This window comes from Geotrypetes seraphini, chromosome 16, assembly GCF_902459505.1.
Source record: "Geotrypetes seraphini chromosome 16, aGeoSer1.1, whole genome shotgun sequence".
NCBI classification, from domain to species: domain Eukaryota; kingdom Metazoa; phylum Chordata; class Amphibia; order Gymnophiona; family Dermophiidae; genus Geotrypetes; species Geotrypetes seraphini.
In genome coordinates, this window is record NC_047099.1 from 15,882,996 (window position 1) to 16,027,174 (window position 144,179).

General features: G+C 42.1%; 5 protein-coding genes across 7 annotated transcripts; 1 reads left to right on the top strand and 4 right to left on the bottom strand.

The window, feature by feature from the left end:
* Positions 1 to 12,567: 12,567 nt before the first annotated feature.
* On the bottom strand, positions 12,568 to 73,360 carry LOC117349853 (olfactory receptor 5V1-like). Of its 2 annotated transcripts, XM_033923479.1 has the most exons (5): positions 73,197 to 73,360; positions 32,426 to 32,658; positions 31,972 to 32,032; positions 21,118 to 21,376; positions 12,568 to 14,554 (listed from the first exon to the last, which is right to left on the bottom strand). In XM_033923479.1, exon 5 carries the CDS (start codon positions 14,537 to 14,539, stop codon positions 13,616 to 13,618), a length of 924 nt encoding a protein of 307 aa, XP_033779370.1. In that variant the 5' UTR covers positions 14,540 to 14,554; positions 21,118 to 21,376; positions 31,972 to 32,032; positions 32,426 to 32,658; positions 73,197 to 73,360; the 3' UTR covers positions 12,568 to 13,615. The 2 variants fall into 2 exon arrangements, with proteins under 2 accessions (XP_033779370.1, XP_033779371.1); XM_033923480.1 differs by lacking the exons at positions 32,426 to 32,658; positions 73,197 to 73,360 and having other exon boundaries at positions 31,972 to 32,108.
* LOC117349735 (olfactory receptor 5V1-like) lies at positions 29,500 to 30,423 on the bottom strand. Its single transcript, XM_033923326.1, has one exon. It carries the CDS (start codon positions 30,421 to 30,423, stop codon positions 29,500 to 29,502), a length of 924 nt encoding a protein of 307 aa, XP_033779217.1.
* LOC117349852 (solute carrier family 52, riboflavin transporter, member 3-A-like) lies at positions 57,948 to 90,116 on the top strand. Of its 2 annotated transcripts, none has more exons than XM_033923477.1 (4): positions 57,948 to 58,070; positions 66,116 to 67,272; positions 88,325 to 88,448; positions 89,275 to 90,116. In XM_033923477.1, exons 2-4 carry the CDS (start codon positions 66,212 to 66,214, stop codon positions 89,482 to 89,484), a joined length of 1,395 nt encoding a protein of 464 aa, XP_033779368.1. In that variant the 5' UTR covers positions 57,948 to 58,070; positions 66,116 to 66,211; the 3' UTR covers positions 89,485 to 90,116. The 2 variants fall into 2 exon arrangements, with proteins under 2 accessions (XP_033779368.1, XP_033779369.1); XM_033923478.1 differs by lacking the exon at positions 57,948 to 58,070 and adding an exon at positions 65,034 to 65,107.
* A 22,957-nt stretch (positions 90,117 to 113,073) lies between these two features.
* On the bottom strand, positions 113,074 to 114,356 carry LOC117349736 (olfactory receptor 5V1-like). Its single transcript, XM_033923327.1, has one exon. The coding sequence runs from the start codon at positions 113,995 to 113,997 to the stop codon at positions 113,074 to 113,076; it is 924 nt and encodes a 307-aa protein (XP_033779218.1). The 5' UTR covers positions 113,998 to 114,356.
* Positions 114,357 to 134,280: 19,924 nt separating this feature from the next.
* Positions 134,281 to 135,204, bottom strand: LOC117349737 (olfactory receptor 5V1-like). Its single transcript, XM_033923328.1, has one exon. The coding sequence runs from the start codon at positions 135,202 to 135,204 to the stop codon at positions 134,281 to 134,283; it is 924 nt and encodes a 307-aa protein (XP_033779219.1).
* Positions 135,205 to 144,179: the final 8,975 nt, after the last annotated feature.

Here is a 144,179-nt window from a genome sequence, read left to right on the forward strand (position 1 = left end):
CGCCTGGGCAGGAGGGGTTGGGATCCCTTCTGCGCCAATTGGATTGGTGGGGTGGGGAGGTCGCCTAGGCAGGAGGGGTTGGGCTCCCTCCTGCCCGAATCAGATTGGCCGGGTGGGGTGGTCACTGTGGCAGGAGGGTTTGGGCTCCCTCCTGCCCGGATCGTTGTTGGGAAGGGGAGGAGGGGTGGATCGCTGCTCATCTCTCCTGCCGCGATAGCGATCGCCCACCCCCCATACTGCAGCACTTCGGGGTGAGGATCCCCGGCAGGAGAGATGCCCTGCTGTGATGCTTACCCCCAAGTGCCGCGTTTCAGGGGGTAGGCAATCACCATCGTAGCAGGAGAGATAGCTCATTTTTCCTGCCACAATAGCGATCCCAAGTGCCACGTTTGGCGGCACTTGGTGGTATCACTATCACAGCAGGGGAGATGAGCCATCTTTCCTGCCCCGATGGTTGCGGTGGGGGGTGGGTGGGTAGGTTGCTGGGCTACTGAGCTGATTGCTCAGCGGCCCCTTTTTCGGCACTTATACCTGTTTTTGACCTGGTCTACGTCAAAACGTATAAGTGTCGATTAGGCAACTTGCCTAAAGTTTTGGTTATACCTGCTGTACGCCTATGTCTAGGTCGTCTCCTTCCCCTCCTCTAAAAATGCCTCTTTTTGCTCTATGCGTTTATAAGCAGGGGAAAGGCCAAGCAGGCTTTTTGATCGTCCAAGTACCCATTTAAGCCACTTTTTAGACGTTTTGTTCTTTTTGATTATGAGCCCCTTAAGGTTTAGTTTAGTTTATCCTATGGACGCATTAGCACTTAGTGCATGTGTTGATTTAGCATGCGCTACATCCACGCTAAAAAGCTTAGCACACCTTTGTAAAAGAGGGCCTAAATGTCTTTTAAAATTTACTAATGACTCTTCTTTCCTCAACTCCATTGGTAAATTATTCCGTAAAACTGGAACCAAATAGAAAAATGCACAGTTCCTAGTTGAAGCAAGATGGGCTTCAAATAGCAGATATAGCTAATAGCAAATAGCAGATATAGCAAATAGCAAATAGTCAAATAGCAGATATAGCTATTCTGTTATCATTCAGTGATCTTAATAATCATCCAGGGGCATAAAATAAGACTAAATTTGAGAGATATGTTGGTTGTAATTCAAATAATGCTTTATAAACTAACATCAAAATCTTGAACTTAATCCTTTATTTTATCAGTAGCCAATGAAATTTAAAATATGAGTCACATGATCTCAAATATGCAATTTACCTAATAATCAAATAACAGCATTTTGAAAAGGCTGTAAATGGGTAATGCTTTAAAATAGTGTAGACTAGCAAACTGCACTCTTCCAACTTGACCTCCCCTCGAATCTTTCAATATTTTAGGTAATTAAGGGAGAAAATCTATTAGTAAGTGACTCCATTTAGGTGACATGGTGCCTTTCAGGGAATGTGTATTCTACCATGGAATTTGGACCATCAGATTTCATCATATAGTACTAACATAACCTGGTGTTGGTGTGCCTTACAATTATATTCCTATGGATTAATGAAACTGGTATAATCATTTGAAATAAGTAGGTGTAATTAAACTACATGTGTCAGAAGGGAACTCACAAATACATATAAATAGAGCCTTCTTGGGTTAGATTCACAAAGCAAACCGATCATGTATTAATTGGTTTGCAACCCTTTTGCAACCAGATTTCCCTCCGGCCCGATTCACTAACCTATCCTTCAATCCACTTCGAATCCGTGCATGCAAATGAGGGGAAACGCATGGGACTCGATTCACCAATTAAATTTTTAAAACTGACTGGGCTGGCTGATCAGCCCAAGAAATGACTGCTAGGGACAAGTCGAAAACATCTTTCCGACTCTCCTGCTCCATAGAAGCCCTGCTCTCTGCTGCCCCGAATCTCTCCTTCCTTCACTGTGATGCTCTTCCCCGGATCTCTCCTGCCTGCTCTGCCCCGAATAGCTGCCCTGCTCTGCCCCGATCTCTCCTACCTGTTCTGCCCTGAATCGCTGCCCTGCTCATCCCCGGTTTTCTCCTGCTTGCCGCCCCGAATCTCTCCTACCCTTCCCCGCACTGAAAGCCCGTGGTTTTAACCTGCAGGTTTAAGTGGGTTAAAACCACGGGCTCACTGGGCTACAAAGTAAAAAAAGTAAAAATTAACAAATAAAAAAAAAGTCATGGCTTGAACGGGTCTAGATCCATGTTCAGACCATCTATAGTGGTCTATGCATGCGTGGGGATCACAGCAATTCGTGCTGGCAGATGGGGCATTCCTCCGAATGCCCCATCTGCATATTAGAGGTTGAAGAATCCATCGGACCTGCCTGGATCGGGCATGAGTCAGTCCCGATCAGGAAGGTTTGTGAATCTAGCCCTATGTTGCTTCTCACTTAGGGGTCCTTTTACTAAGGCACACTAACCAATTTAGCGCATGCGTACTTAATTAGCACATGCTAATCGATTTAGCGCATGCACCAAATGTTAAGGTACCCATAGAATATAATGGGTACCTTATACCGCATTTAGAAGCGTGCTAATCTTTAGCGCGCGCTAAATTGGTTAGCGCGCCCTACTCAAAGGACCCCTTAAACTTGTAACTTAAGGCAATACACATCAAATATGACAGTCAAATTTATGATCAGAGACCCAGAGACTCTGAGATATGATGCTCAAAACAAGTTCCACCCACCTATCATTGCATATAGTTTTTATGGAATTACATAAGAACATAAGAATTGCCGCTGCTGGGTCAGACCAGTGGTCCATCGTGCCCAGCAGTCCGCTTCCGCGGTGGCCCTTAGGTCAAAGACCAGCACCCTAATTGAGACTAGCCTTACCTGCGTACATTCTGGTTCAGCAGGAACTTGTCTAACTTTGTCTTGAATCCCTGGAGGGTGTTTTCCCCTATAGCAGCGTTCCACATTTCTACCACCCTCTGGGTGAAGAAGAACGTCCTTACATTTGTACGGAATCTAATACTAAAAAAAAAAAAAATAACCAACCCTTTCAAAAGCAAACTTTCAAAAACAAATGTGTTTTTGAACTGAAAAGTTTTCTATCTAAGCACACATGGACCTGGTACTTTTGCACTAGAAGCAGAAAATGAAACATGGAACATGTCAGGACTCTACGAGTTTGAGATAAGTTTTTGTTTTTGAAAGTTTTTTTTTAAAGTACTGGAGTTTAAGCAGCACACTAAAGAATTCCATAAAAACTATAGTTTCAAATTTATTCAGATTTGATATACCGCTAATAAAATGAGCAGTATATAATAAAAGCAAATCAATAAGCATTAAAATACACATACAGGGAATTCCTTAACAATGGGAAACAAAAACAAACAATATAAGGGATGAGAGGAAGAAATACAATAAATTAATATATGGGAAAACACAAGTGGGTAAAGGAATGAGATGTTAAAATTATCTGCTCTTAATTTTGAGTTAAGATAATTCCTTTCATATCGTAGGGTTACAAAAGTGTAATTTGGCTAAAGAAACCATTTATGCAATGCAACTATATGCATTGATTGGTCGGTGGGACTTTTTTGAGAGTCATATCTCATAGAGTCTCCGGGTCTCTGAGCATATATTTGACTGACCTAATCATGACAGAATTCTATAAGGTACAGAGGTAATTCTGTAAGTGCCAAGTGTTAGGCATTGTGATGGCACACATTGAACTCCAATTCCGTTGCGGAACCTTGATGTCAAAATGCTGGTAAGAAATAATAGCATAACCTACCATCAGGATGCCAGACATGAATTTACCTGTAGTAACCTATGCATGCAGAAATGATACCTATAACTTAAAGTATTCTGTATTTTTTGCCTATATTTTAACTTGACACTCCACCATTGGATCACCCATATTCTGCCCCAATCTATGTTCACTTTGCATGTATGCATGATATCACATGTATATGTGAGCTTATTGAATGTTTATGTTTATTAAAATCTTTATATACTGCATATGCAGTCAAAAAGGATCAAAGCAGTTTATAATATAACTCAATCGAAATTATGAAAAGAGCTCCATTTAAATAGAAAAGAAAAGAAGAATAACATTTCTAATACATAATATCCTATAACATCCAAATTAATAAATGAAATTAAACATTCATTCATTAATTAATACAAATTTAACAATTATGGTGCTTAGTACACTTACACTTGGGAGTATTGTGTTGAATTTTGGAGGCCAAATTTCACTAAGGATATAAAAAGGTTAGAAGTGTTTCAGAGAATGATATGGGGTGTTTGTGCTGCAAGACCTATGAGAAGAGACTTGATTACCTGAAGATGTATGTCCTAGAGAAAAGGAGAGATAGAGGAGATATGAAACAGACATTCACATATTTAAAAGGTATCAATGGACAAATAAACCTTTTTCCCAGTCAGGAAGGCAGTTTGGACGTTTTGAGAAAGAAATCCAGTAGAAAAAATGTTCATTTTCAAAATTGCAAGATGTCTTTTTTTTTTTTTTTCAACACTACTAAGAATAATAATCATTTCTATAGCACTAAAAGACATACACTTGGCAGTATGTACAACACTGTACATCAAAACATAGAACAGCTTGACATATCTAGTCATTTTGGCCCTTAGTACGTCTATCTTTTTTGGCCATTCACGAATATAAAGATGTACACATGAAAAACACAAAAAACAAGTTTTTCAGACATCCAAGCAGCCAGCATTCAAGTTTATTTAAATCTTGATATACTGCTTTTATAGTTAAAGTGGTTTCCAAAGTTTTAAAAAGATTAAAAACTAAAATAAAGTGAAAAAAATTCACAATTACCTGAGATAGAGGAGATATGATACAGACATTCACATATTTAAAAGGTATCAATGTACAAATAAACCTTTTTCCCGGTCAGGAAGGCAGTAGGATGCAAAGTAGCCAACTCACTAAGCAAACTGATCCTGCGACCCCTTTGCGACCCGATTTCCCTCCGACCCGATTCACTAACCTCTGTCCCGATCATCCTCTGATCAGCGCATGCAAATGAGGGGAAACAGCATTCATATGTAGGCACTAAACAAAATGAGGGACACCGACTGGGCTGACCAATCCAAAAATAAGCGACCGCTGAGGACCAATCGCTCAGGTCCTTTCTGACGGCCCTGCCTTCTGCCGCTCTGCTCTATGACCTGCTTCTCTGCTCTCTATCCCGATCTCCTGCTCTCAGCCCCCGACTTTCCAGGTCTGACTGCCCCGACTCGCCTGTTCTCTCCCTCTGACTCCCCCTGATTGCCTTCCCCGCAGTGCGAGCCCATGGTTTTAACCCGTGGGTTAAGTTGGGCTCGCAAAAGTTAGAAAAGTTAAAAGTAAAAAAAAAAGGTTGCTGCTGCTATTTACCATTTACAGATGATCTGCGCATGCTGTTGGGATAACTATAGAGCGATCTGGGCGCTCGGTTGGGGGTGTGATTCCGATCACCCTCATTTGCATGAGGGTGATTCGTGAATCAGCCCCCGGACACTGATCGGATCGGATCCCTCACGACCGAATCCGATCCGTGCCCTTAGTGAATTTAGCCCTAACATCTGGAAGTACTTTTTCATGACAGGGTGGTAAATACCTGGAGTGCCCTGCCACGGAAGATGGTGGGGATGAAAAACATAATGGAATTCAACAACGTATGGGATAAACAAAAAGGAATCCTGTATGGAAAAAGAATTGAACATAAACTTAATCAAGCAAACTTAGGCCTCCTTTAACCTTCAAAGACTCCAGCGGATTCAAAATGCCGCTGCTAAGCTTATCTTCGCGAAAAGCAAATTCGACCACGTCTCACCACTTTTGTCCAAGCTCCACTGGCTTCCGATAATCTCCAGAATCCACTTCAAATGTGCCTGCCTTACGTTCAAGATCCTACACGGCATCTTCTCCCCTTTTATTCCTCTTTCCTGGAATTCCTCTAACCCCAATTCCACCAGATCTACCCAAAAACTGAAACTTTCCTTTCCCTCTCTAAAAGGCGTTTCCCTTGTAGGAAAACTAGGTTCCTCCCTCCTTTTCAGAATCACTGAGCTCTGGAACAACCTTTCTTCCCCTCTTAGGAACCTGAGCTCCCTCCAACTCTTCTGTAACCATCTGAAAACCTGGTTATTTTCAAAAATGAAACTCTTCCTCTCTTTGGTTACTCTGTCCTAAATTTTCTCTTCATTTTGTCTTTTCCCTTCACTGGAGTTCCTTTCTACCCTAACCCTAACCGTGTCGAGCTTTGCGAATGTAGAGATGATGCGGTATACAAACTTAAGGTTTAGTTTAGTTTTACAAAACTGCAATAGCAGTTTCTAGCGTGGGGAGCCGTGCTGAATGACCCGTGCTGCTCCTGAAGCTCATTGAGTTCCTATGAGCATTGGGAGCAGTGCAGGCCATTCAGCATGGCTCCCTGCACTAGAAACTGCTATCACAGTTTCGTAAAAGAGGGGGGTTAGTGGTGTTTAGATGGCAAGTCCAGTAATTGGAAAATAAAGCCAATTCCAGGCAGTTTGATAAGGTCTGTTTCCTTGATAGATCTGGATATCACACACACTCACTCACACACACACACAAACCCATAGTCATTTGGTTCATCTTATAGCATCAGCATTTTTCTAGGATACTTTTTCTTTCCTTCTGCCTTTTAAACATAGAGGACGATATTCAGCAAAAAAAAAATAAGAGGAGAGACTCCTATCAGTCACACTAGCAAGATAATACTGACAAAAATCCAGGGAAATCATTACAACATTATCCAGTGAGTGCAATGGTGGTCCAGACAGTCAGCAATAACAGGCTGCCATAAATTAACCAGGTAGCTATCCAAGTACTGTCTTCGAATATTAGAGGTACCTTGGTAGTTCCAGATGTTCAGGATCAGTATGCAGATTGATGCTGGCACTGAATAGCAAGGCATTTGATGACCAACAGGAATTACCCAGGTACTGCTGATGTTCAAACCCACATTTTAACCACTGATGGCCTCCAAATGAATATTATCCCCAATTTTACCTGTGGCATTCCAATCCATTTTCTTACTTAATATGATAAGTATGCAAGTCTCTTTGGCAGCTCCTCTGATCTCACTTCCAATTATGCACAGTAATCTCAGTGCAACAACCCTAAAAACATCCAGAAACACCCCCCCATATCTCCCACTGCAGGCTTACCTCTTTCAAGACTCTCAAAAAGAGTTGCATGCAGAATGGTCTACATCCAGGAGTTATTTATCATTCAGGCTTATGCCATGCCAAAGAATAACAGAATATGTACATTCATCATTACATCATCTGTAATTTGTGTCTGAGAATATATTACACTGAGGAATATTAGCCCATGTTCCAATTATTCACTTTGCTGAACCAGGGTTTCTAAATCAAGAGTCGTTGCATTCCTAGACAGGTCTGTTGGGATCTGTTCCCTTGGCAGGCAGACCATAAAGTTTTTTTCAGAATCTTACAAATTGTAATATTTTTATTATTCTGTTGAAATACAAAAATGTTAATAAAAATAAAGGTAAAGAATAAGAATTTCTGTCTAATCCTTGTACAAGTTTGATATATTTATGAAATTTAAAGAAAATCATCCAAACATTGTGCTTTACTTTCTATCTGCTTCATAGTTGATACTGTGTGAAATTTACAGAGACAGTATTAATACTTGAGATTTATTTGAAAGAGAAAGCAACAAAGATAAGTGACTTATTTTAACTGGTAATCTTTAAATGAAATTTTAGCTGAAGAAAGCTGGTGAAGTTTTCCAACTGAAATCTCGCCCACCAAAATGCAAACAGGTCTCTAAACTTATAGACTGATCAATTGTACAGTAAGTATGAAACCACTGTGCAAAAAGTGAGAGTTGTAAAAAAGTATAAAGAAAGAAAGATGAAATAACCCTGACATGTAAAAACATGCTGAGCTAGAGTCAGTAAATGGGGGCCAAACCTATGCACTGCCCAAAAAATGAATGCTAAACACTATCCTAATACAGATTAAGAAGGGGATCACAAACAGATCGGAGAAGGTTATCATGCCGCTGAACTGGGCTATGGTGCGCTCCCACCTGGAATACTACATCTAACACTGGTCGCTGTACATGAAAAAGGATATAGTACTACTCGAAAGGGTCCAGAGAAGAGCAGCAAAAATGGTTAAGTGATTGGAGGAGTTGCCGAACAATGAAAGGTTAGAGAAACTGGGCCTCTTCCCCCTTGAAAAGAGGAGACTGAGAGGGGACATGATTGAAACATTCAAGATATTGAAGGGAATTGACTTAGTAGAGAAAGATTGATTGTTCACCATCTCCAAGGTGATGAGAACAAGAGTGCACTCTCTAAAGTTAAAAGGGGATAGATTCCATACAAATGTAAGGAAGTTCTTCTTCACCCAGAGAGTGGTAGAAATCTGAAACGCTCTTCCAGAGGCTGTTATAGGGGAAACACCCTCCAGGGATTCAAGACAAGGTTGGATAAGTTCCTAGCCATATGCAGGTAAGGCTAGACTCAATTAGGGACAGCTGAGCACGATGGTCTAATCCAGCAGCGGCAATTCTTATGTTATGTTCTTATGGATATCTATAGAATATAATTCTATAAATGGCACCAAAAACATAGGTACCAAGTAGCGATGTGTTTATGTGTGATTCTATAAAAGATACACTTTATAGAATTCTACCTAGCAGCACCTAAAGTCTTAGGTCTTAGGTATCAATAAGTGCCCTAACCTAAGGCGCACAGTATTTATGCCAGGGTTTTTTTGGCCTAAGTACTACCACCTAAGTTAGGCATCTTTGGGTGTCTAAGTCCAAAATAGGCATCTACATCTACATGATCTGCCCCCTTACCATGCCTACTTTCCAGTAGCTGCCTTGGATTGGGCACCTACCAAGTTAAGTGCCTACCATCTAATTAAGTACAATTAACATCAATTACAAGCTGCAAATTGCCAACTCTCAGAGCAGATTAAGCTTTTAAAATAAGGTGAAGCACCTAGATCAGCTAGACACGCTGATCACTGCACCTGACTGTAGGCATCGGTTATAAAATCTGGGCCTTAGTGCCCATTTTGGGAAACAATGATTTGCACCAACTAAAACTCGGTATAAATTTTGCAACTAATTACTGCACACATCTTAAGTGAATGCCCCTGACTGCCCATGGTCTACCCATAGCCAGGCCCCCTTATCAATTTCATACCCCCCAAAAAAATTATGCACATATTTTTTTTATAGAATATTGCCTACCAAGATGCATGCATAAATTCAAATTGTTGCCGATGAGCACCATAAGCTACCATGGAGAGGGAAGAGTGTTATGTGACCACAAAATCTAAAATGTTTTCAGTAGTGAATTTATGGAATGCTCTGGTTAGACAATTAACTAGAGAGTTGCACGGGGACAGAAATCCCACCCGTCCCCGCCAGGATCCTCTCCGTCCCTACCCGTCCCTGTCAGGATCCTCTCCGTCCACACCTGTCCCCGCCAGCATCCTCTCCATCCTCACCCATCCCTGCAAGGAATTAGCTTCATCCCCGCCTGTCCCCATAAAAAGCAGCAATTACTTCTGACAGGTTCATCAATTCCACAGTTTATTTTGTGTTTGTGCTGCTGTTTTCCTTGTGGAATCTCTTTGGTGGAACTTTTTTTTGTTTTCTGTTCAGGTAATTAACTTATAAACCCCCTCTTTTACTAAGGCTGACATGTCCATTATATTATATGGACAAACCCTGCTTGCAAAGCCTTCCATCCCCGTGGGAGTCCCGTTGGCTAGAAGGGGTCCCCGTGGGAGTCCCGTGGGTTAGGGTGGGGTACCCTCGGGAACCCTGCGGGGCCCGCGGAATTCCCGTGATCCCCATTCCCGTGCAGACCTCTACTATGTACAGACTGCTCTAAGTTCAAGACATTATTAAAAACTCAGTTGTTTATTGATGCCTAAATGCAGAAGTTGAATTAGGTTTCACACGTTTTAATTCTGGAAAACTTTATTATGCAAGTAGGGACATGATCTTCTCTGTTAGGGCACCTCAAACTTGGAACTCGCTTCCAATCTATTAGGGAAGAAAATCACTTAGTAAGTTCAAAGGTCTCTTAAAAAGCTGGCTCTTGAAATACACTTTCTACTGAGCTGCTTGAATTCGATAAAACTCAAACACCCTATAGTGGACTAAAATCCTCTAAATGAAAATTAAGTGGTTAACTATTCCCATCCTACTGTTTTAACCTCTATGCTCATTTTATTTGTTTATGAATTGTAATTAAACCTGTCTTCCTCTTGTGTTCTGTAGTGTCTTAGTTTTAACAATTTTTGTGGGGTTTTTTTTCTCTTACCCTGATTTTACTATTATTTGTAAATCGCATTGGATTATGATATTGTGATCAAATCAAATTTTTAAATAAACTTGAAACTTAAACTTATTGCTTGTATGTAGGTTGCAGAAAATACTGTATGTTGTATGTGGATAAGATGTTTGAAAGCCATTTAATTTTATGAATCGTTACTGCTTGGAAACCGCTTAGAACTTAGGCGATATACAAATTTTTTAATTAAAAAAAAGAAATTTATGGTCAGCAACCAAATTTGTGTGTGCAGTTTTGAGTAGAGAATGACACGGGGACTAATTTGTCCCCCATCTCTGCAGGAAACAATTTCCCCGTCCTGTTCCGGCAAGTTTTGTCACTGTTCCTGGTCCCGCCCCATTCATGTAAGCTCTGCCTTAACCGCACAAACTTCAAACATTTATGATTTCAAAGTGTTTGAGGCTTGTACAGATGAGGTTGGAGCTTGCAAGAATGGGTCAGGGACAGAAAAAGAACTCACTGGGACGGGATGGGAAAATGAGTTCCCATGGGGGCGGAGAAGTGTGGGGAGAGTGTGGCGCAGTGGTTAAAGCTACAACCTCAGCACCCTGAGGTTGTGGGTTTAAACCCACGCTGCTCCATGTGACGCTGGGCAAGTCACTTAATTTCCCCCCCCCCTCCATTGCCCCAGGTAGATTGTGAGCCCGCCGGGACAGACAGGGAAAACTGCTTGAGTACCTGCATGTAAACTGTTCTGAGCTCCCCTGGGAGAACGGTATAGAAAATTGAATAAATAAACAAAACAATGTCCCTGTGCCATTCAGAGCACTATTTTATGGAATTGGGTGGATTGTGTGAACTGCCATATACTGCTCATGATTTTGAGGGTAGGTGTGCATTTATAAATAAAAGGAGAAGGTAAATGCAGGCACCAAGTTATAGAGTTATGGGTACGATTGCCCTGTTAATTTCGAGGAAGCAAAATCTGGTGAGTAGGATGGACGCATCAAAACATCCATCATTTTGCCCGCCTTTCGAGCAGGAGCATTTTCTTGCAAAAAGCCTTTCTCAGCTTCCCTCTCCTTTTTACTTTCAATGTCTCCTTTAATCAGCACAGCAAGTTACATTAGTATTCTGATATTCAAAGTGATTTCAGGGGGCATGAGAGAGGGTCCTTCCCATTTGAGTTGTGCCCAGTTGGCTGGCTGCAGATATATAGTGGAACTTAGGGCTCCTTTTACTAAACTGCGCTAGCAGTTCTAGCACACGCTACACGCTAACACCTCCATAGAGCTGGCGTTAGTATTTTTTATGTAGCACGGGGCTAGTGCGCGATAATCTTAATCTGTGCTCCTAGCTAACCAGTGGACAGATAAGATCACAGAAAAAGCAGCGCTAACAATGCCTGCCAGCAGTCACGTGGAGGGGCATTTTCAATAGGACGTCTAAGTCTGAGTTTGGACGTTTTGAGAAAGGAATCCAGTAGAAAAAATGTTCATTTTCAAAATTGCAGGATATCTTTTTTTTTTAAACACTACTAAGAATAATAATCATTTCTATAGCACTAAAAGACATAGACAACACTGTACATCAAAACATAGAACAGCCTGACGTATCTAGTCATTTTGGCCCTTAGTACGTCTATCTTTTTTGGCCATTCACGAATATAAAGATGTCCACATGAAAAACACAAAAAACAAGTTTTTCAGACATCCAAGCAGCCAACATTCAAGTTTATTTAAATCTTGATATACCGCTTTTATAGTCAAAGTGGTTTCCAAAGTTTTAAAAAGATTAAAAACTAAAATAAAGGGAACAAATTCACAATTACCATAAAGACACAACATGATACAGATGGGCAAATGGGGAGAATACATTGCATAAAATAAATGAAAGGGGAGGTAAAAAAAACAAAAGGCACAAAAGGAATCATTAATGTAAGGCCTGATGTCTGAGATTTTGAATTAAAAATTAAGTATAAATCTCAAACACATCTCTGAAAAGAAATGTTTTAAGATTAGATTTAAAGTTTTTATGCTTAAATCTTTTATTGATTTTCAATTTAAATTTCAAGTATTACACTTGTACAGGAAGCAATAATAGAATAGATATTAAATACAATGTAAATATAACTCATAAGTTAATGAATTTATAATTTATGCTCAAGTCCTCAACTTAGGATCCAAGAATCAAAGAAAAAATGGCGAAACAATAAAAAAAAAATACTAATAATTACATAAGAAACTGAAAGCTATAGCGCTGAAATGAGGTCATCAATAGTCAAATTATAGGGCTCAAAGATTGCTTACATTCAGTACGGCAATCAAACCATTAACCAAATAAAAAAATATGCCGATGCGTTTCACAAACCTTTTCAAGGCGGGGTAGTACTGAAAATATAAAATAATTGAAATTAGCAAGTAACTACTCGATCATCAATCCCACATTATTATCTTCAGAACTATCACTGCCTTGAAGTTCTTATCGTCATTGAGTTCAACTCATTCTTCACTGTGTCTTCCTCTGAGCCAAAATGGCTGCAGTGTTTTTTTGATGCTATTTAAACAGGCCACTCCCCTGATGTCATACTTTACAGGGCCAGATAGAAACATGCCCCCTTTGCAAAAAAGTAAAAAAGAAGAAAAAGTAATAACAATGCCAGTCTAACAAATCAATGGGATTGATGAGGATTGGAACTATTCGGAGTTATATTATCCGGTGGTGGTCTGAAGATCGCAGAGTAGTAAACTCATGATTTGAGACATTGAAATAGTGATTTTAATGCCAAAAGTGGCATTAGGCCTCTGTAAGCGTGATTCACATCAAAAGAGGTGCCAGAAATGTAGACATTGAAAACACTGGCCTACATTGCTGGCGCGATTCTTTAAACGGTGCCATCGCGTGATTGATAGGCGATCGGCATCCGCTTTTAAGGCAGCCACCGATAACGGTGCTATATAGAGAAGCCAGGCCACAGTCAATATTAAGGTTTCTTATCTCATTCAATAAGAATTATATCAATTTATATTGCTTCTTAATTATCAAAATAAGTTATCATATCCAGATACTCCCATGAATTCATGTTTTGAGTCTTAGCCATTTTAGAAAGATCAAATCCTACATTCAACACCTGTTTCAATGGCACTGTTCAAAACCTATAGTCAGCTGTACATTGTGTCAATATATATCAATGTTTTGTAGAACAACATGGTTGTTATATTATATAAGTCCCAGTATACAAGACCAGTGAGGGGATTAGGAATAGGAACCACAGCACTTTAGAGCATGTTCATGGGAAGATACACAGGTCCTTAGTGGTTCTTCACAATGACTCTTTTCAAAGCCACTTTTAACTCTCTGCTTCTCAAGCTATAAATCACAGGGTTTAGAAGTGGGAGAGTGACTATATACATTGCAATAGGTAACTTGTTTTGATCTACAGAATCCACTGACCCAGGGTTCATATACACTCCTATCATAGTTCCATATGCCAGAAGGATGACTGTAAGGTGGGAAGAGCAGGTAGAGAAGGCCTTACTTTTGCCCTTTGAAGAGTGGATTCTCAGGATGGAGGAAATGATAAATATGTAGGATGTAAAGATTAGAAGAAATGGAATGAAGAGTACAAATAACCCTAATATGTAATTCATAGCTTGAATTATTGAGTTATCTGAGCAAGAAAGTTTCACCAGTGCTGTGACTTCACAGAAGAAGTGATTTATTACATTGGAGTCACAGAAAGGCAACTGGGATACAACAATGCTATGTGGCAATGATTCTACTAAACCTACTATCCATGAAGCTCCTGCCAGAACAGAACATGCCCTCATATTCATAATGTTGAAGTAACGCAAAGGGTTGCATATTGCAATGTAGCGGTCATATGCCATGGCAGTGAGAAGAGCATATTCTGTAGCTATACACAACATATAGCAGTACATCTGTAGAATGCATCCCACAAAAGATATATTATAGTTCTTTGCCAGCAGAATTGTCAACATTTTTGGAACAATGGAAGTCAAAGAACAGATATCTAAGGCAGACAAGTTGGCCAGGAAGAAATACATGGGGATGTGCAGTTGTCGATCGGCACAAATTATGCAGATAATGAGGAGGTTCCCCAGCACAGCCATCAGGTATAGGAGTGAGAAGATAGTGGACAGAGGGAACTGCAACTCTGGAAACTCTGGGAACCCAAGAATCAGGAGTTCTGTCACACTGGTATGATTTACCATCTCACTGTTTTAAATCTTCAAGGAAAGCAAACAGAAAGAAGAAAAACAGATATAAATTAGAAAACATTGGGTCCAAACATATTACAAAATACTCCAAAATCACTGATGCAATAAACCAGATCAACTAGGACCACATATAAGTATAATGTGTCTTATAATTTATAGGGGCCACCTTTGATAGTATCACTTAACTGGCCGTATGAAAATGAAATACAGGCTTAAATGTATCTTTGCCATGGGAAAAGACCGAACAACAATCTCTGTAAAAATGAGTGGGTCACCAAACAATAGAGATAGTCCTCCATGTGTGTCATGTTATGTTTTTCACACAAGAATAGTAGAGATGTCCAAAAACAACAGGTGAGCTGATGTTCATTTATTCAATGACTTGACATGTACATATTTCGGCACAACTGGCCTGCATCAGGAGCCTGTTGTTGAGAAGATTCCTCCAATGATGCCAGAATCTCACTAAGATCTTCCAGAATGGCATGTGGACCTCAGTGACAGTTACCATAAAGCAAGCTGATATCATATTACATAGATATCGCTGACACCCAATGGCTGCCGGAAGCATGGTTAATCACATGTTCTTGCCTGTGTGATAGCTTTGGATGTTATGGACAGTCCTAATACAGCAGTATACAGGTTTCTGGCATAGCCTAGTAGCTTCCAGCAGCCAGGGGGTGTCAGGGCCAAAACATGTACATGTTGAGTCATTGAATGAATAAAAGAAAGTCGTTAAGCACATCAGCTCATCTGTTGTTTTTTGATATCTCTACTGTTCTTGTGTTCTATTGTCTAGTGGAGGTGACTCTCCTGTTTTGCTCATTCATGTTATGTTTTACCACTCTTTGTTAACTATGTTTTGCCATCTGTGTCAATGTCATGTCATGCCATGTTTGCCATCACCTTGTATAAATATATTTTAATACGTATGTAAACTTGTAACCCATTCTGAGCTCTCCAGGGAGGATGACATATAAAACCAAATAAATAAATACATCAGGAATCCAATATCAAAAATAAAAGTCTTTATTAGAAATGTTATAATAACTGAACAGGAGCTGTGTATTGACCGTAAGTCCTCCATCAGGAGTCATTATTCTGTAATGGCAAAATGCCACAGCACAGGTTTTTAATACAAATTAGAAAGCATGAAGCACATCAGTCACATAAAACATAACAATGCCGTGGTATTTTACCATTACAGTATAACGACTCATGGCTCTTGTTAAGTCATTACACCCTTTCCAATAAAGACTTTTGTTTTTGATATTAGGTTCCTGATACAACTTTTTTTTGCTATTAGTGGACTGTTGTCTCTGCTGTTTGCTGACATGCTATCTTTTATACTGGAGGGGGAAGTTTTTTATGCCAATGATTGGTGCTGGAGCTAATGCACTTACACTGAAAGTGTTATCTCTTTTTTAATGAGATTAATTGCTCCTATAAACATAATAAAAATTTATTCCTATACTGCAATACCATTAAGTTCTATGTGGTTTATAAAATAGAATAATACAGTTGAATATACAGTTACAGTTGAATGTGATACATTAATTTCCTAAAAATCTTGTAAACAAATACATTTTCAATTGTCTCCCAAAATGCTATGAGCAAGAGGTCGCTATTAGAGAATTCAAATCTTTATCCTATATTGTAGCTTGAAATGGACAGAAGATGTGAATGATATTTCTTATATTGACAACCTTTGACTGAAGAAAAGGTAAATACAGTATGCGTGTTACAAATGTGAACAAATCCACAAGATAATCAGGTGCAACGCCAAACAATGCCTTATAACAAATGCAACCAAATTTAAATTTAACATGAGCCTCAGCTGGCATCCAATGCAATTCATGGAAAAAAAGGGGTGACATGATCAAACTTTTCAGATCACTCTGAATAATGTGCAATCTATTTCTGAGGCTTTTTCCAACCTCTAGAAAACATAGGCCTCCTTTTACGAAACTGCGATAGCAGTTTCTAGCGCGGGGAGCCGCGCTGAGTGGACTGCACGGCTCCCGATGCTCATTGAGTTCCTATGAGTGTCGGGAGCAGCGTGGGACCCGACCAAAGTTTTTTATAGATCTTATATGTTCTACTTCGACTTCCCTCTGTTCTTCCTTTCCTAATGTTGTTTACCATAAATGTTTTCTTTAGCCTTTTCAAAATTGTATTTCTTTCCCTTCTCCTTCCCCTTTGTATTCCATGTCTGTCTTAAGTGTTTTGTTTTCGGGGTTTTTTTTATATGAAATTGTCAGTCTCCCTCTATCAACGTATGTTATTATTATACTATGTACATCGCTTAGAATGTTGAATAAGCGATTAATCAAATATTGAATAAACTTGGAAACTTGGAACTTGGCATCATAGAAAGGCAACTGGGATACAACAATGCTATGTGGCAATGATTCTACTATCCATGAGGCTCCTGCCAGAACATGCCCTCATATTCATGATGTTGAGGTATTGCAAGAGGTTGCATATTGCAATGCAGCGGTCATATGCCATGGCAGTGAGAAGAGCATATTCTGTAGCTATAGATAACATTTAGCAGTATATCCGTAGAATGAATCCCACAAAAGATATTTTATAGTTCATTCATGCACATAATGATCTCCCTTCCCTTCTTTTCCCTTCCCTTCCTCTCAATGGGTACCCATTACTTTCTCTTTCCCCTATGGTCAGGTGTCTCTCTCCTCCCTCCTCTCTGTGGTTGGGTATCACTCTCCTATTTCCTCCTGTGATCAGTATACTCTTTACTGTGCATTTTAAGTGACTAACAGTTAGTTACTGATTCAACTGTTGTTTAAGAGAGAATCTCCTTTTAGGTGCCACTATACCTCTTCTATTACAATATGCATAAACTTGATTGACATACACTGTCTCCATTAAATGCAAATTTCTTTCATGCCTATTGTGGATATCCTGAAAACCTGACTGGTAAGGGGGTACTACAGAACCAAGTTGGGAAACACTGCATTATAGCATCTGGACCACCAGATTCCATGGTAAAATACTAGGACAATCCATCATTGGTGCCTCTTAATTATAAATGCCCACTGTTAAACTAACTCTAGACCTGGCAGAACTGTGTTGGGATGTGTGAAGCTGAGATTTACCAGGGTAATTATAAAACTGCCCTTATAGAATGCTACTATAATACACAATCAATGTGCCAAATATTTATAGACATCATTTACCTTGACTTCCAAAAAGCCTTCGACAAGGTACCACATGAACGGCTACTTAAAAAACTGTGGAACCACGGGGTGCAAGGGGATATCTACCGATGGATCAAACACTGGCTAGCGGGCAGGAAACAGAGGGTTGGAGTCAAGGGCCAATACTCAGATTGGCAATGGGTCACGAGCGGAGTTCCGCAGGGGTCGGTGCTGGGACCTCTACTATTCAATATATTTATTAACGATCTGGAAACGGGGACAAAATGTGAGGTTATCAAATTTGCTGATGACACCAAACTCTGCAGCAGGGTTAGAAACACGGAAGACTGTGAAGACCTACAAAAGGACCTAACGAGACTGGAAGACTGGGCAAAAAAGTGGCAAATGAGTTTTAACGTGGAGAAATGCAAGGTCATGCATGTAGGGAAAAAGAACCCGATGTTCAACTACAAAATGGGGGGAACACTGCTAGGGGTGAGTAACCTGGAAAGGGACTTGGGGGTGATGGTCGACTCATCACTGAAACCATCGGCGCAATGTGCGACAGCCTCAAAGAAAGCAAACAGAATGCTGGGCATCATCAAAAAGGGTATCACAACCCGGACGAAGGAAGTCATCATGCCGCTGTATCGCGCAATGGTGCGCCCGCACCTGGAGTACTGTGTTCAATACTGGTCGCCGTACCTCAAGAAGGACATGGCGGTACTCGAGGGAGTGCAGAGGAGGGCGACTAAGCTGATAAAAGGTATGGAAAATTTTCCATACGCTGACAGGTTAAAAATGCTGGGGCTGTTCTCCCTGGAGAAGAGGAGACTTAGAGGGGACATGATAGAAACCTTCAAAATCCTTAAGGATAGATTCTTCAAACTGAGGGGAGCCACAAGCACTAGGGGTCACTCAGAGAAATTGAAAGGGGACAGGTTTAGAACAAATGCTAGAAAGTTCTTTTTTATGCAGAGAGTGGTGGACACATGGAACGCGCTTCTGGAGGAAGTGATAGGCCAGAACTCTGTACAGGGGTTCAAGAAGGGTTTGGATAGGTTCCTGGAGGATAAAGGGATAGAGGGGTACAGATAGAACTTGAGGTAGGTTATAAAAGTGGTCAGAAACCACTTCACAGGTCGCAGACCTGATGGGCCGCCGCGGGAGCAGACCGCTGGGCGAGATGGACCTCGGTCTGACCCAGTGGAGGCAACTTCTTATGTTCTTATGTTCTTATACATGTGGAGGGGCATAATCGAAAGGGACATCTAAGTCCGTTTATGTCCATTTCGCAAGTCATCCAAAGTCAAAAAGAGCCTAATTCCCATTTTTGAAAGAGACATCCAACGTCTTTTGACTTTCAAAAATCGTCCAATTATACGTCCTGAAGATCTGATCGTCCAAGCCACTAAAACGTTGATCTTTAAAGCACATTTTCGTCCAACTGTCCGTCCAAGTCCAAAATGTCTAGAACAAGCCCTGTTGGACATGGGAGGGGCCTGCAAAGTGATGGACAGAACACCAAGACAGGGCACCTAAATAGTGGGGTACCTTACAGGGCACTGCTCTGAACTTCACAAACAGGGTGCCATGGCTTCTTCTCACTACAGCTCCCTTATAGGTGATGGCGAGCCCCCAAACCACCTCCAGAATTCCCTAGACTCACTTGTCTACCACCCCAATAGCCCTTATGGCTGCAGGAGCCACTTATATGCCAGTAAAAAAGGGTTTTGGGGCTGTATAAGGCAGTGCACATGTTTAAGTATCAATGCAGTGATTACAGGGGCTTATGGGCATGGGTCCTCCTTTCTATGGGTCCCTAACGACTTAAGCTGCCTCTGTGTTGGACGACTAGGCTTTCCTATGCCAGGCGGCCAGGTGATGATGGTCTGGAGGCTGAATTTTAAAGATGTGATTAAAATTTTTATGGGGATGGGGGGGGGTCAGTGACCACTGGGATTGTGTGTGGGGGTCTGTTTTATGTGTTTTCAGTGCATATCTGGTAAATTTAGGTGGGTTTTTGTGACTTAGACCATGTTTCAAATGGTCTAAGTCACAATGTCCAAGTTCCGTCGATCGTGGGCTGTATTACTTTTGGTTATACATGCTGTACAACTAAGTCTAAGCCAGCCCACATCCCGCCCAACTCCCGCCCTCGACACGCCTCCCAAAATGCCCCGTTTAGCTTTGGACGTTGAGCGGCACTATGAGGGCCTAAGTCGTTTAGAAATACGTCCAAAACCCGGTTTGATTATCGGCGCTTGGACGTTTTTGAAAAATGTTCGTCCAAGTGCCGACTTAGGCTGGTTTTTGGACATTTTTCTCTTTCGATTATGAGCCCCTTTGTGTGCAACTTTCCCCCTACCAATGGACTGCCCTTGCTCTCCCTATGTCTATATACCTAGCACTTATGTACATGTGAGTTGCATACAGGCTTAGACAAAAGTGCAAAACAAAAGAAAGGCAAAGCCGATGTCACAACACAAGGGGTAATGCATTTATGCAAACTAGTGATACTTTCCTCAGCATTAATGCAAATAAACAGTGCATTACTATGGACATCTTGTCATAGAATGTTATAGAATCACCCTCCCCCATGTTTCATGGATGGGTACGCCTACTTGCATACATTCCCTTGCATCCATGCACATGTGAATTATACAAATTGATACAGAATATTATGAGGGGCAATTGAAACATTCTCAGCCCAACTAACAAAGTTGGGGCAGTATCCATCGAGAGATATAATATTTTTTCATTCCATATTTTTCTGATAGAACAAAAAAGTGGAAAATCACTAGACTAAATGCTCATCCTCAATGGAGATTGTCCCACTTTTTTTGTTCCATATTTTTCTGACAATTAAAAAAGTGGAAAATTGCTTGACTAAGGTTCCCTTTTACGAAACTGCAATAGCAGTTTGTAGCGCAGGGAGTTGCGCTAAATGGCCTGCGTTGCTCCCGACACACATAGCGGCTCCCTGCGCTACAAACTGCTATCGCATTTTGTAAAAAATGGAGGGGGGGGGGAGTAAGTGTATAGCCCTCGACAGAGACTGCCTCAATATTGTTGGTTGGGCTGAGAAATTCATCAAACCCTCATATACAGTATAGTAGCCCTAATGATGTTTTTCCTGCTAAAATATTGTATATTTCCATACACAAGGGTCTGTAAAGGTGGGTTCCCAGTTACAAAATGACTCTGTATGTGTTAGATATGATTTCCTGGTGTTGGCAATAAAGTATGCACAGTTCAATCTGAAATATTTACATTCATTTTCTCATTTTATCAGTCTAAATCTTCTTTGCAGTTCTATGATCTGGCTTCTAATTATGTATAACAGTCCCATTACCATCTACTTCCCCCAAACAAAAACCTCTTTAATGAAAGAAAATTCAGTCTTACCTCCTTCAGCCTCACATCAGGGGTTGCTTTTGATCTAATGATGAATGAATGCAGGAATGTTCTACATCCAGAAAGTCATTTATCCTTCAGGCTTATGTCATACCAGAACAAATAAATTCATCATCACAGCATTTACAAACTGTATCTGAGGAATTATCTCACTGAGGAATATCAGCACAGGCTCCATTCATTCTCCGTCCTAAACAAGAGTTTCTACATCTGTGCAGGAATATCCTGATGAGTTGTGTCATTATATTCCCTAGACAGACAGACCATGAAGTTCATTCACAATCATAAAAATTATATTATTTTATTCTTCTTTTAAAATACATAAATATTAAAAATAAAGATAAAAAATTATAATCTGACTCTTAGGTCTCCTTTTACGAAACTGCAATAGCAGTTTCTAGCACGGAGAGCCGTGTTGAATGGCCCGCGCTGCCCCCGATGTTCACTGAGTTCCTATGAGCATTGGGAGCAGCACGGGCCATTCAGCGTGGCTCCCCATGCTAGAAACTGCTATCACAGTTTTGTAAAAGAGGGGGTTAGTTTCATGAAATTTTATTAATTCAAAGCTATTCATGCAGAAAATGTGCTATATTATCTATCTGCTTTCTAATTGATAACTGTACTGAGTGTACTGAAGGAACTTAGGGAAGTTCTGGTGGCTCCACTTGCTGACCTTTTCAATGCTTCTCTGAATTGGGAGTGGTACTAGAGGAACTGGAGATGGCCAGTAGGCCAGTAAATCTAACTTCTATGGTAAGTAAATGAATGGAAATTATTTTTAAAACATAGAATAGTGAAGTTGAATCAAGATGGCGTCGAGGATGGACGCTTAAGTGGGTCACAGCAAGCTGCAAGAGTTTTTCTTCTTTTAAAAACTTAACGCTGTAGCGCTACTCTGACCTGATATGGGGAACAGAAAGGGGACCGTCCGCTCTAACCCTCCAGTGCTCAGGACCCTGCAGCTCTTGACTCAACCGATGATATTGAGCACTTTTGCCTGCTCAGCTGAGGAGAATCCATCTATCATGGGGGTGAGCCCAGAGTTTTCAGGGGAATTCAGTGCAGGAGCTGCCTGGGCATTTCTGAACCTGGAGCAAAGATCAATTCTTCCCCAACCTGGAAGTGAAATGGTGAAGAGAGGTGCAAGGAGCTCAGCAACCTGGTGTGGGAAGACTGGACTCCAGCAGAAGAGGGACGCCATCACTGGAGCTCTAGCTTGGTGGTGTTGGAGAAGTTGGTCAGCTAACCCCTATCACCATTGAAGGAGAGGTGAGAGGAGCTTCTGCAGGGAATATCATCAGTTTTAGGGAGTTAAAAAGACCAGAGAAAATAGACATGGAAGCACTTTGGAAGGCCATCAACCTTAAATTGAGTCTTTTACCTATTAAAACTGACTATGGGACTATCTATTACAAGGTGGAGCAGCAAGGAGTGAAAAATTGGAGAAACAAGAAGAAAGTTTAAAGGAAGTAAAGACTGTCCAAATGGAAATGGTCAAGGAAAGATCTTTTATTTCCCACAAGTTGGAGAATTTTGTAATGCTTGAAAATTGGAAAAGGTTATAAATAAATAAATTTAAAAAAGAGAATAGTGAAGTTTCTGAAATCCAGTGAATTACAGGACCTGAGGCAACATGAGGTAGTTCTTGTCAGACAAATCTGACCAAATCTGCCATTCGGCAGCTGAACAAAAATGGTGTCTTGGATGGAATAATGAAGCTTCCCAGATGTTGGGACTCAATTATAGCAAAGCAGAGAGACTATATTGAAGGACTGTAAAGAAATACTTGGAAAAAATAAAATATGTAAATTAAAAATGATAGTGTGCATTATTTATGAAATGACCCTCATACTTTACTGACCTAAGGAAAGAGGGTTTGACCTCTAAAAGCAAATTTAAAAATGTATTGGTCCAATAAAATGGTATTATCGCATTTTCCATTTTTTGTTTTATTTTTATTTGCTAATTTTTAAAGTTATTTGCTATTTCTCTTTTTTCAAATTTATATCTGCTATCTTTATATTTTGCTCAGCATTGGGGGATATGCACCACTGTACCATTGATTCGGTTTGTAGCACAAGCCAGCATGCTGAATGCTCTGCACTGCTCCGATGGTCAAATAATTCCTATGATCATCAGAACAGCGCAGAACATTCAGCCCACCAGCCAGCTCTAAAAATCTCTTCTATGCTTTTGTAAAAAGTGTGTGTGTGTGTGTGTGTGGGGGGGGGGGGGGGGTTAGTTTGTGATAGATTGTGAGCTCACCGGGACAGATAGGGAAAATGCTTGAGTACCTGATTGTAAAACCGCTTAGATAACCTTGATAAGCGGTATATAAACACCTAATAAACTTGAAACTTGATTACTTATTCCATACTGGGTGAGGGTAGTTCTGTGTCCTGTGTGTATGAAAGACATGGTTTTCTATTAGCATATTCATTGTGGATATCCTGAAAACCTGATCTGTCTATGGCTCTCAAGGACTAGAATTGCCTACCCTTGCTCTAGACAATGCAAATACACTTAGGACAGGGGTCTGCAACCTTTAAGACATAAAGAGCCACTTGGACCCGTTTTCGAAAAGAAAAAAAAACTTGGAGCCGCAAAACCATTATAAAACAAATCTAACACTGCATATATTGTTTCTTATCTTAATGCTATATACAGGATCACTAAATTGAAAATAAAATCATTTTTCCTACCTTTGCTATTTGGTGATTTCATGAGTCTCTGGTTGCACTTTCTTCTTCTGACTGTGCATCCAATCTTTCTTCCTTTCTTTCAGCCTCCTGTATGTTTCCTCTCCTCCAGACCTCATTCTCTCCCCCAACTTTTTCTTTCTGTCTCCCTGTTCCCCCTTCTTTCTGTCTCTGTCTGCCCCCTTTCTTTCTTTCTCCGTGCCCTCCCCCAAGCCACTCGGTTTGCTGCCACCGCCATCGGGGAATAGCCCCCAAGCCACCGCCGTCCCAAGCTTTCCCTGCAGAAGCATCGCGCTGACCAGCATTCCGCTCCCTGACGTCAATTCTGACGTAGGAGAGGAAGTTCCGGGCCAACAAGGCATTTCTCCTCATTCCATCCAGCCTGAGCCCCATCTCTCCTTGATCCAGCATTTCCTTTCTGTGTCTGTCAGAATTACCATTCCACCTATTTTCCAGCATCACCCTTCTTTGTGTCCATCTCACCTATATCCCTATCTCACCACTTTTTCAGAATCTTCATTTGTCTCTATCCTTGTCTTTACCCCATGTTCACCATTTGCCCTTTCAATGTCTTTATCCCCCCCCCCACTTTTTCAGCATTACTTCTATGTCTCTATTTCACCTCCTCTTCATGTCCCCTCTGTATCTCTATCCTTATTCAGTAGGTCCTGCTTACCCTTTCTCTTCTTTGTGTCACTATCTCCATTTTCAGCTTTCCCCCCCTTTTCCTTTGTTACTGCACCCTGTAGCTAGAATCTTTCCACCCTCCCTCCACTCCGGCCCAGCCCAGTATGAAATATTTCCTTTTGTTTCCCTCCCCTCTCTCTTTCTCTCTCTCTTCTGCTCCCTCACCCACGAGTCCTGCATCTGGCCCTCTCCCTTCTACCTGCACCTGGCAACACCCCCCTGCTCCGCGGCTCTCTTCAGCAACTCGTCAGCAGCAGTGATCAAGACAAGCTGCCGACATCGAGGCCTTCCCTCTACAAGTCCCGCCTTTGTAGAAAAAGGAAGTTGAAACAAGCGGGACTCGCAGAGGGTAGGCCCCGACGTCAGAAGCTTGTGTCGATCGCTGCTGCTGAGTTGCCGAAGAGAGCCGCGGAGCAGGGGATGTGGCCGGAAGCAGGTAGAAGGGAGAGGGAGATAGGAAGGCTGTAGATCTCCGGAGCATGACACCGACCCCGGCCAGGATGATTTCTTTTTCAGGCGTGCACCTTACAAGTCCAGCGTCGAGGCGGGAAATAGCCATGCTGAGCAGTGAGCTCAGCACTACACAGATGAAAGCCTTGCGTGCTGATTGGTCCGGCGGCACGGCGGGGCGGGGCCGCCGGACCAATAAGCAAGCAAGGCTTTCATCTGTGTATGTGCTGAGCTCACTGCTCAGCATGGCTATTTCCCGCCGCGACGCCGGACTTGTAAGCTGCATGCTTGCGTGACACACTACCGGAGCCGCAGCAAAGTTGGAAAAGAGCCGACCCCCGACTTAGGAGTTAAGAACCATCAAAATAAAGAACTTAGATATCTTCATATATGTTCCACTTCTTCAAAATTATTACACAGAGAGGCATTTTCTATAGGATGTCTAAGTCTGAGTTTGCAAGTTTTGGGAAAGATGTCCAAAAATCCAGTAGAGAAAATGTCCATTCTCAAGACATCTTTTTTTTTTGTTTTCTTTTTCTAAATGATCTATATAGACATTTTGGCCCTTAGTACATCTAAGCAGTACTATAAAAAGGTTCAAATTTAAGGGCTATTCAGTTAAAATATTTCCTGACCTCTGTAGGTCTATTCAACAGAGAAGAAAGGCTTTTTTAGCCTTAAAATTTCAGGTAGTAGACCTTAAAGGGACTTTTTTTTTTGCAATTTCCTTGTAAGTGCATTATTAAATTGGAGGAGAAAACATATGTATTCTTTAACCCTGATCACCTGAAAAGTTTTCTTGAATCAAAGAAACCTCCAGTTCCAATAGCAATCTCTACACCCTCAAAGGTTGATGAAGTAGAAATTAATTGATAATTATCACTCATACCCATCAATTGGAAATCAAGCTTTTCTTTTTAATTATATTTCCTTTATTCCTCTGTATTTTTCTTACTTCTTGCCTTCCTTTCTAGGTTTTATTAGAGAGACAATAATTGTATTTGAGGATTATTTTCTTTATTTTAACTTGTTCTTTATTGTAACTCTATTTTCTGTGACAAGATTGTATGCTTGTAAAAATTTGAAAAATTTCTATTAAAAAAAAAGGTTCAAAGAAGAGCGACCAAGATGAATAAAGGGGATGAAACTCGTTTCATATGAGGAAAGACTGGAGATGTTAAGGCTCTTCAGCTTGGAAAAGAGACAGCTGAGGGGAGATATGATTGAAGTCTACAAAATTCTGAGTTTGTAGAATAGGTGCAAGTGGGTTGATTTTTTTACTCCATCAAGATTAGAGGACACTCGAAGTTACAGAGTAATGCTTTTAAAACCAATAGGAGGAAATATTTGTTTCTTTCAGAGAATAGTTAAACTCTGGCATGCATTACCAGAGAGGATGTGGCAAGAGTGGTTAATGTAGCTGGTTTTAAAAAATGTTTGGACAAGTTCCTGGAGGAAAAGTCCATTGTCTGCTGTAAGACAGACATGGATCAGTAGCATGGAATGCTGCTACCATTTGGGTTTTTACCAGGTACTTGTGACTTGGATTGGCCTCTGAGAGGATGGGATACTGGGCTAGATGGATCATTGGTCTGATCCAGTAAGGCTATTCTTATATTCTTATCTTTTTTGGCCATTCTCAAATATAAAGATGTCCATATGAAAACCCCACAGAAGCAAGTTTTTCAGATGTTCAAGTGGCTAGCATTCTTAGCAAACTGTTCACAGACAGCTGAGCATACCTGAGCACAGCAGGGCACTCTAAGGAATACTGCAGAGAAAGTCATATTAAAAGTCCCTAGTACAGATGTCTGTATAACTTTCTTATATTGTATGGTGAGCCCTCTAAAACCCACCCATAACTTACTGTACTCACCTGTAAACTACAACAATAGTCCTTATGTTTGCAGATATCATCTTTATGTAGGTACAGTAGGTTTTGGAGGGCTCACCATGTAATATAAGCAACTTATACTGACATCTGTACTTGGGACTTCTAATATGACATTCTCTGCAGTATTCCTTCGAGTGCCTTTCTGCTCTGCTGTACCATATGTGAGCCAAGTGAATCTGTCAAATTGGCTGGACAGTACTATTGTTTTTTGGTTTTTTACATTTTTGGGTGGCAGGAGGGGGTCAGTGACCACTGGGGGAATGCCTTATATATGAAATTGGTGGTTTTTTTAAAAAAATGTATTCTTTATTTCCATTTGTTACATAGATAACAAAATATAGGTATATCACAATACTACTTAAAGAAATAAACTAAAACAGAAAAACTTTACTACTGATCTAGTCCACATCATTGGGGCTGTCTTGCACCTTAGCATAAGAAAAACAAAAATTTTCAGGAAATTATACAAAATATTATCGCAACAGGCCCTATCATCAACATCAACATTAGTCTCTGAAATTATCTTAAGTAAAGGTTTATCTTTTTGGAAATTCTCAAATTGAGATGAATCCACAACTATATGCAGTATTTATCATTTCCATAAGATATTAAACATTTACATGGAAATTTAAGGAAGAAAGAAGTTCCTATTGCTAAAACCTTAGGCATAAGCTGTAGGAACTGTTTCCTCCGAAACTGCATCTGTCTGGCAACATCAGGAAAAACTCTCGAACACAAAACACGGCTTGCTTTTTAACAAAATATAGTTTAAGAATAGCTTGCTTTTCTAATTTTGTCTTAAATGTAACCAACAAAGTTGCACGCTTAGTTATAATATCTTAAGATGATTCTAAGAATTGAGAAATATTTAAACAACTAGTAAAGTTTCTTTCCACAAATCTTCAATAGACATATCTCTCTATGCGATGCAAATACACTTAGGAATTACGAACCATCAAAATGAATAACTTGGATATCTCCATATATGTTCCACATCTTCAAAATAGTTACCCAGAGAGGCATTTCCAGTGGTCATCTGGTCAGTTTGGGAACCTTTTTGGAATTTAGATGCTTTTAAAACAGGTCTAGCTCTTAATGTCTAGAAAAAGTCCTGAATGTTTTTTAAAGGCTTGATTATTCCTGCCGAGAGTCCAACTTCTAAGCCCACCTTAATCATACCTCTAACATGCCCTCTTAAGATTTAGACACACTAGACACAAAACAACCAGAAGGATATCTAGAAAATATGTTTTGAGAATGCCAACTTGGACATTTTGACTAGTGCTGGTTTGTGCTGTCTTTTGTATGTTGTTTTTGAAAATGAGCTCCACATTTAGCATTTGCATTCCCATCACCTGCAACTGAAAGCTAGTCACCATCAATCAATAATCACACAACTCAATTTTATTGGAATAAATATTAGGCCGCAGATTTATTATCTTTTTTGAATATTATCTCCACTTATAATACAATCCATGTCCAAAACCAACAAACCCCCCAATGCATATTCCACCCCCCCCCCTCACCCCAGGGAGCTATTCAGTGTCAAAACTAGCTCCCGTTAAGTCTTTAAACATATAACATTCCGCCAAACCTGACCCACAGTGACACAAGGCCATGCTTCCCCTCCCCCAAACATGACCCAATTTGACTCAAGGCCATGCTTCCTCTCGCAGTGGTGTCGCATACAAGTGTTACATTTATTTATATTATTAACTACTCATCTCTCAGATCCAACTGGGCCAAACCCCATTTTCTGCCCCACCCAAAAGCTGCAACCACCTCCCCCCAACCCCATAAGCTCAACCAAACCCACCCAAGTCGACATATAACCTGTAAACCTCCCCCCCCCACGCCCCGTAACACTGACACATAACATAACATCAGCACACATGGGCGGGATAATTTTTTCCTGAAGAAACTACTCTGCTGTTCCCCTTTCCTCACAGAACTCATTCCAGCCTGCCACAACATCCAACCAATCCCATGACTGCTCCACCCCAATCACCTTAGAAACCTCCCTAATCCTTTTTCTTTCTTATAAGCTATTTCTATTAACCCTTTCTTACCTCCTCTTATAATCTTGTCAATCCTTATTTTACAGACCCTTATATATTCCCCTCACCCTCTGCCCCCCCCCCTATTTTACTCACACCACCATTCAATATTACTAGCAGGTGACATCAGCTCAGCTAATGTTATATCACACCAGATGAATCTGATGTTATTCTATATAAAGCTTTCTAATCTCATTCAATAAAAATTATATCAATTTACTATTCTTTTGCTTCATAATTATAAAAAATCATGTCACCTCTATTTGAATTCCCAAATAAATTATCTATATCCAAATGCTGACAAGAATTAATGTTTTGAATAACAGTATTTGTAGAGGGATACCATCCTCCATTCAACTCCTAATTCAGTGGTTTTGTTCCAAAAAACTGCAGCCAGCTGTACATTGTGTCAATATAGATCACTCAATGTTTTGTAGAACATGGTTCTTGTTTTCTATAAGTCCCTGTAAACAGGATACCATTGGGTTGCTGAGTTATCATGAGCAGATTGGAGAGGGAATTAGAAATAAGGATCACTGGATTCTAGAATACCTGCTATCATAGTCAGGCAAGGATGCATAATTCTTCAGTGGGTTTTCATGATGGCTCTTTTCAGGGCCACTTTTAATTCTCTGCTTCTCAAGCTATAAATTACAGGGTTTAGCAGTGGGAGAGTGACTATATAAACTGCAATAGGTAACTTGTTTGGATCTGCAGTATCCATTGCCCCAGGGTGAACATAAACTCCTATCATAGTTCCATATGCCAGAAGAATGACTGTAAAGTGGGAGGAGCAGGTGGAGAAGGCCTTGCTTTTGCCCTTTGAAGAGCGGATTTTCAAGATGGAGGAAATGATAAACATGTAGGATGCTAGGGTTAGGAGAAATGGAATGAAGATGATAAATACCCCTAGAATATAGTTCATAGTTTGAATTACTGAAGTATCTGAGCAGGAAATTTTCACCAGAGCTGCAACTTCACAGAAAAAGTGATTTATTATATTGGAGTTACAGAAAAAGAACTGGGATATAGCAAAATTATGTGGTAATGGTTCTAACAAACCTGCTGTCCATGAAGCAGCTGCCAGAACAGCACATGCCTTCTTATTCATGATGTTGAGGTAACGCAAGGGGTTGCATATTGCAATATAACGGTCATATGCCATGGCAGTGAGAAGAGTAAATTCTGTAGATATACACACAGTATAGCAGTACATTTGAAGGATGCACCCCACAAAAGATATATTAAAGTTCTTTGCCAGCAGAATTACCAACAGTTTTGGCACAATGGAAGTCAAAGAGCAGATATCTAAGGCAGACAAGTTGGCCAGGAAGAAATACATAGGGGTGTGGAGGTGTCGATCAGCACAAATGATGCAGATAACAAAGAGGTTCCCCAGCAAAGCCATCAGGTAGAGGAGTGAGAACAGAGTGAAGAGAGGGAGCTGCAGTTCTGGAAACTCTGGGAATCCAAGAATCAGGAATTCTGTCACACTGGTATGATTTACCATTTCCTTGCTTTAAAGTTTCAAAGAAAAAGAAGAGGCAGAATGAAGGAAAAAGGAAATTAGGAAACAATATGAGCAAACAATACAAAATACTCCAAAAACACTGATGTAATAAACCAGATCAATGAAGAACAATTGCAAGTAAAAGTATGTATTATCCATTTTAAGGGACACCTTTGGTAGTGTTTTAAGCTGCATGAAAATGAATACAGCTTTCAATTTTGACATTTTTGACATTCCACCAAGGTTTTAAAACCCCCAAACCAATTACCTCAGCAAAGAGTTCACTGCCATCCTGATCTCCCTTCATATGTATGTAGCAATATTTTAAGCGAATAACAATGAATTATAGATTCTGTAAGTGGGCATCTCCTTTTAGATGTCCCAAAGCTATTTAACAAATACCTATTTTACAATAGTATGTGGGCTACCAGATTCCATTGTATAATACTAGAACAACCCTGTATTGGTTTGCCTTTCATGTATTTGCCCATAGTTACATTAACAATGGTCCTGCAAAACTGCAATGGTGTGAAAACGGTAGGGATATGCATATCCAATGGTTACAGGGGTCATTATATAACTGGGCACCATGGGGTATGCTGTAAGCCCCAAATTTGTAATGGGATCTCAGTGCCAAAATCCTCTTATATAATGCTAGCCTAATACACAATCATTTTGCAAAACATTTATACATTTTGGCCCAGATTCTCTAAAAGGTGGCTTAGGCTAGGTGTTGGTAGGAGTCCTACTGCCGTCTAACCTAAATGGCAAATGTCATTTTAAAAATAAAAAAACTTTAATTCTTTAATTCAAAATGAAAACCACACCTGAATTGCTCCTCCAGCAGTGTATTGCTACACCTAATGCCATTGTAGGCGTGGTTAATGCCAGAAGTGGCGTTAGGTGTCGTAAAGCACCTCCGGCACCTATCTTTGCCAGAGGCATGATTCTCTAACCAACACCATCATTTGATTGACATGCGATAAGCAGCCACTTTTAAAGTGGCTGCCAACAATGGCACCAGTTAGAGAATCCAAGTTTTTGTGTGCAACTTGCCCCCCAAGAATGGAATGCCTTTGCTCCAACCACATCTGTGTCCCTAACTATTATCCAGGTGTCACTTACGCACAAGCTTAAACAATAGTGGTTAATGCATTTATATACTAGCATTAATAATGCTTATGAACAGTGCGTTAATATAATATAAGTGGGAGACCTGCCTATTTCCTCTCAGTGCTCCACCAATGGGAATGCCCCCTCACATACCTCTCCATGTATTTACAAACTATGCAACTTATACACATTCTTACAGAATAGCATTTAGTAGCCTTACTGATGTTCTCCCCTGCTAGAATTCTGTAAACATCCATGCACAAGGGTCTGTAAAGTTGGGCTCCCGTTTACAGAAAAGCCCTGAATGTGTTACATGTGATTGCTCCGTTATTAGTCTTTGAGTGCCTGGATATTTAGTGCCAGTATGGAGAGAGATCCTGGCAACAACCCCACCAAAATCCACTAAACTCTCAAAGCAAAATAATTCAGGCTCACCTCTTGCAGCTTCACATCAGGTGTTGCTCTTGATCTAATGATGAATTAGTGAAAAAATTATCTATAGGGTGAATAAAAAAATGAAAGGAAATTGTTAACGTATGTGGCAACTGGAACAGAGCTAGCGAAATGCAACATATGTGCTTGTACGTTGCCTATTGGATAGTTTGTCCAAGCACAGTGCAGTGCTTGGTCTTTAGTTGTTTGGCAAGAATGATGTCAGAAACATGGATGCTCTATTGAAAGATTGCACCATCAAAGAACAACATGCAGTAGTGCACTTTCTTTGGGCAGAGGAAGTGAAGCCTGTGGAAATTCACCATTGGATATTGACTCAGTATGGACATAGCATCATGAATCAATGAAAGGTTTATGAGTGGGCAAAAAGGTTTAAAGTGGGAAGAATAGGTGTAACTAATGAAGGCTGTTCTGGTCGCCCATCGACATTACACACACAAAAGCACATTGACAGGGCAGATGCCTTGATTAGAGAATGGTTTCTCAATTGTCTTCATATTTGGATATCAGCTATAGATCTGCATTTGCCATAATGCACGATGACTTGGGATACAGGAAAGTCTGCGAACGATGGGTTCCCAAACAGTGTGTGGAGGTTGTGACCAAGTTCCTGAGATGGTATGAAGAAGATCCAAGTATTCTGGAGAGACATGATTGCATGACTACAACCTGGAAAGCAAAAGACAAAACATGATGAAGTACAGGAAGCAGTGCTTACCTGGCTTTGAAAGCAGACGAAAGTCTGTAAGAATGCAGAAGTTAGTTGAACAAAACAACATGGGAACTATGTAGAAAAGTGATATGTTCAATTGCTCATAGTTACTTCCATTAAAGCCATCAAATGTATTTTGCCTTTATGTTTTGATTTACCCTCGTACAACCAGGAGTTATTTATCCTTCAGTCTTATATCATACTAAAAAAATAATAGAGCAGGTACATTCACTATCACAGCATTTGCGAATTGTATCTGAGGAATTATCACACTGAGGAATATCTGCCCAGGTTCCAATTATTTGCTTTGCTGAACAAGAGTTTCTACATGTATATCCTGATAAGCTTGGAATCATTACATTCCTAGGACAAATCTTTTGAGATCGGGTCCCTGGGTAGGTAGACCATAAGGTTCATTCAGAACCTTAAAAATTATAATATTCTTATTCTGTTAAAATTCATAAAAATTAATAAAAATGAAGATAAAAATATATATAATATACCTCTCATTCTCACAGAGTTCAATAAGAACATAAGAAATGGCTTTGCCGGATCAGACTCTAGGTCCATCCAGTCCGGTGACCCGAACCCACGGAGGCCAAGCCAGGTGTTCCCTGCTGAGAAACATTTTATTAACCCACTAGCTGATGCCCCGGCGTTGCACGGGTATTTAATTATAGCAATAACACTTTAAATGGATTCAAATAAAGATACTTTATAGTGGTGAATGAAATTATTTTTTTACAGCTTAATAAAAAGTACAATATTCAAATTATAATGTGAAATATTTGACAAAATGAATACAATACAACTAACGCAAAACGTGATTATAAACAACATTTTTAGTTTCACCTCCTGGAGCAAGAACATATAAATTCTTGGGTGAACCCAGCTTTGAGCAAGCAACATAGAGTTGTGGGCCGCGAGACCTCCAGAACATATCACCCCAGGTAGTGAGGGATCTGCATACTAAGTTTCGTTCAAATCGGTCAAGCCGTTTTTGAATTACAGTGAGAATGGCAGCTTTTTACATTTTTTCCATTGACATGAATGGGTGAAATCTGATTTTCTGTTTGTAGCTCCGCCCACGTGTGCAGGTGGGCCGCGAGACCCCCAGAACATATCACCCCAGGTAGTGAGGGATCTGCATACCAAGTTTCGTTCAAATCGGTCAAGCCGTTTTTGAATTACTGTGAGAATGGCAGCTTTTTACATTTTTTCCATTGACATGAATGGGTGAAATCTGATTTTATGTTTGTAGCTCCGCCCACGTGTGCAGGTGGGCCGTGAGACCCCCAGAACATATCATCCCAGGTAGTGAGGGATCTGCATACCAAGTTTCGTTCAAATCGGTCAAGCCGTTTTTGCGTGATCGCGGCACATACACACACACATACATACACACATACATACCTCTGATTTTATATATATAGATTAAATATCAAATTAAAGTGTGGCTAAAACTGATATTTTTTTTTTGTAATGTATCACTGGCACATAACAAAATAACAGTAGAATCGAGTAAAGAACTATCCAATGATTTGAAACTAAAAGTTATAAACTGATCTATAGAGTATATAGATTTTTGGTGCCTAATGAGACTTGAAAATCAATTGCCATTCAACAAGTGTGATGTTGGTTAAAACAGCCAGGGAACAAACTTATACAACACTTTACAGTAATATGTTGGTCTGCCAGAATGTGATGCTGTGGTCCTTGGCAAATCAAGTGGCCTGTGCCATCATAGTCCATGTTGCCAAAGATGGTAAGTGGTATTGTGATGCTCAGACAATTTTGCTTGTTTTAATCAATGTTGACATGGAAATATGCAGTGACTACTTGTATATGATGTCTGAATTCCTTTTGATCCATAAACTCTTTGCTATAATTTAGCCTGTACAGAACCCACAAATTGACATGTCATATGAGCATCTGAGATGTGACCAAAACCATTCCTTTTCTCATATTTATTTTATTTACTTTACAGTTTTTTAACCCACTTACAACTGTCTTACAAGTCAAAACATACATACTAGTTAAAACCACACAATACATACATTACACACAAATATTATTTCCCAAATATAGCCATTTCATATCTCCTCAAAACTTTAAGGAAGCCTGAAGAAACAAATAGGTCTTCCACTGCCTTTTGAATTGATAGAAAGTAATAATAATAATAATAATAACTTTATTCTTGTATACCGCATTACCATGGAAGTTCTATGCGGTTTACAGATGAAGAGACTGTACATTTACAGCGAAGTTACATTTTCGGCGATGCTACGTTTACATTTTTGGCAATGTTACATTTACAGTGAAGTTATTTTACAGCTAGGTTATATTTGCAGAGAAGTTACATTTGCTGTAAGTTACATAGAGCGGTGTTACATACAGCAGAGTTACCTACGGCGTAGATACATACTGCGGTGTTCGATAAGGCAGAGCAGAGGCATTTAGTATGGGGAGTAACGAAGACAGGGTAATTAGTTGGATAGAGTGATCCATTTTGTTAAGCCATTTAGTGGCTGACAAGATTGGAGGAGTCAGAGAGTCTGGAGGTAAGTCGAGGTCAGAGGAGGAGGTCAAGGAAGAGGTGGGGAGAAGTTCGAGGAATTTGTCAAACAGGTAGGTTTTGATTGACTTCCTGAACATTTTACAATAACACAGGTACCTAGGAAGAGTATTCCATAATTTTGGACCCATTATTGAGAAACAGCCGTGTAAGTTATTGCATGTTCAATTGTCCATAAGTCTTATACCACACCACCTCTTTCTCCTCATTTATTCTCAATGCCATCTAGCCGTATAGAATTGGATGGAATCTTAAAAAAAAAAAAAAAGCTGGATCAATACAATACATACTAAATATTTCCCTGTATTACAATAATGTAGAACTCCACTGTCCATGTTGACATTGTAGTTTTTATTAGACTGGACTGAAGGATTTACATGATTTTTGCCTTCTTATCCAAGTTACCAAGTTTATTTAAAATTTGTTATATCACTTATCATAATTCTAAGCAGTGTACAGACCTAATAAAAGAATAGGGTCATGCATACAATTGTAATTAATTGGACATACAAAAGACTGACTAACGTACAGAAGACAAAAGGTTAGGGAGAGAACTTATAAAATCAATAGAACAGCAAGATGGTTAGGGATAGAACAGTAGTGAGTGGGAATCCTGTCTGAAATAGTCTGTTAGAGAAAGAGAATCATATTTCAAAAGCATCTTTGAATAGAAAGGTCTTCGGTTTTGACTTGAAGTGTTCGAGTAGGGATTCTTCTCCTGTGTGGATTGGAATAGAATTCCAGAGCGAGGGGGCATTTACAGGGAATATAAAGGATCGGATAGAATCATAATTTATATGGCATAATGAAGGGATCGCTAATAGATGGGATTGTGACTGAAGTGAACTTAAGGGAGTGTAAGGGATCAAAAGTCTATTAATGAATTCTGGGGTGTTGATTGTTAAAGACTTAAAAATGAGCAGTACTATTTTATAGGTGATTCTATAGGAAATTGGGAGCCAGTGTGCTTTGATCAGCAGTGGTGTCATGTGATCAAATGTTTTTGCTTTCATTATGAGTTTAATTGCTGTGTTTTGTATGATTTGGAGTCTCCTTAATTCTTTCTGTGTAGTTCCTTTGTATAGTAAATTGCAATAGTCTAGTCCCCCCACCCTTGCATATTTGTGTTATGCCACTTAATTGTGACCTTACAGAATGTGTTTAAGTGCTCTGCCCAAATTTTCAAGGGTATGTGTGCAGTTTACTGTACATTTACACTTACAAGGGGCATTTACCCAGTTATACAATTGCCTTTAAGCATTGTAGATATGACCCTCTCATTATTTGTATCCAGAGAGTTGGGTTATTTACAGTGGTCCTGATATTTAAAGTGATTTAACCAGGCATGAAATGCTTCTTAACTACTATTATTAATCACTTATATAGTGCTACTAGATATATACAGTGTTGTACACATTATACGTAGGTGCTTTCTTTGTCCCTAATGAGCTCACAATTTGTGCTGTGGGCAATGCAGTGGTAAGTAACTTGCTGCAGTGTGAACTGCAATGCATTTTGGAATGCATTAACATCACTGATTCATAGTCATCACAGGTAACAAACAGAACTGACTCATGTGTTCACTGTCACAGCTATCCAATCTTCCACTCTACCCCTGTCAGATACATTTTAAGTAGGTAGCATGGGTTGTTTACCACTCTGACTCTGTTTAACTCATGCTAATCAGAGTGGGTTTCTTCTAATGTCTACAACACAGTAAAACTCATTCTAGCTGTTTAACACACTGACTCTGTACTTTAAAGCAGGAGTTCTCAACCCAGTCCTCAGGATACTCCTAGTCAGGTTTTCAGGATACTCACAATGAATATGCATGAGATAGATTTACATACCATGAGATAGTATATGGAAATTTATTTAATGCTTATTCAATGTGGATATCCTGAAAACCTGACTGTCAGGGTATATCCAAAAAACCGAGATGTGAACCCCTGAAGTAAACAGGAACTCCACTGATGATTGAAAAGTCTATGTTTATTTACAGAAAGAATTACTTGACAAAATTAAATGATTCAAATACAAAGTGGACACCGAGAAGACTTTTTAAAAATAACTCTTCAGAAACTGTACATATACTGCATGGACTTAAGGACTATCCCAAAAATTTTATCTTATATAACTGGTTACATATAGAATTTCTTCACAGATCATCAATGCTGAAAGGATAAAACAATCTCAACTTTTGAGGGGTCATTTTATAAGGTAATTTGCACATATAAAGGATATCTATAATTGGAAAATGAATGATAAGGGTAAACACACACACAATATTCCATATAACCTATATGTACTTTTTTTGTGGTTAAACTGGCATTCCAAGAGGACATTTGGACAAAGCAGGGTACAGATGCAAGGTTTTTCCATATTTATGCATATGCTTGCATCCACAGAAATTATCCATAAATTTCTATAACTGCATCAGAACAGGTGGAACTTTGGACTCCAAAATAGATACCTAATTAATAATAAATAAGAACATAAGAATTTGCCACTACCGTGCCCAGCAGTCCACTCTCGTGGTGGCCCCCAGACCAGCCCTACCTGCATATGCTCCGGTTCAACAGGAACTAGTCTAACTTTGTCTTAAATCCCTGGAGGGTATTTTCCCCTATAACAGCCTCCAGAAGAGCATTCCAGTTTTCCACCACTCTCTGGGTGAAGAAGAACTTCCTTAGGTTTGTACGGAATCTATTCTCTTTTAACTTTAGAGAGTGCCCTCTCGTTCTCCCTATCTTGCAGAAGGTGAACAACCTGTCTTTATCTACTAAGTCTATTCCTTTCAGTATCTTGAATGTTTCTATCATATCCCCTCTCAGTCACCTCTTTTCAAGGGAGAAGAGGCCAAGTTTCTCTAATCTCTCACTGTACGGCAACTCCTCCAGCCCCTTAACCATTTTAGTCGCTCTTCTCAGGACCCTTTCGAGTACTACCGTGTCCTTCTTCATGTATGGCGACCAGTGTTGGACGCAATATTCCAGGTGAGGGGGTACCATGGCCTGGTACAGCGGCATGATAACCTTCTCCGATTTGTTCATTATCCCCTTCTTAATCATTCCTAGCATTCTGTTCACCCTTTTCACCGCCGCCGCACATTGCATGGACGGATTCATCGACTTGACGACCAGTACTCCAAAGTCTCTTTCCTGAGGGGTCTCTCCAAGTACCGCCCCGGACATCCTGTATTCGTGTATAAGATTTTTGTTATCGACATGCATCACCCTACACTTATCCACATTGAACCTCATCTGCCATGGTTCGACCCATATCTCGAGTGTGTTTATGTCACATTGCAGATGTTCGCAATCCTCCTGTGTCTTCATTACTCTGAATAACTTCGTATCGTCCGCAAATTTAATCACCTCACTCATCGTACCAATTTCCAGATCGTTTATAAATATGTTGAAGAGCACAGAGTCCAAGCACCGAACCCTGCGGCAATCCACTGGTAACGCTTTTCCAATCTGAGTATTGTCCATTTACTCCCACTCTCTGTTTCCTATCCACCAGCCAATTTTTAATCCATGTGAGTATTTCACCCTCAGTTCCATGGCTTGCAATTTTTTGAATTAGACGTTCATGTGGAAATTTGTCGAAAGCCTTCTGAAAATCCAGATATACAATGTTGACCGGGTCACCCTTGTCTATCCGTCTGTTTACTCCCTCGAAGAAGTGCAGCAAGTTTGTCAAGCAAGATCTTCCTCTGCTGAAGTCATGCGGGCTGGTCCTCATCAGATCGTGTCCATCAAGGTGCTCAATGATGCGGTCCTTTATCAGCGCCTCTACCATCTTTCCTAGATCAAAATTTATAAAGACATTATATATTATTTTCTTTAGCCAATGTAAATATACATTAGGAATTATGAACCATCAAAATGAATGAACTTGGTGATCTCCATATATGCTACATGTCTTCAAAATAGCTACATATTCTATATTAAGCTTTCTAATTGAAGGGGCACATATATTCTTTGTAAGTTTTCCTATTCCAGCTTGTGTAAAAGGAACTGCTGAAACAGTTCTCATTTTGCCAAGAAACCACAAGATCTTTTCTTTTTGTGTTCTGAGCTCTGTGTCCCCATTTTGTTCTGTAGTTGACTTGTTTTGATAAGAAACATTTGTTAAAAAAGAAACATTGCTAGACCTTAGACAAGACAGTATTATATGCTATAATGGAAACTCCCCCCTTATGTTTGCTACCTCTTTCTAGTTGCTTTTATGTATCCTGTTACCAAATATGGTCTTTCCTACAGTCTTATGCTGAAAAAACTGACCCATGTGAAATAAATATGTGTCAGTGCTCTGAATAAAAGGGAACATTTCTTTGGCCATACAACTGCATATGTGATTTCTTTCTAAAGAGGTGTCCCCGGATGCATCTGTAGTGAGGACAGCAGAACGAGGCTAATACAAATTGGGACCTGGTCATTTCAGCTGGTGGCTCGCCCAGGAGTGGAGATTGGTGCCGGGTCTCTAGTGAGTATCTGTTTTCGTGTGCTCACTGGTCTCTGCCCTCTTCCATGCCCTTATTTGATTATTGAGGCTTTTGGCAAGTCTCTCGTGGAGTTGGGCTTTTGGGAAGTCCATAGTTGTGGTTTTGGAAACCCCACAGATTACCTATCCTTTTGGGAAGGACTGATATAACTAATTCAAATCTGTACAGACTCGCCTGTTCTGCTGTTCTGGGAAAACTTTCTTGCATGTGCTTTATCTTTCTATCGCATTGTATATTCCGGTGTCTTGTTTATAAGGTAAGGTAAGTAAGATTTGTGTATTGCCACGCTGTGTTTTGTAATAGGGAAAGAATGTAGACATTGTACATTTGTATATTGTGACAGGGAAGCTTCCATCACCGGTTTAAACCCGGATTTAAATCCTGCCATGCAAAGAGCTGTCCCTATTCCTAAGCCCAGGAAGCTGCCCATTAACGCTGTTCCTAAGGTAAAAGGCCAGTAGGCAGGGCAAGGCACAGAGAGAAGGACAGAAACCACAATACCTGAGTTAGGGCACTATAATCCCTTTTATGATTGCTTGGGCAGTTCTCCAGTAAAACCTCTGGTAAAGCAAACTGTCACAGGAAGGGTTAAAGAAAGGGGTGGAGCTGACAGGCAAGATGAACCCAGAGGGGGAGTGAGAACGAGCCTGCAGCATAAAGTCAACACAGCTTGGAACACTCGGGGGAACTCTGGAACAGAGGGAGAGAGACAGACCGTGAAGAGCAGGAAGGAAATAGCTAGGAGCTTTTCTTGCGGCCCTGGGCTAGAGAACGCTCTGCCCCACAGCTCTCCCAAATTAACAAACTCATGGTTTCCAGGCAGAGGCTCAGAGGAAGAGCAAAGCTTCCAGATCAGGGCTGGCCAGTAGCTGCTTCTGAGGGGAATTGCTATCCAGCCTTAGAGAGCGGGGAGTCCCTAATGGAAATAGAGGGAGAGGGCTGGAAGCGAAATGGATTAAAGTTGGGCAGCCTGGGACCTCCTATCTAACCCCAGTCAATGAGGTGAGGAATGGGGGAGGGGAATGAAAGTTAACGTTTTTCAATGCATGTTCTTCCTCTCTTAGGCAGGACTGTAAGGAAGTGTGAATGTGAAAGGGGGGAGGGAATTAAGGTCCCGATAGATGGGCATAGCAGGGAAAGGGAGGAAGGAGGGGGAACCCTAATTAACCTTTGAGGAAAAGCCTGAACAGGAATTCAGTAACCTGACTTTACATAGCCCTGAATAGGGGAACTTTTGGGTGGGGACTTAAACCGTGCCCAGCAGTAAAGGGTGGATGGTTCCCCAGCCCCTACCGCATGAGAATAAGGGTAGTGGGGGCATTATACTTTGGGAGGTTCAGGTGGGAAAAGCTTCCTGAAGTATCCACAGGCACAATTGGTGAAGCTTGAAAGAAAGCGTTGTTGTATATTTTTAGTTTATCTGCCTGGAGGGCAGTTTGGACTCTCTCACCAAGGAGAAGCATTGCTTATGCATCATTTGTTTCAAGTCCACTCAGCCAAGGGGGACTCTTTAAGACTCAGTGCCTTGAACTGGGGGTTATAAAAAGAAAACTCTGGATGCTAGAGCAAGGCTGGGATCCAAGATGGCCGCAACTCACTAACTGCTGCTCAGACGCTCGTAATTTTGCTCTTATCTTGCACAGAAAATGCCGAAAAGGAGGGGGAAAATCACTGGTGCTGCCTCCCGACGCTTAGTACCCCCGTCGGCTACAATTGATGAATTTCTACGGCGACTGCAACGGGAACAAGGATCGCCAGGGACATCACCGCTGGGAACGCCGCTGGAGAGTATCGCAGCGGCGAGTTCCCTAGGACCCGACATCTCTCTGAGCCTTGACGAACGGACGCCACCCACCAGCCACAACCACAGGCAGCCAGCTCACCACTAGAGTTGAGTGCATCCGGTCAGGAAGTTCACTCTTCTCGAGAAGCAAGCATGCTGGAGGGCTCGCTGAATGGGACATCTCTTTTTTTTTTTAAATTCTTTATTTATATTTTGAATATATTATCAAGAATAAACTTCTTGTACAGAATATGATTAAGTCAACATAACATAAAACAAATAAAGTAACATTTATATAACAAAATTACTATTTACTCAATCAAAATTAAAGTCCCAAAATTTGAGATCCAAGATGTTCCTGAGTGAGAAACTATTTAAACGAAAAAGAAAAATTCAAATTACAAATTAGGCGGTCAGATGAGAATGGACCAAGAGTAAATTCCTGCATTAAGATTTTCTTAATCCCCTTCAAGGCCCCTCCTGGAGAGAAATCCTGTCAGCTGCGAGGGTTCAAAGAAAATATAATTGCAAGATTTATACTTTACAATGCATTTGCAAGGATATCGTAAAAGAAATGATGCCCCCATTGCAGCAACCCCAGGCTTAAGAAGCAAAAATTCCTTCCTTCGTTTCTGAGATTCCCTTGTCACATCCGGAAATATTTGAACTTTATATCCAAAAAATTCTTTATGTCTATTCTTAAAATAAAGCTGTAATATCCAATTTTTATCTGGTGATAAAACCACCGTAGCCAATAGGGTAGCTGAGATAGCTACCTCCCTCATTGAAGATTCCATTTTTTCGCCCTGACCTTGTTGTTCTAATTGATGTTGTTCTTGCAAATTTTTGGATGTTGGCAAATAATATATTTTAGAGAAAGGAGGAAAAGCATCATTAGGAACATTAAGAACCTCACAAAAGTACTTTTTCAAAACTTCTTTTGCTGATAAAGAAGGAATCTTTGGGAAGTTCAAAAATCTAAGATTATTCAACCGCATATTATTTTCCATCATTTCCACCTTTCTCCTAAGGTTGAGATTGTCTTTAATCAGTGTCGTTTGGACTTGATTTACTTCACTTATCTTTTTATCTATTTTTTCCACATTATTTTTCATCAGTATATTTTCCTGTTTAAGTCCATTTATTTCATTTCTTTGTTCTAAGAATTTGTCTTCTAGTGCTTTAATTTGTGGTGACAATGTTTGTCTCAGAGTAATTACCAAGTCCCAAATAGAGTCTAGGGTAACATTCATGGGTTTAGGAACAGAGAATATACTTGCTTGCATTGTCCCAGCTTCCACAGCAATGACAGTCTTCTCTCTCTGGAAACCTTGCTCCATTTCATGTCCCCTCATTGTTCTCACCGCAGTCTCATCTTCCTCCAATGCTTCGCCCATTTCAGCCTCCCGGGAAACGAAGTCTGCCTCCTCGGACTGACTACTCTCCCGTGGAGAGCTAGCACGCTGCGGCTGAGGGGGCGGGGTTCTAGCGTCGGGGCTCAGAGTTGACTCTAGCCCAGGGAAGCTTGCCGCGACCTCACTCCTTCCTGGCGATTCCAGCGGGCGACTCCCCGATGCAACTGCTGCCTCTTGGTTTAGACGCCGCAAGAAATCCTCCATGGACATCTGAAGAGGAGTCTCCGGGCGCCTCGAGGCTTCAGGGGCACCTTTCCCTCTCCTTTTCGGCATCAGTAAAGCAATAAGTAAACGTTGTTTCATTAGAATCTCTGGCGGCGTCTCCCTCACTCTCATCGGCTCGCGGCCATCTTGGATCCAGCCATAAAGCGCTGAATGGGACATCTCAGCCTGTAATCGGGACACCAAGTGCTGGAGGAGGACAAGGCTTCACGGAGGTAAATCAGCTTCAAGAACAGACTCTAACTACACAAGTACAATTATTTTCAGTGGTTAAACCCCCACAAGTCACATTAGAAGCTCTTTGGGATTTGGTAGTTAATTTGGGGAATACATTAAATCCTCAAATAAAAAACTTGGATACAGAAATAAAAGCTCAGAAAGAAGAAATTAACTCTTTAAAACACAAGATGTATCTTTATTAAAGCAGGAAACCAATAAAGAATTAATAACTGTCAAACAAAACCAAGACCAACTGGTTAAAGATAATATAATCATGAGGAGGAAATTGGAAGCTTTGGAGAACAATACTCAGGCTAATAACCTGCGGATTGTAAATTTTCCTAAGATTTTATCAGTTTCCCCTTGAGATATGATAAAGCGATATTTTATAGAGATTCTCAAGATACCTGAAAATTCTCTACCTCCCCTTACAAGGGCTTACTATCTTCCTGTTAAAGCACAAACTCTTCAAAAAGAAAAAGTTGAAGAACCTCAGGAACATCCATTGGATATTTCCGCTATATTAGAACAATCGGACAGAGAAGTGGCTACGCCAGCCACTTTCCTGCTGACTGTGGCTTTGGCTCCAGACAAGGACTGGATCCTGAATCTTTACTTCAAGAATAGATCCAAGGATTTCCTGGGTCTCCATATTCAAATTTTTCCAGATGTCTCAAGAGAGACTCAAAAAAGAAGAAGAAAATTCCTAAATTTGAAGCCTGGAGTGACTCAAATTGGGGGTCTTTTCTTTTTAAGATATCCATGTAAATGTGTCATTAGATATGGCTCATTGAAATATGTATTTGTAGATCCTTCTCATTTGATAAGATTTATCTCAATGAAACGCCTTGAGAATGAAGTAACAACAGCTCCTATTGGAAATTAGTTCTCGTTACCAGTAGTAGTTAAAGTGCCTCCTTGTATTTGTTTGCATTTAATTAAGATACTCTTTAAATCTTGGATCTAGTTTAATTTAGAGGACTTGTGTGTGATCAAGGGAAGCTGTTCTTTCTTTTCCTATTATAATTTGAGTGAATTATTTTTCAGAGTTGAAAATTAATTTTAATAGAGATGTCTTGATCATACTTTTCTGTACAAGATGTTTATGCTTGGAATTTTTATAAAATTGTATAAATAAATAAATAAAAAGAAAACTCTGAACTTTCCAAAGTGAGCAGTGTATGATGTTTTCTACTGGGACTGTCCAGCGGGGTCCTCCCGGGAGTGCTCCATCCTGCGCCTGGGGGCGGGAGCCAGGTTGCCCGCGCTAGGCTTATTCCTGGCCCCACCACAATATATACTGTATATATATATAGTAGGGGAAATAATAAGATTAAGTCCAGATCTGGCTTGAGTTTCTTCTGTGAGCACCCTGCAATTGTGTGTGTGTGAGACATGCCAGGGGTACGAAGCGAGAGGGAGTCCTTATTTGCATTTCCATTGTCCTGCAAAGGGCGTGGCCAGAGACGGACGAAGCAAAAGATTTCTGTTGAATGCGGGGTGGCTCAAGGGGCCAGAATGGGGAGTAAAGCAGAAGTGAGAGACCTCCCCAGGCAGCAATCCTCTTGCAAAGCCCTTAGAGAGGATCCTGCAGTGATAATGACAGTGTGTCAGGTATTAAGAGAAAAGATAAGAAGCAAATGATAAGTACTGAGACTCCACCTAGCTTCTGGCCAAAGTTTACTGCAGAGGACAAATTGGCTATGTCAAATTTTACATTAGTAGGAGATTGCAAGCAATACTAAGGAAGCTAGAAATGTTTCCTGTTGAAAAAACAAACAAAGGGGATTGAAAAGAGGTAAAAAAAATCTGCCCATGAGACCCCTTAAACCAGGGGTGCCCACACTTTTTGGGCTTGCGAGCTACTTTTAAAATGACCAAGTCAAAATGATCTATCAACAATAAAATTTAAAAAAAAAACCACAACGCACACTGTACGCATACAATTGTTAATTATCATTCCTATTCTGGGGTTTTTTCAAAGAGGTCAAAGGAGATGATTCTATGCACTGTCACCTCAGTAACAACCATACAAAAATAGACAAATACCCACCCCCTCCCTTTTTACTAAACCATGATAGCAATTTTTAGCGCAGGGAGCTGCGCTGAATGCCCAGCGCTGCTCTCGACGCTCATAGGCTCCCTGCGCTAAAAACCTCTATTGCAGTTTAGTAAAAGGGGACCATATTGTAAAATATAGAGAGCAGATATAAATTCAGACACATTTTGATCACTAAATTTAAAATAAAATCATTTTTTCTACCTTGTCTGGTGATTTCATGAGTCTCTGGTTGCACTTTCTTCTTCTGACTGTGCATCCAATCTTTCTTCCCTTCTTTTAGCCTGTATGCTTCCTCTCTTCCTGACCTCATTCCCCCCCCCAATGTTTTCTTCTTCTCTCCTTGCCCTCTCTTTCTTTCTCTCTTCATGCCCCCATTCTTTTTTTCTGTTTCTCTTCTTTCCTTCTGTCTCCCTGCCTGCCCTCTTTCTCCCTCCCTGCCCACCCACAAGCCACTGCTTCTGCCGCTGCCATCGGATAACAGGCCCCCAAAGCTGCCCGCCGCCGGCCAAGCTCTCCTTGCTTCGGGCCCACCAGCATTCCTCTCCCCGACGTCAATTTTGCCGTCGGAGAGGAAGTTCCGCTGGCCAGAACTTCCTCTCCGACGGCACAATTGAGGTCGGGAAGAGGAAGGCTGATCGGCCCAAGATCGACATTTTGGGAAAAATGCTGCCGGGTCCTGCCTTTGAGGAAACAGAAAGTAGGCAGGACTTGGCAGCAAGAAGAGCAAATCGCAAGCTTCACTGACCTGTCTCCCGCTTTAGCCCGCGAACAGGGCTCTAACATGTGCATGCCGGCTTCCCTTCTTACCCCCTCCCCCTCCCCGGACATAACTTCCGGTTTCAGAGGGAAACCGGTACAAGCACATGTTAGCCCCCGGAGCATAAGTTCTCCAAGCCTTTTTTTTTTTTTTTTTTTAAATGTTGAGCAGCGGAGGCAGCAGCAGAATTCAGGAGCGGGCCAGTCAGGAGGGGAAAAAAGAGAAGGGAAGAAGGGAACCCGTTCTGCGATCGACTGGGGTCGCCTGAGCGAGCGACCTGTCGATCGCGATCGACGAGTTGGGCACCCCTGCCTTAAACTATTTATCTCCTCCCTGTAAAACCCTCGGGGGAGAGGGGATGTTAGGAGAAAATAATTTGAGATGATGCCTTAAACAGAGATGGGAGGAGCTGAACGAGTCAGGGGGAGAAAAAACATTTCCTCATTTAGAAGTTAAAAGTCAGAATCTATTCAGCACTTTTGACTAGAGTTGAAACTTATTAAATTTTCTCAAATTCAGAATAGGAAGGGGGAGCAGTAAGCTGAAATAGATAAGCAAGGAAGAAAGTGTTTGCTTTGGAATTCAATAATTTTTTACTATTGCAGAGATTGCCAATTTTTTGTTTGTGTTGTGCTTAGCAGAAAGGAACAGGGAATTATTAGCAAACACTGCTTGGGTAATTATGGAGAATCAAATTTTGAATGTAATTTTGTTTTAGTTTGGATGTAATCTGCCTTGAACCGCAAGATAATGGCGGAATAGAAATCACTAATGTAATGTAATATAATGTAAGAGTAACATGAGGAAGGACCTAGAGAAGCTTGAAGAATAGTAAGAAATACAAGATCATGCATTTAGGCTGCAAAAACTGAAGGGTATGGTACAGTTTAGGAAATGAAGAACTTTTATGCATGAAAGAAGAGTGGGATTTGGGTGTGATAATATGTGATGATTTCAAGGTGGCAAAATAGGTTTTTATTTATTTATTTATTTATTTATATTTCTATCCCATTCTCAGAATGTGTTACAATTGACATTCACAATAAAATTACAGGACAATGAAATTACCGGCATTCATAGAGAGATAGGTGAGAAGACGTAGAGAGAGGAGGGGAACAAGGGAGCTTGGGAAGGGAGGAGGGAGGAGGATGGTGAAGAAAGAGGGTGCGGGAATTTAAGGAAGGGGAGCAATTTGGAGGTTTTCCATTAGGACTGTTCAATTGAAGAATGGGTCTTCAGCGGTGTCTACTCTATTGCAGATTTTGGTATTTTACTGAAATGTCCCATTTTCAGAGAGAGCATCCCGAAGCTGTGAGTAGGGACTGACAATTAATAGATGTTCTGTTTTGATGAAAAAAATAAATGGGAAATTCAAGACAAAGCCCTAGTAACTAAAACTTTTAGCCTCAGCTGCAAGATCTGCCAATCATCCATTGAACCAGGTGAGGCTCTAATTCCAGGGCACTGCAGATAGAGGTCACTGAAATCCACAGCCTCTCAGCTCATGGTAAGTGTTTCACCTTGTCCAAAACTTTCTTCCCTTCTCTCTAGGTCCAATACTTCACTGTTCTTTCTGCAGCCCCTAGTCCAGTATTGCTTCCTCTCCTTTCTCCCTTCCTCCTCCTTCCTCCATGGCCTTCTGAACATTACCGTGTTTTCTGGTAACAACTTATTTACTGCATACACAGTAGACTACTTTCAGTCAACCCTAGGTCTTAATTGTGCTCAGGGCCGGATTAATCAATAGGCACAAAAATGTGAGGGGGGCATGCTGAAGGAGGACAACTCACCTTGCCATTTTTTTTTAAACAGCAACGGCCCCTCCCGGCATCAATGGCAATAGGCCTCCCCCCCATCAACAGCAATGTGGCTGGCTCTGTAACAGGAAGGTCCCATGATGACTGTGTCTGCCAGTCCATCCCCCCGACGTCACTTATTTGCTCCGGAAAAAGTGACATCGGAGGGGGATGGACCGGCAGATGCAGTCATCGCGGGACCTTCCTGAAACAGATCCAGCCGCATTACCATTGATGCGGGGGGGGGGGGGTTAGGGTAACCCATTGCCATCAGCTGTTCTAATTCTGGTTTTGGGCTGCCTTTTGCAAAGGAGCTCAGAGGGCAGAGCTGGCAGCTGCAATGTTTGGAGGGGGAGAGAGAAAGGAGCATGGAAGAGTGGTGGAGGGAGAGAAAGGGAGCAGGGTGGTATGGAAGGGTGGTGGAGGAAGAGAAAGGAGGCAGGATGGTATGGAAGGGTTATGAGAAAGATGGTATGGAAGGGTGGTAGAAGGAGAGAAAGGGGGCAGATGCTGATGGAATTGGTGTGCAAAGAAAGGAAAGAGAAACATAAGGGGGAAGGATACTGGATGGAATTGGGTTGTAGGGGGAAAAAGGGGGCAAATGCTGATGGAAGTGGGGGAAGGGAGAAAAGAGAGTGAAATGCCAGACCACAGGGGTATGGGAGAGGGAAGGGAAGGGGAGGAGAGAGATGTCAGACCATTAGAGGAGGAAAGGGAAAAAGATGGATGCCATACCAATGGGGGGGAGAGAGAGATGGAAGGGAGAGGCAGACAATTTCTGGAAGAGGCATAGAAAGAGAGCAGATGCCATGGAAGTGGCAGAGAAAGGGCAGACAGTGGATGGAAGGAAAAGAATGAGGAAAACAGAAACCAGACAACAAAGATAGAAAAAATTTCTATTTGTTTTATTTATTTATTTTTGCTTTAGGATAAGGTATTATTGTAGCTGTATTGATAATCATTTATTAATAGAAAATGGAAATAAGATGATACTATTTATTGAATTAATTTTAATACATTTTTTACTAATTCAGAGACCATAACTTCTTCCTCAGGTCAGGAAAGGGATACTGTAACAGCAGTATAGTTTACTGATCTGAAGAAAGAGGTTTTAACCTCTGAAAGCTAAGTGAGAAATATATTAGTCCAATAAAATGATGGGCACTAAATTTTCTTCCCGCCATGCCCCATGCCTCCTACAAAAATATAAATAGGTGGGCTTCCCAAAGCCTTGCCAGCTGAAGATCTCTTCATCTAGGAAGGAAGGGGGATTTGTTCAGAGATGTTTAGAGGATGCATAGATGAAAAACTGTACACTGGCACTGGTGTGATAATCTTTGTTGTTTGTTTTGAATTTTAAAATAAAAGAAATAAAGTGGAAATAAAGAAGTAAATAAGAAAATGGATAAATACATGGGGGCGGAGCAGGGGGCAGGGCATGGTGGGTGGGGCAGGGGGCCCAGTGTACTTGTGTGCCTAGGGGCCCTCGACAAATTAATACTGCCCTGACTGTGCTGCTTTCTGCCAACAGGAAATTGCATAAGGAGGAAATGAGACATGGAAGATAAAAGACCCAGGGCTGACTAAAGCGAGCCTGCTGTGCATGCTGTTATTACCAGCAACCAAGGTCATGTTTAGAAAACCACGGGGGAAGGGAGAGAGAAAAAGGAGCAATGCTAAACTAGGAGCTGGGGAAAGAAGGAGAGAAATGGACCAATGAGGAGGAAATAAAGCTTTTGGAGCAGGGTGCCACCAGATTAGGGGGCGCAGCCATCAAAGCTGTCTCCTGGTGCCATAATCCTTTGAGCCAGTTGCAACTCTCTTCTATGATGCCTGACCACATTGGGATAGATATACAAGGTGGTTTAAAAAGTTTGGTATAAAAAAAAAGTACTACTACTACTACTACTAGTATTAATTATGTCTATAGCGCTACCAGACGCGCACAGCGCAGCACAAAGTCACAAAGAATAAGAAAACAGTCCCTGTTTGAAAGAGCTTACATGGATACAGTTAAGGGGAACAGGTTAATCAGCACACTGGGCAGAGGAGTAAGGTTAAGGATTGAAAGCTATATCAAAAAGGTTGGTTTTTAGTCTTCTTTTAAACAAGGGAAGGGAAGTTAAACAATGTAGTCTCTATCAAGGACTATATACTTAATCCAGCAAGTTTCCAGTATTTTGGTTCCATCGGAAAAAAGCAGAACAAAAAAGGTGGAAACTCGCTGGACTATGTATAATATTTCCACATATGCTCTATGCGGGTAACCTTTCCCCCATCCTTTTGTTTCATCACCTCGCCCTTTTTGATTTGATTTACAAATTGTATTTAATCCTTTTTTCATTTTTTCCTTCTGTGTTTGTCTGGTACACAGGCAAGTTAATTGTTTCGTCTGAGTAATGTGTTTTTTTCTTACCCCAATTTTACTAGTACTTGTAAATTGCATTGAATTAAGATTTTGTGATCAAAATCAAATTTTTATGAAACTTGGAAACTTCTTCAAAAAAGTTTCAACATTGGTCTTAATAAAGCTTTCTTTTCCCATTCAATATTTAGAAATAAAACAAAACAAAAGCATAAAGGAATTCAATAAAATTTAAATCAATTTATCCTATCTGCTTCTGAATTATTAAGAATCATGTCAAAATAACTTATAAATATCCAAATGCTGATATGAATTCATGTTTTACTCTTAACTGTTTTAGGGGGATCCCATCCTCCATTCAACTCATGATTCAATGGTACTAAAATATTAAAGTCATCTGTGCATTGTTAAGATATACATAAATATTTTATAGGAACAACAGGACACCATTGGGTTGATGAGTCATTATTAGCAGATTGGTGAGAGCACCAATCTGCCAGAAGGATGCTGGGCTGTATAAAGAGAGGCGTAGCCAGTAGAAGGAAGAAGGTGTTGATGCCCCTGTACAGTATAGTACTGTACAGTGTAGTATTGTGTTCAGTTTTGGAGACCATATCTGGTGAAGGACATAAGAAGACTTGAAGCGGTCCAGAGGAGGGCGACAAAAATGATAGGATGCTTGTGCCAGAAGACGTATGAGGAGAGACTGGAAGCCCTGAATATGTATACCCTAGAGCAGTGGTTCTTAACCTTGTTGGAGATACTGAACCTCACCAGTTTCATATGCGTGTTCACCGAACCCTTCTTTATTGGAAAAATAAAATATGATTTTTACAAATTCAAAACATAGGTATACAGTGAGGGAAAAAATTATATCAATTTTGAAAACAAAAAAGTTCTCCTATATTTCGAATAATAATAACATAATAATGAAATTTACTGCAAATCAGTGTGACTTCTGCTGTTGCCTCTCAGAGACCAGTTCAGAAATGCGCAGCTTTACCTTGGCAAGTGCCACTCTCATGTCATTTTCGCAACAAAGTCTGTTCCTTTTCTTCGTTTTTATGTCCAGCATCCTCGAAAAGGATTGCTCGCAAAGATATGTTGTAACAAACGGTATGAAAATTTCCAGAGCTTTCTTAGCAATAACAGGGTACGTTACCAATTGTTGACACCAAAACGTTGAGAGCGTTGTTGTTCTGAAGAGTTGCTGTTGAACCTGGCTCTGCTGAATTTCAATGATTTCATCGAGGTATTCATCATTGACATCTGTTGTCTCAACACTAAATGTGAACGGCTGTCTCACCCATGCTGGATATGACTCTCTTGTTGGGAAATACGGTTTGGTTTGATATAACGGCTAAAGTGGAGAGCGGCCGCACGATACTTAAAGTCCTAGATTTCAAACGTACGGGCTTTAATGCAATGGGAAAGTACCTTAAGAAAGAGCTGTTAGGATGGGAGGACATAAGAGAAGTGGAAAGACAATGGTCTAAGCTGAAAGGAGCGATAAAAATGGCTACGGACCTTTATGTGAAGAAAATCAATAAAAACAAGAGAAAAAGGAAGCCGATATGGTTCTCCAACCTAGTGGCTGAGAAAATAAAGGCGAAAGAGTTGGCGTTCATGAAATATAAAAAAACCCAAGAAGAGGAGAGCAGAAAGGACTACAGGGTGAAACTGAAAGAAGCCAAGAGAGAGATACGTTTGGCGAAGGCACAGGCGGAAGAACAAATGGCTAAAAATGTAAAAAAGGGAGATAAAAATTTTTTCAGATATATTAGTGAAAGGAGGAAGATAAAAAATGGAATTGCTAGGCTAAAAGATGCTGGGAACAAATATGTGGAGAGTGATGAGGAGAAAGCAAATGTGCTAAACAAATACTTCTGTTCTGTGTTCACAGAAGAAAATCCTGGAGAAGGACCGAGATTGTCCAGCAAAGTTACACGAGAAAATGGAGTAGATTCTGCGCCGTTCACGGAGGAGGGTGTTTATGAGCAACTTGAAAAACTGAAGGTGGACAAAGCGATGGGACCAGACGGGATCCATCCCAGGATACTAAGGGAACGCAGAGAGGTTCTGGCGAGTCCTATTAAAGACTTGTTCAACAAATCTCTGGAGACGGGAGTGATTCCTGGGGATTGGAGGAGAGCGGATGTGGTCCCTATTCATAAAAGTGGTCACAGGGATGAAGCAGGAAACTACAGGCCAGTGAGCCTCACTTCAGTTGTTGGAAAAATAATGGAAGTGTTGCTGAAAGAAAGGATAGTGTATTTCCTTGAATCTAATGGGTTACAGGATCCGAGGCAACATGGCTTTACAAAAGGTAAATCGTGCCAAACGAACCTGATTGAATTTTTTGATTGGGTGACCAGAGAGCTGGATCGAGGACATATGCTAGATGTAATTTACTTGGATTTCAGCAAAGCCTTTGATACAGTTCCTCATAGGAGGCTGTTGAACAAACTTGAAGGGCTGAAGTTAGGACCCAAAGTGGTGAACTGGGTCAGAAACTGGCTGTCGGACAGACGCCAGAGGGTGGTGGTTAATGGAAGTCGCTCGAAGGAAGGAAAGGTGACTAGTGGAGTCCCTCAGGGTTCGGTGCTGGGGCCAATCCTGTTCAATATGTATGTAAGTGACATTGCTGAAGGGTTAGAAGGAAAAGTGTGCCTTTTTGCAGATGATACCAAGATTTGTAACAGAGTAGACACCGAAGAGGGAGTGGAAAATATGAAAAAGGATCTGCAAAAGTTAGAGGAATGGTGTAATGCCTGGCAACTAAAATTCAATGCAAAGAAATGCAGAGTAATGCATTTGGGGATTAATAATAGGAAGGAACCGTATATGCTGGGAGGAGAGAAGCTGATATGCACGGACGGGGAGAGGGACCTTGGGGTGATAGTGTCCGAAGATCTAAAGGTGAAAAAACAGTGTGACAAGGCAGTGGCTGCTGCCAGAAGGATTCTGGGCTGTATAAAGAGAGGCGTAGTCAGTAGAAGGAAGAAGGTGTTGATGCCCCTGTACAGGTCATTGGTGAGGCCCCACTTGGAGTATTGTGTTCAGTTTTGGAGACCGTATCTGGCGAAAGACGTAAGAAGATTTGAGGCGGTCCAGAGGAGGGCGACGAAAATGATAGGAGGCTTGCGCCAGAAGACTTATGAGGAGAGACTGGAAGCCCTGAATATGTATACCCTAGAGCAGTGATTCCCAACCCTGTCCTGGAGGAACACCAGGCCAATCGGGTTTTCAGGCTAGCCCTAATGAATATGTATGAGAGAGATTTGCATATGATGGAAGTGATAGACATGCAAATTTGCTTCATGCATATTCATTAGGGCTAGCCTGAAAACCCAATTGGCCTGGTGTTCCTCCAGGACAGGGTTGGGAACCACTGCCCTAGAGGAAAGGAGAGACAGGGGAGATATGATTCAGACGTTCAAATACTTAAAGGGTATTAACGTAGAACAAAATCTTTTCCAGAGAAAGGAAAATGGTAAAACCAGAGGACATAATTTGAGGTTGAGGGGTGGTAGATTCAGGGGCAATGTTAGGAAATTCTTCTTTACGGAGAGGGTGGTGGATGCCTGGAATGCGCTCCCGAGAGAGGTGGTGGAGAGTAAAACTGTGACTGAGTTCAAAGAAGCGTGGGATGAACACAGAAGATTTAGAATCAGAAAATAATATTAAAGATTGAACTAGGCCAGTTACTGGGCAGACTTGTACGGTCTGTGTCTGTGCATGGCCGTTTGGAGGAGGATGGGCAGGGGAGGGCTTCAATGGCTGGGAGGGTGTAGATGGGCTGGAGTAAGTCTTAACAGAGATTTCGGCAGTTGGAACCCAAGCACAGTACCGGGTAAAGCTTTGGATTCTCGCCCAGAAATAGCTAAGAAGAAAAAAAAAAAAAAATTTAAATTGAATCAGGTTGGGCAGACTGGATGGACCATTCGGGTCTTTATCTGCCGTCATCTACTATGTTACTATGAGAGACTTTGCAAGCTCATCTAAGTGCGTGGCAATAGTTTGCTTCAGTTCCGCGGGTACAGAAATGCGCTATATGAGTCGGAGGTGTGTTTTGACCACCGCCGAACCCGCGAGACTGACTCACCGAACCCCTGGTCGTACCCAGGTTAAGAACCACTGCCCTAGAGGAAAGGAGAGACAGGGGAGATATGATTCAGATGTTCAAATACTTGAAGGGTATTAATATAGAACAAAATCTTTTCCAGAGAAAGGAAAATGGTAAAACCAGAGGACATAATTTGAGGTTGAGGGGTGGTAGATTCAAAGGCAATGTTAGGAAATTCTGCTTTACGGAGAGGGTGGTGGATGCCTGGAATGCGCTCCCGAGAGAGGTGGTGGAGAGTAAAACTGTGACTGAGTTCAAAGAAGTGTGGGATGAACACAGAGGATCTAGAATCAGAAAATAATATTAAATATTGAACTAAGACCAGTACTGGGCAGACTTGTACGGTCTGTGTCTGTATATGGCCGTTTGGTGGGGGATGGGCTGGGGAAGGCTTCAGTGGCTGGGAGGGTGTAGATGGGCTGGAGTAGGTTTTAACAGAGATTTTAGCAGTTGAAACCCAAGCACAGTACTGGGTAGAGCTTTGGATTCTTGCCCAGAAATAGCTAAGAAAAAAATTTAAAAAATTTCAATTGAATCAGGTTGGGCAGACTGGTTGGACCATTCGGGTCTTTACTGCTGTCATCTACTATGTTACCACAGTATTCTAGAGCATCTGCTATAATGGTCAGGAAAGGATACTTAGATTACATTAGTATTTATGGATCGCTAATACTCCCCAATAGGAATTCAATGCAATTTACAGTATTGTTAGAGACTTTTCAAACAGTATACATTTCTTGGTATTTACATTTTATTTAGACATGCATTGTGGCATTCATGTTTGAAGGATGTGAACAGTTGGTTCTCTTTGGGAATTACAATCTTGTGCTGCTTAAGCCCATTTAATTTAGAGAGGTGTAGGAGTTGTGGTTAATTCTTGTGTTATAAGAGGTTTTCCTGGTCTTCCGGACCTTGGGGGCTTGTTTCTTATCTTTACTAATAATAATACTACTATTAATTATTTCTATAGTGCTACCAGACATATGCAGTGCTCTACAGAGCCACAAAGAAGACAGTCAATGCTCAAAAGAGCTCACAATCTAAACAGACAAGACATGCAAAAAGGATGTAATGGATACAGTTAAGGGGAATGGTTAATCTGCTGGCTAGGTTGGTGGGCAGAGGAGTAAGATTACAGAGATTTTGTGGGTCTTTATGATGGCTTTTTTTAGGGCCATTTTTAACTCTGCTTCTCAAGCTATAAATCACAGGGTTTAAGAGTGGAAGAGTAACTATATACATTGCAATAGATAATTTGTTTGGGTATGATGTAACCATTGATCCAGGATGCATATACACTCCTATGATAATCCCATATGCCAGAAGGATGACTGTAAGGTGGGATGAGCAGGTGGAGATGGCCTTGTTTTTGCCCTTTGAAGAGCAGATTTTCAGGATGGAAGAAATGATAAAAGTGTGGAGGGGCATAATCAAAAAAACCGTCTAAGTCCCTTTTTGGCCTAAGTCCTTAAACGTTCAAAGCAGAAGCAAAGAAAGTGTATATAACCAAACCAAACGTCCTTGTTTTGATTATGGCCTTCCTCTGCCTAAAGGCCCAATCACCACTACGTCTAAAAGTACACCCACACGACGTCTACACTTTTTAGCCATAATGAAACAAAAAAACGCCTAAGCCCCAAACGTTCAACAGAAGGGCTTTTACGATAAGGAGGAGCCAGGCTTTCGCCTAAAAGCTGGATTCTGTAACCCGTGTCTTTCAAAAACAACACCGGTTACAGAATCCCCCCACAACAATCCAGGCAGGAGGGTGCTCAAGCCCTCCTGCCATGTCGAACCGCCACCCCCCCCCCCTCATATGAGGAAAGACTAAAATGGTTAGGGTTCTTCAGCTTGGAAAGGAGACAGCTGAGGGGCGATATGATTGAAGTCTACAAAATCCTGAGTGGGTAAAAGTAGATCAATTTTTCACCCCGTCAAAAATTACAAAGACTATGGGACACTCGATGAAGTTACAGGGAAATACTCTTAAAACCAATAGGAGGAAATTTTTTTTCACTCAGAGAATAGTTAAGATCTGGAATGCGTTGCCAGAGGATGTAGTAAGAGCGGATAGCATAGCTGGTTTTAAGAAAGGTTTGGACAAGTTCCTTGAGGAAAAGTCCATAGTCTGTTATTGAGAAAGACATGGGGGAAGCCAATGCTTGCCCTGTATTGGTAGCATGGAATATTGCTATTCCTTGGGTTTGGGCCAGGTACGGGTGACCTGGATTGTCTACAGTGGGAACGGACTACTGGTCTTGATGGACCCAGTAAGACTATTCTTATGTTCTTACTGCTTAGGGGGATGGGAGGGGAGGAAAGATGCTGCACATGGGGGAGAAAGTAGAGAGGAAGAATTATTGGGGAGGAAGAGAGGACGGGAGAGATGAAACAGAGGTAGAAAGGGGTGAGAGTGAGAAATCCTTCATATGGTGGAGGGGAGGGAGACATGCATGGAGAAGAAAGAGGGAGAAATTTTGGACAAAGGGTGGAGGGCAGGGAGAGATGGTGCATGGGGAGAGAGAAAGAAATGTTGCACATGATAATGCAGGGGAGGAAAGAAGAGATGCTGCATGGAGGGGAATAGAGAGGTTTGACCCAAGGCACAAGACAGGAAGAGAGAGATAGTAGACAGTAGGAAAGAAACAAATGTTGGATATGACAGTGGAAGGTAGAAAAAAATAATTGTATTTTCTATTTTGTGATTACAATATGTCAGATTTGAAATGTGTATTCTGCCAGAGCTGGTGTTAGACAGCGAGCGTGAGCTAGGACCTAGCAGAGACACAAAAAGTATGTTTTAGTTTGTTTACACCCCAGCGCTGGCGTGGGGTTGAAGAGAGCAAAGGGGGGTGGAGTGGGTAGAAAGACTAAAAAATAAACCTGCCAGGATGTTTGAAACAGCCACCCAATTGGGCAGGAAAAGTGAATCGAATTGAAAAATCGATTCAATAGACTAAATTGAATCAAATCAAAAAAATTTCCCTGAATTGGACAGCACTACTGGAGACTAGTGCATGCAAATTTATCTCATACATATTCACTGTGGTCATCCTGACTGGAGGTTTCTCAGGATACTTACATCCTCTGTGTGCTACATAAAAGGGTTTCAGGAACTGATGGTGCTTATTTCATTTTAGTTCATTGTAATTTGATCTGTAAGCCTGATCATTTTCCCAAAGATAAAATGATTTTAAAACCATGCAGGACAGATCTTTTGAGGCTCCCTAAATCTGTAGTACATAAGTCTTGGCCTGAAGGGGATTCTGCTGGCTGGTTGTGCTGGTTCCAGTTTCTCGGAGTATGAGTCACTCTGGCAGCTTTGTCTCGTGTATGCTGTCCGAGAATGAACTGAAAGCATTTGCTGTGACCTTCAGTCCCTCCCCTGAAAAACAGGTTGTTCCTCCCAGAATGGAATTGCTTAGTGTGTTGAGGGTGGAGAAGGCTGCTTCCGGGCTCAGATCTCTCGTGAAAAGACAGCGATTCCCACTCTGGTCCGTGCTGTTCCCTGGTTGGCTCGGGAACCTCTTTAGCTAATGGTAAGAAAGCATAGCTCCGAAAAGCTTTTATGTTTTCAGACATAAAAGCTTTACAGAGTGGTTACTTCTCTTTCCCCTTGACTGCAGAAAAACTTCAGGGAGGGTAAACAGGAGCTGCAGCATACCCAGTCTGGGGTACCCGCTCCTTAGTTGCTGCTTTTACACTCAGAGCTTAGAGATTCTTTGGTAAAAGTAAAAAAAACCAAGGTTCTGTGCTGGACTATAGAGCTACCAAAGTACAAAAAACAAAAAGGTACATACAGCTCACATAAGTACTAACTTTGATGCATTTTGCACAGCTTGGAAACTTTCCTGTTTGTTGTACAGCCAAGGAAAAACGCTTGAGTACATGAATAAATTCATGTAAACCGTTCTGAACTCTCCTGGGAGAACGGTATAGAAAATCAAATAAAATAAATGTAAAGTTCCTTTGATGCAATTATATTTCATAATATTAGGAGAGACTATTTCTTGTTCCTGGTGAGCTTTTGTTTTCTAACACTATGGGGCTCATAATTGAAATGGAAATATGTTTAAAAACCAGCCTAAATCAGCACTTAAACGATCAGTGAGACAAGTCATCCAAGTGCCGATAATCAAACCGGGTTTTGGACGTATCTAAAAACGACTTGGGCCTTTACAGTGCTGCAGTGATCACTCCCCCCCCCCCCCCCCCCCCGACTCATGCCATATAATTCGTAATGAAAAGTCACATATCTGACTTCAGAACATCAGCACCTGGCAGCCTGGCAGAGGAAAGCCTAATAGAGCTGCACAGAGGTGGCTTAAGTGGTCTGGGGGGTTGGCTAGTGAACCATGGAGAGGAGGACCCAGGCCCATAAACCACTCTAACCACTGCATGCATGGTGAAACATGTGCACCCCCCAAAACTTCCCAAAACCCTTATGTCCTGCCATATAAGTGGAACCTATTGGGATGGTAGACAGGTGGGTCTAGTACAGCGGGCTCAAACTTGTGGCCCATGGGCCGCATGCGGCCCCCAGGTACTATTCTGCGGCCTGTGGTCTGCATGTGATGATCAACAATCGGCTCCCTTGCTTCGGTCTTTTTTCTATTCTAAGCCACGGGTGGTGGCTCCTCATGTGATCCGCACCTGCATCGGAAACCTCTCTGACAAGTTTCAAGTTTCAAGTTTATTTACATTTGATGTATCGCTTATTACAAATTTCTAAGCGATGTACAATTAAAAACCAGCAGATTGTGGTAATACATAAAATATTACTAAATTAGACAATTGACAAGACAAATTGGACAAACATGACTGAAAAGGAAGGGAGGGGAAAGTTACAATTGCATTATTTGTTAAAATTTACATGGAGGGGAGAATACAATAGGTATAATTAGAAAAAAACAGGAAAAGAGAATCTTAAAAACATATGAGATTATAAAAAAAGATCATTTCATAAGTCAAATGCATCTTGAAACAAGTAAGTTTTTAACAATTTTTTAAAAGAGATAAGATCTTTTTCATTTTTAATAAAGTTTGGGAGAGAGTTCCACAATGAGGGGGCCACCACTGAAAACATACAACGTCAGAGAGAAGGCTTCCAACACAAGCGCACATTGCGCGAGGAGCCGCCAATGTCACTCAGTAACTATAGAAAAATAGACAAATATAGTACAAAATAGAGACAGCAGATATAAATTCTCAAAACTTACACATTTTGATCACTCACTAAATTGAAAATAAAATCATTTTTCCTACCTTTGCTGTCTGGTGATTTCATGAGTCTCTGGTTGTATTTCCTTCTGACTGTACATCCTTTTTTTCATTTCTTTCTTTCTGCACTCAGGCCCAACAATTGTCCCTTTCTATTCCATCCCTCCTTCCTTCCTATGTCCTTAGTGCCCCTTCCGAGGTCCTTAGTATACCCAGTGCCTCTTTCCAATGTCCTTGGTGCCACTTCCTGTCCTTAGTGCCCTCAGTGCCTCCTTCCTATGTCCTTAGTGCCCCTCCCTTGCCAAAGCCAGCTTGACTGCCTGCCTCCCCCCTCACTGCCTTCCAGCATTTGTTCCACCATTCCACCCCCTCCCCCGAAGCCAGCCAGCCAGCCTCCCTCCCTCCCTGCTGCACCGAATATGAGAAAGCTGAACTGCAGGTAGGACTCCTGCCTGTCTGTCTGCCTGCCTGCCTGCCTTCCTCTCTCTGAAGCCTACCCGATTCATCTGCTCCCCCCACGGTCTGCCACCACTGTACTTCCTGCCCTTGCCGCAACAACTGCAGGAAAGGCATGTCCCAGCACCGGCCCAGAAACCTTCTTTCCAGACAGTGATTGGCTGGCCCGGAACTTCCTCTCTGATGTCAGAATTGACGTCTGTGAGAAGGCTTCTGGGGCGGCGCCGGGACATGCTTTTCCAGCTGTTGTTGTGGCAAGAGCAGGTAAGCAGGTAGGGTCCCTTGGTTTAGTTTTAAGGTTTTGTTTTTAACCGCAATCAATTTAATAAATTTTGCCTGTATCATTGTATGTGTATCTGCAGTTTTCCTTGTTTTGTCTTCGCACTGAAAAAAGTACAAGCAACATCAATGCAGGTGCCATAAGGTAGTAAGAGGGGCCAAAAGGGACTACGAGGAAAAAATTGCCAAGAAGGCAATATATTAAGGGGAAATGACCTGTGAAGGAAGTGGATGACCATAGAATAAAGGAAATGCTAAAGGATGACAAAGCCATAGCCGACAAACTGAATACGTTTTTTGCATCTGAATTTACAGAAGAGGATATATGTAACATACTGAAGGTTGACAGGCTATACTTAGGAAATGAATACAGGAAACTGACTGGGTTGACAGTCAGTCTAGAAGAAGTATGCAGGCTGATTGACAGGCTTAAAAATTACAAATCCCCGGGACTGGATAGCATTCATCTGAGGGTAATCAAGGAACTGAACGGGGTTATAGCTGAACTGTTTCAACTAATAACCAATCTGTCGATCAAATCAGGAAGGATTCCGGAAGACTGGAAAGTGGCGAATGTTACGCTGATCTTCCAGAAAGGTTCGAGGGGAGATCCGGGATATTATAGGCCAGTGAATCTGATCTTGGTACAGGCGCTGATAAATGATCGCATCATTGACCACCTTGATGGACACATTCTGATGAGAACCAGCCAGCACGGCTTCAGCAAAGGAAGAACTTGCATGACAAACTTGGTGCACTTTTTCGAGGGAGTTAACAGGCAGATAGACAAAGGTGACCCGGTCGACATTGTATATCTGGATTTTCAGAAGGCGTTTGACAATGTCCCGCATGAACGACTACTTCAAAAAATTGCGATCCATGGGATTGAGGGTGAAATACACACGTGGATCAAAAACTGGTTGGCAGATAGAAAACAAAGAGTGGGGGTAAATGGACAATACTCAGACTGGAAAAGCATCACCAGCAGAGTGCCACAGGTTTCGGTGTTTGGGCCTGTGCTCTTCAACATATTTATAAGTGACCTGGAAATTGGAACGATGAGTGAGGTGATTAAATTTGCAGATGATGGGCCGTGACATGGCAAATGAAGTTTAACGTGGACAAGTGTAAGGTGATGCATGTTGGTAACAAAAATCTTGTACACGAATACAGGATGTCTGCTGCAGTACTCGGAGAGACACCCCAGGAAAGAAACTTGGGAGTACTGGTTTCAATGTGTGGCGGCGGCAAAAAAGGCAAACAGAATGCTGGGAATGATTATGAAGGGGATCACGAACAGATCAGAGAAGGTTATCATGCCATGGTACACCCTCACGTGGAATACTGCGTCCAGCACTGGTCGCCGTACTTGAAGAAAGGGTCCAGAGAAGAGCGACTAAAATGGTTAAAGGGCTGGAGGAGTTGTCGTACAGGGATAGATTAGAGAAACTGGGCCTCTTCTCCCTTGAAAAGAGGAGAATGAGAAGGGACATGATTGAAACCTTCAAGATAATGAAGAGAATAGACTTAGTAGATAAAGACAGGTTGTTCACTCTCTCCAAGGTAGGGAGAACGAGAGGGCACTCTCTAAAAGTTAAAAGGGGATAGATTTTGTACAAACATAAGGAAGTTCCCAGCTTTGGGACGCCGTCGTTGAAAATGGGACATTTCGGCATCCTGGAGCTGTGCGTGGGGACAACGAGACAGGTGATCAGAAAAAGGGACAGTCCCATTCAAAACATGTCGTATGGTCACCTTAGGTATACATAGCTCTACCAATGTAAACAGGCTAGACACATAAAAAGCCCTCTGTAAAATTACCCCCATTCTGTGCAGAAACAGGGATCATCTGGGCTACTCACTAAGGTGAAAGTTATCAAAGTGGGCTACCGTTATGCGGTGTTATTGTACTATTAACCCCAGTTATTAGTAACTAGGTCTCATGGCATAAAATGGGACCTGTGGTAATATAGCATGAGCTACTATAAAATAACATCTTAACATTAGCCCATGTTGATTACTTCCCCTCTTACTGTGAAGAGTTTCAGTCTCTGGTAACCAGAGCCGAGATTATAATGTCATAAGGCCTCATTCCAGCCAAGATTATAATGTCATAAGGCCTCATTCCAGCCAATGCCTAACAGCTGACCTCATCAGTTACATCACAATGGATTGATTGTCCTACCCTTGGCTCACTTTTTATTACCAACAGCAGCGATTTTGATTTCTAGAGACATTTATTAAGGGAGAAAGTTATCAAAATGGGATATTATTAAATGTGCTATTTTACTATTAATCCCAATTTTTCATTTATTTTATATACCAACTATTAATGGAGGTTGTCTAAGGAGCTTACATTCAGGTACTCAAGCATTTTTCCCTATTTGTCCTAGCAGGCCCACAATATAGCTAATGAACCTGGGGCAATGAAGGATTACTTGACTTGTCAAGACTTATAAGAAACAGTTTGGGGCTTGAACCCACAACCTCAGGGTGCTGAAGCTATGGTTTTAACCACTAAGCCATTCCTAGTTGTGAGCCTGTGTTAAAATAGCACTGGTTAGTCTTAACTATAGGTCACATTGATATCTATCCCCTAAGTTGGCTGTATGGAATCTTGCCCACATTTCAGATAATTATTACATTAAGATGTGTTATAGAAGCTATTTGCATATTTGTCTTTGGCTCTAGATTTTAACTACAAGTGGGTGGGATTTGGAATGGACATTAGAAATTTAGGGGGGGTGTCTTTTACCAAAGATTAATGCATGCTATCAGCCACAAGCCCCATTGCAGATAATGAGATCCTTTTATTAAGATGCGCTAACTGATTTAGCCCATGTTAAAGATTAGTGTGCACTAAATGCTAAGACATCCATTATATTCCTATGGACATCTTAGCATTTAGTGGACATGAACCCCTGCTAAATCGGTTAGCACACCTTAATAAAAGGACCCCAACATGCACTAATCTTAAAAATAAAACACCTTAATTTTAATATTGTTAAAACTTGACTATTTAAAGTATGGATGGAGCAACTAGTTTTGGAATAATTAGATTAATAAATTTGGAATTTATGTCAAATTTTAAGGTATTAGGATCATTTAATTATGACTGTCAATCATAACAAAGAACTGATCAAACTATATTATTGGGGTAGTAATATTTTTTTTTTCATTTCCAAGCACTGATTCAATGATTAAAAATCAGCTTGACACCTCTGACTGAATGCACTGTTTGCTAATCAGTGAAGGAACAAGAACTATGATCTTGATCATTACATTTACAACCCCTGATGTAGGAATTTGTCGAAACATGTCTGTGTCAGATCCTGCAGTAAACTTTTGAGGCTACCCAGTTTGGGAGGCTAGTCATATTTCTTGTTTGCATCTACTTTTTTTTGTCCTTTGGATTCCCTTTCTTTTGCTTGTTCAATGGCATAATATGATCATATCTACAGACATCAGAAATTGACTTATAAGCCATCTATGAGTATATTAATTGCAGATGTTACAATGTAACACCAGTAATACCATTATACAACACATTACAATAATTTGTTTGACTAATCAACATGATTAATAAGAATACAAGGGTCATAACAGCTTTACACTGGTCCAGTCCTGGTCATGGTTAGGAGCTTAAATCCTTTGCATTTGTAGCTTTCTGATATTGGCATCTTTTGTTCATTCCTGATCAGAGAAAGAGAGCTCTGGCTTTTCAAAGCTGGTAAAAGTGTATGAAATTATTCCAATAAAAAGGCATCAAATTTTTTATTCAGTTGTGTTTTATTCCTATTGCCTTTTATGTTCATCTAAACTAAAATTCTTATTATACCCCTTTCAGAGAGGTTTACAATACGAAGTTGAAAGCAAAAATGCAGACCTGACTAATAGGATGACCACAGTGCTTTATTGCACAAAGCCTTTTAGCTGTTAAGCAGACTGGTGTGGTTGTTGGCGGAAGTGGCATAGCGAGGGTGACTGGTGGCACCCCTATCCCACCCTCTTTCCCGCCCCATAGCGACAAATGTGCTGCCCGTGTCAGCTTTAGCGCTTTTTCTCTGATGTCACTTCTTCCCAGAAGTGACATCAGAGAAAGCACTGAAGGAAATTTGTCGCTACTCGCACCAAAGTTAAAAAGGTACGGGGAAGAGGCACGGGTGCACATGTGCAGCAGGGGGAGGAGTGGGAAGGAGGACGGAGAGGTGGAGGGGTGATGGCGCCCCATGGAAGGCCGCACCCAGGACGTACCGTCCCCCCTTACTGCGCCACTGGTTGGTGGCCATCTTTATTTTGCAGAAAATGAGAGGAATTAGCCACAGATTGCTGTTTCACAGTTCTTGATGGCTATGTTTACCCTTTGGCAAGCTCTGTGGCTCTGCACTGTCCCCTGGTGCCCAAACACTCACAGCAGCACTGGAGTTTGAGTCCCTCTTTTTGTGATTTCTGCAGATTTTTCCGATGGCTTTCCATATTAAATCTGTACTGAAATGTTCCTCTCAGACTATGGCTAGTGGAGTTATGTGAACTGCTCGGGGTTGTAATATCAGTGTGAGTGACTTCCATTAGAAGGACGTGATTGCATCGGTGTGTGGGTGCTCAGAGACCAGGTCAAGAGGTAAGAAGAGAGAAAAGTATTTTCGGTGCACAAAACCTGCTTGGATAGTGCTACTACCGTGTTTCCCTGAGAATAAGCCCTAGTTAAGATGGACCCCCCATAGCCCCCCCCCAAATGTCCCTGAAACTCCCTGACTCCATCCCTGACACTAGTGCTGCCTGATTTGCCAAAAAAAATTTTTTGATTCAACAATTCAGCGACCCCCCCCACCCCGGTAAAACCTGACATTCCACTGCGCCGAAGCCTCCTAGAGCAGAAGCAGCGGTAGCGCTCTGAACAAGCTGCTTTGCAGCCTTCCCTGCCGGGTCCTTCCCTCTATCACATCATTGATGCAGCAGAGGGAAGGCCCTGGCAGGAAAGGCCATGAAGCAGCCCGTTCAGAGTGCTGCCACCACTGCTGTTTTTGGAAGTATGTCAGTCTCACGGTGGGAGGATCAGTGACGTTCTGCTGCACAGGGGGATGGGAGGGAGGGAGAGATGCTGCATATGGTGGAGGGGAGAAAGGAAAGAGGAAGAATTGGGATGGAGGAGAGAAAGAGAGAGATTTTTGTTGTACATGAAAAAAATAAGACATCCCCACAAAATAAGCCCTAATGCATTTTTTAGACCCAAAATTAATATGACACTTATGTGTTTTTTAAAAACTAGAAGCTGTGATACAGAAACATTACAGAGGAATTTCATTAGCAGCGCCTTTTCCGTAACATAGTTCTTCATGGGATTTGGAAAGAGAACAGTCAAAAACATTTTTAAAAAGCAAGTTTTCAGATTATTTCAATATGTACAATGTTGAGCAATTCACGTAAGATATCCTTGTCTTTTAGAAGCAGCATAAACATATTTGGATTTAAGGATCTGGTGTGTAGTGAAGGTTTATGTATGCTAACACTGTCCATGTAGTTATATTGTAATACCAACCATAAGGAGGTTTACAACAGATTTTTGAATGTTGATCAATACATGTTTTTTCAAAGTTACTTATGTCATTCACTGTTTCTGTGCGCCCAGGAAGAATATATTTCATGGAATACCTAGCTGAGGAGTCACAGAGAGATTCCTCTTTCCCCGGACTATAAAGAAGGTGCTAAGAAGACTGAAGCAGTCATGGATACTGGATGCATGGATCTACTTGTTCACCTATTGGCTTGCATTTTTGGCACTGGTTCCTGGGTGGCCATCAATGGCCTATGGGTGGAACTTCCTCTTCTTGTCAATCAATTACCAGAAGGCTGGTATTTGCCCTCCTACTTGACTGTTATCATCCAATTGGCAAATGTAGGACCCCTTTTTGTCACACTTATGCACAGATTCAAACCCGGAAAGCTAAATGAAGTGATTGTCATCTACAGCATTGTAATTCTTGGCATCCTGGCATGCTTGCTCTTGGCTTTGTTCTGGCAGCGCACCACTGTCATCGGAGGTGTCCTTCATAGTACAGCCTTCCTCATCATCACCTTCTTCTTATCCTTGGTGGACTGTACTTCCTCTGTCACCTTCCTGCCATTCATGATGCGACTTCAGCCAAAGTACATTACCACCTATTTCATTGGTGAGGGTCTCAGTGGCCTCCTCCCTGGTATTATAGCATTGGCTCAGGGAGCTAGCATGGTTAATTGTGTTAATGTTTCCCAGATTCTTAACAGCACTGTGATCAATGTCAATGATACAAGTGGCTTCCACCAAATGGAAACACAATATATGCCACCTAACTTTTCCACTGAGATCTTCTTTTTTCTCTTGGCCGCAATGATGGTTTTCTGCTTAGTGGCCTTTTTCTTTCTTACAAGGGTACCTACAATTTTGGAGATATCCAGGGAAAATTTGGTTGCTAGTTCTGTCAACATCAACTCATCTGAAGTAACCACCAATGTCCAAGACAGCAGAGAATTATTTGGGAGCAATGATAGCTCCACCCTAGGACCAACTCCAGAACACAGTGAAGGAGTAGCTGGTACACAATGTAAAGAAGAAAGTTACTCAGTACCCCAGCTTGTATTTATATATTTTCTTGTTGCCTGGGTGAACTCGCTGACTAATGGAATCCTGCCATCAGTACAGACCTATTCATGCATGCCATATGGGAACATGGCTTATCATCTCTCTGCAACCTTGAGCTCCATGGCCAATCCACTTGCTTGCTTCATTGCCATGTTCGTGCCCAGAAGGTAAGTTCACCTTAGCATGGTGAATCTGGAATGGCTCCATTTCATTATTACGTGAGCCTGAAGGCCATGGCAGGATTGATTTCACATCCGAGTCCCCTAAGTAACAGACTTGGTTGAGTATAGTTCTGGGTTTTTTTTTATATCAATCTACCTTTAAAAGATGATACTATAACAAGATACTTAATGATAACAGAAATGCAAAACCATTGAATTCGGATTCAAAGTGCTGAACAGGCCAGAAACAGAGCTGAAGTGTGAGAAAACAGTAGAGGGTATAAAGGCAAGAAGTTGGACTTGGTGAATAGGTTGGGGCAGTAGGTATTCTTCCCTCTAAGCCAGTGTATCACAAACCGTATGCCGCGGCAGATTCCAGGTGTGCCGCAAGACACTGGTGAGGAGGAGAGGTGCTGCACCAGCTCACTGCTTACAGGATGTCTAGCAAAAAAAGGCAAGGGAGGTGTCTTTTCAACCAATGATCAGTCTTTATTTTTTTGCTAGTCTGTCTGCATGTCTTGTAGGCAGTCAGTTGCCACAAGCACATCTCCATACCACTCCTCTAGCAATCCCCACCAGTGGTAATAGGAGGCTAAGGGCCATGGCTGGAGGGCATTCGTGCATGCGCGGATGTTGATGTGATGATGTCGTACACACATGTGACATCATCGCATCGACATCCATGCATTTCCGTATGCCCTTCAGACGTGACCCCGAGTTTTATGTGCTATAGCTTTGAAAAGTTTGCGGCACACTGCTCTAAGCTGAGCATGAGCCCTCCACCTACAGTCCTGCCAGTGGAGGTGCTGTTTCACCATGACATTTTCAATAGTGAGGGACAGGCAAGTTCTGCCTTTCCCTAGTGACTTAAAACACAAAATTTAAAGACCACTCATTACTGGCAGGAACAGTGGAAAAAGGAAAGATTGATGGTTTCTGCTGCCAGTAGTTTCTAAATGGCTTCAGATCGCTGAGCAGTAAAGGTAAGCTGAAAAAAGCTCTTTATAAATGCCAAAATTCAGTGCAAGTGCTACACTGAAACAGGATGAACTAGAGATCAACAACTCAATATTAAAGAGTAGAGGAAACCTAACACAAACCCTAAGGGGCTCATAATAATTTTTTTTTAAAATGTTCAAAAAGTGGCCTAAATCGATACTTGGACAATCACAAAGACAGTTCGTCCAAGTACCGATAATCATATCTAAAACCAGCTTAGGTATTTACCCTGCCTCTAAACGCCTAGAGCAAAAAGAGGTATTGTCGGGGGGGAGGGGGGTTTGGAGGCTTGCGCCTTGGCAGGAGGGGTTGGGCTCCCTCCTGCCAGTATTGTCAGGGGAGGGTGGGTGTCAGGGGCTTGCACCTTAGCGGGATGTGTTGGGTTCCCTCCTGCCTGTATCGCAATCACAGCAGGAAAAATTAGGCATCTCTCCTGCCGCAGTTTGCAGCAGTTCGGGGGGGAGGGGAGATTGTGATAGTGCTCGTGATTGTGGCAGGAGAGATTAGGTATCTTTCCTGCCATGATCGTTGTGGGGGTGGGGAGATTCTGTAACCGTTGTTTTTGATAGACGCCGCTTACAGAATCCAGCTTTTAGGCGAAGGACTGGCCCCTCCTTAGTCTAAAAGATCTTGCTTTGTGCGTTTGGGACTTGGGCAATGTTTTGGTTGATAATGTGTTCTAAGGTTAGACATAGTGGTGGTCTGGGCAATGAAACTGTTGAACATAGAGGTAGGCCATTCTCAAAAAAAACTTCATTTTGGATTTTTTTTTAATGGACATTTTCCCGGCTGATACTTAAAGTTTATTTAAAATTTGATTGAATCACTTATCAAAATTCTAAGCGATATACAAAGAATATAAAATGGGGAACATACATATAATTATGAATAGCAGACATAATAAAATATATACCAAAAACAAACAAACAAAAAACACAGACTGACAATCTGAAACAAATGATTAGAGGGTAAGAACTTTATTAGAATAGGACAGTGAACATAAATGGTAAAAAACAACCAGCTGAGGGGAGTCCAAATTTGAAGGATTAGAAGCTAAAAGTAAAGACAGGTGAGGATTCTCTATAAGGTTGAGCCAACTAAGAGATCCTACTTAGTAATAGACATCATTAATCAAAAACGTCTTTAAACAAGAAACATTTCAAGTTGCCTTTATATCGATCTAGATTTTTCTTCCTTCAAATATATTGGTAGGGAGTTCCAAAGTTGTGGGGCAATAACAGAAAAGATACTTGAATGCTTTGTGTTGATAATTCTCAAAGCAGAGAAGGAAAAAGCCTGAGTCAAGGAGTGCTAGCAACAAGGGTTCTACCACACACACACATATCACAGGCATTTTTTTAAAAAACCTTCAATGGTCCTTATAAAACATTGTGACATCCACTTGCCTAACCTACGATATGGAGAAGTTAAATGGGCTAAACTATATTTGCTTGTCATCTCAGATCCATGGATTAAGATATTCTACTTTCAATGTGCCACACCTTGCAGTTTATTCATGGGCGTCAGAACAGGGGCCATGGCCTCACCAAAAATTGGTAGTCAGGAGAGCTAGCTATGGCTCTACTCTCCTATCCTAGGGTTATCAGATTTTCCTTTGGGAAAATCCAGACCCATGGCCACACCACCAGGCCCTCCTGCCCCACCGAAACCCCCACCTACACACGTGACAAGATCGGGGCAGGAGGGAGCCTAAACCCTCCTGCCTCCTGAAACCCCCACATGCACCCATGACAAGATCGGGGCAGGAGGTAGCCCAACCCTCCTGCCCCACCAAAACCCCCACCCGCAACAAGATTGGGGCAGGAGGGATCCCAACCCGCACAAGTGACAAGATCAGGGCAGGAGGGAGCCCAAACTCCTCCTGCCCCGCTGAAACCCCCTACCCCCACCAAGATATGGGCAGGAGGGATCCTAGACCCTCCTGCATTCGACGCACCCCCCAAACCCCCTATCAGCCACCCCTGAACCCTGCGACCCCCCCCACCTGGCGACCCCACCCCAGACACCCCCCCTTACCTCAACTTCGTTGGCCAGATGGATGGGTCCCAAGCCTGTCGGTCCGGCAGGACCGCCATCCACAGAATGGTGGGTCTTAGGGCCTGATTGGCCTAGATGCTTAAGGCTCTGCCCATAGGTGGGGCCTTAGGTGCCTGGGCCAACCGGAATTGGCCCAGTTGCCTGAGGTCCCTCCTGTGGGCAGGGCCTTAGGTACATGGGCTGGTTTGGGGGTTGGGCTCCCTCCTGGCCTGATCTTGTCATGGGTGCGGGTTTCAGTGGTGCAGTAGGGGTTGGACTCCCTTCTGCCCTAATCTTATTGGGGGGATGGATTGTGGCAGGAGAGATTTGGCATCTCTCCTGCTGTGATGGCAAATGCCCCCCCCCCCCTAAACCACGGCACTTTGGGTTGAGGATCGCCACGGTTCGGGGGTGGATGAATGCCATCGTGGCAGGGGAAGTGAGCCATCTCTCCTGCTACGATGGTTGTGGTGGAGGGTGGGCAGGTTGCCGGCAGCCGCGATCAGCTCAAGGGTCCCTTTTTCGGTACTTATACCTGCTTTGACTTGGTCTAAGTCAAAAGATATACGTGCTGACTAGGCAGCCTGTTTTAGGTTTTGGTTATACCTGCTGTACGACTATGTCTAGGTCGGCCCACCTCCCGCCCTTTCCCCTCCATCTAAAACCAGCTTTGGTTATGGGTACTTGGACGATCAGGCTTTTTGATTGTCCAAGTACCCATTTAGGCCACTTTTTAGACATTTTTTTGTTTTGATTATGAGCCCCAAAGTTTCATAGTTTATTAAAATTTGATAAAACGCTTCTCCTGGAATACAAAGCATTGTACATTGTAAATATAAATAGGGAACAAAAATAAATAATAAACATAGACCTTCCAAGACAGACATACTTGGTTGGGGTTGTGACATGAAAACATTAGGAGAAAAGGGAGAACTACAATTTATTAAGAAAGAGCACATAAAAGGGAGGTACAGTAGGGAAAATGTGATAGGTTAAGCGATAATAATGTATTACTTGCATCTTATTTTCTAAACAAAGCAATTCACTACATTCAGTAAATATAGATATTACAGAGTGAAATACAATCCTACAGTACTAACATCCTGACATTGTCACGAACTGAGGGCAGAGCACTAGAGAACTGAAGCAATAAAATGCAGGGCAAGTTCACCACTCAGCACACACACATATCCACACACAGCCACACGTACACACACTCCCAAACTTAGACACAGAAAAATATAGAAACATGATGGGAGATAAAAACCAAATGGCCCAACCAGTCTGCCCATCCACAGCATCCATTATCTCTTTGTCTCCACCACCTCTACCAGGAGACTATTCCATGCATCTACTTCCCTTTCTGTAAAAAAGTATTTCCTTAGATTACTCCTGAGCCTCTCACCTCTTAACTTTATCCTATGCCCTCTCATTCTGGAGCTTCCCATCAAATGAAAGAGACTTGCCTCGTGCACATTTATGCCAAAGTATACATATTGAAATCTTATGATGAAGACCTTACGATGAAGAACTTATGATGAAGACCACTGACCATTTTAGTAGCCTTCCTCTGTACCGACTCCATCCTGTTTATATCTCTTTGAAAGTACGGTCTTCAGAATTGTACACAATGTTCTAAATGAAGTCTCTTCTGAGTCTTATATAGGGGCATCCATACCTCCTTTTTCTTACTGGCCACACTTCTCCATAGCACCCTAACATCCTTCTAGCTTTCGCCATCTCCTTTTCAACCTGTTTGGCCACCTTAAGATCATCACTTACAATCATACTGTGGCCGGACCAGGCCCCAGGTAAGTGGGAAACCCCGGCTCAGAGCGCAGGTAAGATTTTCAGTGCGCCTTTTATATGGCCGGTGTAAGGAAAACCCGGACATTGGATTTCTTTCAAACCAAACTTCACCAGGTTTATTATAAGACAAAAGAAAAATAATCCAACTCAAAAGAATTCCCTTTCAGTCTCTAGTCACACAGTTCACTTTACATAATTCCAGTGTCTGTTGTATGAAATCTAGTCCAGGGACTGGACAGTCCTTGTCACCACTTTCTAATCAAAAGGAAAATCACAAATAGGACTCCTCAATCTCTCAGAATCCCAGGTTGCCCTTCTTAGGGCTGCAGGCTACTACAAGCCACAGTCCTTGCCAGCACTTCTCCAAGCAATAGTGTACAAAAAAAACCCTTCTTTTCTTAGCTTTTATTCTTAGCACTTTTGTTCCTTTTGGAACTTTCACAGCCCTGCTCTGCAGGCTGTGTGGAAGCAAGCTGCCCTTTTGTGTTCAGGCCCTCCCAAATGCTACCACAGTCCTAGAGCTTCTGTTACCTAGGGAGTTACTTGCTAATACGGCTTTGAAGCCTGGTTCAAATGGACAGACTCTGCTGCCCTCTACTTCTATGGCAGGGGTAGGGAACTCCGGTCCTCAAGAGCCGTATTCCAGTCGGGTTTTCAAGATTTCCCCAATGAATATGCATGAGATCTATTTGCATGCACTACTTTCAATGCATATCTATTGGGGAAATCCTGTAAATCCGACAGGAATACGGCTCTCGAGGACCGGAGTTCCCTACTCCTGCTCTATGGCATTAATTAAGCACACACTTCTCTGTGCAGTTCTTACTTTAGAAGGAGGAATGACACAGCTTATAACTTCTAAATCAGGTTTCCATCCATTCCTCTGGCACACTTAACTCTGCTTCAGCCTCACTGTACCACCCCCACCCTGTGTCACTGGGGCTATAGTCATTTTCTGTCTCCATAAATTCCCCTGCTTCACTCTCCACCTCTGGGTGTTTGGGAAAGTTTCCTGGTCAGGTTCTTCTCTGTCTGAAAGAACCTCTAGCCCTACTCCCTCAGGCTCCCATTGGAATTCACAGTACCTAGCTGGCTGCTGGATTCTTCTCCTTTCTTGTTGACCTGGGGCAATCATACATTTCTGGTGGTTTGCAGAGAACGTTGGGCTGCTTTAGCGTGCTCTGTTCTGCTTCCCCTGTTAGAGTCAGCTGAGGATAATTTATCCACCTGCAGTCCTCCTGCTTGAGGCTTATGTGACTGCAGAGCTCGGTGGCTAACTCCACCCCCTTCTGGGTTGATCTTATGTTTCTCCATAGCTCTGGGAAAGGAATAATAGGGGATAGGCTGTGGTTTCTGTGCCTTCCCTGCCTGAATTCCTGGCTGTGACATCACTTGCCTTTTTTCTTTTCTTTCTTTCTGTCCTAAACTAGGGCTTTTTAGCAGGGTGTACAGGTTTTATTTTAGGGATTGCAGGTTTGAGTGCTGTACTCTGGCCTGGGTTAGCAGTCTTTTTAACCATGACAGGAGCTTCCCTGTCACATACCCCCCTACTCAAGACACTATTAGAACCTTACAGGTTCTTCTGATTGTCCTTCCCCTAAACGTGATTGGATCTTTCTTTTTATCGGTTCCTTTCCTGATATACCTTTTGAATCAGATGAGCCCCATCCTTGCTCACCTCGGGCAGTGTCTTGCATTATTTTATCTTCTCAGGAATAACTGCTCGCTTGCATATAAGTTGGGCAACCCAATCTCCCTCTTTTGTTCTATATTCTTTTTCCCTCAAATTCATTACCAGGATCTTTAGGGGACCTCAGAAATCCAGGTCTATCACCCCAGCCCCTATGTGTATTCCAGACTGGAGTGCTCATCTGGACCTTGGAGCTATGCACCCATAACACCCCTCGGGTAGGGATACTACAAGGCCAATGTTCACCAATTCCCTGCCCCCCCTTGGGTACTATTAGCTCTTGAATACTGCCTAAATCTATTCCCACCGAGTGTGGAGTTGCCCGAACTAGTAGCATTGGCTTTAAAAGATATTCTCATGACTTTTAAAACTGGTTTTTTAGCGACTGACCACTGCTAGGTGGTCTTCCTTAGTACTACTATCTGGGTAGTCTTCCCACTCCCCCCTGAAGGAGGCTCAATGCTTTTCTTACACTCTGAGCATTTTTCACACCACTTTCTCAAGTCTTACACCAAGGCAGGCCAATAGAATCTTGCCTGCACCCTTCGAACTGTCTGGTCTTAGGCTAAGTGCTTTCCCTAGGTCCCTGTGAATGGACCAAAATACCTGCTTCCTAATGACAGCAGGCACCACTAGGTTTGACCCCGGGATTCCACCCTACTTGGCTTCCCCCCCACCTGAAATTGGCAGGACCCTATTGCTAAATCCTCCCACTGCTCTCTAGCATACACCAGAGTGGGATCCACTCTTTGCTTCATAGGGTGTGCCAAGGCAGCTGACTCTCTCCCTGATTGCTTTGGGAGTAGGCTTTTCTATCTTCCCGCTTCTCTGCTCTACTCATGGGCCTCTTCTGGGGAGGGTCTCCCAGAACTTCATCTTCCAAAGGAAAAATCTGGGCCAGCTTCTCTTCCTTTACTGCTGGAGCCTTACCCCCTTGAGCGCCAAAGCATTCCCAGAAATAGGGCCACTCCCATCCCAAGATCACCTTATATGGGGGTCTTGGCATAAGTGCCATATTCAGGGCATGCCTTTTCCCCTGGTACTCCACCCAGATCTTATTTATCTCATAGGGTAATGAGGTTCCGTGCATGGATTGTATCTGATATTTACCCTGGGGCCGATTTACTTGCTGACCCTTGCCTTTAGGATACTCTCCCACACCCTCCAGGATATGATGGACTTGTTGGCCCAGGAGTCTAATAAGGTCACTACAGGAACCCCCCTCTAATCTTAGCTGGACAGTATATTCTTTCTTAGAGGCAAGTAATGAGGATTTAACCCCATTCAACAGGTTCATTTTGGCATGAACGGCTCTTGTGGCCAGGTTTACCACAGGAGAAGAACTAATTGGACCTCTGTACATTCCTAAGGACTTTCTGAAGCTTGGGGTTTTAGGTCCTCAGCTTGGGGTAGGCCCCTGCTGTTAAGCCTCTAAGTGTGCCTCCACTACCCTAACCGCTTGAACCATTACAGTAATATTCTGTTTTAGTAGCCAGTTCTTTAAGGCTACTGGCACTGAAACATAGAAACATAGAAAAAAGCGGCAGAAAAGGGCTATAGCCCACCAAGTCTGCCCATTCCAAGTATCCCCCCCCCTGAATTTACTCCCTTAAAGATCCCACAAGAGTATCCCATTTTTTCTTAAAATCTGTCATGCTGCTGGCCTTTATCACCTGGAGTGGGAGTCTGTTCCAATGATCTACCACTCTTTCGGTGAAGAAGTACTTCCTGGAGTCGACATGAAACTTCCCTCCCCTGATTTTCAATGGATGCCCTCTGGTGGTCGAGGGTCCCATGAGCCAGAAGATATCATCTTCTGACTCGATGCGTCCCGTGATGTATTTATACGTTTCAATCATATCTCCCCGTTCTCTTCTTTCCTCGAGTGAGTAAAGTCGCAATTTCTTTAGTCTTTCTTCATACGTGAGATCCTTGAGCCCCATGACCATCCTGGTGGCCATTCGCTGAACCGACTCGATCCTCAGCACGTCCTTTCGGTAGTGTGGTCTCCAAAACTGAACACAGTACTCCAAGTGTGGCCTCACCATGGCTCTGTACAACGGCATCATAACTTCAGGCCTCCTGCTGACGAAACTTCTGTGGATACACCCCAACATTTGTCTTGCCCTGGAGGAAGCCTTCTCCACTTGATTGGCAACTTTCATGTCCTTGTTAATGATCACTCCTAGATCGCGTTCCTCCGTGGTCCTAACCAAGGTCTCACCATTTAATACATAAGTTCTACGCGGGTTTCTCTTGCCCAAGTGCATTATCTTGCATTTTTTAGCATTGAAGGCTAGCTGCCAAGTATTTTACCATTGTTCCAGCAGCAGTAGGTCGTGTGTCATATTATCTGGTAATAAGCATCTGCCTACTATGTTGCAAAGTTTGGCGTCGTCGGTGAACAGTGATACCCTTCCTCTAAGTCCTTGCGTCATATCTCTTATGAATAAGTTGAATAGAATCGGGCCCAGGACCGATCCCTGTGGCACTCCACTGATCACATCTGACGCTTCGGATGGGGTACCGTTCACCTTCTGAAGTCTGCCGCTCAGCCAATCCCCAATCCATGTAGTTAGAATGTCTCCTAATCCTATCGATTTTAGCTTGTTCAGTAATCTTCGATGAGGGACGCTATCAAATGCTTTGCTGAAGTCCAAATATACCACGTCCAGTGACTCTCCGGCGTCCAGTTGTCTAGTAACCCAGTCAAAAAAGCTAATCTAGAAACTGCTCCAGGACCAGTTCATTCATAACAGCTTGTATGTTATGAGCATGTGGAGCCATCCAGCACTCACACAACTGCTTAAGTCTCTGCACCAAGGCTTTAGGATGTTCCCCCGGAGTCATCCATACCACCCTAAACTGGACCCTGTACCGCTCATGCGATTGTCCCAAGTAATCAAGTAAGGTCTGTTTCAAAGTCTGATAGTCTGCAACTTAATCTCCACTTAAAGTCTGGTAGGCCTCTAAGGCTTTCCCCCCAGGCAAAGTATCAGTCTAACGGACCACTGGCCCACTGGCCAGAGTGAGGCAACAGCTACTCTTTCAAAACCTACAAGAAAGTCCTGAATGCCATCTTCAGCAGTTAACTTATTTAGTCTTATAGGCTCCTCAAGAGGAGCGCCTGCCGGCTACTGGAAGTGTAGGCTGCTGTGCCAAGTTGTTTATGGCCTGTATCTATGGCCAAGTTGTTTATGGCTCCCAGCTGCTGTAATAATTCTGCATTGTGTGTTTGCTGTGCCTAGTGGTTCACTTGCCACAAATCCACTTGGGTCTTTAAAGTGCCTTGGAACCGCTACTGTAGTTTGTGCATTTCCGTCTCCAAACCGGCCAGGAACTTGGACGCCATCATCAATGCAGATGCCATAAGGTGGTAAAAGGGGCCAAAAGAGAATACGAGGAAAAAATAGCCAAGGAGGCGAAGAACTTCAAGCCGTTCTTTCGATATATTAAGGGGAAATGACCCGCTATGGAAGTGATGGGACCGTTGGATGACCATGGAATAAAGGGAGTGCTAAAGGAGGACAAAGCAATCGCCGACAAACTGAACACATTTTTTGCATCTGTATTTACCGAAGATGTATATAGCATACCGGAAGCCATCAGGTTATATGCTGGAAACTAAGACGAAAAGCTGACAGGATTGACGGTCAGTCTAGAGGAGGTGTCTAGGCAGATTGATAAACTTAAGAGCGATAAATCCCTGGGACCGGATGGCATCCATCCGAGGGTCATCAAGGAACTGAAAGGGACCATAGCTGAACTGCTTCAACTAATAGCCAATCTGTCGATCAAATCGGGAAAGATTCCGAAAGACTGGAAGGTGGCAAATGTTACACCGATCTTCAAGAAAGGTTTGAAGGGAGATCCAGGAAATTATAGACTGGCGAGTCTGACCTCGGTACCGAGAAAGATGGTAGAGTCACTGATAAAGGACCACATCATTGATCACCTTGACGGACACGGGCTGATGAGGACCAGTCAGCACAGTTTTAGCAAAGGCAGATCATGTTTGACGAACTTGCTGCACTTCTTTGAGGGAGTAAACAGGCAGTTAGTGTCACTGCCTAGGCTTTGGCCGAGCGGAGTTAGCCAGACAGTAACATCGGACTTGAAACTTGGCGTGAGCCCCTTTTGAGTAGAGTGACCTTTCACCTGGGATACCTCTAGTTTATTGCCTAGGTTAAACGTTGTGTGTTCTGGTACAGAAACGCCAGTAGTCAGAAAGGCTTCAACTGTAAATTATAGCTTTTATTAGGTCAACGGCCTCAGCAACAACAAACAAGCCCGGTTTCCCCGGTGGCATAAACTTTATACAAAACAGGTACTTCTTCAACTCAAACATAACTTGGCATGCTCTGGACTTCATCAAAATAAATCATAGTATAAAACAGTCCCCTTCACCAGAGTCTCTTGCCTGAAAAGTGCAACTACTGTCAATCAAAAGTTCTTTTAGGTTCACTGCAGTACAGCTAGTAATATTGAGCTGGATAAACGGGACTGTAATTCCCCAACATTCATAAACAGTCCTTTCGCTAGCGTTTAGATTAAGACTCTAAAGGCAGGCAGTACTCATAGCCTCTCACTAGTTGCTATGGAGATCAATTAGCACATGAAAACCTGCACGGAGGCTTGTAACCTGAAACCAGAGCAAACACAGGCTGTCGTTCTGCCAGCGTTTGACTCAACTAGGTACAAGTTGGTATCTCCCCAGAACATAGAAGCTCTGGTGTCTTATTTGGTCCTAACATCAAAACAATGCTGGTAAGTTTTATGCATATAACTTTAGGCATACCTCTTCTTTGTGAGCAGTGGAACAGCAGAGAAACAGATAGGAGCAGCAACCTTTCCCTCTTTAACTGCACAGCCCTTATGCCATCTCCATTGGCTCTAGAACAGTGTTCTTCAACCTTTTTACACCCGTGGACCGGCAGAAAAAAAAGACTTATTTTGTGGACCGGCAAACTACTAGGACTAAAATTTAAAAACCCCATTTCCGCCCCATCTCCGCGAGTCGGTCCCCACAAATCATCTGATCCCATCCACACAAGCCTCAGTTATGATTTTATATTGAATGTATTTTATTAAAGTATACAAAGAAACAATATTCTGTACAATTGTCATTTTACAAATACAAATAATTCAGAGCAGGATCAACAAAACCCCTGTCTCCCCTCCCCTTCACATATATCCCCTCTACTATCAAGAAAACTGAACAAGCCAGATTATTACAGAATGCTACACAGAAATATCATGCTAACAGAATACTGCAGTCACACATGACAGGAATAGTTTTAGGGGAGTGCAACTAGGGCAACTGCCCCCTGGTCAGAGAGCGCCCTAAGCCAGCTGGAAGCTAAAGAAGCACTGCCTGGGCTTTGCAGTCCCCAGTTATGTCTAACACCAGCTCTAGCAGGATATATATTTCAAATCTGATATATTCTAATCACAAAATAGAAATAAAATTATTTTTTTCTACCTTTTGTCGTCTCTAGTTTCTGCTTTCAATCTTCTTTTCACTCTCTTCCTTCCAGTGTCTGCCCTCTCTGTCTCTTCAATCCAGCATCTGCCCCTTCCATCCACTGTCTGTCCTCTCCCCCTTCCATATGGTATCTGTCTTCTTTCTATGCCCCTCTCCCCTTTCCATCCAGCTTGTGCCCCCTCTCTCCTTTTTACATGATTCATTCCAGTTAACACTGCTCTCTTCATTTTTATCTCTCCTACACCAGATCTATCATCGTTGTCCCTCTCTGCTTATTTTTCTGCTGACCCCTTCCTATTATCAATCGCTCTACTTTCTCATGCCTGTGTCTCCCCTTCCCCTCCTCTAATCTATCTGCCAGCTGTTTCCTTCCTTTTTTCATTCTCCCTTCCCTCCTCCTCCTGTCCAGCAGTAATTCTCTTCCCTCCCCTCCCTGCAGCATCTCTTCTTCTCCCTCTCCAGTAGCAGCTGTCCCTTTTTTTCCTTGCCCAGCAGCTTCCCAGATTCCTTTCCCTCCTCCCCTCCCAGAAGCATCTCTCCTTCTCCCTCTCCAGTAGCATTTGTCCCTTTTTTTCCTTGCCCAGCAGCTTCCCAGATTCCTTTCCCTCCTCCCCTCCCAGAAGCATTTCTCCTTCTCCCTCTCCAGTAGCAGCTGTCCCTTTTTTTCCCTTGCCCAGCAGCTTCCCAGATTCATTTCCCTCCTCTCCTCCCAGCAGCATCTCTCCTTCTCCCTCTCCAGTAGCAGCTGTCCCTTTTTCCCCCTGCCCAGCAGCTTCCCAGACCAATGTTCCCTCTAAGGATTGATGAGGTGTGTGCAAAAAAAATATGCATGAGCGACAAGTTACATATTCCACAAATTTATGAGCAGGCACGGAGGACGCATTTTTAAACAAATGTAGTTTATCCTTGTACTCCTTATGTATTTTTAATCATCTATGGATATGTTTGTATGTTTATTGTTCAAATGGTTTTATTTATTTCCCAAAATTTATTTTTGTTATACACATTGAAAATATTTGATATTGCATTTAAATCAAAATCTCAATAAACTTGAAACTTGAAACGAGTGCCCATGAGATTGTGGGAGGGTTAAATACTCAAAACTTAGAAGAATAACAATTTACTTAAAGTTTTTGCTTCGCCAGCTTTCTGGTATCTTTACATAATGCAGTGGCGTACCTAGCATATGTAACACCCGGGGCCCATCATTTTTTGGCACCCCCCCCATCTGTCCGAAAAACATGATTTTTAGTAACAAGCCACACGTCACACATGAGTATCTAAGAAAAGGCAGCATCTTACATATTGCAGTGAACAGTACATCAATACACCCATTGTAAAACTAAACAAGCCAGACCAGCACAGATCAATCCTACACCGTCAATCCTAACAGAAAACTATGTCTTTCGAACACACAGAACACACCTTCGCCTATTATGGAATATGTAATCACAAACTAACCCCTCCCTCTTTTACAAAATTGTAGTGTGGATTTTAGCTACGGAGGTAACAGCTCTGATGCTCATATAATTCTGAGCATCAGAGTTGCTACCACCACGGCTGGTGCTAAAAAACGTTTCACAGTTTTGTAAAAGGGGGGATAAAATAAAAATACATAGACAAAGGTTAAATTGAACCAGCAAGAAGCTGGACTCTGCATACAATGCTTCACAGAAACAGTGACACATGTCTCCTAAAGCAATAAATAAATAGAAATTTTTTTTTCTACCTTTGTCTTCTGTGGTTTCTGCTTTCCTCATCTTCTTGTAACTCTCTTCCTTCCATCCACTGTCTGCCGTCTCTCTTCCCCTATATGGCATCTTCTCTCCTTCTATGCCCCTTCCAGAAACTGTATGCCTCCCCCTTTCATCTCTCCTTTCACCCCCATTGGTCTGGCATCGCTCTCCTCTCCTTCCCTCTCCCACACCTCTCCTCTGCAATCCCTTTCCCTTTTTTCCCTCATTTCCCTTTTCAATTTATTTTCTGCATCTGTCTAGATTATGTTCTTACTACCCTCTCATCAATGTCCTTTTTTACTGTCTACCTAAAGCTTGCCACCTCTTTCCCTCACCCCAGTGTTTCCCTAACTCAATCCTTTTCTCCCCATCATGTGCCCTCCTTTTATTTATCCCCTCCTTCCATCATGTACCCTCTTTCTCCAACCCTTCCATCTAGTACCTTCTCCTCTCTCTGTCCACTTCCATCCAGCATCTGCTCCCCTCTTTCTCTCCTCCCATTTCCTTCTGGCATTTGCTCCCTTATCTCTCCCATCTGCACTTCCATCCAGCATAGGCTCCCCACTACCATCCAATGTCTACCCTTTCTCCCTCCATCCACCCCTCTTCAATCAGCATCTTCCCCCTTTCTTTCCCTCCAATATCCTTCCCCCTTATGTCTCTCCCCTTTCTCTGTACATCAATTCCATCAGCACCACCCTTCCATATCACCCTGCCCCTTTTCTTTCCCTCCACCACTCTTCCATTCCAGCAGTCCTGCTCCTTTCTCTCCCTTCATGCAGCAAGGTCCCGCGATGATTGTAGCTGCCTGCTGCCAATCCACCCCACTCCGACGTACTTACTCTAGAGCGGACTCAGCAGCCGCATGCTGGAAGGGCCCGCGATGACTTGTCTGCTGGCTCTGCTCTGGAAGAAGTAAGTTACATTGGAGGGGGTGAACCCGGCAGACGCAGGGAGTTGCGGCAATGTCCCACAATGACTGCGTCTGCCGGGTCCACCCCCTCCGATGTAACTTACTTCTTCCAGAGCAGAGCCAGCAGACGAGTCATCGCGGGACCTTCCTGCACCTCAGTGCGGATGCTGACTCTACTGAAGAGAAAGTAAGTCAGTGGTAACGTGACCATTTATTTTTTTCATCAAAAGGGGACATCTATTAATTGACTGTGTATCCTTTCTTTCTTTCTGCACTCAGGCCCAATAATTGTCCCATTCTATTCCCTCCCTCCTTCCTTCCCATGTCTTTAGTGCCCCCAGTGCCTCCTTCCCATGTCCATAGTGCCCCCAGTGCCTCCTTCCTGTGTCCTTTGTGCCCCCAGTGCCTCCTTCTTATGTCCCCCCACTGTCTTCCAGATTTTGCCCACCCCCAAAGCCAGCCAGCTCTGCCACCTCTCCATTTTTTTCTCTGTCACCACCCCATCCCCTATGCTCTGGCATCTCTCTCTTCTCCTTTCTTTCCTTTGCACCCCATAGTCTGGTATCTTCCCTTCCCTGATTCTCTGGCATCTATCTCCTTTCCTTTTCTTCCATCTTTCGCTCCCCCTCCATGCTCTCACATCTCCTCCTTCCTTTTCCCTTAGTCTCCTTCCCTCCAAGCCCTGGCATCTCCTTTCATTCCCTCCCTCATCTTCCTTCTCCCTCCAGCTGGGTACCGCAACACTCTCCCCTGCAGCTCTGGACTTCCCCACACCTGCTCTCCCAAAATTGCCATGCTTCAGTTCCTCTTTTTCCTTCCTCCCTCCCCCCGCGGGACCCTGCGGCACCATCAGCTCTTACTCCCTCTAACGCCGGCCCTGCAGCTCCGGACTCCCCCCCCCCCCCCCGGATCGCTATTATTTTAAATGTTATAGCGGCGGCGCTGTATCCATCAGTGGAGACGTCTAACCTCGGCCTGCCCCGGAACTCTTACTGCAGCAGCCGCCCGTCTAGGCAGGAACAGGAAGTCACTGTTGCAGTAAGAGTTCCGGGGCAGGCCGAGGTTAGACGTCTCCACTGATGGATACAGCGCCGCCGCTATAACATTTAAAATAATAGCGATCCGAAGGGGGGGCAGGTGTGGGGAAGTCCGGAGCTGCAGGGCCGGCGTTACACCAATGAGAAAAGGGGGCGGACCGCCCCCCACTTAATACGCCACTGATTACGGGGATCATGAAAGGAGCCGCCGCTGCTGCATCTTAGGCGATCAGGGCAGACCGCCACCGCCGCCGCTTCCTCTCACCTCCGCTCGAGTGAGCGACACCAGAAGAAGCATGAGCGACGCCAATGAAAATAGTGAGCGATCGCTCATGCGCTCACCTTAGAGGGAACACTGTCCCAGACTCTGATAGTGGTTTTCTCCCCTCCCAGCAGCTCTTCTTACTTCCCAGTGCAGCGATTCACGAAGGCAGCCTCGGATCCTTTGTTGGGTCGCGCCGCGCCGCCTCTGAGGAAAGAGGAAGTTGCATCATCAGAGGCAGCCGCAACTCAGCAAAAGCCCCGAGGCTGCCTTCATGAATCGCTGCGCTGGGAAGTAAAGGAGAGCTGCAGAGAGGGGAGAAAGCCACTGTCGGAGGCTCCCCAAGATCTCTCCGGCCCAGCGCACGCTTCACATGTTGATCTTGCCGGCCCTGCGCGGACCGGCAGGAAGTTGAAGTGAGTCAATCTTGCCGGCCCTGCGCGGACCGGCAAAAATTTCCTGCGGACCGACACCGGTCCGCGGACCGGCGGTTGAAGAACTGTGCTCTAGAAAAGTCGCAAAACCCGAATATGAAAGGGAGGTAGAAAAATCACAAAACCAAACAAAACCTCCCAAACCCCAAGAGGTAAAACTAGACAAGGGGGAGAGACAAGAGCAAGAATGGACAAACTACTCAAAATGATCGACAATAAATTTTGTGTGCATGGAAGAGCCCTCAGTCACACAGCCACCCACTGAAAACTCCCAGGGGAAAAGGCTGTCTCTGGCTTACACCCAGAAGAGTTTTAACTGTGAAACATCCCCGGGCTCTACTCCGAGCTATTTTAAGTGATTAAAGTGCACCCAACAGTGCTGAGTGTGAAAAAATAAGTAAATCAAAAAATATCAAGCGTCCATATCCAACAAAGTTCAAAAAACCAGCAGGAAGTACTTAGCTTCTCCGTGGAAACGAACAGTCAGCAGATGTAGATACGTCCAACAGGACTCCGTTTCGGGGGTGCACACCCCCTTCTTCAGGAACGGCTGGACTGCGCTGTGAACCTCTGAATCATCCGGCATAGCTTGGATTGACAAAGCGGAAAATGGCGCTGAACCGAAAAGAATGCCTCCAATTTAAACTGCAGACACAAGCGCATCATTGGATAAGCAAATCACATGACTCATAAACCACGGGGAAAGGAAAAATCACTAAACCCCGTGAAACATCCAAAACAACAGAACAGATCAATCAGAAAAGCTGCAAAAAAGTAAATCCATATTGGAAACCAAAAAATGAAAATTAAAAGGTATGTTGCCATTCAATATAGTCATTGTGTCCAGTGGGAGCCAACGCTTGGAGCTCGAAAATCCAATACTGTTCCCTCCGTTGTAACCAGGATAATTTATCCCCCTGATAGTTCTCATATGCTTGTTCAATGATAAACCAGCGTAGATTTTTTCACACTCAGCACTGTTGGGTGCACTTTAATCACTTAAAATAGCTCGGAGTAGAGCCCGGGGATGTTTCACAGTTAACACTCTTCTGGGTGTAAGCCAGTGGCAGCCTTTTCCCCTGGGAGTTTCCAGTGGATGGCTGTGTGACTGAGGGCTCTTCCGTGCACACAAAATTTATTGTCAATCGTTTTGAGTAGTTTGACCATTCTTGCTCTTGTCTCTCCCCCTTGTCTAGTTTTACCTCTTGGGGTTTGGGAGGTTTTGTTTGGTTTTGTGATCTCCATTGGCTCAGCATGAGTCGCACACTGAGCACAGCCTTCATCAATTATCATAAGCTCAGGCACACAGTATTGTAAAGGAGAGTTCCCAACCTGTTCCTCCTTCATGTCCCAGTCCCCTTCTGTAAGTAGCTCTGGCTGCTTCCAGGCTAGTTCAGCCTCATACTGGGATTCGTGTGCCTGCACTGCTCCTGTCCCGAGGGCTCTGCTGATTCCTTTCTGCTTCATTCCTCCTGCTCCCTTAAGCTCATTACAGAGCCTCTGTTTAAGCTGTGGGAAGAAACCACTCCCTTTTAGCTGCAGGGGGGAGAATTTCCTTCCCTCAGCTTGAAACATTTCTCTCCAGGCACCCTGCTGTGCTGCTTTCTGCTTAACAGCACCTGGAAACCAGCAAGGTACAACTTTACTGCCTGGCTTCAGGACAAGTATCCGGGAAGTCACAACTTTTCTATTCTACTTCCATTTCTTCACTGTCCATAGGATAGTCAGCTGATCTACACCCCCGGCCTCTGACTTGGTCAGCCCTTCTGCATTGGAGTTTGTAATTCCTTCCATATTTCTCTGTGACAAGACTTTGGGATGCAGAATTGTCACAATAGACAAGGGCGACCTGGTCGACATTGTATATCTGGATTTTCAAAAGGCGTTTGACAAGGTTCCACATGAATGACTACTTCGGAAAATTGTGAGCCATGGAATCGAGGGTTAAATACTCATGTGGATTAAAAACTTGCTGTAGCATAGGAAACAGAGAGTGGGGTAAATAGACAATATTTGGACTGGAAGAGCATCACCAATGGGATGCTGCAGGGCTCGGTGCTTGGACCCATTCTCTTCAACATCTTTATAAATGATCTGGACATTGGTACGACGAGTGCGGTGATTAAATTTGTGGACGATACGAAGTTATTCAGAGTAGTGAATATACAGGGGAATTTCAAAGATCAGCAACGTGACATAATCATGCTCAAGGAATGGGCATCGACATGGCAGATGAGGTTCAACGTGGATAAGTGTAAAGTGATGCATGTAGGTAGCAAAAATCTCATGCACGAATACAGGATGTCCGGGGCGGTACTTGAAGAGACCTCCCAGGAAAGAGACTTGGGAGTTATGATCGACAAATCAATGAAGCCGTCCATGCAATGTGTGGCGGCGGCGAAAAGGGCAAACAGAATGCTAGGAATGATAAAGAAGGGTATCACGAACAGATCGGAGAAGGTTATCATGCTGCTGTACCGGGCCATGGTGCGCCCTCACCTGGAGTACTGCGTCCAGCACTGGTCGCCATACATGAAGAAGGACATGGAACTACTCGAAAGGGTCCAGAGAAGAGCGACTAAGATGGTTAAGGGGCTGGATGAGTTGCCGTACAGTGAAAGATTAGAGAAACTGGACCTTTCTCCCTCGAACAGAGGAGATTGAAAGGGGATATGATCGAAACATTCAAGGTACTGAAGGGAATAGACTTAGTAGATAAGGACAGGTTGTTCACCCTCTCCAAGGTAGGAAGAACGAGAGGGTACTCTCTAAAATTGAAAGGGGATAAATTCCGTACGAATGTATTGTACGTATTATAAGGCAAAAGAAAAATAATCCAACTCAAAAGAATTCCCTTTCACAGTCTCTAGTCACACAGTTCACTTTACATAATTCCAGTGTCTGTTGTATGAAATCTAGTCCAGGGACTGGACAGTCCTTGTCACCACTTTCTAAGCAAAAGGAAAATCAAAAATAGGACTCCTCAATCTCTCAGAATCCCAGATTGCCCTTCTTAGGGGTTGGGTGCAGGACTCGATGCTTGGACCCGTGCTCTTCAATATCTTTATAGACGATCTGGACATAGGTACGATGAGTGAGGTGATTAAATTTGTGGACGATACGAAGTTATTCAGAGTAGTGAAGATGCAGGGGGATTGCTAAGATCTGCAACATGACATAATCAGGCTCGAGGAATGGGCATCAACATGGCAGATGAGGTTCAATGTGGATAAGTGTAAAATGATGCATGTCAGTAACAAAAATCTCATGCACGAATACAGGATGTCCGGGGCAGTACTTGGAGAGACCTCCCAGGAAAGAGACTTGGGAGTTCTGATCGACAAGTCGATGAAGCCGTCCACGCAATGTGTGGCGGTGGCGAAAAGAGCGAACAGATCGGAGAAGGTTATCATGCCGCTGTACCGGGCATGCATCTGGAGTACTGCGAAGAAGGACACGGTACTACTCTAAAGGGTCCAGAGAAGAGCGACTAAGATGGTTAAGGGGCTGGAGGAGTTGCCATACAGTGAAAAATTAGAGAAACTGGGTCTCTTCTCCCTCGAGCAGAGGAGATTGAGAGGGGACATGATCGAAACTTATAAATCAGATTTCCATCCATTCCTCTGGCATACTTAACTCTGCTTCAGACTCACTGCACCCCTCCCCCTTGTCACTAGGGCTATAGTCATTTTCTGTCTCCATAAATTCCCCTGCTTCACTCTCCACCTCCCATCCCCCCTCTCTGGGTGCTTGGGAATGTTTCCTGGCCAGTTTCTTCTCCATCTGAAAAAACCTCTAGCTCTATACCCTCAGGCTCCCATGGGAATTCACAGTACCTAGCTGGCTGCTGGATTCTTCCCCCTGCTTGTTGGCCTAGGGCAATCATACATTCCTGGTGGTTTGTAGAGACTGTTGGGCTGCTTTCAGTGTGCTGCGTTCTGCTTCCCCTCTTAGAGTCAGCTGAGGATAATTTATCCACCTGCAGTCCTCCTGCTTGAGGCTTATGTGACTGCAGAGCTCGGTGGCTAACTTCATCCCCTTCTGGGTTGATCTTATGTTTCTCCATAGCTAAGCTCTGGGAAAGGAATAATAGGGGATAGACTGTGGTTTCTGTGCCCTCCCTGCCTGAATTCCTGGCTGTGACATCACCTGCCTTTTCTTTTTTATTTCTTTCTGTCATAAACTAGGGCTTTTAGCAGGGTGTACAGGCTTTATTTTAGGGATTGCATGTTTGAGGGCTGTACTTTGCACTGGGTTAGCAGTCTTTTTAACTGACAGGAGCTTTCCTGTCACAATACCCAAGTCCCACTCTTCTGTCGTACATATAAGTTGTTCACCCCTAAACTGTACCGTCCCCACGGGTTTTTGCAGCTCCATACTCCTATATACATAAACGCACACACAGAAATACAGTCACACACTCACATAAACACAGTATCTCCAGTCCATGAGAAACTCTTCTTCAGAAAAGGCAGTTTTGTTTTTAAAGGTGGTTATTTTGTCACAATAAATTCATTAATAAATAAATAAATTGTGTGAATGGAGGCAGACATAACATCCAGGTGCAAGAATTCACCTGGAATTTCACTATAGGATTTTGAATAATCTGCCCACAGCATCTCTTGTGCTTGATTTGAACTATTTCCTTGCCCACAGGTCTCTTCTGTTACTGGGATTTCTTGCACTGGTTGGCACAGGTTTTGGAACATATAACATGGCAATGGCTGTCCTGAGCCCATGCCCCTTACTGCAGCATTCAGAGTGGGGTGATGCACTTATTGTGAGTACTTTACTCATTTTTCTTCAGTCAGCTAAAAGCAAACTGCAAGGAAGAGTTAGAGTTAAGAATATAGGAATTTCAATATTAGTACAGAACAAAGGTCCATCAAGCCCAGTATCCTGTTTCCAATAGTGGCCAACCCAGGTCACAAGTACCTGGCAAAATCCCATAGAGTAAAACAAAATTGTATGCTGCTTATCCTAAGAATAAGCAGTGGATTTTCCCAAATCCATCTTAATAATGGCTTATGAACTTTTCTTTTAGGAAATTATCCAAACCATTAAAAAAAGTAAATAAATTCTGCTAAGCTAACTGCTTCTACCATGCTGAATATCCAGCTTCTGGTTTGGGCTTCATGTGATTGTTACAAGGTCAGGGTTAACATCCCTGTGGTTACCATATAGCTCCAGAAAAAGGAGGATGGATTGAGACATCTGGGTTTCATTTCCATTGCTTTCAATGAAAGTAAAACCTGGATGTCTCAATCAGTCCTCTTTTTTCTGGAGCCATATGGTAAACCTAGGTAGGGATCATGTTTATCATTCAGAGTGCTAACCTATGGGTTTATTTCTGGCTCATGATCCAGAGTAAATGGTTTCCAACCTCATGGCCACTATAGGAGGAAAGGTCTAAGAGGGAAAATCCCAGGTAGTTGTGAATTAAAATTTATAGTGTCAGAATTCCAGTATAGGTCCAATTGAGCTGGAAGAGAAAGGCAAAATTACTGTTCTAAGAACCCTTTTTGTACTGTTTTCCAGTCATGGCTCAAAAGCAGCATCAGCAGTTCTGGTATTTTCTCTTTATGTGTGTATTTTGGTATTACCAGATCATCTCATGGGTGCTTTTTACTGGGACTCTCAGCTATGTCAAGGTGATGATTGGAATTATCCTACGTGACCAGAACTACAGCGCCCTTGTATGGTGTGGAGCTACAGTGCAGCTGGGGTCTATGGTTGGGGCCTTGACCATGTTCCCTGTGGTCAGTGTGTACAACATTTTCAAGTCTTCAGATTGCAACACAAAATGTTCTTTCTGACATTCAACCAAGGAAAGGGGAAGTGCTCAGAGGAGTTCAGGCTCACGAACTAGGATTAAGAGCCGCTCCTGCTGATCAATCTTTCCAATTCATATAATATTTATTTTCTGTGAATAGAATTGAATGATGAAGATTCGCATTTCTGTTTTCTCTGTTGGTTTGGTAAAAGGTAGAATCTTGATATTTTAATTTTTTTTTATTAAATTAAAAATAACAAGCAATGGATAGTAATAGAATTTACAATACTCACTAGGGTAGTAATTTATAGAGTTTTTAAATAAATATAATTTGACAAACCCTCAAAAGAAAAAAAATAAAGGTTTTCCATTATGATGAGGTCCAAGGCTGCCAGCCTGGCAAAGGCCGTCCCCTCATCACATGCATAGTCCAACTTCCAAGGGTGCCAATAGGGAAGTAGCAATATTCTCTATGCAAACAGCTTCTGAGCTATAATCATATTCCAAACACAAAAAAGTTTATTTCTGTTCACATAGTCCCATGCACCAAAATTAAAGTACGCATGCATCTGCGTATGCTCAAGGCCTTCTAATTCTCCCTCTCGCCGAGAAGGCCTTGAGCATGTGCAGATGCATGTTCAAGGCCCGGCAGAGGCAGGAAGATCTTCTAGCGGCACCGGGGGGGGGGGGTACGTTCAAGTTGTTCGGGCAGGTGGTGCCGGTTCACAAGGGGTGGGGGTGCTGGTTCGAGCGGGGGGGAGCGATGCCGGTTATCAGGGGGTGCTCGCAAATCGAGTCAACACTCAGTTTGCGAGACAAGTTTTGCGAGAATGTTTTGCTCGTCTTGTAAAACACTCGCAAACCGAGGTTTGACTGTACTATCAAAACAGGTCTCTCTTCACCATCTCATGGCCAATAATACCAGACAATCCAAGACACTGATTTACTATTCAAACAGTTCAGTCTTTTCCAGCTCAGCAAAATAAAACAGAAAAGATTCTTCCAACAGTTCCAACTTATGGACTGCTGCTGTTTTGTTAACTCAGGCAGCTTTCTATAACCAGGACCTGAGTCCACTGCTTCCTGCCCTTAGGCAATCCCAGGCAATACTCCTGCCTGCACGTTTTCCCCAGTACTTCCTTAGGCACACTATAACAGTGTTTCTCAACCTTTCAAGTCAAGTATCCCCGAAGCCTAACAAATACCAATTGAGTACCCCCGCCCAAGCTCGGCCCCAGACCCACCCAAGCTCCGCCCGTGACTCCACCCCCATAATAATAGTACTAACTGTAATGTAATTTCTTCCAGCCATTTTTCACAAACACCACAAAATTAAAAAAGCACAAAGTACACTGTACGCAGAGAAAATGTTAGTTATCATTTATATTTGGGTGTTTTCAAAGAGGTCAAGGCAGATGACTTTAAAATATGCAATGTCACCTCAGTAACAACTATAGAAAAATAGACAAATATAGTGCAAAATATAGACAGCAGGTATAAATTTTCACAACTGACACATTTTGATAAGCAAATTGAAAATAAAATCATTTTTTCTACCTTTGTTGTCTGGTGATTTCATGAGTCTCTGGTTGCACTTCCTTCTGACTGTGCATCCAATATTTCTTTCTTTCTTTCTGCCTCCTGCATGCTTCCTTTCCTTCATATCTCATTCCATTCTCCAACCATCTCTGTCCCTCCATGAGTCCAAGTTTTTCTTCATCTCTCTTTGCCTGCCACACCCCTGCTGAAGCCACTACCGCCAATTTCTCCCTGCCTCCCCGCCCCACCCCCAAAGCTGTCCCTGCTATCCAACATGCTCCAATACCACCACCATGCCGCCGCTGCTGCAGCAACAGGTACATGCAGCAACAGGTACATGCAGCAACAGGCACATGCAGCAATTGCATGTGACCAGCCCACAGGCCTTCCCCCGATGTCAATTCTGACATCGGAGAGAAGGTTCCGAGGCAGCCAGGCAGTGATTGGCTGGCCTGGAACCTTCTCTATGATGTCAAATTGATGTTGGGGGAAGGCTTGTAAGCTGGCTGTGTACAGTCACTGCGTACACCTGGCCCATCCCTGATGCGGTGGTGGTGGGAGGGGTGGGTAGGAATGGAGCATGGTGGCAGGGGTGGGGGTAGGACTAGAGTGTGTCAGGTGGCAGGGTCGGCTTCAGGAGTGGGGCAGGGAGTAATCATCGGTGGCAGCGGCTTTGGTGGTGGTGGCTTCAGCGGGGAGCAGGGAGGGATAGATCCCAGGAGGAGGCCAGCCCATATACCCCCAATAGGTGGCCAGCATACCCTCTGAGGTATGCGTACTGCAGGCTGATAAACACCTTGACAGCAAGATTATTCCACAAATTCTCAATTGGATTGAGATCTGGTGACTGCCTGGCCATTCCAGTTGCTGAATATGGCACAATGTCATCCACTATGTAACCATCTTTGCCCGAAGACTGGGTGCATTGTCATCCTGGAAGTGGAAGTCACCCTGGAAGAGACTCCTTGCAGACAGAACTATTATGTTTTGCAAAGTGGAGAGATACTTGGCACTATTCATCATGTCATCAATCACCTGAAAGCGTCCAATGCCTTTGGCTGACATACAGCCCCAGACTATGTTTTTTGTTGGATGCTTTAAAGTCAAGTCTAGGCACTGTGGTTTGAAAGCCTCATTTTTAAAACATCTTACAAATGTGCTGCACTGGCTTCCTAACACACAGAAAGTATTCTCATCGCTGATGAGAACGTTTTCTCACACCTCTGGAGTTCACATGCTGTACTTTCTGGCTCACTCAACCTGTCGCTTTCTTTGCATCGGCGTTACCAACGGCTTCTTTCTTGGTCTACAGCAACGTAGGCAAAACAGGCACCGCCGACGTACTGTTGAGGCAGATACATTCACTGAACATATTTCTTGCCACTTGGCTGACAATTCTGGTGATGTGAGTTTGCGATCTGCCACTGAGATCCGGCGAACAACCCTGTCCTTTTGCAGAGTGGATTTGCAAGGTCTTCCACTTCGAGCCCTGTCAGTCACATTTCCTGTCTCTTTTTTCTTGCTGAGCAAGCATATGACTGTACTTTGTGGCGTTGCCGGTGCCGGGTTTAGATTTAGGCCCCGTTCACCGCTCAGCCACGGCCGATCTATACATGCCTTCAAAATAAGTTGGAGGTCCTGCTGGCTAAAAATAAGAAAAGAATCATATGTTCAGGAATAATAAAGTTCTTTCCTCAAATGGTGTCTCCCTTTATTGGCAATGAAACACTTTTTCCATGGTAAATTTTCCACTTTAAAGAAATATGAAAAATAAACTAGGGCTTTCAAAAATATAGCCCTCACCTTCTTGGCAGGTACAAACAGGTAAGTGTACTAAACAATACTTAATAGCTCAGTTGTAGTAGTCCCAATATCTGAGCAAATAAAAGAAAACAGAATACAGTCATAACAATTGTCCAGTTCTTTTGTTCAGAGTCTTCTCTAAGATTGCTCCTAGGTTTGAGAGCAAACGTTGCAGAAGCCTGGTTGGTAACTGACCTGCCCAACCAGATATGCACACCAGTGGGGGAAGGGAGTAGCTGAATCCACCTTAAATTAGCCTTTAGTCAGCTTGCCAAAAATTGGCCCCACAATCCCAACCCAAGGATGGATAGTGGATTCTCCCGGCCACAATTCCCTCACACAATTAGCACACCATAAGTTCCAAACACTCTGCAAAAAGACAGAACTCAAACTTGCCAAACAAAAATATACCTGACTTTTAAAGACAAAAAGCAGGTTTCCTCGTGGCTGTGAGCTCAGCACAGCTTACTTAGCTTCACCGTGTTGCTTGTAGCAATTCACAGCCAAAAAATCACCACAGTTTAAAACACACAAGGAAAAATAAAGTTAATGCACTTAACTTTCATCCATCAAGTTGTCCTGTTGTTCCATGGCAGTCTCCAGAAATTCCATGGGTTCCGGGTTGGCTGCTTGGCTGGCCTCAGGGACAGGAGCTACCTCTGACATCTCAATGTCTTGGATTTGAGCAGCTTCAGGAGTCCGGTCCTGGGATTCTGCTTCCTGGAATGATCCAGGGTAGACTGACTTAGTTCTCCTTAGGGCAGCCTCTAAAGCATGCAGCTGACCACCCCCTAGCTTGAAAGGGGGCAGGGCAGCTTGTTCCTTACACTGAGCTTTCCTCTGTGCTTTAATTCCTTGCAGCTGAGTATTACCTGCTCTAGGAACTTGCTTCCTAGGCTGTTGCTTTCCAGGTCACACCTCCTGTTGCTCTAGGCTGTTCTCTCCTTCTTCCTCCCCTCCCCAGGGCTTAGTGGCTTGGTGCTTAAACTGGAACTCTGATCCTAGCTGGGAACTAGGAGTTGCCCTGTCACATTGGTTAGCCCTTTTTAACAGAGGGCTACGGTTACAAGAAGCCTTGTCTGGAACACGCTGAGCTTTAATGCTAGGGTTGTGACAACTTTGATTACACTTCACCCTGGCTGCAATTTGCCGGCTTGAATAGCCTTCTTCATTAAGTACAACTGCCATCACACGTTCTTCTTTTGAAAGATTTCTAACTCTTCCCATGTTGCGATTATGCTGTCACTGGAGTAGCAGACAGTTACGAAAACTGATTTTCCCGCTTCGCCATATATGCGCATGAATGCTGTGCTGTGATTGGTTCCTCAAAGCAAATGCCATTGGTTGAAAATTGAGTGATCTGATTAGACTGTTTCAATCCGGTTTTTGACGTGAAATATCAACATTTTTTGACATTCTGTAGTTTATTACAAGTCTTAAATCTGAAATCATAAATCAATTTAAAATGTGCAGAGTGATAGAGCATAAAATTCTGAACATGTCAGTATATAATATGCAACAACAACACACTCCTGATTTGCCAAACAAATCCTAAACTAGAAAAAGCAAGGAAGGCAACCAAGTCACATCAAGGTCTGCGTGGGGGAAGCTCAAAGTGCCAAACTTGGCTCACAACTTACAAGCCAAATGCAGTGTAACATGTCAAAAAGCATGTCACACTGTATAATGTTGTAGGGCGCTCTCAGTGTGAACCCTCAGTGATAGGAGCACAGCTCCGACACTTCACTTCTGGGTCAAGGCGATAAGCCTCCACCCGCACACCATCATCGAGCGCCCTGTGTGTGCAAGAATCAAACCAATCAACAATCAAAGTGAGTAAATGAAACTCAACACAAACAACCTGAGCGACCCCCACACAAACTCTGCCAGCCAAACCCCCTCAAAAAGCACGCACAAAATCACAAACAAAATCAAAAACCATACCAAAAAGTGAAAAACATATCCAAAAATAAGCAATACTTATCCAAAACTGTCACACAAACGGAAAAACCGCGCCAGGAGGAAAGGTTCAACCGCGCTGGTTTCGGGAGGAGCCCTTCTTCAGGAACCTGGCCTCCAACAGAACATGAGCAGAGAGGACGGCTGGAGGGCGGGGTGCCCGGGAGGGAGAGCACACCGGCTAAAACAGATCCACAGGTGACATCATGCACGAACCAAGCAATCATGCTGTGCCAGCACTCAACACAATCAGAACCACAAAAAAGAAGAAAAAGAAAGAGGGAGGGAACAAGGAACACCCACCAATAGGAACACCACAATCAAAAAAGTTCCCCCCCAACACACACAAACACACCACACACTGCATCCAAAATCCACTAACCAAAGGGAGCCAAAAACCCTATTAAACAATGGTATTCCATTCCACACTTTCGTTAAGGCCATTCGGCTGAACAGATTGTAATTGAAAAATCCAATATTGTTCCCTGAGATTCAGATGAGCCTGTCGATCTCCCCTGAAGTCCCAAGGTACTTGCTCAAGCACGAACCAAGATAGGTCAGTAAAACAGTGACCAAAATCAGCACAGTGGGGTACCAGAGGAGCAGACTGAGATCCAGTACGGATCCGGCTTCTGTGTTCTTGCAGTCTGACCCTAACACTTCTGCTGGTCCGTCCCACATAGTACAAACCGCACGGGCAGATGATAACACAGTGGCTGTTACCTGCGGCTAACCGCGGGTAACCTGTCAAAACAGTGTGTGTGTGTGGGGGGGGATGGGGAGTGCTCACTGAAAGCACGGGAATAAGGCCATCCACCACACCGTGGAGCGGTGAATGGCCTTGTCCCCGCAGTTAAGGGAGGGAACGCATGCGGTCACCGATCACGCGCGGTACCCTCCCTCCTTCCTACCTACTGAATCTATCTCCCTCCCTCCCCCTTACCTTCATGGCGTGTTAGTAAAGTAACTTGTTCAAGCCAGCCGAGCCTGCCTGCAGTTGTGTGTGAGTGGCTGGAAGCTTTTCTTCTGATGCAACTTCCGGTACTAATGCGCCGTGAAGGTAAGGGGGAGGGAGGGAGATTCTCAGGCCGCACAAGGGGTGCTGTAGGGCAGTGAGGTGGCGAGAGGGAAGGGTGGTGGTGGGGAGAAGACGCTGAAGGGAAATGGGGATTGGGGAAGGCAGAGTGGGGAGAAGACGCTGAAGGGAAATGGGGAAGACAGAGTGGGGAGAAGACGCTGAAGGGAAATGGGGAAGACAGTGGAGAGAAGTCGCTGAAGGGAAATGGGGATGACAGAGTGGAAGGGAAATGGGGAACAGAGAGTGGGGAGAAGACGCTGAAGGGAAGAAGACAGAGATGCCAGACTATGGGGGGAGCGGAGGGAAGAATATGGGTGCCAGACCAATTGGAGGGGAGGGAGAGGCACAGAAACAGAGCAAATGGAAGATGCTGAGAGAAGACAGACAGTGGATGGAAGGAATTGAATGAGAAGATGAGAAAAGCAGAAACCAGACAACAAAGGTAAAAAAAATTATATTTATTTATTTCCTTTTTTTTCTTTAGGATAAAGTAGTATATTAGTTGTGTTGATAAAAATGTATAAACAAAGCCCTGCGAGTTGAACATCTCATTCTCTAGTTCAGCAGCCAGAACTTTGTTTTATAAGGAAGGAATAAGCTAAATATTGCAGTACTGAGGCTTGTATGAATACTACGGGGATAGTAGTCACGGGGACGGGGATGGAGCTGGGACAGTGGTCGCGGGGATGGGGTGGGGAAAGTGGTCACAGGGATGGGGACAGGGCGGAGACAGTGGTCGCGGGGACGGGGCGGTGATGGGGACAAATTTTTCCCCATGTCATTCTGTAGTCAATACATCTTCCTAAAGGTGATACCTAACGGTAAGAGAGGGAATACATGTAAACTTCTGAAGCTACAGCATGTGTAAGAAGAGCAATGGAGCAATGGAGGTTCTGTTGATGTTAAAAATAAACCTGGTTGTTTCCAAATCAAACATCTAAATCTCATTTAAAGAACAGTGGAAAATTGTAACTATCTACATAAATCTTGCGTAATATTTCCTCCTCTTTACTGTGCATATTCTATTAGTCCAGTCTGATACTATCATTATAATGGAAGAAAATGCATGGATAAGGAAGTCAAACATTTACTGGCAGCCAGTAAATATATCTTCCTTTGAAAACCTTTGCCAGAATTTTCAGGTTATAGTGAAAGCATTCATATTTTAAAATGCAATTTCTCATTGAAACTGGTCAATTGATGGTATAAGGGGAGGGGATATTTGATGTGTATGTTTTTAATGGAATATTAAGTAATGTTAAAGTGTAAGGCGATTGTATCTTATGTTGCACTTATTGAAAGTTTTAAAAATGAATAAAGAATAATAAAAAAAAGAAACTGGTCAGTATACCTTTATATGTTGTAAAAACTTCAATAAAGATTATTGAACTTAAAAAAAAAAATACAATCATTTTGAACCATATCAAGAATATTTGTCATCTTTCCTGAGTGGGCAGGACCATCAAGATGATGTGGAAGAAATATTCTCACATGTGATATTTTTAAGTTGTTGTCTTCCAGTTAATTGCCCCCTTAGGTCAGGCCTGATCAGAATAATGTAGCACTTGCGGATGAATATACAGCCCAGCAGTTCAACATTGGAAGTCAGAATGGCAAATATCATGTATTTGCCTTTGACACTCAGGTAGGCTGGGATAAAGGTCACCCAGACACTGAAGAACACCAGCATACTGAAAGTGCGTTGACAGGTTAATTATTCCATATTGCTCTCCCAGAATTCTCTAATCTAGTAATCAACATTTCCTAAATATGTTATGTTATGTTACCTCTTCTATTATACAACCATAAAAAAGATTTTCTTAGTCACAGCTCCAACTCTTTGGAACGCTCTACTTCTATATCTATGGAAAGAGACCCATACTGACAAATTTAAAACAAACTTAAAACCATTCTTAATTTAGAATGCTTATGATCTGTAACTCTCCTACTCAAATAACAATAAAGGAAGAGCATATCCCCCTACTGTACTTACCTTATTTGTTCTACTATCCAATCACAAAATGTATTTCACCCCTCTTTCCCATATGTGTTGAAATATTTTGGCACCATCTATGTCATAGTTATGTCACCCTAATTCATTCTAAAATTTTATACTTTAGCTCTGTATACCACTTAGACAAATTTTTAAGTGGTATATCAAATTTTAAATAAAACTTGAAAACTTGAAAATAAAATAAACTTAAATATATAATCTGGCCCTACTTTTTTAGTGACCATTTTCTCAGAAGCTGAAAAAAAAAAAATCATTTACATAAGGATGTAAGAATTGCCTTATTGGGTCAGATCAATGGTCCATCAAGCCCAGTAAGCCCATTCTTATGGTGGCCAATCCAAGTTATTAGTACCTGGCCAAAACCCAAAGAGTAGAAATATTCAATGCTACCAATCCAGGGCACAAAAAAGGGGGAATAGGCGTAATCATTCAAAGATAGAGTGATAAAGACAAGTATATGAAGCAAAAAACCACTCTTGATGATGTTTATAAGTATACTGTGTCATACAGTACATTTCAATAACTCAGTTTCAAAATCCTATCATTCTAACTTTGGTATTCCACAAGGCTCCATCTTATCACCTCTTTTATTTAATATCTATTTGGCTCCTCTCCTGACCCTTTGTCAATCAATAGGGTTTACCGTTTACGCCTACGCCGATGATCTTCAATTATTGCACCCCATTGATCCCAATAGCCAAAATGAGATTCAGTCAATTAATCATAAATTGAATAAAGTTCACAACTGGTTAAATACTAATAAGCTTTCTTTAAATATTTCAAAAACTAACACTCTCCTCTTCCCCGGGAAAGAGGGAGCACAATTAATTTCTCCAGTCACCATTGAAAATACTCCACTTCCACCAATCACAACTACTAAAATCTTAGGTGTCCTTATAGATAATAAGTTAACATTTCGACCACAAATTAGTGCATTGGTTAAAAATTGTTTTTATAAATTAAGGATGATTCGATCGTTGGCCCCTCTACTTGATATTAGTTCCCTGAATGTTCTGATCCATGCACTTGTAATATCAAAAATGGACTATTGTAACTCATTATTAAAAGGGATCTATCATAAAGACTTAAAATGCTTGCAGCTTATCCAAAACACAGCCATTAAGATAATCTCGGGAGCAAAGAAATTTGATCATGTTACTCCTTTGCTTCAAAAAGCCCACTGGTTGCCTGTCCCACACAGGGTAACTTATAAAATCGCCCTTCTGACATTTAAAACTTTGCAGACCAATACACCAGCATTTATAGACAGACTTTTGATCCCATATGACCCTCCGAGATCTATTTTTCAATACAATCTTAACATTCCATCTTTAAAAATAATCGGTACACGTCGTACCTCAATTTTTTCTGTGACAGCCCCTATGATCTGGAATACTCTTCCTTTACACTTAAAAATGGAAAAAAACTTAAAAAATTTTTAAAGCAATTTAAAGTGCTTTCTTTTTAAAGATGCTTTTAATTGATCAATTGTATTTTAGAGATTAACCAATTTTTGTTTTTACATTTATTTTCCCAGTCCCTTTTGTGTTTACCTTAAATGTTTCTCACATTTTCTATATCGATTGTATTTCTCCCCTTCTTCCTATTCGTGTTTAGGGGCCTTTCGGTCCGTATTTACCTAGTATGTAATTGCTGTCAGTCTTGTAGTTTTTTTATAGAAATGTATGTTTTAATTGTTAAATTTTTGTTTAAATGTTATTTTAAAACTTGTTCAACGCTTTGTAGTTTCGAAAAAGCATTTAATCAAAAATCTGAATAAACAATAAACAATAATGGTGTATGCAATATTTATAAACTTTATGCTCAGAATCATGGAGGCGATAACTGGGGAGGACCCCGACACTACCGCCTCACCGCCCAATCATTGCATATAAAAAAGAGTAAAAAGCGACTTCAAGTTTGTATACTTGTATACTTTGTGCCACTAGGGCTTAAAGTTCTTAACTTGTGTACGTCATATCATTCAAAGAAAACACAGCAAACTTATCTTATAGCTTGCAGGTTCCGACGTACCACGTTTCATTCCTGCCTCAGGGAACCAATGGAGATTTACAAGGATTTTTAGTAATGGGCGTAAGTGATTCAAAGATGATAAAGAATGTCTCATGTAATAAACGGAGAACAATTCACACATCTTCTTCCTGATGGGTGGTGAGGCGGTAGTGTCGGGGTCCTCCCCATTTATCGCCTCAATGATTCTGAGCATAAAGTTTATAAATATTGCATACACCATTGACACAGTATACTTATAAACATCATCAAGAGTGTTTTTTTTTGCTTCATATACCAATCCAGGGCAAGCAGTGGCTTCCCCCATGTCTTAATGACAGACTATGGACTTTTCCTCTAGGAAATTGTCCAAACCTTTATTAAAACCAGCTACACTATCCACTCTTACCACAATCTCTGGCAATGTATTACAGAGCTTAACTATTCTCTGAGTGAATAAAATTTCCTCCTATTGGTTTTAAAAATATTTCCCTGTAACTTCATTGAGTGTCCCCTAGTCTTTGTACTTTTTGATGGAGTAAAAAATTGATTCACTTGTATCCATTCTACTTCACTCCATTGTGCCCAGCAGTCCGCTCCTGCGATGGCCCACAGGTCAAAAACCAGCACCCTAACTTAGACCAGATAAAGTTAGACAAGTTCCCGATGAATCAGAAAGTACGCAGGTAAATCTAGGCTCGGTTAGGGCACATTTAAACCAAGAGCAATTTAAACCAAGAGCCGCCGTGTGTACAGATTGCTGGGCACAATGGACCACTAGTCTGACCCAGCAGTGGCGATTCTTATGTTCCTATGAGTTCTCTTAAAACCAATAGGAGGAAATTTTTTTTCACTCAGAGAATAGTTAAGCTCTGGAATGCGTTGCCAGAGGAAGTGGTAAGAGTGGATAACGTAGCTGGTTTTAAGAAAGGTTTGGACAAGTTCCTGGAGGAAAAGTCCATAGTCTGTTATTAAGAAAGGCATGGGAGAAGCCACTGCTTGCCCCGTATTGGTATCATGGAATATTGCTATATCTTGTGTTTTGGCCAGGTACTAGTGACCTGGATTGACCACCGTAAGAATGGGCTACTGGGCTTGATGGACCATTGGTCTGGCCCTGTAGGCTATTCTTATGTTCTTAAGTTTTTATCCTAACTCGATACATACTGATCTAATACCAATATCCGTAATATACAGTTTACAGGTTAAATTTGTCACTGTTACAGTACAAGTTTTTACAATACAAGTTTTATCCTAACACAACACATACTGAGTATCTTGTATCAATATACAATTCTTTGTAATCTTTCAGTTGTTGGAATTAGGTGAGCAGGTATGGTTTTATTGCTTTCCTAAAGTTGAGGAGTCCTTCAAAGGATCTTATCTGTGAGGGCAGTTGATTCCAGTTGGTTGGTATGAAGTGAGAGTAGGAAAGTCATTTGGTGGTTTGCAGTTGAAAGGCATGATCGGGGGTGTTTTGAGATATATTTCATCCTGAAAGCAGAGGGACCTGTTGGGCACATAAGGAGGAAGCTTGGCCGTCATATTGCCTGGTACCATGTTGTGCAAGGATTTGAATGATTGCATCAGGCCCGTGAAAACACAACGTTTGACTAAGGGCATTCAGTGAACCAACAATAGAGCCTGAGGGACTGGGTCACAGGAATGGAGGTTCTTTAAGCAGTCTGCCGCATTTTGTACACAATGTAGGCATTGTACATTCTTTACCGTGAGACCGTTAAATAACAAGTTACAGCAGTCTATATGGGAGAGGACTAAGGCATAGGGTAGCTGGGTACAATCAGACTCAGAAAAGTAGTTCCTTATTTTTCAGAGTTGTTGCAGGTAGTAAAATGAGGAAGATATCACCTGTGAGATGTGGTTGAAGAGTGATAGGATAAAATCAAGGAGTATTGCTAGGCTGCACGCTTGGTCATTAGCAGTTACGGTAGTCGAGTCCCAATGTAGAGAGGACGGATGTAGTTGCAGTGTTTTTTGTAGGAGGTCCATCTTGGAGATGTTTAGTTGTATTTTGCTGACAGACATATTTTGCTTGTATAGTCTTTATGCGTTATTTGAAGATTTCACATTTTACAGTTTGAGTGTTTAAATAAAATGAACAATTTTAGACAAACTGAGTGCTTATTTTATATTAATAATTGATATTTAACATTATATTTCATTTTGCTTGGAAATTTAAATTTTATGAATGTTGTACCAATGTTTTTAAAATGAACCATTTTAGATGAACTGAATATTAGATATTGTGACAAACCTACTGCATCCCCGAGGTGTATGACAGGGAAATATAGTAAAATATACAAACCCCGGTGCAGAAGGGCTGACCGGGTCAGTGCCCAAGAGAGTAATTCAGCTGACTACCCTGTAAGCAGTGAGGAAGACATGGAGACCGAACAAGAAAACTTTGCTTTACCTAAGTTAGTGTCTAAGCAAAAGCAGAAATCTCTGCTCTCTCATTATCCAGTGCCAGGGAGGCAGAAGGCAGACAAGCAGTTTACCCTGAGAGAAACGGTACAAGCAGAGGGAAGGAAACCCTCCCCACCTCTGAAGCTACAGGGGAGTGGTTTCTTCCTTCAGCTAAAGTGAGGCTCTGTAGAGAGCTAAGGGGAAGGAGGAAGGAACCCTCGAGGCAGGAGCAGTGCAGAGGCAAGAAGCCCAGCAGGAGGCTGAGCTTGCCTGGAAGCAGTCAGAGCAGCTTGCTGATTCCGATTGGGACATGAAGGAAGAAAAGGTTGTGAACTCTCCTTCAGAATCCTACCTTCCTGAGCCTATGCTGGTAGAGGAGTGAAGTATTGAGTTTGAGAACTGGCCAGAGCAAATGGAAATAGCTTGAGAACTGTGAGTCCAGGGGAAGATTCTTTTCCCTTGATGCATTTTCTCTCTGATAAACTGGGAAAGTGTTATGGCAAAGACTGTAATGTTTGAGACTGCAAAGTTTGCCTCCTGATTAACTGGGCAGGGGTTGAGCACAAGAGCCAATACTGTTCTCCTGTACAAACAATAGATTAGCTGAAACAAACGCTGGGCAGAAAATCAGCCTGGGAGTTGCTCTGGTTCCTTGTTCCCAAACCTCCGTGAATGCTTACAACTGTTATCTGATTGCTATAGCAAGCAACCTGTGAAAGGCAATTAGCCCTGCATGCCTTAGAAGTTTAGATAAAATTCTTATTAGAAGACTGCTCCGTTTTGCTTGCTAACTACAGCTCAAGCTTAGTGAGTGTTTTCCAGCTAGCCATTTTCAGCAGGACATTTCTAAAGCTAAAAGGACTTTGGACTCTAATGGTGGATAGCCTGCATAAGTATAAAACTCTGGTGAAGAGAAATGTTATGTTTTGTGATTTATTTGACAAAGCCCAGAGCAGATTGAATTGTATTTTTGTTTTGAAGAATTCTTTGCTAGTTTGTAAAGTTTCATGTCACCGGTGGAACTGGGATTGCATTATGTTGCTGAGGCCAGTGGCCCAATAAAGCTTGTAATTTCCACTAAAGCCATTCTGACTACTGAATTTTCTCTAGAGGAGCACACACAGGCTGTGTGAGGTAATAACCTAGGGCTGTCCCATTTTAAAGGTTCCCCTACTTCAAAGGGGCCCACGCCAGAGTTTAAGTTATATGTCACTGCCAGGCTGCCTAAAGCGCTTGGCTGAGGTACAGGTGGTGACAAAGTGGTATCAGGAGTGAGAGTTGAATACCTTTCAAAAGTTGAACAGGATACAGCAAGTCAAGAAAATGTTTTTTGGTCTTTTGGTCAAGTTCCTGGAGGAACGGGTTCTTTTTTATGTGTTCCTGGAGGAAAAGTATATTGTGCAAACACATTGTGGATGGAATGAACTAATTAATTGGACACCATTTTGGGAGTAATTACAGCACAACACAGCTTCTGGATCTGGTGAGGATCTGCTCGCTTAACTGCGGAGGATTTTACAGACAAACAACGGAGAGCAGCGTTCCAGGACAGGATCTGAGACACAGACGGTGCCGATAGTTCCTGGACCTGGAGGTTCTGGAAGAAAGGCGGTGCACCCTGATAAGGAGCATGAAGGCGCAGACTCGTCAGCACCGTGGTGAGCGCACTAGACGCAGGGTCTGGCGAGGGTGGTCCTGGGGAGGCCACGATTACACTAAGATTGTGCGTTTCTTTTCCCATTTCTTACAGGTCCAAGATGGAGTCATCGGCATTGGCGGCGGTGGCAGAGGAGCATCACAGGCAGAATGAGGAGCTCAAGAAAGTAATAGATGCCAACCAAGGTCTTTGGGAAGCCAGTCAAGAGGCAGCAGAATGGCACCACAAATACTTTGTCAGAGTAATGGAGGCACAGTCACAGATGATGGGACAACTGTTACAAGCCACATCAGATGGTCCAGTAATTAATATGGTACTGGGAGTCCTACCTTTACAGCCTACGGTAGGACAAAACTCTTTGAATATGTTAAATCTAAGTAAGATCATACTGAAAGATGCTCCGGATGATTTTTTGAGCTCTTTCGAAAGGATTGCCACAGCAGCAGGTTGGCCAGTTGACCAATGGGCTGTTAGATTGCTACCTTGTTTGACAGGAGAGTTCCTGGCAGCCTTTCAAACTTTATCCCCAGGACAGGCCAATAATTATCAGGCCATCAAGACACATATCTTGGACTTCCTTGGGTTCACTAGGGAACATTATAAGAACATAAGAACATAAGACTTGCCTCTGTTGGGTCAGACCGGAGGTCCATCGTGCCCAGCAGTCCGCTCACGCGGCGGCCCCTCAGGTCCAGGACCTTATAGTGCTCCTACCCTAAAACTCACATACACTTTTCGATTTTGTCCTGTAGAGTAACCTTCTATCTATACCCTGCAATCCCCTTCACTTCCAGGAAGTCATCCAGTCCCTTTTTAAAACCCAGTATTGTACTCTGTCCTATTACCTCCTTTGGAAGCGCGTTCCAGGTGTCCACCACCCTCTGAGTGAAGAAAAACTTCCTTGCATTCGTTTTGAATCCGTCCCCTCTCACTTTTTCCGAGTGACCTCTTTTTTTTGCTGTCCCTGCTAGTCTGAAGAATCTGTCCCTCTCCACCCTTTCTATGCCTCTCATGATTTTATATGTCTGTATCATGTCTCCTCTCAGTCTCCGCTTTTCCAGGGTAAAGAGCCCCAGTTTGTCTAACCTTTCGGCATATGAAAGGTTCTCCATTCCTTTTATTATCCTAGTTGCTCTCCTCTGAACCCTCTCAAGTATCGCCATGTCTTTTTTAAGGTACGGTGACCAGTATTGGACACAGTATTCCAGATGTGGTCGCACCATTGCTCGATACAATGGCAGGATAACCTCCTTCGTTCTGGTAGTGATACCTTTTTTGATAATGCCCAGCATTCTGTTCGCTTTCTTTGAGGCCGCTACACATTGCGCCGCTGGCTTCATTGTTGTATCCACCAAAACCCCCAGGTCTTTTTCCAGGGTGCCTTTCCCATCACCCTCCCTCCCATCGTATAGCTGTTCATGGGGTTCCCTTTCCCCATGTGCAAGACCTTACATTTCTCCACATTAAAGCTCATCTGCCATCTTTTTGCCCACTCACACAGTTTGTTCAGGTCGCTCTGCAGTTCTTTGCATTCCTCAACAGTTTTGACCCTGTTGGAGAGTTTTGTATCATCCGCGAACTTGATAACTTCGCACTTCGTGCCCGTTTCCAGATCGTTAATGAATATATTGAACAGCAGCGGTCCCAGCACTGACCCCTGCGGGACACCACTGGTGACCCCTTTCCAGTCAGAGTAGTGTCCTTTTACTACTACCCTCTGCTTCCTATCCGCCAGCCAATTTTGGATCCATCTGTGAACGTCCCCTTCCACCCCGTGGTTCCACAGTTTCTTCAGCAGGCGCTCATGGGGTACCTTGTCGAAGGCTTTTTGGAAATCCAGATAAACTATGTCAATGGGGTTACCTTGGTCCAAATGTTTGCTTATCCCCTCAAAGAAATGTAGTAGATTCGTTTGGCACGATCGTCCTTTGTAGAAACCGTGCTGGCTTGTTCTCATCAGTTTATTTTTTTCTATATGCTCATTGACACCTTCCCTGATCAGTGATTCGACCATCTTCCCGGGAACTGAGGTCAAGCTCACCGGTCTATAGTTCCCTGGGTCGCCTCTCGATCCTTTTTTGAAGATTGGTGTAACATTTGCTATCCTCCAATCTTCCGGGATTATCCCTGTTCTCAAGGATAGGTTGCAAATATGCCTGAGTAACTCCGCTATTTCGTCTCTGAGCTCTTTCAGTATTCTCGGGTGGATCCCATCTGGGCCAGGAGATTTGTCAATTTTTAATCTATCTATCTGCCTTAGAATGTCTTCGAGGCTTACCTCCATGCATGATAATATACCCTCCTGATCCCCCTTGAAGATTTTTTCCGGTTCCGGCACGCTGGATGTGTCTTCTTTTGTAAAGACCGACGCAAAGAACTTGTTTAGTCTATCAGCCACTTCTTTTTCTTCCTTCACCACTCCTTTCTTGTCTCCCTCATCCAGAGGTCCAACCTCCTCCCTTGCTGGCTGTTTCCCTTTTACATATCTGAAAAATGGTTTAAATTTCGTGCTTCCTTGGCTAGTCTCTCCTCGTATTCTTTCTTGGCTTTTCTGACCACTTGGTGACATTCTTTCTGATGCTTCCTGTGCTCTTTCCAATTTCCTTCAGTTTTGTCCTTCTTCCACTTCCGAAATGATGTTTTCTTGTCTCCTATTACTGTCTTTACTTCATTGTTTATCCATGCTGGGTCTTTAGTCTGATTCTTTTTGCATCTTTTCCTAAATTTGGGCACATATAGGTTTCGTGCCTCGCTTATCGTGTCCTTGAATAGGGACCAGGCTTGCTCCACAGACAGAGCTTTCTTGGAGCTGCTTCTGAGCTTCTTCCTCACCATTTGTCTCATGGCATCATAGTTCCCTTTCCTGAAGTTAAACGCTGTTCCCTTTGATCTCTTCCCCTTTGGTAATCCTACTTCCACTTGGAACAGAATCATGTTGTGGTCACTGTTTCCTAGCGGTCCCATTACTTCCACTCCCTTTGCAGGTCCTTTAAGCCCTTGAGGATCAGATCCAGGATCGCTGCCCCTCTTGTTGGAGTCTAGACAAGTTGTTCCATGAAACAGTCTTGGACGGTTTCCAGGAACTCCGTTTCCTCCGTACATTTTGAATTTCCAAGATGCCAGTCTATCCCGGGATAGTTGAAATCTCCCATAACTATAATGTTAGCGTTCTTGCATTCCCTCCTCAGCTCAGCTACCATTTCTGTTTCCACTGCTTCAGATTGCCCAGGTGGACGGTAGATCAGTCCCATCAGATCCGTTTTTTCCTGGTATTTTAACCCACAATGACTCTAGTTGTTCATTTGCTGCTGCTGTATCCACACTGGTTGAGTAGATGGTTTCCCTTATGTACAGTGCTATTCCTCCTCCTTTTTGATAAGTCCTATCTTTTCGGTAGAGTTTATATCCTGGCAGTACTATGTCCCATTTGTTTTCCTCGTTCCACCATGTTTCCATGATCCCTATGATGTCTAGGTTCTCATTTTTGGCCATGACTTCCAATTCCCCCATTTTATTTCTTAGACTCCTTGCATTAGTGTACATACAGTTCAAGTCCTGGCATTTAGTCTTCCCGGCTGTTTCCCCATGTGCTTCAGTCTTCTTTCTATTCTCTTCCTGGCCAGCCAACTTCTGCATTTTATCTCCTTTGTCCTCCCTTTGTGGTATGTTTCTATTGCCTTGCCCATGTGGCATGTTTGTATTTTCTTCTTCCTGTGCCTTCCCATCTTCCCGTTCCTTTTTGACTTCCCCTTGTAGTATGTTTATCATGTCCTCCTCTCTCTTCTTTTGTCTCCCTTGTTTTTCCATAACCTGTTGCTGTCCACATGTGTCTGCCCAGCATTATAATCAAGCTTTCCATGGCATGCAGTGGCAGGAGAAGGAAAGACCTAAAGTACTGCTTCAATGCCTCACAAAGATGGCAGAGAGGTGGTTGAAACCAATACTAGCAGACCCCGGAGCTCTTTTCGCAGAAATTGTGCTAGAACAATTTCTGGAAACTATGCCCTCTGATATAAAGAGTTGGGTACGCAGGTAGGGATGCCAAGACCTTACCCAAGCCCTGTCAGTAGTAGAGGCATATTTAGATGCCCAAAGCATGGTAGAAGTATTAAGACCTACATATAGAGCATACCCACCCACTCCCACCCCAGCACACACACCTGGGGATATACTATCTAGCGGGAATAGGTTTTATAGAGCCCAGGGTAATACACAGAAAAGTTTGCACCAGCGACATCGATCCAGTGTTATAAGTGTGGGGAAAAGGACATTGGCAGTGGGCATATAAAGAAATGGGAAGCCCCAGGGTAACTTGGGGTACCCTTAAAGAGGAAGTATGGGTACAAGGGGGTATTTCCTAACGGTGTCCATAGGGGTACAGGAATTGGAAGCATTGTTGGACTCAGGAGCGAACCAGTTCATGAAGGCTTGCAGTTGTGGGAGGAGGCGTTTCCCGGAGAAAGTGTGGGGGAGAATGGGAACATGGTTAAAATTAAGTGTGTCCATGGGGACAGTAGGCAATACCCAGTACGTTCCACCCTTATAAGGTATAGTAATAAGGTATATAGAGCCTCCCTAGCAATAGTCCACGAAGCCCCCTTTGAAATTATATTGGGCTATGATTGGCAGGGGTTCCCAGAAGCTATGGAGAACAAGCAGTGTCTGGTGAACACCCATTCTAAGGGGTCTCCAAGGGCAGAGTCAGAACCAGAGTTGGGCAGGATCTTCCCTTTCAAGGGGGAAGCCTTCCACAGAACCCAAGGGAGAGGAGAACGGGTGACACGCACCCAGAGGAGGAAGCAACAGCAAAGGAGGGGTCAGGTGATGGCATGTGCCGGCAATACCAAGGAAGGGTTTTTATTTCTTTTTGAAGGTTTTGCAGTCTGTGGTTGAGGTCAATAGGTTGTAGAGTTAGGGGTCGAGTGTTAGGAGGTTGTCGAACAGTTTTTATTCTTTTGACAATTTTGGTTGGAGGGTGTGTGAATGGTGCTTGAGTTCTCCTATGTCTGGTTGAGGTGGATTGAATTATTTAGCTGAAGAAATTAGTTACCCCCCCCCCATTCCACACACATTAATTCTCTTTCATTTTTGTTCCCATTATAAAAAAACACACTGATAAGTTCCCAGAAAAAAAAATACCTTAAAATAAGAAGTGAAAACAAAGCCCCCTACAGATGAGAACATAACATAAGAATAGCCTAACTGGGTCAGACCAATGGTCCAGAAAGATTTTAATAAACATAAACATAAACACAGCTACCTTAGACTCCTGTCCCTCTATGTTTTTGTATCTCTCTATATTCAATATATCCCTTCTCGCTTTCCTTCCTGCTATTCCAGGGCTAGTATTTCAGGGCTCTTTCTCCTGTGTCTCCCCCCCCCCCCCCCTCAGTCCAGCATTTCTCCTCTAATATGGTTTTACTCCCATCCCCACTCCCCACCCCTATGGGTCCTGCCTCTTTTTTCCCCTCTCTCTTCTTGACCTTTTCCCTATGGTCTTCCATCCTTGTCCCCAACAGCAATCACCTCAAGTCATGTTCAGCCGTTGTTAGGACTTTGAGCAAGACTCCACCTACTGTTTCTATGCAGGTGGAGCCCTGCTGGAAGAATGACCTGACACTGGCTGACTGAAGCTTCAGGGAATCACTACTGGGTACAAGGATGGTAGATCATAGGGAAGAGGGAGAGATGTAGCACCCACAGGCTCAGGACTAAGGTGTTCTGGAGTAGCTGCCCCTTGACTACTTGTCCATCAAGCCAGTGGCTTTGTCTGTGGTAAAACTTAAACCAGTTTGCCAGGATTTTTCACTCATTTTCCAACAATAAGATGCTCAAATCTACTAAATAGAGAAAAATCTGAGATTTGAGCATCTTATTATTGGAAAATGAGTGAAAAATCCTGGCAAACTGGTTTAAGTTTTACCACAGAAAAAGCCACTGACTTGATGGACAAGTTTGGTTCTCTTAGTTCTAACAATGTTACCAAAGGCAAATCAGAGATTGATGAAATTATAACTCATTACAAACAGATTATTAGATTGGAATAAGCACATCTTTTGAGCCTGTAAAAAATAATTTATATAAAAAATAATCAAAATAATCGATATGTATCGATATGATCAAGACCGATGATGAACACAATTTAATTTAATTCTTATATACCGCTAATAACCGTGAGGTTTCTAAGCGGTTTACAAAAATGATGCATTAAAGATACAATAAATAAAACTAAATAAATAAGATAAGGGCATGTAAGGGCATGAAAAATTAATGATAGTGCCTCGGGTGTTTAAGGTATGGCACTAGAAGTAACTTGATATGAGTTTGTTCTCCTTTTCATTCAACATTATTTTTTGAATATCTCAGATTTTCCTCTATATAGTAGATTTGAGCTTATCTTTATATAGAACGTGAAAAGAATCAAGCTCTGCAACTTCCTAAATTCAAAAACTGGCACAAGTATTATGAATGTTGATGACAGGGCCCATCTACTTACTTCATCAGCACTACGTATGGAAATTTGGCCACATTCCCACTTTGTAACTTAATTGAATAATGAGCCACTTAGCACTGATAATAGGCTTCATAACAAGCAGTTATTAGTGTTAATTGGTTTCAATTTAAATTTATATGTAACAGATGACGGCAGATAAAGACCCGTCCATCCAGTCTGCCCTTCCTGATTCAATTTAAATTTTTTTAAATTTTTTCTTCTTAGCTATTTCTGGGCAAGAATCCAAAGTTCTAGCCGGTACTGTGCATGGGTTTCAACTGCCGAAATCTCCGTCAAAACTCACTCCAGCCCATCTACACCCTCCCAGCCATTGAAGCCCTCCCCAGCCCATCCTCCACCAAACGGCCATATACAGACACAGACCATGCAAGTCTGCCCAGTACTGGCCTTAGTTCAATATTTACTATTATTTTCTGATTCTAGATCCTCTGTGTTCATCCCACACGTCTTTGAACTCCATCACTGTTTTCCTCTCCACCACCTCTCTCGGGAGTGCATTCCAGGCATCCACCACCCTCTCCGTTAAGTAGAATTTCTTAACATTGCTCTTGAATCTACCACCCCTCAACCTCAAATTATGTCCTCTGGTTTTACCATTTTCCTTTCTCTGGAAAAGATTTTGTTCTATATTCAAGTATTTGAACGTCTGAATCATATCTCCCTTGTCCCTCCTTTCCTCTAGGGTAGACATATTCAGGGCTTCTCCTTATACAAATTTAGGCATGCAATTTGTACCTAAAATTTGCATTCCGTGTCAAAAAGTGGGTGCAGAAATGGTAGGGCCATTGACAGATCGGGGGAAATTCCTCAAAGTTACATACATACTACAATTGTAGAAAAAGGGGAATCCACTCCTAACTTTAAGCATGAGGTTTTACATAAATATAACATAACATAAAACTTTATTTATAGCATGCTGAGCCTTACACTTAACAGTGGCTAACATAAGAATCAAGCTGTACAAAAGCAGTGAAAATATAAATCTGATATGATTAGGTATGGTACTACATCAATTTACAATCACAGATTCTCCAGAAATTTAATAAATAAAACCATTTCTAGCATGCACCTAAAATTTCAATAAGAAGACGCATTGTTTACCAGAGGGAAAAACACAGACTCCCATTGAACCATTTGATGAGAAAGCATACAACTCAAACATTTCCTGTGTGCACTTTAATTGAGGCAAAAGCAAACCAAGTGGTCCTTTTGCTTTGAGTGAATCTGATCTCAGTGAGCCATCACCAGTGTCCCTCCCTGATGAAGAAGTGAAACTCGAGTTGGGGGGATGGGATTGGAAGAATGAATGAACACTTTTAAGACTTTAACGGAGCACATGAACTTTATTAATAAACAGTCATCAATGAAAATTAACGAAACCAACTACCCCCCTATTCAGATAAGTACATCAAGTTGATCTGATCAAGTTTTTTTGGGCATTTAGGGAGGGCAGGGACAGGTGAAGGCGATGATGGTCCCCTTGTTAACCTCATTGTAGTGACTTCACTATATTTTGGGTTACTTGGTCTGAGCACTTCACAATAATATTTAAAATAACTTAATGAAAGCAATATTATTAATAAGAGATTATAGCTGTGATTACAATAGTATATAACCCTACTCAAGTACAAATTTACTATTACTCAGCGTTCTGGCCAATTCTTTTTTGCCCAGTAACTTTTCTGAGCTTCCTCACTGATTCTATATATTACAAATAAAATTTTTCCACAGATCAGCAACACTGGAAGGCTAAAATAAACCCAGATTTTTCCATATAAAAGGGTTAGTTTATAAAGTAATTTCCACTTGTAAAGTATATTTACAATTGGATAATGAGTGATTTAAAAATTTGTAAGAGTGAATACACACAATATTCTAGACACCACATGCACTTTTTTATGGATTGCAATGGAGTTCCAAGGGGACAAAGATTGGATGTATTATTTTTACATACTTTTGCAAATGGATGCACTCAAAAAGATTATTCACAAATATATTAGAGCAGGTATAACTAAGGGCTACAGAATATACATGAAATTAGAGATACTTAAAGCAAATTTTCTAAAGGCAAATATACATTAGGCGTTATGAACCAACAAAATGAAGAAGAACTTGGATATCTTTATATATGTTCTAGTTCTTCAAAATGGTCACAGCCTATATTAAGCTTTTCTATCTCATTCAATTAAAATTATATCAGTTTATCTTCATTTTGCATCTGAATTAGGAAAATATGTTATATCCAAATGCTCACATGAATTCATGTTTTGAATTTTAGCCATCCTCCATTCTACACCTCATTCAATGACACTTTGCCAAAACCTATAGCCAGCTGTACAGTATGTCAATATATATCAGTCATTGTTTTGTAGAAAAACATGGTTCTTGTATTTTATAAGTCCCAGAATCTTGCTATTCTTTGGGATTCTGTGTGTAATGTTGTTTACTCTTTGGGTTTTGGCCAGGTACTAGGGACCTGGATTGGTCACCGGCTACTGGGCTTGATGGACCATTGGTCTGACCCAGTAAGGTTATTCTTATGTTCTTACATGACCAGTGAGGGAATTAGGAATAGGGACCACAGTACTCTAGATCACCTGCTATCATGGTCAGGGGAAGATACACATGTCTTTAGTGGTTCTTCACGATGACTCTTTTCAGGGCCACTTTTAACTCTCTGCTTCTCAAGCTATAAATCACAGGGTTTAGAAGTGGGAGAGTAACTATATACATTGCAATAGGTAACTTGTTTTGATCTGCAGAATTCACCGACCTAGGGTTCATGTACACTCCTATTATAGTCCCATATGCCAGAAGGATTACTGTAAGGTGGGAAGAGCAGGTGGAGAAGGCCTTACTTTTGCCCTTTGAAGAGCGGATTCTCAAGATGGAGAAAATTATAAATATGTAAGACAAAAGAATTAGGAGAAATGGAAGGAAGATTGCAAATAAACCTACTATATAATTCATAGTTTGAATTATTGAGGTATCTGAGCAAGAAAGCTTCACCAGTGCTGTGACTTCACAGAAGAAGTGATTTATTACATTGGAGTCACAGAAAGAAGACTGTGATATAGCAATGTTATGTGGCAATGGATCTAATAAACCTGCTATCCATGAGGCAGCTGCCAGAATAGCACAAGCATTCTTATTCATGATGTTGAGGTAACGTAAGGGGTTACATATTGCAATATAACGGTCATATGCCATGGCAGTAAGAAGAGCAAATTCTGTAGATACACAAGTTGAATAGCAGTACATCTGTAAAATGCATCCCACAAAAGATATATTCTGGTTTTTTGTCAGCAGAATTACCAACATTTTTGGCACAATAGAAGTCAAGGAGCAGATATCTAAGGAGGACAGGTTGGCCAGGAAGAAATACATGGGGGTGTGGAGGTGTCGATCAGCACAAATTATGAAGATAACAAGAAGGTTCCCCAGCACAGCCAATAGGTAGAGGAATGAGAAGAGAGTGAAGAGAGGGAGCTGCAACTCTGGAAACTCTGGGAATCCAAGAATCAGGAATTCTGTCACACTGGTATGATTGACCATTTCCTTGCTTTAAAGCTTCAAGTAAGAAGAGGCAGACTGAAGGAAAACAGGAAATTTGGAAGTAATGTAACCAGAAATATCACAAAATACTCCAAAAGCACAGATGCTGATCAACTAAGAGCAAACACGTCTTTTATCATTTATAGGGCCACATTTGATAGTGTCACTGAGGTGGCTGGGGTGTGAATGAAAGTGAATACAGACTTAAACTTGTTTTCTTTGCAATACCATCAATTATGTCAGCAGACAATCATAGCAATGAGTAACTTTCCAAAGTATACAACAAGTCATTGACGTGTCTGCCTCTGCACAAAAGCAAACAGCACTAAAGTTGTTCATTTCTATGATCTCTGCAGCTGATGTGCTTCATGGCTTCTAATTTATATTGTTACACATAGTGGAAAACCTATGCTGTGTTGTTTTACCATTATAGTAAAATGACTCGTGAGACAGTGCTTAAAGCCAAAACATGGCTCATATTAAGTCAGTATACCTTTTCCAATAAAGACTTTTGTCTTTGATATTGGGTCCTGATATATCTTTTTTTGCTATAGGTGAACTGTCATCTTTGCTGTTTGGTGACATGCTATTTTTGCCTTATCATCAAGGTATAAACCAACTATTATCTCAGCAAACTGCTGTGCATTTTGAGTGACTAACAGCTAGTTATGGTACGCCAACAAAGCTTCTCAGACAAATGCGGTTTAAAACTTAATTGTAAAGCACTCCAAGGGTGTGTGTGTGTGGGGGAACCCCCCTCTCTTTAGAAGCACTGTACCACCGGATCCCATGGTAAAATACTAGGAGAATCCATTGTGAATACACCTTATTTATAAATGCCCACAGTTACACTAACTCTAGACCTGGCAGAACTGTGATGGGATCTTGGTGCCAAAATATCCTTGTAGAATGTCATTCTAATACACAATCGTTGTGCCAAACATTTATACAGTGTGTGTGCATCTCTCCCCCCACCAATGGACTGCCCAAGGTCTACCCCTGTCTATATATCTAACACTTATGCACGTGTGACTTCTATGTGAACTAGTGATACTTTTCTCAACATTAATGGAAATTAACAGTGTGTTGCTAAGCGTTGCTTTATGGTTGGGTTTGCCTCCTTACATATATGCCCTTGCATTCTTGAAAGCTGGTACTTATAGCATCCTGACATGGACTGAGTTTCCTGCTCTGCCTCAGGGAACCCAATTAAAAAACTAAAAAAAAGTCCACGTCCATGAATTGTTTCAAAAGTTCAGTACAGGAGAAGCAAAAGACATGACATTTGAAATCATTGTTTTATTATGGCAAAAGTGAACAACAAGAACAAACTATTTAACTGTTGACATCCTTCAAAATATTTTCCCTATTCTCCCAATCTCAGCCCATGTGACAGTTAAAGAGTTTGTCTGCCTGTCTCAATGTCAGTATTTTCAGATAGGTTTGTCTAAATGAGAAGTTGTTTTTGGCACCCCTATTAGACACTGAGGTCTTTTCTCTAATTTTGTGTACGATTGTTTGTAGTGCTGGGTGGATGTTTGGATGTTTTTTGTTGGAGTTAAAGAGTTTATACATGTATTTTGTTGTCATGGTTTACACTGAATGCCATAAGAACATAAGAATTGCCATCTCCGGATCAGACCCTGAGTCCATCAAGTCCAATGATCCACACACGCAGAGGCCCCGCCAGGTGTACCCTGGCATAGTTTTAGTCCCCATATTACTATACGCTTCTCAAGGGAGATGTGCATCTAATTTACACATACCTGTATCACTCTATGACACTCTTAAGGAGATGTGCATCTAGTTTACGCTTAAATCTTAGAACGGTGGATTCTGCAATTACTTCCTCTGGGAGAGCATTCCAGGTGTCCACCACTCGCTGGGTGAAACAGAACTTCCTGATATTTGTTCTGGACCTGTCCCCCCCTCAGCTTCAGTCTATGTCCTCTCGTCTGTGTCACATTGGACATTGTAAATAACTGTTTTCCCTGCTCCATTTTGTCGAATCCTTTCAGTATTTTGAAAGTCTCGATCAGATCCCCTCGCAGTCTCCTCTTCTCAAGGGAGAACAACCCCAGTCTCCTAAGTCATTCCTCATAGTCCAGGTTCTCCATACCTTTCACTAGCTTCGTTGCTCGTCTCTGTACCCAAAATAAACAATGATTTCAAATGACATATTTTTTGCTTCACCCCTACCAGAGACTCCTCCACTTATCTCTCATCCAGTGGCAACATTAAGAAGTACATGTCACACACTTTCAAAAATATATATTAAATTTCCAGTGTTTGCGCATTTTCAAGAGAAAAAATATAGTTGCCATGAAATACAAATCAATCCTTAGCATCCTACTGATGCTTTCCCCTGCTAGAATTCTGTAAATTTTCATACACAAGGGTTTGTTAAACTAGGTCCCAGCTACAGAATGACCCTGTATATGCTAAGTATGATTGCCCAATGCTGACAATGAAGTGTGCACAGTTCAGCCTGAAAGTTACATTCATTTTCGTTCTTATTCAGTCTTAATGTAAACACATAAATATTTCTTGCATTTTCTGATCTGACTTCTAATTATACATAACAGCCCCATTATCATCCCCTCCATTAAATAAAATTCAGTCTTACCTCCTTCAGCCTCACATCAGGGGTTGCTTTTGACCTAATGATGAATGAATGCAGGAATGCTCTACATCCAGTAGGTCATTTATCCTTCAGGCTTACGTCATACCAGAGTGAGTAATGTCACCATCACGGCATTTGCAAACTGTGCCTGAGGAATTAGCACACTGTGGAATATCAGCACAGGCTGCAATCATTCTCTGTCCTCAACAAGGGTTTCTACATCTGTGCATGAATATCCTGATGAGTTGGGAGTCATTACTTCCCTAGACAGGTCTTTTTGAGATCTGGTCTGGACAGGCAGACCATGAAGTTCATCCAGAATCATAAAAATTATATTATTTTTATTCTTCTGTTCAAATACATAAATACTCATAAAAAAATAAAGATGCAAAATTATATTTCTCTGATTTTTACAGTTTCATTCAATTTTAATTCAAAGTAAATTATGCAGAAAATGTGCTATATTTTTATCTACTTTCTAAGTGATACTGTTACATTTATTAACTAAAGTTACTGTATTGTTATTCCCCCCCAAAAAAAAACCAAAAAAAAAAAAACCAACAACAACAAAAAACCCAAAACAACCAAACACAAGATCAGCCAAGATAACTAATTTTATTGGCAATTTTTACATGACATTTCAGCTGAAGAAAGCTGGTGAAGTTTTTAACTGAAATTTGAGGTTAGTTTCACATTACCTTTGGAAAGAGGGTAGTGTTCAATAATTTTGCCTGCCAATTATCACCCAATATTTCTGAACCTAATTGATGAGACAGGTTGTGCAGGTCTATGCCTAACTCCTATTTTCTTCTCCCTGCCCAGTCCCTACCTCTGTTGTTACCCACTGCTTCAGGAGCTGCAGTGGGAATCAAACCCAGTTTCCCAAGACCACAATCCACTGCACTAACCATTAGGCTATTTTTCCACTCCCATTGTATTTGTCTTTCTATTTTATTTGAATTGTACATCGCTTAGATATTCAATAAGCGATTTATCAAGCACTAATAAAACTTGAAACTTGAAACTTCAGTCATTCTCAGTGGGCTGGCTAAATTCTCAGTGTGCTGGGTAGTGTTCAGTAATTTTGTGCTGGCTAAGTGGATGGCACTTAGAAAATGACACAGGGGCAAATTTGTCCCCGTCCCCACAGGAACTCAATTTCCCCATGCCGTCCTCATGAGTTTTGTCGCTGTCCCTGTTCCTGCCCCATTTCTGTAAGCTCTGCCTTAACCGCCTCAACAAGCCTGCCTTAACAAGCCTCAAACGCTTATGATTTTAAAGTGTTTGAGGCTTATGCAGATGAGGACAGAGCTTGTAGGAATGGGGCAGGGGCAGAGACAGGAAAGGAACTCATAGGGATGAGATGGGAAAATGAGTTCCCATGGGGGTGGGGAAATATTTGTTCTCGTGTTATTCTCTAGTGGTACTTAACCATGCAGTGCTGCTGACTATCGACTAAGCAGCCATCTTTGAACACATTAGGAGAAGGGTGTTATATGGGTGGTATCAGGAGGCAGCTGACAGTTATGTGGTAGTTAGTGTTGCTAAGTGGGCAGATAGGAATGCACAAAAATAATTCCTAACTATGTCTGCCAAGCTATGCAGGAGCCAGCTCTGGATATCAGCCAGTAGTTGCCTAACTTGAACTGATAAGCAAATGTCTCACTAACTCTTCAATTGCTCTGCACTGCTCATTAAACATCATCCTTATCTGACTGCCCTTCTCCATTCCAATCACCCCTAACTTCTGATTGCCTCATCTTTCCAATTATCCTGAGAGTCAAACCAGTGGCCACTGGAAATTATCCTTCCAGATAAAGAACATTTCTTCATACATGGAAGATTGACTCCTTTTTGTTATACTGTGAAATATCTGCTACAGGTCATCTTGTCACCTTCTGTTTTGGTGCAATCATGAGATAGGATCGGAAAGGTATCACTCCTGCCCTGAGGTTTGAGGGGTTTAGGGAGGGTTGGGTTGGGTTGAAATAAGGGGAATGGGCTTTGTACCAGGATAGGACTTAACTAAGCAATTGTCTTCAGAGGGATGAACTTCTAGGAGGTATTATATCACGTGGAGGTCTTCTAGGGAGGGGATTGCATTAGGTAGGAACTTCTAGGTGAAAACTGAAGGTTACCTTTGGGGAATAATAGGAGGATAGAACAACCACTTCATGATAGGTGGAAGGAAGGAACATCTACACTACTGGACTTCCAGTAGAGCCGCTGTACTTGACACAATCTGAAATCATGACAGGTAACACACAGTACTGCCCCATGTGCTTACTGTCACAGCCATCCAGTCCTCCATTTCACCCCTGTCGGATCCATTTTAAACAGGTAACATTGATATTTTACCACTCCAACTCTGTTTTAACTCATGGTAATCATCAGAGTGGGTTTCTGCTAATGTCTATAACACAGTAAAACTCATTCTAGCTCCTTAACACACCTAAGTAAGAGTTCCTGACTGTCTACTTTACTGTAAAACAGGTGTTCTCAACCCAGTTCTCATAACTGAATGGAATGATTCATCATAGCCAGTTCATCACGGGATGTTTCATCTTAGCTGAGATGAATTGCCCCATCCCACTGCAGCTGTCATCCATCTTCAGCCCCGTCTGGTGGGAGAACTGAGAGGAGAGCCATTTTCTTTTCAGGGGAAGGGCAGGGAGGAGGCCATCCTGCTGCAGCAATACCTCCAGCAATGGTGAAGCTACTGATGGGGAGGAGGCCATCCTGCTGCAGCAATACCTCCAGCAATGGTGAAGCTACTGATGGGGATAGGGAGGAGATCTTTGGGGGGACAGAAGGCATTGCCCCCCTCCCACTTAACTGGAAGGGCTGCAGGGAGGTGATCTTTGGGGTTTGGAGGTATCACTTCCAATGACAAGGAAGGGTGCAATGGTGATGCTGCAATGAGGTTGTCATGTAAGAGAATCAGATTCATCTTGGCCAGTTCAATGTCCTGAAACAGCCATGCTGAAATGGCTGTGATAAAGTATCCTAGATCTCCTCAAGATACAGCCAGTCAATCAGGTTTTCGTCAACATTCTGAGATTCCTTATTTTGTGCAGCTTTTTTGTATCATGCCTTGTTAACATTTCCTGTTCTTGCTGTATATTAAAATCAATAAAATATTTGAACTTAAAAAAGGTTTTCAGCATATCCTCAATGAATATGCATGAGATAGATTTGTATACCATCGTTATGAAAACATATTTAATGCTTATTCAGTGTGGATATCCTGAAAACCTGACGGTCAGGGCATATCCCAAAGACTGAGTTGAGAACCCCTGAATTAAACAGGAATTCCATTGCTGATTTGAAAGTCTGTGTTTATGTACAGAATTACTTGACAAAATTAAATGATTCAAAGTGGACCTAGTACAGAAACTACACCTACAATGTATAGAGTTAAGGACTTTTTCCCTGATCAGCAATGCTGGAGGGTTAAAACAATCTGAGAGGTCATTTTATAAAGTAATTTGCACATATAAAGGATATTTATAATTGGAAAATGACTGTTAAGGATAAACCTACATATAATATTCCAGACCACATATGTACTTTTTTATAAAGTCAACTGCTGGTCCAAAAGGATAATGTTTGAACAAAGCAGGGTACAGATGAATGGTTTTTACATACTTATGCTTGCAGCCACAGAAATTATCCACAAATCTCTGCAACTGAATCAGAACAGGTGTAACTTTGGGCTACAAAATATACACACAATTAATAAATAATAATAGTAGTAGAAGTAATTAGATGCTTCCTAGAACAAAAAATTCTAAAGATACATAGGTACTTGTGTTTAAATTATAGATGAATCTGTCTAGTCAATGCAAATATACATTAGGAATTACAAACCATCAAAATGAAAGAAGAACTTAGGGCTCCTTTTACTGAGCTGCGATAGCGTTTTTAGCACGTGCAGAATTGCCGCGTGTGCTAAACCCACGCTATGCGGCTAGAACTTAACGCCAGCTCAATGATGGTGTTAGTGTCTAGCATGGGTGGCAATTTAGTTTGCGCTAAAACTGCTATCGCAGCTTAGTAAAAGGAGCCCTTAGATATCGCCATATGTGTTCCACATTTTCAAAATAACTACACGTTCTTTTTTTTTTTAACATAACTTTTTATTGACAGTGATAAAGAGAACACATACAGGAATCCAATACAATAAGGTGAAGGCACACAGCAGTGTCCAAAGAGTTCAAGAATGCAAAAGAAGCAGAGTCCAAAATCTGAAGAAACAATAGAAGGAACAGGTAGACACATTGCCGATGATAAGTAGTACGGCACTCCTCACGCACTGCATGGGAGTAGGGTGTAGGGGGGCTAGCATGGTTGCCTGGATTTATATTAAAGAAAAATAACTACCTATACATTCTATATTAGACTTCCTTATCTCATTGAATATCAATCTCCTAATTATGAATAGGAAGAATTAGAATCGCTTTAGTTTTCCTTTCTGATGGGCGAACTTATGCTTAACTTATAAGTATGAGAAAATGAATGCTGACTTGTTGGGGCAGTGAATCCAATATAAAACAATTTAAGCAAAACTAAAAACATTCTTGTTCCAGGATGCTTTTGGACAACAACTGTCCTCTGAAGGACAAAAAATTAAATCAAAATTATTACTTTTTATCCTAACCTACTGTATTTTCCTTTTCTTGTTGCACTTTTCTTTTACGATTGTAGTTCTTTCCCATTTTCCTATTGTCCGAAGTAGGTCTAGATGTCTTATCAGTGCTTTATTATGACACTTGGATTTTATCAGTATCCCCAGTTTTAATATGTTTTTATGTAAATTTTATATTGTACACCACTTAGAAATCTGATTAAGCGGTTTAAAAAATCTTTTAATAAACTTGAAACTTGATATTCAAATTGGTTTGGGATCCATTGACTTCTTTTGTAGATTTGTTATAGTTGCCCTTTATCTTTATTTTCCATTGTATTGTACCCACACATCCAGGAGGTGGGAGCGGGAGGGGGGTATATCTTTTGTTTTGATATTATTCCTGATGGTAATGATGGATGGGGGAGGGAATTTTTATCTTTTGTATAGATTCTGATTGTTTATAAGTGCTTATTTGATTATTATTATTTGTATGTAAATTGTATTGCACTTTTTGTTGGCATTAAAAACTACATATAGTTAAAAAAAAAAAGAATATCAATTTACCTTCATTTTTCTTCTGAATTATCAAAAATCATATCATCTCTATTTGAATCCCCAAATGACTTATCTGTATCCAAATGATCACAAGAATTCATGTTTTGAGTCTTAGCCATTTTAGGGGGATCCCATCCTCCATTCAACACCTGATTCAATGGCACTAGTCTAAAACCTACAGCTTACTGTGCAGAGTCCATATATCAGTCAATGTTGTCTAGAACAACACGGTTCTGGTCTTTTATAAATGCCAGTATAAAGCACAGCATTGGGTTACTGAGTCAACATGAGCTGACCAATGAATGGATTATGAATAAAGACCACACTACTGTAGAGCACCTTCTCATACATAGGTCTTTAGGCGGGTCTTGATTTTGGCTTCTTCAGGACCACTTTTAACTCTTTGGTTCTCAAGAAATATCTCTGAGGGTTTAGAAGTGGAAGAGTAACTATATACATTGCAATAGGTAACATGTTTGGATTTACAGAATCCATTATCCAAGTGTGTATATACATTTCTATGATAGTTCCATATGCCAGATGGATGACTGTAAAGTGAGAGGAGCAGGTGGAGAAGGCCTTGCTTTTGTTTTTTGAAGAGTGGATTTTCAGGATAGTAGAAATGATAAACATATAGATGTCAGGGTAGTGGAAATGGAAGGAAGATTATAAATGTCCATAGATTATAGTTCATAGTTTGAATTATTGAAGCATCTAAGCAAGAAAGTCTCACCAGTGCTGCAATTTCACAGAAGTGATTTATTACATTGGAGTCACAGAAGGAAACTGGGATGCAACAATAACATGGAGTAAAGATTCTAATAATCCTGTCATCCATGAGGCAGCAGCCAAATGAGCACAGACCCTTTTATTCATAGTATTGAGGTAATGAATGGGGTTGCATATTGCAATATAATGGTCATATGAAATTGCAGTGAGAAGAGTAAATTCTGTAGTTATTCAATAGTAGTACATTTGTAGAATGTACCCCAGAAAAGATATATTATAGTTTTTTGTCTGCAGAATTGCTTTTTTTTGCACAATGGAAGTCAAAGTGCAGTTATCTAAGACAGACAATTGGCCAGGAAGAAATACATGGGAGTGTAGAGTTTTCAATCAGCTCAAAAAATGCAACATAAAGGAGTATTACCAGTCGTATACCTCAAGGTTTGGTTCTTGGTTTGTTTGTTTTTTTAACTTTTTTGTAAGCAATATTCCTGAAGGATTGTCAATTAAGATTTGCCTCTTTGTGGATGATACCAAAATCTGCAATACAGTAGACACCTCTGATGGTATAAATAACATGAGGAAGGACCAAATGAACCTTTAAGAATGGTCTGAAATTTGACAGCTTAAGATTAAAAGCTAAGAAATGCAAGGTCATGCATTTGGGCTGCAAAAACCTGAGAGAATGGTACAGATTGTGGGGTGAAGAACTTGTATGCATGAAAGAGGAGCGGGAATTGGGTATGATAGTATGTGATGATCTCAAGGTAGCCAAACAGGATGAAAGGTGATTGTGAAAGCTAGAAGAATTCTAGGCTGCCCAGGGAGAGATAATGGCCAGTAGGAAACTGTATGACTCTGGTGAGACCTCATTTAGAATATTATGTGGAATTCAGGAGATTGCATCTTCAAAAAGATATAAACAGGATGGGAGTTGGTCCAGGGGAAGGCTACTAAAATGGTGTGTGGTCTTCATCTTAAGGCGTATGGGGGCAAACTTAAAGATATCAATATCTTCACTTTGGAGGAAAGGTGGGAGAGAGGAGATATGATAGAGACTTTTAAATACCTACATGGCATAAAGGCGTATCAGGTGGGTCTCTTTCATTTGAAAGGAAACTCCAGAATGAAAGGGCATAGGATGAAGTTAAGAGGTGACAGGCTCAGGAGTAATCTAAGGAAATACTTTTTTACAAAAAGGGTGGTAGATGCGTGGAATAGTCTCCTGGTAGAGGTGGTGGAGATAAAGACTGTGTTTGAGTTCAAGAAAGCATGGGACAGGCACATGGGATTTCTTAGGGAGAGGAGGAGATAGTGGATGCTGTGGACAAGCAGATTGGATGAGCCATTTGGCCTTTATCTGCCATCATATTTCTATTTAAACTATCTCAGCTTCAAAATGAAAGGAAGAACTTTGAACAGGTTTCTCCTAAAGGAAATTTTCCATTCATTACCAACATTTGCAGGGAAAATTCAAAGCTAAGCCCCAGTAACTAAAACCTTTGGCATCAGCTGCAAGATCTAATTTCAGGACTAATCAACCATTGAACTAGGTGAGGCTCTGATCCAGGGCACTGCAGATAGAGGGCACTGAAATCCATAGCCTCCGAGCTTTACCTGGTCCAATGCGTTCTCTTCCTCCTCTCTAGGTCCAACATTTCATCCTTCTTTCTTTAACCCTTAGACCAGCATTGCTTCTTCTCCTTTCTCCCTTCCTCCTCCTCCAACAATTACCCTCTAAACATGACCTTGTTTGCTGGTAACAGCGGCATGAACAGTAGGCTGCTTTCAGCGAGCTTTGGGTCTTCACTATGCTGCATTCTGCCAACAGGAAATTGCATCAGAAGGAGGGGAGACATGGAAGAGAAAAAAACCAGGGCTAACTAAAAGCAATCTGCTATGCATGCTATTATTACCAGCAAGCAAGAAAATGTTTAGAAATCAACAGTGGAGAAGGAGCAATGCCGAACAAGTGGCTGGGAGAAATGTTGGACCAAGGGGGAGGGAATAAAGCTTAAGCATTTGGGACAGATTGCCATACCACTTTGAGCCAAATGTGACTTTCTTCTATGATGACTGATCACATTGGGATAGATATACAAAGGTGGTTTGAAAGGTTTGGGCTATACTATACACTTAATCCAGCGAGTGTCCAGTTTTTTTTCATCCCATCTGAAAAATATGGAAGGAAAAACCTGGAAATTCACTGGACTAACCCCTTCCTTTACAAAGCTGCACCAGCGTTTTTAGCACTGGCCAAAGCAGTAAGAACTCCGATATTCATAGGAATTATATGAGCATCGTAGTTCTTACTGCCATTGCCGGTGCTAAAAACAAGTTTCAAATTTTATTAAAATTTTGATTCAATCGCAATATCCTAGCCCTAATAAATGAGTCCCTTATAACAGGTGTAGTTCCACGGAGCTGGAAATCAGCCATAGTAAAACCACTCCTGAAAAAAACAACCATGGACCCAGACAACCCAAACAGCTTCAGACCTGTCTCAAACCTCCCATTCATCTCAAAAATATTGGAAAAGACTGTACTCACGCAATTGCAAGACTTCATGGAGACAAACGCCACCCTCTCCAACTTCCAATCGGGCTTCAGGAAACACCACAGCACAGAAACTGTGCTTTTGGACATCCTAGATGACTGCTGGAAAATCCTAGATGATGGAAATGATGCATTGCTGGTACTATTAGACCTCAGTGCCGCCTTCGACACCATAGACCACTCTCTCCTCTTGTCCAGGCTAAAGTCCATTGGAATCCGTGACAATGCACTTCAATGGTTCTCTTCATTCCTGAACGACAGATCACAGAGAGTCCTACTAGGAAAATCCTTATCTGAACCCAAACCACTCCACTATGGAGTGCTTCAGGGAGCTTTACTTTCACCTCTCCTCTTCAACCTCTATGTCAAACCAGTACTGGACATAGCGAGTAAACACCGCATCAGAATCCACTCCTTCGCTGACGACCTACAACTCTATCTTCCCCTAGGCCGTGACCGAGACACACAAATCAAATATCTCCAGTCTTGCTTAACTGAAATAAAGTCTTGGATGACCGTAAACAAATTACAGTTAAATGAATCCAAGACAGAACTTCTCTGGATACACAAAGATTTATGCGTATACCCCCGTCCGTCCTTTTCCTGGGCCACAAACACCCTTACACCCAAAGACAACGTCCGCAGCCTAGGAGTAACTCTTGATTCTAATTTATCAATGACAGATCACGTATCCAAACTAGTATCATCCTCCTTCTACTACCTCCGCCAGCTAAAAACCATACGTGCCTACTTCTCAGAATCTGAATTTGCCCAACTACTCTACGCTTTTGTTCTATCCCGCGTAGACTATTGTAACGCTCTACTAGTGGGCCTGCCTACCAAAACTCTCTCCTGCCTCCAAAGGGTGCAAAACACTGCAATCCGCCTTCTGAAAAACCTAGGCATCCGCGACCATGTTACCCCTGCATTAGCTTCCATGCACTGGCTGCCCATTCAAAAACGCTATACCTTCAAGGCCCTGCTCCTCGCTTTCAAAACCTTCCATGAAACGATTCCATACTACATGAAAACTAAACTACAAATCTACTTCCCAAAATGACCACTGAGGTCCCAAGGAGAAAAACGACTGACCATACCTTCTGGCCGCTCCCTCAAAACTGAAACTGCCCGCAAATGCTCTTAGTCACATTTCATACCCAAACTTTAGCACACAATCCCTCCATCTGTCAGATCACTAGATGGACTCTGGAACTTCAGGAAGGCCGTGAAAACCTTCCTCTTTACTAACCCAGTGCCTTAAAGTCATTCACCCTGAAATGCCACCCAGTCAACTCACCTATGTCACTTAATTTCACCAGATGCTACTTAGTACATATGTTTTATTGTCATGTCCATATTGTAATTTATGTAAACTGTCATCTCTGCTCTGTCTGGATTATTATGGATTTACTTTGTAACCCGTTCTGGGCTCTTATGGGAGGACGGGCTAAAAATCGAATAAATAAATAAATAAAATATAATTTCAAAGTGATTTACAAATAAAAGAAGGGGTCCATCCTATTTAAAATACATTAAAGACAAAAAAAATTGCAAACTTACACTTAAGGAGAACGGAAGGAACTACAATAAAGATAGAAAAAAAAGACAAAGAAGGTCAGAACATAAGGGGGGTTAAAGATTTCTTTGTTTTGTTTTTTTAAAGAAAATGCATTGAATTGTCTCACGTAAGACAAGTCTCGAAAGCATCCTTATATAATCAACATTTTAGCATCTTTGTAAAAGAGAAAGTAAGGCCCTGATTCTCCAAAGTGTGTCCCGATTTTAGGCAGCTGTAGGCGTCCTACAGCTGTCTAATCAGCCAATCGGGATGCACGTTTTTTTAAAACAATGCTCCCCAGGCAGGCCGCCTATATTGAAGGCGCCTCCGGGAGCCTAGGGAGAGCCGCAAGACGCCTAAGCTCGCCTAAGGGCCTTAGGTGGGCCTTAGGTGAACCTAGGCGGCCCTACGCGTCTCCCTAGTAGAGGAAGAGATGCTTACAATGTAGGCCAACAAAATGCTGGTCTACATTGTAAGTAGACGCGGCCGCTATACTTATTGCGGCAAGGGATCTCTCTGCCGCTATAAGTATAGCGGGCCGCAGCCCCCTGTCCGATTGCAGGCAGGAGGGTGCCCAAAACCTCATGCCGAAAGATGCTCCCCCCGACACTACCGACCGCCCCCCCCGACACTACCGACCGCCCCCCCCCCACATTACCGATCTCCCTCCCACCCCGACACTACCGATCTGGCAGGAGGGTGCCCAAACCCTCCTGCCAGAAGATGCCCCCCCCGACAATATCGATCGCTGGCAGGAGGGTGCCCAATCCCTCCTGCCCGAAGACGCACCCTCCCCCCCCACGCTAACAGCCCCCAAACCTCCCCCCCACCAAACTAACCTTTTCTTTTGGCCAGACGTGTCTTGCCCGTCCAGCCGGCAGGCCCGCCTCGTCGAAATGAGGTGGGCCCGCCCCTTCCCGGCCCATCCCGCCGAAGCCTAAGCCCTGATTGGCCCAGGCTCTAGAATCCTGGACCAATTAGGCCTTAGGCATAGTGGGTCCGCCCATCCCCACTAAGTCTAAGGCTTGATTGGCCCAGGCGCCTAGAGCCCTCTTGGATGTGGGAGAGGTCTGCAAAGTGACGGACTGAACACCCAGACATGGCACCTAAATAGTGGAGTACCTTATAGGGCACTGCTGTGAACTTCATAAAAAGGGTGCCATGTCATCATCTCACTACAGCTCCCTTATAGGTCATAGTGAGCCCCCTAAACCACCTCCAGAATCCCCTAGACCCACTTATCTACCACCCCAATAGCCTTTATGGCTGCATGAGCCACTTATATGCCAGTACAAAAGGATTTTGGGGGTGTATAGGGAAGTGCACATGTTTTACTATCAATGCAGTAATTACAGGGGCTTATGAGCATGGGTCCTCCTCTCCATGGATCCCTAACCCACCCCCAAGACAGCTTAAGATGCCTCTGTGCAGCACAACTAGGCTTTCCTATGCCGGGCTGCCAGGTGATGATGTTCTGGAGGCACAATTTTCAAGTTGTGATTAATATTTTTATGGGGATGGGGTCGGTGATCACTGGGGTAGTGTGTGGGGGTCTGTACTATGTGTTTGCAGTTCTTATCTGATTACTTTAGATGGGTTTTTGTGACTTAGACCATGTTTTAAATGGTCTAAGTCACAATGTCCAAGTTTCGTTGAATCTGTGCTGTATAACTTTCGGTTATATATGCAGTACGACTAAGTCTAAGCCGGCCCACGTCCCGCCCAACTCCCATCCTCGACACTCCTCCTGACATGCCCCATTTAGCTCTGGTCATTCAACGGCACTATGAAGGCCCAGGTCATTTATAAATACGTCCAAAACCCGTTTTTATTATTGGCACGTGGACATATTTTGACAATGTTCGTCCAAGTGCTGACCAATGTTCCCTCTAAGGATTGATGAGGTGTGTGCAAAAAAAAATATGCATGAGCGACAACTTACATAGCTCCACAAATTTATGAGCACGCGCGGAGGACGCATTTTTAAACAAATGTAGTTTATCCTTGTACTCCTTATGTAATTTTAATCATCTATGGATATGTTTGTATGTTTATTGTTCAAGTGGTTTTATTTATTTCCCCAAATTTATTTTTGTTATACGCATTGAAAATATTTGATATTGCTTTAAATCAAAATCTCAATAAACTTGAAACTTGAAACGAGTGCCCGTGAGATTGTGGGAGGGTTAAATACTCAAAACTTGGAAGAATAACAATTTACTTAAAGTTTTTGCTACGCCAGCTTTCTGGTATCTTTACATACAGTGGCATACCTAGCATATGTAACACCCGGGGCCCATCATTTTTTGGCACCCCCCCCCCCCCATCTGTAAGAAAAACATGATTTTTAGTAACAAACCACACGTCACACAAGAGTACCTAGGAAAAGGCAGCATCTTACATATTGCAGTGAATACACCCATTGTAAAACTAAACAAGCCAGACCAGCACAGATCAATTCTACACCATCAATCCTAACAGAAAACCATGTCTTTCGAACACACAGAACACAGAAAACACCTTTGCCTAGTATGGAATATGTCATCACAAACTAACCCCTCACCCTTTTACAAAACTGTAGTGTGGATTTTAGCCACAGTGGTAACAGCCCTGACGCTCATAGAATTCTGAGCATCAGAGCTGCTACCACCACGGCTGGCACTAAAAAACGCTCCACAGTTTTGTAAAAGGGGGGATAAAATAGAAATACACAGTTTCAACGATCTAGCTCAGAGGTGCCCAAACTTTTTGGGCTTGCGAGCTACTTTAAAATGACCAAGTCAAAATGATCTATCAACAATAAAATTAAAAAACACAAAGCACACTATACGCTGAGAAAATGTTAATTATCATTCCTATTCTGGGTTTTTTTCAAAGAGGTCAAGGCAGATGACTCTATGCATTGTCACCTCAGTAACAACCATACAAAAATAGACAAATATACCCCCCATCCTTTTTATTAAACTACAATAGCAGTTTTTAGCGCAGGGAACTGCGCTAAATGCCCAGCACTGCTCTCGACGCTCATAGGCTCCTTGCGCTAAAAAACACTATTGCGATTTAGTAAAAGGGGGCCATAGTGGAAAATATAGACAGCATATATAAATTCAGACACATTTTGATCACTAAATTTAAAATAAAATAATTTTTCCTACCTTGTCTGGTGATTTCATGAGTCTCTGGTTGCACTTTCATCTTCTAACTGTGCATCCAATCTTTCTTCCCTTCTTTCAGCCTGTATGCTTCCTCTCCTCCAGACCTCATTCCCTCCCCTAACTTTTTCTTCATCTCTCCTTGCCCTTTCTTTCTTTTTTTTCCTCTTGATGCCCCCTTTCTTTTTTTCTGTTTCCCTTCTGTCTCCCTGCCTGCCCCCTTTCTTTCTCCCTACCCTCCACAAAGCCACTGCTGCCACCATCGGGGGAAACAGGCCCCAAAGCCACCACCGCAACCATCGGGGGAAACAGGCCCCAAAGCCACTGCCACGGCTGCCCCAAGCTCTCTCTGCTTCCCACCGGGCCAACCAGCATTCCACCGACGTCAATTCTGCCATCGGAGAGGAAGTTCCACCCAGCCAGGCAGCGATTGGCTGGCTTGAACTTCCTCTCCGACTGCAGCCTTAGGGCAGGTGCACAGCTGGGGTGGACCGCCCCCCCCCCCCCTTGGTAGGACACTGAAGACGTGGCAGCGGCTCCTCTCACGAATCCCCACCTGCGTCGGAAGTCCGATGCAGTCGGGGATCTTGAGAGGAGCCGCCGCTGCATCTTTTAACTTTAAAATACAGGCCGCCGCTTCCTCTCACCTCCTCCCACCCTCGAGTGAGCGATAGGGGAAAGCGTATGAGCGACGCCACTGAAAATAGTGAGCGATCGCTCATGCGCTCACCTTAGAGGGAACACTGGCGCTGACTTAGGCCGGTTTTTGGACGTTTTTCTCTTTCGATTATGAGCCCCATGATGTATTGCTCAATTAACATTTTATAATTACATATAATGAGCCTCATTACAAAATTGTGACATGCTAGTGAAAAGCTAAACACAGATTTGAAATCAGCATGAAAAATTCTACAAAACCCACCCAACATTAACTCTGATGAAAATCATGTGTTGTCCTGTGTTATTAATATACAGAGATTTGGGGGGGGGGGGACAGAGTCAGGAAGCAGCTGGCAGTTATGTGGTGCCTGCATTGCTAAGTGGGCAGATAGGACCACACAAAAATCAGTCCTAACTATGCTTACTGGGCTATACAGGAGCCAGCTCTGGATGTTAGCCAATAGTCGCATAACTTCTGAGTTGTGGGGCAAATGCCCCCTCCCCATTTTTTTTTAGCTTTCCTCCAATTGCTTTGCACTGTTCATCAAACATCTTTATTTTCTGATTTCCCCCCTCCATTTCAATCACTCACAACTTCTGATCATCTCGCCTTACCAATCCTCTTGAGGATCAAACTATTGGCCACTAGAGATCATCCTTCCATTTAAGTCATGAGAAGTAGCAGCCATTCAATCCTCCACTTCACCCCTGTCAGATTCATTTTAAAATTGAGACGAGTATAAATTTGAATGGAATATTGTATACAATTAATCCTACTATTTGAATCCTAGGGGTTATTTTAGATCAAAATCTCACAATGAATATAAATACAGATTCTTTAGTACGGAAAAGTTTCTATATGTTGTGGAAATTATGGACTATTAGACCATATTTTGATGTTTCCTCCTTTAGACTGTTGGTGCAGTTTAATTCCTACTGTAATATTGTTGATTTAGCAGGTTACTAGAAAAATCTAGACTCTGCATTATACATAACACAGCAGTCCAATTAATTTTCAATTTGAAAAAAATCAGATCATGTCACACCTTATTACCAAAAACTACATTGGTTACCAATCAAGGCTAGAATCAGACTGAAGTTTGGACTTATATACTACAAGGTCTTACATGGTTTAGCACCTGATTATCTTGTGGATCACTTCTTATTTATTAAGAACATAAGAACATAAGCAGTGCCTCCGCCGGGTCAGACCATAGGTCCATCCTGCCCGGCAGTCCGCTCCCGCGGCGGCCCAAACAGGTCACGACCTGTCTGAATCACCAGAAGGGGCTCCCCTGCCTCCTTGGCTTCCCATTGAAGTCCCATCTTCCCATCGAAGTCCTAACCCTCCGGTCTTGCGCATGCACGACCTGGTTGGGTTTCTATACTTATTAGCTTTCTATACTTGTGTTACATCCCAGCTCCTCCCTCAGTATCCCACGATCCCTTTATCCCTCAGGAATTCATCCAATCCCTGTTTGAATCCCTGTACCGTACTCTGCCTGATCACTTCCTCCGGTAGCGCATTCCAAGTGTCCACGACCCTTTGCGTGAAAAAAAACTTCCTTGCATTTGTTTTGAACCTATCTCCCTTCAGTTTCTCCGAATGCCCCCTCGTACCTGTTGTCCCCTTCAGCCTGAAGAATCTGTCCCTATCCACCCTCTCTATGCCCCTCATGATCTTGCCCAAGACATAATTGTAATTTGTTTGCTTTTCCATCATTAAAGGGTTGTTTAATTTCACAACCACCCTCTGGCCACAGCTGGTCCGAGTGGCACGTGACAAGGGTTAGCATGCGTGTCTAGGGGTCACACAGGTTTTAGGAGACTATTGAGTACTGGTGTTTAACCATTAAAACACCACATATCATCTGTAACTGAAATATGAGCTATGCTTTATTATAATTCAGTTCACAAAGGTATCTGGCTTTTGCCAGCCTCAAATGAAAGTCCAAACAGAACAATTCACAATACAAACATCAAAATACAGTTCACAGTGTCAGAATGCTCCCAATCAAAGGAAGTTTCAGCATCAGTTCATACTTGCAACAAACAAAAGAAAAAAAAAGTTTGGAAGCAGTTCCTGGGTTTCTCTGTGCCTCAGAGTCTTCCCTTCAGGTGTGTCTTTATTCAGGTGTTCTTTAAGCCACATGTAGGGTAGGCAGGAAGTGCACACAGGTAGAATTTTTGCAAAAGAGTTCTGTTCTCAAGTCCCTGAGTTCAAGCATATAAATTTCAATGAGTTAAAGCAGGAAAGAAAACAAAAAAATCTTTGTTTCAGAGCTGTGCTGGGCTCATCATCCCAGCTCCTGTGCTTCTGCACTAGCCAGTCTCTTATACAATCTCAGAGAAAAAAAACACAAGAAAATAAAACTTTCAATGGTTCCTCCTAGAACCTGGGTATCACACAATACTGTGTAGCAAAGCAAAAGAAAAAAAACTCAAAGACTCTAGCACTGGTCATCAGCAAGAGGCAAAACCACTCCACTTTTAAACACAGTCAGTATTTCATAATAATCTCACTTGCCTCAGTTCAAACAGCCCTCTGCATTTGTCTCTCTTAGGTCCATGGCTTATGGCAATTCTTATGTTGCCTGACTGTCAGCCTTGGCTTCTCCCTGGCTTCTCCCTGGCTACTTCCTCAGTCTGAACTGCTCTCTTTTCCTGTCCTAGGACACCTCCTCCTCTCTTAGCAGTGCAGCTAGCATTTAATAGGCAAGTACTCCACCCCCAACCACCAGGTGAAGGAGTTCTACGTTTTTTAAAAATGTAATCCAAAAACCAGTGACAGCAAAAGGAGAAGAGCCGCCTTGCAATCTTAAGGCATGGGGAGGAGGGTCGGTCACCAAATCGGCCAGGCTGATTTAAAAAAAACAACAACTAATTGATTTGAATCTATTCACCCGAAGTGAATCAGTGAATCGATTCGAATTGGAAATGGACAGCACTACTGGATACAAATTACATTTTTTTCACATATCAGCAACACTGGAAGGTCAAAATAAATCCAGCTTTTATCTTATAAAGGAGTTACTTTATAAAGTAATTTGAACATATAAAGTAAATTTACAATTGGATAATGAGTGATTTAAAATTTTGGAAGGATGAATACACACATAATATTCCAGACACCGCATGCACTATTTTATGGATTGCATTGGAGTTCCAAGGGGACAAAGATTGGATGCATTATTTTTACATACTTATGCAAAAGGATGCACTCACAAAGATTAGCCACAAATATCCATAACTGCATCAGAACATGTATAACTATTGGCTACAGAATGCACATGCAATTAGAGATGATGCTAAGAGCAAATTTTCTAAAGACACACAAGTATTGCACCTATGTTTCCATTATAGACTTATCTCTCTAGTCAATGCAAATAAACATTAGAAATTATGAACCAACAAAATGAAGAATTGGATATCTCTTTATATGTTCCACTTCTTCAAAATAATCACAACCTATATTAAGCTTTCTTATCTCATTCAATAAGAATTATATCAATTTGTCTGCATTTTGTTTCTGAATTATCAAAATAAGTTATGATATCCAAATGTTCATATGAATTCATGTTTTAATTCTTAGCCATTTTAGAAAGATCTCATCCTCCATTCAAACACCTGTTTCAATGGCACTGTTCCAAAACCTATAGCCAGCTGTACATTGTGTCAATATATATCAGTCAATGTTTTATAGAAAAACATGGTTCTTGTATTTTATAAGCCCCAGTACACAGTGCCAGTGATGGGATTAGGAATAGGGACCACAGTACTCTAAAGTATCTGCTATCACGGTCAGGGGAAGATAAACATGTCTTTAGTGCTTCTTCATAATGGCTCTTTTCAGGGCCACTTTCAACTCTTTGCTTCTCAAGCTGTAAATCACAGGGTTTAGAAGTGGTAGAGTAACTATGTAAATTGCAATAGGTAACTTGTTTTGATCTGCAGAATTTACTGAGCCAGGGTTCATATACACTCCTATGATAGTCCCATATGCCAGAAGGATGACTGTAAGGTGGGAGGAGCAGGTGGAGAAGGCCTTGCTTTTGCCCTTTGAAGAGCGGATTTTTAGGATTGTAGAAATGATAAATGTGTAGGATGCAATGGTTAGGAGAAATGGAATAAAGACTGCAAATAACCCTAATGTATAATTCATAGTTTGAATTATTGAGGTATCTGAGCAAGAAAGTTTCAGCACTGCTTCAACTTCACAGAAGAAGTGATTTATTACATTGGAGTTACAGAACGAAGACTGGGATATAGAAATATTATGTGGCAATGGATCTACAAAACCTGCTATCCATGAGGCAGCTGCCAGAACAGCACACGTCTTCTTATTCATAATGCTGAGGTAACGCAAGGGGTTGCATATTGCAATGTAACGGTCATATGCCATGGCAGTGAGAAGAGCAAATTCTGTACATATACACACACTATAGGAGTACATCTGTAGGATGCATCCAACAAAAGATATATTATGGTTCTTTGCCAGCAGAATTGCCAACATGTTTGGCACAACAGAAGTCAAAGAGCAGATATCTAAGGTAGATAAGTTGGCCAGGAAGAAATACATGGGGGTGTGGAGGTGTCGATCAACACAAGTTATGCAGATAATGAGGAGGTTTCCCAGCATAGCCATCAGGTAGAGGAGTGAGAAGAGAGTGAAAAGAAGGATCTGCAACTCTGCAAACTCTGGGAACCCAAGAATCAGGAATTCTGTCACACTGGTATGATTTACCATTTCCTTGCTTTAAAGCTTAAAAAAGAAAGAAGAGATAGAATGAAGGAAAATGGTAAATTAGGAACCAATATAACAAAAAAGAATCACAAAATACTTCAAAAGCACAGATGTAGATCAACTAAGAACAAATGTAAGGAAAACATGTCTTTTATAAACATTAGGGACAGGTATGATAGTGTCACTGAGCTGGCTGTGTTGTGAATGAAAATAAATACATCTTAAACTATTCTTTGCAATACCATTTGTATCTGAACCAAAAATTAGGTCAGCAGACAATCATAGCAATGACTGACTTTCCAAAGTAAACAAGAAGACACGTCTGCATAAGAGCAACCGACACTGACATAGTCCATCGCTATGATTTCTGCGGCCGATATGCTTCATGGTTTCTCATTTGTATTGCTGCACATAGTGGAAGACCTATGGTGTTTTACCATTATAGTATAATAAGTGATTAAGTCAGGCCTTACAGCTATAATATGACTGGTATTCAGTCAGTCCACTTATAGCAAAGATGATGTATGAGGAACCCAAGGAAAGGGTATAATGTCATCTCTGCTGTTTTGTAACACGCTCTCTTTGCCGTACCATCTAGGTGTAAACTTCCTATTATCTCAGCCGACTGTTCACTGTGCATTTTAAGCAACTAATAGCTAGTTACTGATTGAACAGTTGTTTAAGAGATAATCTCCACTTGGGCACCCCGATACCTCTCCTACTACAGTAGTGTTTCTCAACTCAGTCCTGGAGTACCCCCTTGGCAGTCACATTCTCAGGATATCCACAGTGAATAAACATAGACATGATTTGCATACACTGTCTCCTTTAAATACAAATTTTTTTCATGCCTATTCTTTGTGGATATCCTGAAAACCTGACTGGCAAGGGGGTACTCCAGGACCGAGTTGAGAAACACTGTAGCATCTGGAGCACCAGATTCCATGGTAAAATACTAAGAGATTCCCTTTAAATACACCTTACTTATAAATGTCCACAGTTATACTAACTCTAGACCTGGCAGATCTGTGATGGGTTAGGTGTAACTGACTGTTACCGGGGTAATTATAAAACTGGGTACCATGTATCAAGCATTCTAATAGCACGCTCTGAGCCCTAGTTCTAAAATGGGATCCTAGTGTCAAAATATCCTTGTAGAATGCTATTGTAATTCACAATTGTTGTGCCAAACATTTATACAGTTTTTGTGCAACTCTCCCTCCACCAATGGACTGCCTAAGTTCTATCCCTATCTATATACCTAACACTTATGCATGTGTGACTTACACACAAGCTTGAACAATAGTGCATAATATATTTATGTGAACTAGTGATGCTTTTCTCAACATGAATGCAAATTAACAGTATGCTGCTATGGGCATCTTGTTATAGAATGTTATAGAATTACCCTCCCCCGTGATCTATAGTTGGGTATGCCTCCTTGCATATGTTCCCTTGCATTCATGCACTAAGCAAATTATATACACTGATATAGAATATTATATACGACATTGGAAATTTAATATATACACTTGAAACTGTATGACATGTACTTTTTCATGTTACCACCAGGTGAGAGATGAGTACAGCGGTCTCTGGTAAGGGAGAAGCAGAAAGCATAACAGAAATCACAGTTGTATTATGGCACACAGTGTATAACAAGAAGAACAAAGTACAAGTACAAACTGTTGACATCCTTCAAAATAGTCTCCCTGTTCTCCCAATCTGAGTCCATGTGAAAGTTAAACAGTTAGTGCTAGATTCACTAAGCAAACCGATTGGTTTGTGACCCCTTTGCGACCCGATTTTACTCTGGCTTGATTTACTTACCTCTCCTCCATCTGATTCTGATCTGTGCATGCACACGAGGGGAACGGCATGCAAAGTAAGCAGGGATGCGATTCGCTACAGAAATCTTGCAAACCAACTGGGCTGGCTGATCAACACAAGAAGCGACTGCTGAGGACCAGTCGCTGAGGTCTTTTCCAACTGCCCTGCCTTTTGCCGCCCTGCTCTCTGCCCTGCTTCTCTGCCCCGATCTCCAGCCTGCCCCGATCTCCTGCTGTCTCCTGCCTGCCCCGATCTCATGCTCTGCCCTGAATCTCTTCTGCCTGCTGCCCCGACTCGCTGCCCTGCTCTCACCCAGAATCTCTCCTTCCCTTCCCCGCACTGTGAGCCCCTGGTTTTAAGGTAAAAAAAAATAAAAGTTGCGGTTCTAGATGGCTCTTAGACGCATGCACAGATCTCTGCATGCGTCAGGATCGCACACTAGTGATCTGTGCGGTCGGAGGGGGGCGTTCCTACGATCACCCTCATTTCAATTTTTTTTTAACTTTCAGAATTTGTCGGGCCTGCATCTTTCAGAATTTGATCGGCCACGGATTGGGGAAGCATAAGAACATAAGAAATGCCTGCACCGGATCAGACCATGGGTCCATCTAGTCCGGTGGTCCGCACCCGCGAGAAGCAAATGAGGTTTAGTGAATCTAGCCCTTTGGACTTGTACTTTGTTGCTCATGTTGTACACTCTATGCCATAATAAAATGATTATTTCAAATGTCATGATTTTTGCTTCTACCCTACCAGAGACCCCTGCACTCATCTCTCATCTGGTGGTAACATGAAAAAGTTCATGTCACACAGTTTGAAATGCATATATTAAATTTCCAGAACTGGAGCATTTTCAAGAGAAAAAAAAAATAGTTTCCATGACTTACGAATCATCCCTCACTAGTAGCCCTACTGATGCTTTCCCCTGCTAGAAATCTGTATATTTCCAAACACAAGGGTCCCAGTTATAGAATTATCCTGTAAGTGTTAGATATGACTGCCTAGTTCAGACAATGAAGTTGTGTGCACAGTCCAGCCTGAAATATTTCCATTCATTTTCTTTCTTTATCAGTCTTAATGTAAACACATGAATTTTCCTTGCAATTTTCTGATCTGGCTTTTAATTATGCATAACAACCCCATTACCATCCACCTCCCCCAAATAAAAATCCCTCCATGGAAGAACACTCAGTCTTACCACCTTCAGCCTCACCACAGGGGTTGTTTTTGACCTAGTGAAGAATGAATTCAGGAATGCTCTACATCTAGTAGGTCATTTATCCTTCAGGCTTATGTCATACAAGATCGAGTAAATTCCCCATCACAGCACTTGCAAACTTTGTCTGAGGAATTATCACACTGAGGAATATCAACACAAGCTCCAATCATTCTCTGACCTCAACAAGGGTTTCTACATCCTGATGAGTTGAGAATCATTACATTCCTAGACAGGACTTTTGGGATCTGGTCCCTGGACAGGTAGACAATGAAGTTTGTACAGAATTAAATCAATTATATTATTTTTATTCTTCTTTTAAAGTACATAAATACTAAAACAAATAAAGATTAAAAAGTTATATTTCTCTGACTTTTGGAGTTCATTAAATGTTATTAATTCAAAGCAAATTATGCAGAAAATGTTCAATATTTTCTATCTGCTTTCTAATTGATAGTTTTTTTATATTTATTAACTAATGAGACATAATATTAGCATTCGCACTTCGTCACCTTTCATTTAACACTATAATCCCACTCCCCCCAATAACATAAAAGACAATGATTTAGTGGAATAAATGTTTGGACCGCAGCTTTATTCATGAATACAACTTTATGACCAGATCAACAATTACATCCATATATCCTTAAACATCCTCCAACTCCCAATGCAGCTGTGCAAAACCCTCCTTTCTCCTCCCCCTCCCCCATGAGCCATTCAGTAACAAAAGTGGCTCATCCCCTATGGCAAATCCTTGTCACATACACCCATAGCATGACCCATGGTATCATCAGGTCACACACCTCAAGTCATGGTGGTGACACCCATGAGTAGTCCATTTTCATTTCCCCCATCACATGTATTATAACTCAAACTCCATCCCCAGCCAAACAATATCCTCCATATTTTATGCACAATTCCCCTTTTGCTGCGACTGAACCCCTCCCCTACCCATTTTCAACAACCTATCCCCAACCCACACCCACCACAAAGGGAGGGAGGGAAACACTCCTTCCAAACCTCCTCCCTCACAACCACTCTCACTCAAAAAACCTCACAACTGACTAAAACCGCCAAAATTTTCTCTTTCCCCACATTCTAAGCTCTTACCATTTCATCCAATCAAAGCTCACAAAGTTGTCCTTCTGTCCCTCACAACTCATTTTCACCAATCCTAACTAAGGCCTCCTTTTACGAAACCGCGCTAGCAGTTTTTTCCACCAGGAGCTGCACTGAATGCGGTACACTGCTCCCAACACTCATAGAGTTCATGTGAGCGTTGGGAGCAGCATGCAGCATTCAACGTGGCTCTCAGCATTAGAAACCGCTAGTGCAGTTTCGTAAAAGGGGGGGGGGTAAACCTTCTTCTCCTGGTTACTACCATTCCAACCTTCTTCTTTACCCCTCTCCCCTTTCCCCTCTACTATCACTTAATCCTTCCTTAATGTTCCTGGGCTCAGCCAAAGTTATGACCCTGTCAGACTAGACCAGTGGTCTCAAACTCAAACCCTTTGCAAGGCCACATTTTGGATTTGTAGGTACTTTGCCTCAGAAAAAAAGTTAATGTCTTATTAAAGAAATAACAATTTTGCATGAGGTAAAATTCTTTATAGTATAAATCTTTCCGTTTGGCTAAGTCTTAATAATAATATTCGGAGGCTGTAATAGGACAGAGTACCCTACCGGGCTTCAAGGAAGGATTGGATAAATTCCTGAAGGACACGGGGGTTGAGGGATACAGATAGAGGTAGAGATAGGTTATGAAAGGGCTTACAGGGAAGGACAAAGGGATTAAAAGGGCTTAGACGCCGGTCACTTTACAGGTCATGGACCTGATGGGCCGCCGCGGGAGCAAACTGCTGGGCGCGATGGACCTCTGGTCTGACCTAGTGGAGGCAACTTCTTATGTTCTTAATTTATAGCTAAAGAGACATATGATCAAAAAACTGTTTTATTTTATTTTTGTGATTATGATAAACATACCGAAGGCCTCATAACAGTACCTGGTGGGCCGCATATGGCCCCCGGGCTGCAAGTTTGAGACCACTGGACTAGACTGACAAGGTCTTCGTATAGCTATTTGAGATACCTTTCAAGGAAGAAGTTGAGAGGTCAGTTCACAAGGGAAAAAGGAAAAAGGAGGTACTATGTACAATTCACCTTCAAAAAAGATATAAACAGGATGAAGCCAGTCCAAAGGAAGCTCAGTAGTCTTCGTCATTTGGTGTATGGGGACAGACTTAAAGATCTCAATATGTATACTTTGGAGGAAAGCAGGAGATATGATAGAGACATTTAAATATCTACAGTACATGGCATAAACGTGCATTAGGCAAGTCTCTTTCATTTGAAAGGAAGCTCCAGAATGAGAGAGTATAGGATGAAATTAAGAGGTGATTTATTTATTCAATCTTCTATACCTTTCTCCCAGGAGAGCTCAGAACGGTTTACATGCATTTTTTCAGGTACTCAAGCATTTTTCCCTGTCTGTCCCAGCATGCTCACAATCTATCTAATGTACCTGGGGCAATAGGGGAATTAAGTGACTTGCCCAGGGTCACAAGGAGCAGCATGGATTTGAACCCACAACCTCAGGGTGCTGAGGCTGTAGCTTTAACCACTGCACCACACTCTCCAACTCAGGAGTAGTCTAAAGAAATACTTTTTTTTTATAAAAAGGATGGTAGATGCATTGAATAGTCTCCTGGTGGAAGTGGTAGAGACAGACTGTGCTTAAATTCAAGAAAGCATGGGACAGGAGGAGATAGCGGATGCTGCGGATGAGCAGACTGGATGAGCCATTTGGCCTTTATCTGCAATCATATTTCTCAGCTATAAAATGAAAGGAAGAGCTTTGAACAAGTTTGGCCTAAAGGAAATTTTCCAATTGATTTGGTTCTGAAAACATATATATCTTTCCCATACATAACCAATATTTGTAGGGAAAATTCAAGACTAAGCCCCAGTAGCTAAAACCTTTGGCCTCAGCTGCAAGATCAAATCATCCATTAGACCAGTGAGGCTCTAATTCTAGGGCACTGCACATAGAGGGTAATGAAATCCACAGCCTCTGAGTTCATGGTCAGTGCTTCACCTGGTTCAAATCTTTTTCCCCCTCCTCTCTAGGTCCAATATTTCACCCTTTTTCTGGAGTCCCTAGTCCAGCATTGCTTCCTCTCCTTTCTCCCTGCCTCCTTCAATCATCACCCTCTAAACATGCCCTCGTTTGCTGGTAACAACAGCATACACAATAGGCTGATTTCAGCCAGCCCTGAGTCTTCACTGTGCTGCATTCTGCCAACAGGAAATAGTTTCAGAAGAAAGTGAGACAGAAGAGAAGACACCCAGGGTTGACTAAAACCAGCCTGCTGTGCATGCTGTTATTGCCAGCAAGCAAATAAATGTTTAGAAAGCCGCAGGGGAAGGGAGTGAGGAGAGGGAGCAAAGCCAAACTAGAGGCTGAGGAAAGAAGGGGAGAAATGTTTGACCAAAGGGAGGGAAAAAAAGCTTCACGCATTTGGGGAAGGGAAGAGGATGCTGCCATCAAAGCTGGCTCAGGGCTCTATAACCCTTTGAGAGAGTTGTGACTCTCTTCTATGATGCCTGGCCACATTGGGATAGATATACAAGGGTGGTTTGAAAAGTTTGATAAAAAAGCAAGTTAAACTATGTAGTCTCTGTTGAGGGCTGTACACTTTTTTAAAAATAAACTTTATTGATTTTCAAATCTAGAAGTGTTTACAAAATATATGTATACAATTATTATCAGAGATAACACTTACAATCAATCAGATATTAATACAAGATACTTATCCCCACCCTCCCTCCCACTCTAGTTTGAGAACAAAAAGAAAAGCAGTAAATTATACATGAAATTAAAATCCCAAACATTTGTTAAATATATAATAATAATAATAACAGTTTATATACCGCAGGACCGTGAAGTTCTATGCGGTTTACAATGATTAGAAATGTTACAGATTGAATGAACAAACAAAGTACAGATTTAGAAACAGGTGGTTCTTGTGCTCGGTTGTTAAGGACTAAGATTGAATAGGTTGGTTTCCTAAGTATTTCAGGAATAGATGTGTTTTCAGACTTTTCCTGAATTCTCCATAGGTAGTAGGCACAAGCAATTGTTCAAGGTCTTTACCCCATAATGCTGCTTGATGTGAGAGAAGATGTTGATGATGACTTTTAAATATAACCCCCCCTCCCTCCCTCCCACCCATACTAAATATGCAATCTAAAAGGGAAAATAAAGGTATAATTCAATTTAATCAGAATGAACAAAATTAGCTATATACTTAATCCAGTGAGTTTCCAGTTTTTTGTTCCATTGGAAAAATAAGGAACAAAAAATGCAATCTTGCTGGACTAAGGGCCTCTTCTATTAAACTGTGCTAGCAGTTTCTAGCGTGCGGAGCCACGCTGAATGGCCCGTGCTGCCTAAAACTCTTAGAGTTCTTATGAGAGTCGGGAGCAGCGCAGGCCATTCAGCGTGGCTCTCTGCGCTAAAAATTGCTAGCACAGTTTAATAGAAGAGAGGGTAAGTGTATAGCTATCAAAGGAGTCTATGTTGTTTAGCTTGCTTTTTTTATAAAATTTTTCAAACCTCCCTCGTATATTTACTGATCACAACAAAAGCTTGTCTTTTAGAAAAAAAATATAATTTCAAGACCCAACAGAATGGCATGTCAGTAATAACATTTTGAGTAGTTTCCAGGAATGGAGATTTGTAAATACAATGTCAGACGCTTTAGGACATCTGAACAATCAAATTGAAGAAGAACTTGGATATAATCCACTTCTTAAAAATAGTTTCAACATTGCTCTAAATTAAGAGCTACTTTTACTAAGCTGCGATAGCGTTTTTAGCAAATGCAGTGTTTAAGCGTGCGCTAAACACACGCTATGCGGCTAGAACTAATACCAGCTCAATGCTGGCATTAGGGTCTAGTGCACAAGGCAATTCAGCACGTGCTAAGCGCGTGCTAAAACTGCTATCTCAGCTTAGTAAAAGGAGCCCTAAGCTTTCTTTTCTCATTCAATCTATATATATAAAATCGGAGGTATGTGTGTGTGTATGTATGTATGTGTGTGTGTATGTGCCGCGATCACGCAAAAACGGCTTGACCGATTTGAACGAAACTTGGTATGCAGATCCCTCACTACCTGGGGTGATATGTTCTGGGGGTCTCGCGGCCCACCTGCACACGTGGGCGGAGCTACAAACAGAAAATCAGATTTCACCCATTCATGTCAATGGAAAGGATGTAAAGAGCTGCCATTCTCACAGTAATTCCAACTATAAAACACTTTCTATGACACTATAACCACTAGGGACATCGTTTCTATTCTACCACGGACACCATACATATAGAGTTTGTATGTTCTAACTGTGTTTGTAACTGTTTCCTTCATGCACCCCAGTTCATAATGTTATTACATTACATGAGTACTCACATATGCTGAACTAGGAACACAGGTTCCATTCTGAACCGGGAAATAAATGCATGGAGTTTCTTTTCAACCTGAGTTTCCACATATTGAGTTGTTTAAATCAATACTGAAACTTTTGGATGCCACTTATTCCAACAGATCTTCCTTTTCAGTTTAAGAGATTGCAAATTCCAGTGAGACTTGCATTCTCTATCACAATCAACAAATCACAGGGACAGACTATTACATACTGTGGAGTGGATTTAAGATCCCCCTGTTTTTCCCATGGACAACTCTATGTTGCTTGCTCAAGGGTGGGTTCACCCAAGAATTTATATGTTCTTGCTCCTGGAGGTGAAACTAAAAATGTTGTTTATAATCAAGTTTTGTGTTAGTTGTATTGTATTCATTTTGTCAAATATTTCACATTATAATTTGAATATTGTACTTTTTATAAAGCTGTTTAAAAAATAATTTAATTCACCACTAT

Bases quoted from the DNA above. Each gene is read 5' to 3' on its own strand.
- LOC117349737 (XM_033923328.1), bottom strand. From the start codon at position 135,204: ATGGTAAATCATACCAGTGTGACAGAATTCCTGATTCTTGGGTTCCCA.
- LOC117349852 (XM_033923477.1), top strand. From the start codon at position 66,212: ATGGATACTGGATGCATGGATCTACTTGTTCACCTATTGGCTTGCATT. The intron at 67,273-88,324 runs GTAAGTTCACCT...CCTTGCCCACAG, and splicing joins GCCATGTTCGTGCCCAGAAG to GTCTCTTCTGTTACTGGGAT. The intron at 88,449-89,274 runs GTGAGTACTTTA...TGGTATTACCAG, and splicing joins AGTGGGGTGATGCACTTATT to ATCATCTCATGGGTGCTTTT.
- LOC117349735 (XM_033923326.1), bottom strand. From the start codon at position 30,423: ATGGTAAATCATACCAGTGTGACAGAATTCCTGATTCTTGGATTCCCA.
- LOC117349736 (XM_033923327.1), bottom strand. From the start codon at position 113,997: ATGGTCAATCATACCAGTGTGACAGAATTCCTGATTCTTGGATTCCCA.
- LOC117349853 (XM_033923479.1), bottom strand. From the start codon at position 14,539: ATGGTAAATCATACCAGTGTGACAGAACTCCTGATTCTTGGGTTCCCA.